The sequence below is a fragment of the Macrotis lagotis genome, chromosome X (assembly GCF_037893015.1).
Source record: "Macrotis lagotis isolate mMagLag1 chromosome X, bilby.v1.9.chrom.fasta, whole genome shotgun sequence".
In the NCBI taxonomy this organism is placed as follows: Eukaryota; Metazoa; Chordata; class Mammalia; order Peramelemorphia; family Peramelidae; genus Macrotis; species Macrotis lagotis.
The window spans coordinates 671,312,125-671,456,303 of record NC_133666.1 but is presented as its reverse complement, the minus strand read 5'-3'; the positions used below and the strand labels follow the sequence as shown (position 1 = coordinate 671,456,303).

Genomic DNA, 144,179 nt, shown 5'->3' with positions numbered 1-144,179 from the left:
GGAAAGAGAGGAAAGGCAGACTAAAAGGGGTTCGAGGGAGATTGGGAAGGAAAGGGAAGAGAAGGTGGGGCGTCGAGGAGCTGGGGAAAGAGAGCAGGAGGGAAAAGGAGAGAACCAACGATCTGAGTAAAGAGAAAGGAGAAAGAGGGGTGAGGGAAAGTGAAGACAAGGAAATGGGAGGAAGAGCCGGAGAGGGGCGCAGCGTGCTTCTCGGCTCTTGGCCCCCGAGCGCCCTCGGGCCGGCCCAGCCGGACCCCCTCGCCTTCCCCCCGGACAGAAGGGGGACATTCGCAGCAGCTCCTTTTCTTTCCTCAGCCCGAGATCGAGCCCCAGAAATGCGGGGACCCCTCCCCGTCCCGGCGGGGCAGGAGAGTCGGAGGGGGGCGGTCTGAGCCCCCTCCCCTTGTCCCGGCTGCTGGGCCGGCTCGGGCTCAGAGGCTGCGCCCGGGGAACGCGGCGCCTCCGGCCAGGGGGAAGGCCCGGCCTCCCGGCAGGACGGCAGCTCCCGCGCGGAGCCCGGGGCCCGGGGCCCACAGCCCGGAGCGCGGGGCCCACAGCCCGGAGCGCGCTGCCGCAGCCGGCCCCGCCATCCCTCCGAGTCCTTCTCGGACCCGCGCGGGTTTTCGAAATCCCTCCCGGCTGAGGTCCTATTTGCTCCCCGGCTCGCGGAAGGATCCTGCGCAGAGCGCGTGCCGCACGTGCCCCGCCGCGCGCCCAGGCCCCGCCCCCTCCTCCGCGCGCCCAGGCCCCGCCCCCCGCCGCCGCGCGTCCCCCGCCGCGCGCCCAGGCCCCGCCCCCTCCTCCGCGCGTCCCCCGCCCCGCCCCTCCCGCCGCGCGCCCAGGCCCCGCCCCCTTCCGAACCGCGGCGCCCGTAAAGAGGTCCCGGCCGGCGCCGCGCTGCTCCGCGTATCCGTGCGCCGCCCGAGGCTGGCTGAGGAGTCGGCGGCCATTTTGTCCCTCTCGTGGCTCCAGCGGGAGAGAAGGAGGAAGAGGGAGCCCGGGGGGGGGGGAGGGAGGGGACGGGCAGCGAGCCGGGCGCCGCCGCCGCCGTCTGTGTCCGCCGCCGCTGCCCCCGGCGCCGCCGCCGCCGCCTCTCTGTGCCCGGGAGCGCGGGAAAGGGGCGGCCGGGGCCGGGAGCCGGGGGGCGGGCGGCGCGCCGCCGCCGCTGCAGGGGCCGAGCCGGGCCGGGCCGAGCCGGGCCGGGCCGGGGGGAGGGCCGCCGCCGGGGCCGGGACGCTGGAGGGGGCGATGGCGGACATCGACAAGCTCAACATCGACAGCATCATCCAACGGCTGCTGGAAGGTGAGCCGCGCCGCGCCGGGCCGGGCCGGGGTGCCCGGGGCGAGGCCGGCCCGGGATCGGGGGTGCGCGGGCGCCCCTTCTGCTCCCCCCGCCGGCCTGGCCGCCCCGCGGGCGGCGTGCTCCGGCCCCCACCCCCGGGAGCCAGCGGGCGCGCCCCCCGCCCCGCGCCCCGGCCGGGGGGTCCTCCCGGCCCCGAGAAGGGGAGCCCGGGCCTGGGAAGCCGCCGGGGACGGGCGCAGCCGGCAGGCACCGACGGGCCGGCCTCTGCCAAGTTCTCGGTGAAGTTCTCCGCTGCCTCCGGGACTCTTTGTCCTGTGCGGGGCCGGCGAGCCCTCCGAGGAGCCCGAGCTGGTGGCCCGCGCGGCCCCCGAAACCGGGGGCTGGCTGTGGTTCCAGTAGCTGCCCTTGGGGAGCAGCCAGGAAGCCCCGAACTGAGCCGGTCGTGTGGCCCGGAGCGGTTTTCCGACGTGTTCTCGCGGTTAGACGGGAGCTCATTGTCTTGCTGTTTGCTACAGACTTTTTTACAAGATTAGGTTATTCCGGGGTGTTTTATGTTTAATGTGAAATTGCGATTTTTCCTTGAGCAGAAATGAATGAAAGCAAATTACGTCCCGTGATGAGCAAAGAATCTGTTGAGAATTAAAATAATCTTAAATTGAATAAATGAAAGGAATAGAAAAGACAGAAGAATTCATTCGTTTTTCTTCTGTTCATTTGTTAGGTGGATGAGCTGACATCAAAGAGAAACTCCACAGTATTTACTCTGTCACTCAAAAACTTAATGTTTCATAAGTTATAGGTACAAAAATTAGTCATAGTTAACCTGTAAATAACCTATAAAATAACCTATAAAATTATATTATAATTCTTTTCCCTTTACTTGATACAGTTTTGAAACCACGGTACTTGCCATATTGCCTTTTGGAAGCCACATTTTACATTTTCTTGCTTTGCCATTTGGAAGATCTGTCATTGCAAGCTTGTCCCATCTCGTTTAGCTGATCATTCAAGTAAATGTAATAAGCTAGTGTTTCCTTAATACTTAGGTACTAACTAAGGAAGGCAGGCACACTGAACATTTAAATAACCCATACTCGTTGACAAATAAAATATTGCTTAAGCACAAAAGGCAAAAATTCACTTAGGCAGTGGTTCGCTCATTCAAGTAGGAAGACTTAATGAAGTTTTAGTATGGATTTGGGGGGGGCAAGAAATCTACTTAAGTTTTCCATATATATATATGTCTGAAAATAGGAAGAAAACGCTTGCTCAGCAATTACTAGAGTTTTCCTTCCTTGTAGGAGTCCTTTTATATTCAAAATGGACAGGCCTTTAAATTGATTTAGATTGTTGCATGCTTATAAAGATGATGGTGTATGGCTCAGAAAAACCCATAGACACCAGAGAAACCAACTCAAAATGGATGACTTGCTTACGTTGGGTAGAGGGTCAGTTCTTTGCAGAAGAGTTCATTTTATATTTTAGGTGAATTTTGCCAGATTGAGTCTGGAGGGTATTAAGCTGTTTGATACAATTTTTTTCCCAATTCCAGAATGGTATTTTACATGTAAAAGAAGTTGATATGTATAGATAGTATTTTTGTAAACACTTAAGAGTGAAATAACTTATTATTACTTGCATTCCATTATTTAAGCTATTATAAGAGAGATAAAAATAAACTTGTTAATGATTTCAGTGAAAGCTTGGGCATGCTTGCAAATTTGAGAGGTACACAAAGCATATTATACTAAACAGTAATAGAGCTTTATAAAGCTTAAGAAGTACATATTAAGAAGCTCAGAACTTTTGCTCATGTTTCCTAATGGAAGTTGCCACATTTTCCTGGAAACTTAGAATGAACTGTTCATTTCTCCTCCGTTAATAAATGGAGGCAGAATTTTTTCCCCTTAGGGTAGCTCTGTCATCATAGATGCAATCTTTTTATAAAAAGGGTATGTATAATAACCTCCTGTTCAATCCTTTGAAATCTTTGTTCTGAATGAATACATTGGTTATATTAATATTAACTTACATTGAAGCAGTCAATTCTGAGGTGGAAATTCTAATATTAAATAAATTTCAGTTTTTAGAGCATCAGGTACCAATTAGCACTGAGATATTAATAAAGTAGAAATGCTTGTCCCTGGTGAACCTTTTATTGTTTGTCAAAGTAAGTTTAATTCAACTTATTAAGCATACCTATACCTATTTATACCTGCAATATAGGTGACACAGCAAATAGAGTGCTGGGCCTGTATTCAGGAGGATCTGAGTTCTGATACTGTCATCAAACACTACTTGGGTGACCCTGGACAAGTCCCTTAATCCTGTTTGCCTCAGTTTCCTCTTCTGTAAAATTAGCCAGAAAAGAAAATGACAGGCACCACTAATTGATTGGGGGGGGGGGTCTATAAGGAATTGTGACTAGGAAACTGAGATAAAATTTGTTTAGTTCTGCCCTCAGGAAACTTAGAGCAAGCTTGGTAGGGAGTATGTTGCTTATATAAATATTTGCCCTGGGCAGAAAATGTTAAATGCAAAGGAGTGTCCGGAATGCTATATCTACCTGTGAGTTGATGCAAGTCTTTGAAAGTGGGAGGAATGTCCCGGAGGACCACAGACCCAGCCCCCAGGTTCAGGGTCTAGGAGATATAACTAGAGATACAACCTGCAGAGGAGAGCATTTTGAATGTTTGTAGCAAAGCAAATGTCTGAAAAGAAAAGGACATTTTCTAGTTAGTGATTCTCAGTGACTAGGATAGGAAAAGTGGATTTAGGCTCTAAATAGACTTTGGATGTGGTCTGCATCTCCCTGGTGAATAAATACAAGGACCAGTTCATTTTTTCATTTCTTTGCTTAGATTCAAAATCTGGTTTCTGTTAAGTGCAGGAACAATTCGTGCAGGTGCTCCTTTCCATCTCTCAAAATAACTCCAAGCACGCTGGCTTTTTTTTCTGCAGCTTTGTGTAACTGACGTCCTCTGCTTGTGCCCTTGCTAAGACATTGGAAATTCTACACTAGAATCAGATAATCTGCTGTTTTGAGGCAGGGTTAGAGAAGAGTTTAATTGTTGGTCTGTGGTTAAAGAGGATTTCTCTTCCCCTAGAACTCTCACTGCCTATATCAAGCAAGGAGGTAATGCTGAAACTGAGATCATGAGTTTGATTTTGCTGCTCTTGAGAGGGAGCATTGTGCACAAGAGCAATAACAGACATTCCTTTTCTATAGAATTGTCTACACTAGATAGTGAGAGAGGATGTAAGGGTCTGTGAGTCTGATTGTGTATCTTACCTGTCATCAGTGAAAGTCTGGGGAAATGTTTATATTCTTTTAAATGTCATGTGCTTGCCATAGAAAAATTTCAGTTAACAGTATTACATGATTAGCTTGACTAGGGTAGAATCATTGCAATAATGTTTAAATTTTACTTGAAATCATGACTACTGACATCTCTTGAAGACAATTGAAGAATCCAGCATGGCTGACTTTGAAGTTTGGGGGGGGGCACACACAAAACTTGGAAGCTTTAAGAATAGGTTTCACAAAAGACTAAATTTCTCTTAATCGATCTGGCATTCTAGAAGGATGACCAAATCTATTGCTTCGTTATATTGTATGTAAATTTAAATTAATTTTAAGGTAGGCCTACAAAATAGTAGATGTTGGTAGTTCTACTGGTAAGTGCCCAAGTTGCTTGCTACCCTACTCCCCAAGGTTTATGTGACTTCATTCCTAGATATCTCAGAACTTCAGAGAATCGACTAAAAAGGAAAACTAAATTGAATACTTTAATATTTCATTGTTAAAGTATATTGCTTACCACAACACTGTAAGGTAGATTTTAGAAATGATCCCGATTTTGGAGATTAAGATGCTGGCTTTCAGAGCAGTTAAATGACTTGCCCAAGGCCTTGCAGCTATTAAGTTTCAAAGCTGGAATTGAGGAAGGGGTAAATCAGATACTGATTCATAGAATCACATCTAATCAAATCTATTGGTTTTATAAATAAAGAAATTGAGGTCCTTCCAAAGGGTCATTCCCTCCCCCCCCAACATAATTTGAATCCCAGGCCACTAATTGCAAATTCATTTTTCTTTCCACAGTTCTATGTCCCTGGTTTTAATTCCTGTTGGATTTTTTTTCAGTTTTAACATTTCAATCTTTTATTTCTGAGAATGTTAAATAAAATTTTATAGTTGTGACTTATGCCACTTTTTTTTACTGCCATTGAATTTACTATAATTGGATGTATTTAAAGACTATTGGTGTGTGATTATTTTAAATCAGTAAGATCTATACCCCTCATTTCCTTGTGACCATGGGCTCTAAAAATTTCCTTGTACTCTACCTTTATGTTGTTTTTGTATTTAATAGTTGAAGTTTTTCTGCAGCAGTTAAAAGTTTTCCTGGTTGTTGACTTTTGTACGTATTATCCCTCCATGTAGTTTTCATTCTTTTTGTTTGTAATATAGCCACCTATAAAATTCATCCTGTAGCTTATTTGTTTCATCATTGTGCCTTTGATAAAATTTCAGGTATTTAAATGTTGTCCTCTGGACAGTGAAACTATCCAACATTTGGAAGTTTAGGGAGAATTAAGAGAGGGTTTACAAGACAGGAAATTGTTGTATGTCTATCTCCCTCTTAAATTCCTGTAGCACTTATTTAGACTGCTCATTTTGTACTTATTTAATAATGTCTTGGATTTATTTAATGTCTTTTTTTTTTCAAAGGGGTATCTTGCCTTCTAGATTGAGGATTCTTGGAAAACTGGGCCAGAGGCTTTAAGACTGCTTTGTTGTGTTCATAACACTTTTAGAAAAAAAAGTACATTTTCTGTATCATAGACACTAAGTATTTTTTGCTTAATTGATTCTATGCTGAAGATTATTGTACAGGGCTTGGTGGTAAGGTAATAAAATATTTTTAATTACCCAAGTAGCCCCACATCAGCATATATAAATGAGGGCTGTCATTGAGGCAGGCCTAAAACTGCTATGGAGTCACTGTGTTTCTGAACTTTGTAGTCCTTCACAAAAATGTGGGTCTTTCTGAGCACCTACAGTGGTGCTTTCAGTTTCATTGCTCATTTGGTGGGGAAAAAATGGGTGCACAAGGCAAGGTCAGCTAACAAAATAAGGTGTACCTCATCAGCAACTTGATTGTTATCTTGTAAATTCATTCTGAAATCCATATCCTCTCTTCCCCTTACCCTCCACAATTTTCTAAAATGTTTTAAATAATTAGAATAGTAATAACTAATAATAATAAGCTTGTATTTATATAACCTCTATTATGTGTCAGGTTCTTTTAAGAACCTTGTGAGAAAGATACAGTTATTATTTACAATTTACAGATGAGGAAACTGAGGCAAACAGGTTAAATGACTTGCCCAGGATCACAACTGCTAAGTGTCTGAAACTGAATTTGAACTCCAGACCCAGAGCCCTATCTACCCACCAACCTATCGAGTGTAGCCTCCCAAGCTAATGCTCCTTTTGGATTTAGGAGAGTAATTTTTGGACAGTCCCTGCCATCTCTAGAGCCTCTTATTCTCTGATAATATGTAATATGCATGAAACTTTTTAAATTAACTTCTCCTTTATGTGTGGTAATACAGAGTATAGAAGTGGTTTCATCCGGTTGATCTGCCAACAAGCCCTGTTAGGAATTCTTTAATTAGGTTGTCCTTCAGGAAGTGGTAGAAGTTTTCAGGAGGCCTTGGCCTTAGTGATTTGCCAGGTGTATTCTATCAGTCAGAACATTCTCTTGAAAACCTTTTAGTACAGACCTCTAAAATCCTCCTTACAAATTAGTTAAAACTCCAGTATTTGAAAGTTGTTTTGTCTGCCAACACTTCTTGCCTAATCAAATGATATTTTGTGAGATTTTTCCCCCAGATTCAATTTTGTATTGCTCATCTTGATACTCTTTGAGTAGGACCTAAATTTTCTTTTGTCGATTTTTTTAGCTAATGGAAATAAATGGCCTCTGAATTCTCTCATTTGGTTTGTTCATACTCCCCCCCCACTGGTTTTAGTTTGTTTATTTAGCTTTCTGCATTAGATGAAGTTAGTATTCATTTATGCAAAGTCTTATGGAGTTCTACTAGAAATTTCCCCAAAGCAAAAGTTATAAAATTTTAGGATGACTTTAGTAGACTGATTGAGGAATGTTTGTTTTTGCTTATTTCTAGTCTATTAAATTAGAACTTAAGTTAATGTTTTATCTGCAGAAATAAATTTTAAAGTAAATATTTTAAGATATTAAACCTATGTTTTTACCATATAATTTGCTTTAGTTAAGAAATTAGATATGTAACACAGAAACTCTTAAATTGTTGCATTTTATGGCAGTAAAACAGTAAATTGTAACCTAAAATTAGCTGTATGTGGTTTTCCCTGTTGTAAAGATCTTGCTGAAATGGGGGGGGGTTCTTTTGTAAGGTTGACTTGCCAAGACCTGATTAGAAAATTCTCTGTCTTCTCAGACTATAGTTTGGAAAATACAGACAATATTTGCACTTAGAAGAAAATTTCTACTAATCTTCTCAATACTTTCTGCTTATTCCTATTTCTCCTAAATACAACTCCCACCATCTAAATAAATATGGGCATTGTTTCCACTTTGTATACCCATAGTGGAACTCAGTATAGTGACTTGAACAGAGGCAGATGCTGTCAGATAGAATAAATTAATGTGCATGTCGGGTACCTTCTTAGACTTCTGGAAGCTGAAACCCACAAAATAAGTAACAGTTTCTCTCTAGATTTCAAGATTTACAATGTAACCTCTATTGGAACATGTTAGTTTGGTGACAGTGATATAATCAAGTATAGTTGAGCTGCCTTTCCTCCATCATTGGCATCTTTGTCACCTTGAGGCAGACCCTTCTCACCTCATAACTGGACCATTGCAGTAGCTTTACTGATTAGTTTTCCTGCCCCAGTCTCACCACTCTAATCCGTTAATCTTCCTAAAATTCAGCCTCCTGATCAATAAGCTGTACGCTCTCCAGTACTTATGGAATTGAATATAAAATACTCTTTGGAACATTCAAAGCTCTTCACAACCCAGCCTTCTTTTTTCAGTCTTCTTTACACCCTTGTGGTGGGATTCCAGGGACACAGGCTCCTTACTGTCTCTCAACAATGGGCAACTAAGTGGTACAGTGGATAGAACACCACCCCTGGTGTCAGGAGGACTTGAGTTCAAATGAGGCCTCCCAGACTCAGATCCAGTTCATTTGCTTGTCATGGCATTACCTCCCTGATTGATTCCCAGAATTCTCTCCTTCCTCATTTCTACCTTTTTTCATCTCCATGACCCTGCTCAAAAATCCCACCTTCAGGAACTCTGCTGATCCTCCTTATTTCTAGACCCTTCCTTGTTTCTGTTACCTTCCCATTGACTCTTCACATACCTTTCTTGGCATCCCCAGCACTTACAGCACAGTACCCTGATACACAGTAGGTACCTCATAAATGCTTCTTGATTGATGACTGTCAAACATATGGAATACCAGCCACAGTTCCTAGCTTAGTACAAATCTGCAAATCTATTTAAAATATCTCATGGGGTTAAAATAGAGTCTTTAACAGGAATCCTAAAAATATTTAAAAAAATTATTTTTTTGAAGGGAGGCTGGTAATGAAGCCTGGAGGTCTTGTGGAAACTTAGCCTTTAGCAGAAGGAAAGAAAAGACTGTCGGTCACTTCTGCCTTCACTCCTCTCAGAGCTGATCAAGAGCTCTTCTTCCTTCCCCACTTGCAGCTTTGAAAGTTAGTATCAATTTGGAGTTGAGGAGGTTTATTCCCCTATTAAGTTAGAAAGAAGCTGCTTCAGTCCAGTTCACATGAATTTTTGGGACCCTAGGGGTTCACCACTTCCTCAGTCCTAGGCTCCTTGAGAACCTTTCCACACATCATCTCCAGAAGTTCATCCCAATGGCCTGAGGTAAAACATAGCTTGGAATGACTTGGGGAGGTGGCCTTATTACATGCCTTCCTTTGAACTCTTAGCTGGGACATTTTGCTAACAAGGAAGTTTTTGAAAGGTGCTTTAGTGGTCAAGAGTGAATGAATCTTGCAATTTTTTTTCTATTTCTCTGTTTGCTAAGATTTAAACCAAACCTTTTTTTTTTTCTTATTGGTCACTATGTATTTGCAGATAAAGTAGTTTTAGCATTAATTGTAAGCAACAGAAATCTTAAAGAATGACTTGAAGTATTGTGAATTGTTTCTCCCTGCATTTTTTACTTAAACATAAATTGTTCAAGGAAAAGTCTAAAACAGAATCAGAGCTACTAGCTAGCTAATTATCTTAGTCAAAGCCCTGAACATAATCAGAGACCAGATCTCCTGACTCTTCTATCCAGTGTTCATAATTGCCCTTTCTTTACTTGTGTGTGCTCTCTTCATCTTCTTCCCTCTTTCTACTCTTACCTTTATTCTTTGTCATGGGGGGAGGTGGGAGTGTGAGAATTACTTTGATTAGTGTCCCAGTTCTGATCAGAACATATTAAGCAGAAATAATAACCTTAAGGTGCTTTTAGAGCTGACCTGTCCTTGACCTCAGATGCCAGGGATTTCTTCCCCTGGAGAAGTAGGGAACAAGACCGACTTCCCTTACCAATATGAAGTAACACACTTATTTTTTCCTAATGATGGACCCTCCAATGAGCAGTTTTTGTGGATTTTTACCTGTACACTATTGGCCTATTATATATATCAAGTGAAAATGTTTGGGTTTGTCTTTGGTCTCTGCTGATATAGTTGGCACTTTTTGTCTTCCAATACACTTGTTGTCTTCATCCTTTCTAATTTATTTGATTCATTACAATTTGAACAGTTGCTAATTCAGTATTACTTGTAGACTTAAAGAGCATTTGTTTGTTTAGATTTTTGATAACTATCTTAAATAATTGTGACGTCTAAATTATAAAATCTTTGATGGTGTCTATTGAAAGCAAAATAAATAATTCTATTTACTGAGTATAGAAATACTTTTTGCAGCTTTTATGATCTAATCATTGAAGGACTGTGAAATTTTGGGAAAAAATAGGGAGAAATGTAGATATATATCTTCTGTGAGATGTGAGGTCATCTAGGCCAGGCCTGAATTCCTCAAATAGAACTGTAGGCCTCTGACAGAGTTTCTCTTCTAAAGGAAGGGGTATCTTAAATTATCTTAACAGTTCAGTTCAACTAGTATTAAATACCTACAATGAATGCAAAGCACTGTAGTGTTTGTATTATTTAACTGTCCAACATCTGTACTTTCTCAAATAACTATAATGAATTCCCTTTGGTAAGCAGACTATAAAAAAGCATAATTGTAGGTGGGCTTATGGTAAAGTAGTATTTTCAAATTTAATTATTGCTGTGTTTGCTGGAAATGAACAAAGAGGAGAGGAAAACTAGGGGAATCTTGGGAAATGAAAAGAAAAAATTTGGAAAGAGTACAAAAATATTCAGTAGAGATAGCAGAAGGAAGGGAGATTTCTAAAATATCAGATATTCATCTAAGAACTGTTGTTAGGAGTTGGGGCTGCAGAGGAGTGATTGAATGCAAAGATATTGGAACATGACCAATGCACATGATACTGTTTTCTTGACTATGCGTATTTGTTACAAGAGTTTTTGTTTTTAAATATTCAATAATAAAATTTAAGAAATTCTATAGTATGTGACCAAGTAGGCTATTTTAGTGTCTTCTTCCTTTAATAATATTAATTCTTTGAGCCTTTCATTGTGATCATGACCAGCCTTGAGATTTTATTTCATCTCCTCAACTTTTCATAGCTCCCCTGAGGAATGACTGGGGAGAGCTACATCTTGATATTGCTATTTTCCTGTGGTTACCTGTTTCTAAACTGGAATAGGTCCCAAGCAGGTCAACTCTATGATCAAAAAAATGGGAGGGACTGCTTTATGAGGACAAAAGAACTAGGATTTTTATACTAGTGATGGAAGAAGAGATTGAGATCTATAAAATCAGGAAGGATGAGCAGAGATTTGTTCATTCAGTTGAGAGTTCCTGTAAGAAACGCTTGCAGAATTTTGAAGAGGCTGGAGGACAAAAACATGGCAGGGTTTGTATTGTGGATGATAAAGATCTACCCCAAGAATTACCACTGGATATATTGGATATTATTATCTGTGGTAAACTGAAGTATAATGGTGATGCCCTGGTTTGACTGAAATCCACAAGACTAACATGATCTCTCTTTAGAAAGGGAAAAACTCACTGAGCATTTGTTAATAATAACTAAAAATCATAGCCACTGGGTAGAATGCTTTACGATTGTTATGTCACTTGATCTTCAGACCTCCCTGGGAGGAGGTACTGTTGTATCCCCAGATACCTAGGAGGAAACTGAGGCAGGCAGAGGAGACATAACCTGCTCAGGGTCACATAACCAGGAAGCATCTGTGGCTAGAATTGAACCCAGGTCTTGACTCAAGGCCCAGTGCTCTGTCCACTCACTGTTCCACCTTGATAACCCTGAAAGTGCCTACTATGTGCAAGGTGCTTTGCTGCGTGCTGGGCCTGCAAGTATAATGAATGAAGGATCCCTACCTGATAAGAACTGTATTTGGATTAGGTATGAAATTTGTGGAAGAGAGAGCTCTTATTATCTTTCTATGCTTCAAAAAAAGGAAAAGGCTGGTGGGGTATTGCTGCTAAGACCATTTCTGTTTAGCTTTAAAGGGCAACAGAACCAGCAGAAAGGAAGGACTTGATAGGAAGAAAAACTTGTTAACAATTTGAATTGTCCCAAAATGGAATGGGCTTCCTTTTTTGGGGGTCTTGGGAAGCTGAGGTTGCATGACGGCCTGTTGGTACTACAGGGATTCCTTTCAATTAGGTGTTGGGATAGGGAGCCATGGAAATCCCTTCTAGTTCTATAAACAAACACATGATTGTGTTATACTTTATGGGGTCCGAATACTGTAGTCCTAAATTTCCACAAAATAGTTTTAAGGATCTTTCAAACTCAATGTAGGTTTATGTGATATCTGTTTTTCCACATAAGTGTCAAATACTAAGTTAGAGATGAGCATTAAAATTGCAGGTTCTTTTAAATATTGTATTATAATGTTTCTAATAAAATAATAAAGCTATAGTGTTTTTCTTAAAATTTTTACTATGCAGCACAAAATATCTGAGATGTATGTAAATGTTTTATTTGATTTCGCATAAACATTAAAATATTGCTTGTCTACTCAGTGGATAGAGGAGGGGTGAGAGGGAGGGAAAGAATTTGAAGCTAACTCAATTTTTTAAATAAAGTGCTAAAAATAAAAAATAGATGTTTTTAAAAGATATTTCATATGATTGTATTTTATCCTTCCTCAGTGAGAGGGTCGAAGCCTGGTAAAAATGTCCAACTACAAGAGAATGAAATCAGAGGACTGTGCTTGAAATCACGGGAAATTTTTCTCAGTCAGCCTATCCTATTAGAACTTGAAGCACCACTTAAAATATGTGGTAAGTTCTGGTACATTAACCAGGTTTGTTTTGTTTTGTTTTAAATCATTGAATTGAATTGTGGATGTGTTAATGAAATAGTTATTTATTGTCTCATTCTTCCCACCGTCACCCATTTTTAAGGCAGGAGGAAACAGGTTCTAGTTTCTTTGAATTAGAGCCAAGGCTTGATTCTAGGTTTTCCCTGAGTCCAGGCCCAACTCCTTGTCACTGCTGCCTCTTGCCCATTCATGAGGCTTAAATATCTGAGACTTCAGTTCCTGAAGCCTTAACTCTTGTGAGGACTGACTTAGTTTATGTGTCCCTTCTATCTCTACATAATCTTCCTCTAAGTTTATATGCTTAAGAAGGCCCTTGTTGTGGTGGTACTTTTAAATACTGTACTGGAATGTTTCTAATAAAACAAGAAAGCTACCAGTCCTGCCTGGGATGGGGAGCAGATCACTTAAAGATCACTTAATCACTCCACACCCTCTGGGCCGACTTGTGTTGATTAGAGGGGATTTTCTCACTAGGACTTCCTTATGAAAATGAAATCTCCATATAGCTTTTCTCTTTCCCTTTCTTTTGCCACCCTGAGGTGTGGGAGGGTGAGAAGTGCTTTGGATATTTTCCTTTAGTGATTTTAAGGATTAAGGAAAAGTGTATTGACGGAGGGAAAAAGAGATGGGGAAAATGTATGGTTTTAAAGGGTTTGGAATTTTTTGATTTATCAGTTTCCTCATGTGCAAAACAGGGTTAAAATACTATTTATATTTATATAAACCATTTATATTACCCATGTCACAGGGTCAGAGAATTTAGACCTGGAAAAGAGGCCTTAGAGAAATCATTTCCTACACCTGATTCTCATATTTTTATAAATGAGGAAACTAAGTTATAAATCTGAGTTGGAGTTAATATTTTACAATAATTCCTTGATGCACATTGGACTAGAAGTAAAGAACTCCCTAAATAGCGCTTTAAAATCTTTGGCTGGGAGCGGCTAGGTGGCGCAGTGGATAAAGCACCAGCCCTGGAGTCAGGAATACCTGGGTTCAAATCCGGTCTCAGGTACTTAATAATTACCTAGCTGTGTGGCCTTGGGCAAGCCACTTAACCCCATTTGCCTTGGAAAAAACCTAAAAAAAATCTTTGGCTAAGCTATAATTTGACAAGAAAAATTCAGGAGTATCTTCTTAATGAGACATTTAGTCTGTTGGTCAGGTGTAATTTTCTTCCCTTGGTGAAAAGATTTAAATAATAAGTATTCTAAATTACATTGAATTGAGTGCAGTATAAAACTAAGCAGTATATAACGTGGGGTCAGAGAGTCTTAGTTTGTCCAAACAACTTACTGAATTTTAGGTCAGACATAAAATAAGAAAATATTTAATGCCATACTACAATTGAAAAATCTCCAGTGCGCATATATTTCCAAAGTGAAATAATGAATGTGGCACCAGAGTACTAAAGTGCTATGTAACACAATTTTTGTTTTTTAGGTGATATTCATGGACAATATTACGATTTGCTTCGACTTTTTGAGTATGGTGGTTTCCCACCAGAAAGCAACTACCTGTTTCTCGGAGACTATGTGGACAGAGGGAAGCAGTCCTTAGAAACTATCTGCCTTCTACTGGCCTACAAAATCAAATACCCAGAGAATTTTTTTCTTCTTAGAGGGAACCATGAATGTGCCAGCATCAATAGAATTTATGGGTTTTATGATGAATGTAAGTAGCTTGTCTATGTGAGACATTATTTAAATCTTTTCAAAGTTCCTCATACTAGGAGGCAGTGTCCGTCTATCACCAGTGAATAGCAGTGTCCTTGAGAGCTAAGGTGCTTCTTTCAGAAGACTGGAGTTTTGGGGATACTCTGTGTGTAACACCCTTCAAAATGAGTTCTTGATACTTAATATGTATAATGTTTTTCCCAGTTTACAATACAGTAAAAAGTTGAATTTGCTAAATTCAGAAATGTGCTGTGAAAGGCAAAAAATTCACATGCAGCAATTCCATGCATTATCCAGAGTGATTTGTTGTAATGCACACATTGAAATCCTCTTATGGAATGTTTCAAAAGATTTTTTAGACAGAGTCCAGCACTTCATAAATGCTTATTCCCTTACCTCCCTTTGCCCTAGAAAGGAACCTCAGCTTCATATGGGAGTGGAAAGAAGGACTTTGAGTGGATGTAGCAGAAAGAGCTTTTATAATTCTGCCTATAAAATCTGGTTTGGATTGTGCCTTTGCTGGCTAAGGTAGCATTAAGAGGTCCAGAGTAACCAAAGCATGACAACAAGCTAGATGTGCTGGTCTCCATTTCTTCACCTGTTGAGAACAGCAAAGCCTTAGTTGAACTGTTCACACAGTTTGCTATGAAAGAGTAGTGATTGGTTATTTCCAAACTAATTATGGTTCTTCCGCTCACCAGCACTTTAGGAGCTGGTAATCATTCAGGCTGTCAGGATCCATGACATCTAAAGTCCAAATGTTCTATTTTCATAAAAGTGATTTTAAAACTGTTGTTTACTATTTTGCCATGAATAGTTATTAATAGTCAACCAGAACCAGGATGTTTGTCTTTGAAATTATGATCTTCAGAATTTTTCTTTTGTATAAATGTCTTGTGCCTGGTTTGTCCTTTTACAGAAAGCATTTTTTCATGGCATCTACATGGACAGAGTTGTTCTTTTTTAGAGCCTCTCTCTGTGATTCTTAAACTTCCCAGAGTCAGAGTGTTGAGGAGGTTCAGGTCCGAGCAGGCAGGAACAGGATGCCCTTATGTCTGACGCTGAAAGTTGCCTTGTTCAGCCTTATTCCCCTCACTGCCCCTTCACTTCTCAGATTACCTCCAGTGCCTGATCTCCAGTCCTGTCCCAACTGCTCTTAGATGCTCATAACCCTCAGCTCCCTTCTGGTCTCAACTCAGGGACAGTGCCTTACAACAAGGTCTTGTATTGTAGTCCTCCTACCCACCCCCCAATTGCTCAGCACATAGCTTGTATCTACCTGGGCTGGTATTTTGCCTTGGTTGACTCAGAGTACCTTAAAAATCAGACCATTTCATTTTTTCTTTGTATCACCTCCTAGCACCACCCAAATAAGAGTATGGCTAGAACTATGCAATCATTATTGCTTTTTGTACAGAGTTTATGGACTATTTCTTTTTACCAGTGATACATTTAATTTCAGAAAATAAGTATCAACATTTTGCTATTATAAAGTGTGACCATGAGCCTCTTAGTTGAATCCCCTTTATCTGATTTACAAATGATACAGTTATAGATTTGGAAACATACTTACTATGAATGTTTTCTATAATGCATTTGTTTCTAGAAAGATAAATACTAGCATACATAAGTACAAGTATGAACTGTTTTGCACTTTATGATCTTAATATGAAAAAGAATCCTTAATATGAAAACTTACCCTTTTATGAAGCCATCATCAAATTACTAGTTCAGAGGAGCATGAGCCTGTCATCTCATAAAGACTATTTATATATAGACTCTGAAGTAATTGGTATAGCATATATTGCACCAGAATAAAACAGTTTTTAAAATAAAGTCAATAGCTATTTGGTGTTGGGTCATAACTTAAAACAGCAGACAGAGGGCAAAAGAAAAATCACTGTTTGGCTTACAATGTCAAAGTCTAAGAGCTAGCTTCATTCAAGAAGTAAGGAATGGGCCACAGTGTCAAATGTAGATTGCATATTTAGAAAAGAAAATGAGTTTCCAGGAAGAGAAAATGAAGACATATGCTAGATTTTCCAGGGGATATATTATTTGGAGGGATTGGGGATAATGATTGGCCTGTAAACTGTCTTACAGTTTGCCGTGAGGTCACATTCTAAATATTGCAAGTTGATTTAGCTTTTGAAACATTTTTCCTAGAAAGCTATTTTAAAGATAAGATAAATTCTTAATCCCTCTGAAGTTCAACAAAAATGTATTTAATTCATATACTTTGTACAAACTAATGCTTGAAAAAATACTTAATTTCTGCAGCCCTTCTCTTCACTAAGCACAATTTGAGTACAGTGATCCCAAAAGAAAAATCATTACCCAGTGACTAGCTTTTGGTGAAGAGTTCTCTGAACTTTTCTCAGTTGGTACTTGGTTTACATATAGGTCATCATTGAACCTTTCCAGCTTGTTATAATGCTTAACAAAAATTCCCTGACATTTGAAACTTTAGAGAATTCACATTAGGTTCATGCCAGGAGAAGACCTTGAATAAGCAGTCTGAAGTTTAGTTTCTGTCCTAATGTTGTTCAGAAGTCCTCCCTAGCATGACGCCCCTCTTTTCTCTCTCTCTCTCTGCAAGGCAGTGGGGTTAAGTGATTTGTCCAAGGTCATACAGCTAGGCAATTAGTCTGAGGCCAGATTTAAACTCAGGTCCTCCTGTCTCTGGGGCCAGTGCTCTATCCACTGTGCCACCTAGCTGCTCTCTGATCCCCCCCACCAACACTTCACCTCCTCTCTCTTCTTCACAGTAGCCATGTCATGGGTGGACATTTGGTTCACAAGTGGAGGGGGTTCTCAGAATAAAAGGTTTCAAGTTGAATTTGTGAATATATAATACTCATTGATTTTTTAACAAAAATGGGTTAATTATATTCTCATGTCCACACCTGATTTCATCAGGAAATTTAAAATGCATTGGTTCATATAATAAGAATTACATTTGATATTGATCAGTTAACTTCCAAATAAATGATCTAATTCTTTTAAATCTTTTCAAAACACCCTAGTGTTTGGTACTTGATTTTTTTAATCATTTTTATTATTATTATTACTATTATTAATAAGGTGTTTAGAATCTTAAATTGATGAAAATTAATATTGAGCAAGTGAATTTGAGGATTAACAAGTCATTTAAAAATCTTTATAGGTAAAAGAAGATACAACATTAAACTATGGAAAACCTTTACAGACTGCTTTAATTGCTTACCAATTGCAGCCATTGTGGATGAGAAAATATTTTGCTGTCATGGAGGTAAGTGATAGAGTTTGATTTCTAAGTAGTTGTGTGGAGGAGTCAGAACTGATTTGTTTGTGGGTCTCATAATATTGAGCCTGACTTCCAAAATCCAGTTCTCATTGTTGATTTTAAATCACCTGTCTTCCCTAAGCCATCCTTGATTTATCAAGTTGGAATTATTTGTCTAAGGAAAAATTCAGGGTAAAATGACTTGTAGGAGGATATTTTTGGTTGTGTGCAATTCTAATCTTTTGGTTCTAGTTTTTTTCTTTTTTAACCTCATTAAAAGATGTCTGGATTGTTCCCTTTGCCTTATGATCTCTAATTCTGTTCCTTATCCTCATTTTCTGTCATCAATTGAATTGGAACCAATTCAGGTTTTCAAAAAACATGATAGGAGAACTATGGCACCACTACCATCTTACTCCTCTCCTATTCCTTTACTTTTGAACTGAACCTGGAAGAAATCACAAAACTTTATTGAATGTGTCTACAACAGATTTGTTACCTAATCACAGTGGTCTTCACTGAGTCAGGGATGTCCTGCTGCCCCCAAATTGAGTTCTCTAACCCATTCTTCATAGGCACAGTTCTAAACCTCTCTCCTCAAGCCTTCCACATCATCCCTTACTCTAGTAGCTGAGACCCTCACTTCATAATTTACCCCCCCCCCAATTTTAAACCATTCGTTGAGATCCTCCATCTTCTCTCCTTCTCATTTCACCTCCCTCTAACAACATACCCCATTCATTCTTCCTTCATTTCACTTCCTTCACTCTGAAGATGTCACCTTTCTCCTTGACAAAGTCAACCTCTCTATGTACTCTTTAGGTTTTTGCAAGGCAAACAGGGTTAAGTTGCTTGTTCAGAGCCACACAGCTAGGTAATTATTAAGTGTCTGAGACTGGATTTGAACCCAGGTACTCCTGTCTCCAGGGCTGGTGCTTTATCCACTGCGCCACCTAGCCGCCTCCATGTACTCTTTACTATCCCCTTTCTTATCCAACACTTTCTAATATTTAATCACTCCCCTATTTGATGTGTTCTTCCTACAAACATGCATGTCTCCCTCATCCTTAAATCCTGACTTACTCCTACCATCCCCCAGCTACTATGTATCTTCCCCCTGTCCCCACCCCCAGCTAAACTCCTGAAAAAGCCATTATACTATTTTCTCCTCATTGTTCCAAACCTGTCTGATTTCCAACTTTATCACTGAATGGAAACCATTTTCTCCAAAGTGACCAGTGCTCTTTTAATGTCCAAATCTAAATGTTTTTTCTTAGTCCTTATCCTTTTTAGGAAGACATGTTGTAGTAGATGGACATTGGATCAAAGTCCACTCCCTGCCTCTCTCTTACCGAGGGCACAAGACACTTAACTTCTCAGGGTTTTAGGTGAGTCTCCAAAGAGGACAAGCTACATATTAAGCGCTAATCTGAATAGGTAGAGAAAATTTCCTTTCCTGGGAGCAGTGAAATCAAACACAATCCAGGTCCCATCCTTAGCCTTCCTTGTTGATCTCTCTTCAGCATTTGACTGACTCTTGATAGTCTCTGGGTTTCCAGAATGCTGCTCCTTCTGATTTTCCTCTTCCTCCTCCTCTAACAGCTTTTCATCAGTCTTGTTTGTTGGATTTTTATCCACATCTTGCCCACTAACTGTGGACATTCTCCTAGACTCTTTTTCTCTCAGTGTCAGGAATTCTTAGTCTGGAATCCATGAGCTTGAGGTTTTTGTTTGTCTTATAACTGCACTCCAGTTCATCTTGCTATGCATTTCATTTTGTGCATTAAGTCACCTTCTGAGAAGAAGTCTATAGATTTCACCAGACCATCAAAGTTCAGTCCATGACCCAAGAAAGGTCAAGCACTCCCTTTGTGTACTCTTTTACTAGGTGAACTGTACCACCACCTGCCCAGTGGACCTCTCAGGTTGGCTATCCAATAAGAGCTCAGCTTCAACATGTAACTAGTGAGGACACCATCATTCCCAGCTTCCCAGGACCACAATCTGGGAGCCAGTTCCACTGCCAGGTCTTGTCAGTTCGGTGGCCCAGTGAAGAGAGTTCAGACTCAGGGTCTGGAAGATCTCAGACATTTCCAAGGGGTGATTTGGGCAAGTCATTTGACACTGTTTCCCTCATTTGTAAAATGGGGATCATCACAACCTGGGAGGGTCAAGTGAGACATTTGTCAAGTGCTTAGCCCAGGGCCTAGCACATAGAAAGCCTTACTAAATGTTAACTATTGATGGTAGTATTCTTTCCACCTTATTTCCAGTTTTATATTTTACTCACCTTCCCACACAGTACAAATAGTAAAAACTGGTTTATAAGTGATCCTAATATTCAAAAAAGTTTGCAAACTGCTCATCTGCAACACATTTTGTCTCTAATAGAAATTAATGTTGTTTTAGGTCATTCTAGTTATAATTTCTAAAATGCCTCTGTAAATTTCTCCCCTTCTTTCCAACTTAATTGTTGCTCTACACTACTACCATTGTGGCTACCAAAATTTTATTCTACAAACTCAAAGCAGAAAAAAATAATATTGGTTTAGACAACAACAAATTTAATCAGAAATAAGCAAAATGTAAACATATTCTACCTGTTTAAAAGGAACACAAAAAGTTTTGAAAGGGGGGAATCCACATAGGGTGCCTGCTCTTTTCTCTACTTTTGTTATCATAAAAAGTACTGCTATAAATATCTTAGTGTATGGGGGGCGGTTATTCTTATCTGTGGCTTCCTTGGGATATAAACTTTGTAATGAAATCTCTTGGTCAAAGAGTATAGACATTTTAGTCACTTTATTTGCACAATTCCACATGGCTTTTATGGATTCACAGCTCCCCAGTAGGTGCACTGCCATGCCGGTCTTCCCAAAACTCCTCCAACACTGACTATTCTTATCTTTGCCAGTTTTCTGGTGAAGAGATGAAACCTCAGGATTGTTTTGATTTCCATCTCTCTTTAGTGATTTGGAGCCGACTTTTAATGTGATTGTTGATGGCTTATGGTGAACTACTTGTTCACATCCTTTGATCATCAATTAAGGAGCAAGTTTTTGGTTTCCATAGCTTTTTATTGACTGTCTTCTCATCTTTGCCTTCAAATAGTACCTTGTACAGAATGCTTTTCCTGGTCTTCACAAATGATAGCACCTTCCCATCTCATTTCCATTAATTCCATCTATATTTTACACATATTTATTTAAAAATTGTCTCGCTCTTTAGAAGGTAAGTTTTCTGAGGACAGGTACTGTTTTTGCCTTTCTTTGTAATCCCAGCATTTAGTGTCTGGCAAAGTAATCCTTTAATAAATTTAATAATTGTTGAATGACAGCCTGAGGAAACTTCACATGACATGTATATATGTTTCACCTGCTTTTATCCATTAAGTGATTTGACCAAGGTCAAGCTTGTCTTTTGTTCTAAATGGAGCTCTTGTAAGTGTGAAAGAGAACAAAACTGAATTGGGAGTATAGAAGGGAGGACAATGAGGCCAGCAACCTGACTACTTCTGGACAGCCTGGAGCTTTAAAAGGCATGTTTCTAGTTACTTTAAAAGGCATGTTTCTAGTTACTTATGATCATCTGTATCTGTAGTCATTGAAATGTCATTGATGGTAAAATCTTGAATTTTACATGGCCCTTTAGGGGGAAAAAAATCTCAACCAGGGAACTACTTGCCAAAAACATGGTGTTGTTTTTTGTAGTTTTTTTCTTAATTTGAGTGAATTAAATAATCTTTAAGTAAGTTCCTCCAAATTTTTAGGGCACTGATACCTTCCCAATGTTGTTAGTCTGGTTTCTACTTGAAAACATGTGTGTATGTGTGTAATCTTGATAAAAAATCAAAACCTATAATTTAAGGACCTCATTGTCAAGCTTTAACCTATTCCAGGCCCTTCTTTGAGGACACTTGGTTATTTAAATACAGTTCCTCAACCCTAATTTTGGATTTGGTTTTTGTCCCCCAAAATGTTTTCTTTTTGTTCTACAGGTTTATCACCAGATCTTCAGTCTATGGAGCAGATTCGACGAATTATGCGACCAACTGATGTACCAGACCAAGGTCTTCTTTGTGATCTCTTGTGGTCTGACCCTGATAAGGACGTCTTAGGCTGGGGTGAAAATGACAGAGGCGTGTCCTTCACATTTGGGGCCGAAGTGGTAGCCAAATTTCTCCATAAGCATGATTTGGATCTTATATGTAGAGCCCACCAGGTATTTGATTTTGAATTTTATATGAGAGCAAATGTGCTAGCCCTTTAACTGATTATGAAAGGTTTCCTTAAGCAACCCACAAGTTTAAAGGGAATTGAGGACAGGTTTTACCAGGTTTAGAAATTATGCCTAATAACAAAACTTTTTTTTTTCTCCAAGGTGGTTGAAGATGGATATGAATTTTTTGCAAAGAGGCAATTGGTAACACTCTTTTCTGCCCCAAATTATTGTGGTGAATTTGACAATGCAGGTGCCATGATGAGTGTGGATGAAACCCTAATGTGTTCTTTTCAGGTAGAGTATGTTAAAACTTGCTGTTTGGGGGCAAATTTACTATTGTCTAAATCAGTGTTATTTTTGGCTTTGTATTTGTGGTAGAAAGTTTTTTGGGGTTTTTTGCAAGGCAAATGGGGTTAAAGTGGCTTGCCCCAAGGCCACACAGCTAGGTAATTATTACGTGTCTGAGACCAGATTTGAACCCAGGTACTCCTGACTCCAAGGCCGGTGCTTTATCCACTACGCCACCTAGCTGCCCCAGTAGAAAATTTTAATAAACATAATGGTAATATTGTAGAACAGCAGTTCTATTAGAAAGAAAAGGGGAGATACCTAGAGGGAAGCTTTATAAATTAAAATTTAAAAAACCTCAGTTTCAGCTAGAGACAAAAAGATTTATGTAGATGAGCAGTTCTCAACCCTTTTTTGAATATTGGGAACACTTTTAAATAGTAGTTTTACTATTAGCATTCACTGATTGGGAAAGTACATAATGGAAAATTATTATGAATGCAATAAAGTATTTCCACATAATTTTTAATCACAGTATTTATGTGTATTTGAAAAATATTTTATAGATTACTTGATGATTTACCCCCCCCAAAAAAAATTGCTCAATTTATATATGAATCATCATCAATGTGCAAGTTACATGTGTCACTTTAATGCTTTAGTCTATATTACTGAAATGTGTTCCACGTGAGCCTGTCCCCCATGTCTTGGGATGGGGCCTGGGTATTCAAGCACCATTGCAGCCACCTCCTAAAACCCCTTCCTACTATGTGACCATTTCAGATTCTGAAACCTGCCGAGAAGAAGAAGCCCAATGCCAGCAGACCTGTCACACCACCACGGGGCATGATCACAAAGCAAGCAAAGAAATAGAGGTCAATTTGACACTGCCTAGTTGGGACTTGTGTGATAGGATAGAACCTTCCTTCCTATTTTCTTTCCTTCATTTTTAAACTGGAACGTGCACTGGTCAGCTTGCTCAAATAGATACGTGTTTGTGGTTTCTTTTCCCATTTTTGATTTAATGAATGGCATTTGCTGGTTACAGCAGCAAATGAAAGACTTTCTCCACTCCCAAGGAAAGTTTCTTTTTTTGAAAAACAGTTCTCTATTCCTTTAAAAAGCAACTTCCGTTGGTGTCCCTGCTGCACACTCCATAACAGTTGATCCTGTCTTTCAGGGTAGCTGTACAATTGACTTTTTATTTTTTTGATTCAGTACAATATATGTGTAGTGTAAATGCTTGTTTTTTCTTTAGAATCTAAGGAGGGCACTAGAGTTCTCTGAGACTAGACATATGTTACTGTCATAAAATGCATATTGTTTATACAAACCACTGTGAATGTGTTTTCTTTTTTTTACACTTTAAAAGATTTATTTCAAAGGGATTGCTTTTTCTTTCATTGTCTTGTCATGTACAAACTAGTTTTATTGCTATCAACATTAGGAATAACCTTCAACCTTGCCAGCATCACTGGTATGATGTATATTTAATTAAAGCACACACTTCCCCTACCGTATACTTTTGACAATTAAAGCCATTATTTTAAATGTTTGTGACTTTCCTAAAGCCAAAGTTTCTGTTGAAATATGTATTGACACAACCCATAAATACACGGTGGCATGGTTGTATGTAAATGCCTTCCTCTTGGGGACTTAAAAAGAAGTTTTGATTTTGAATAGCCAATAGTAATGCAGTGCTGTTTATGCTATTAATGATTAAAGTTAATAAAATTTTGTACAATTTCCATATTGCCTATTCATTAAGTAATCTTTTTACAGTTACATCAGGCCTGAACCTGTCCATTCAGAAAGCTTCAAATTATAGAAACAATACGAGTGATCGGTTTTGCTTTCTTTGGCCTACATGCTTTATTCTGCAGTGAAGCTGAGGCTTGTAAGTCAAAAAACAAAGGAATTAACTTAATGTCCACCAGTTTATACAAAACTCACAGTATCTGACTTTTTTAAACTAAGATCTGTTAAAGAAATCTGTTTGAACAGATGACAGTGTACTATACCATGTGGTGAAAACTAATTCAGACTTATTAAATGAAGAACTTGTTAAATCCTCTCAGTGTCAATTTATCAGCACAATACACACAGGAAAACTGTTGATGGCATTTTGAGTAGATTTTAATGAATAAATTGCTCTGGAAACCACCGTGTCTCCATTTGGATTTGTCTCTTCACATTCAAATGTACTGCTTTTAGAAAAGAAACTGTAAAATGGAAACCGAGACTGTAACTGTAACCTTGTTATGGTTCCACATCTGTGCCATAGGGCCTGCAGTACAAGGCCATTGTAGTTGGGGGTGGGGTGGTGCTGGGAGGTGGGATTAGCCTCCAAATTACAGACTCATCAATGTTTGGAGGAATGTCATGTTTTAGCTTTTTATGGTATTTATGTTATTTAGCAATAAACCATGATGTAACAGGATTCTGTTGTGCTACAAAAGCCTTTTCCAAAATTTAGAAGATTCAGATTCACATTGGGGCTTAATTTGAAGTCTCTAAGTGGAGGAAAATGTCGACTAAGAGTCTGCCACAGCAGTTTGAGTTTGGGAATGAGCTATCTCAAGAGTGTGTGAAAGGACAGCAGATCTGAAGGGGCTTCCTGGCCAGGTGCAGACATCCATGGCACCTCGCACAGAGTCAGTTCTGAATGAATGAATGGATACAGAGTGTATGGAACTGGAGTGAAGAACCGACCGGTTCGATTCAGCTCTTACATTTTTGAATGATCACCATTTCACCTGGGAAGATTAGAAGATGGACTTAAGACTGATGAGACTTAAGTCTCATGAACCAGCTGCTTTCAGCGCCAGTGACAGGTCTTCTTGTTCCATTTCACATGTGCACATGACCAGCTCTAGACCTAAAACTAGGCTAGATTGGGGAAGAAAGCAGCAAGCAAGTGCCCCCCCCCCCAAGTCCCATTATAGGCTCAAAGTTTGATGTGGGGTTAGTGAGCGCCAAATACTTGTTTAGTACCAAACTCTACATTGGGCTTTAATCCTCATCCTGATTTTCAGCATATCTGCTAAAGTTGCCTCAGGAGAACTTGGCTTAGTTGAAGACAAAACAGATTTATTTCCCTTATTCACATTAACTTCCCGAATTGTACTATAATAGGTCTCTTATGGTCAGTTTACGACTCAGAAGAAACAGACTCAAAATTGAATATAAATTTTTTTCAGGTAACTTTGCCTTTAATTCTGCTTGATACCCAAGCAGCCAGACAGCAAATTCCAGCCACATTTCTGTTAGGAAGGGCCAACCCACACACCAGTTGTTCAGGACACTTCTCTCAAGTGAATAACAAAATAGTCACATTCTTGGACAAACTGGCATTTTGGCCTTTCCTGGGAAGACATGTATACAGTCTGTGCCTGTGACAGAAGTGGATTGTACATGTTATTGGAATGTTCCACTCCCAAGGTTTAATGCTATACCTGCTTAGTTTTGGCATTCAAGAATGCAACATAATGAAAAATCATTACAGCATTCCAAGGTCTGTCACACCCTCAGAATTTCCCCAAATTTCTCACTGCTGACCCCAATTCCTGAATAGGTTTGGGGTTTTATTTGTCCTTCCCTGGGTAAGGAATTTTAAGTTCTATCACCAGGGGGTTGGGAGACCTCATTCAGTTAGGTTTTGGCTGCAATTATAAGAAGAAACACTAAAAGAAGCACCAAAAAACCTTTAACCTCCCAGCTTCATCCAGCAGATAGCAGTTCCCTTTCAAAACCTCATTGGATAAAACTTAGAAGCTAAATAAAATATTCAAGGAAAACAATCAAAGATTTGGCATTCGGGATGGATCTAGATCAACATTGCTAAAACATTCATGTAAACTTAACGCCTAGAGGTCCAAAGATAAAATGTCAACCAGTCTCAAGTTATGACTCTGAAAACATCCTTTTTAGCTCTTCATAGTTTTATCCTTCCTACTCCTCTCTTGGCAGAGAAGAGATTCATCTCCCTTTCCTGTGACACACAATTCCTATGTTTAACTCAAAGCTTGTAATTGCTAGTATTCTATTTTGAGATGAGCAGATTGTCGGAATTGACCGATATCCCCTGTTAGAGAAGGTGCAGGAAAACAGGAATTCATGTTCTCTAGAACTAAGATCTTCTAGGGAGGAAATTCCTTCTACTGATGCGGCCAAGTACCAGCTCTGCTCTGAACTTAACGGTCTTTGCTTAGGCCACTTAGGTTATGTGGCCTGCTCAGAGGGATGCAGCTAGTGTATATCAGGAGGACTTGAGCTCAGGTCTGCCCTCTCTGAGGTGGACCATCTATTATGTCGTACTGCCTCACAAGAAGGGAATAACTGGATATTCTACATGTTATTTCTAATAAACTTGCTTTAGAAAAGTTCTGTTTAAAAATAACTGGAGAATTCAGTTTCTGGATGAAGTAAGCTGCTTTGTTTTTGTCTATCCTCACTGGAACTGACACTAAACTGTTACTGAATAGAATATTCCTTAGGTGGAAAGACCAAATTTAGCATCCACCAGCAGGTTTTAACTTCATTTACTATACACAAGGAGCATTCTGTTAAGTCACTGTGGACAGTAAGCCATGGGTAAGTGTAAAATGTCTCCTGGGAAAAAGCACGACCTCACCTCAGGGTGAGGGGAGCCAATGTCATTTGAAGTTATAGGAATTTTACGATTAGGTTTGTTGGCCGTCTCTTGTTCTCTATTTTTTCTTGGCTCCTGCCTCGCACTCAGTTCTCTGAACATTTAGCCTGTTTTGGGCCACCATCTACCAATGTTGTGGGGTTTTTTAGGGTATAATTTGCTATTATTGCTTGAAATTGGAGCTATTAACCACTCATAAGTATACTTTCTATTTAGAATATATATTTCTATGAGACATGTATGCAAAGCTAACGCAAATTACCTCATTTGACCCTCACAGCAGTTGGGGAAGAGAGCATTGCTCTTGCCCCATCTTCCATGGGGAAGAAGGCAGGAGGTGACTCCCCCACAGTCACAGTGATTTTCTGAGGTCGTATCAGAATTCCACCTTTGTTGCTATCCTTTATTTTCTCTGCAAGGTGGGCGGAGGAGGCATTATCTCTTTCCCTGAGGAAGAAATGGGGCTTAATCAAATGAGACACCATCGAGACTTGCAGCCTTGAAATGTTTGGATATGTCTCATTCATGCAGATCTAACAAGTGGTGGCAGCATCCAAGACATGATTTTGGTCTTGCGCATGGTGGTCCCGTTAATCCATTGCCTCTTAACTCTGGAAGGATTCTTCTCTGGTGCAAAAATGCATCCTTTTACTTACTAGCAGATTATACTTTTGCAGCACACTTGTACTGTAATGCTTCTGAGAAGCGGTATACATAATGGATAGCAAGTGGGCTTCAGAGACAGAAAAATCTAGGTTCAAATCCCATTTCAGACAATTCTGTCTTATGTGTCTCTGGGCAAGTCATTCCACTCAGGATCCCAGAAACCTCTCCTGACTGTAGAGTGCTGACTGGGACTAGTAGATGTCTTCTACTGCCAATGAAATAATAAATAAAAGGATAGTGCTAATTTAAGTCTATAAAAAATAGTTTGTAATCTTTAATCTCCCAAAGGCTCCCAAGGACTTCCCATCTTCAGACTTGGCAGTGCTTCTAGTTTCCACTTGGAACCTCCAGGCCTTGCCATCTGCAGACACATAGGAGCCCCTTCAGAGATGCTGCTTGATTGGTTTTCTAGTTCTTTGGGAGCAATTTGAAGGAGATTAACCAAGATTTCAATACCTCATTAGGTGACTTGGGCCGTCGCTCTCCCTTCCCTCCCTTGTAGAACTCAGCTAAATGGTTTTTGGTCCCCAAGAGTTTCTCTAGCTAAGCAGTGATATTACCTGCTGTGTATCAATAAATCAATATCAAAGACCTCCAGTGTGGCAGCACAATCCTAAGCATCGCATGTATGTATAAATACAATGAATGAAACAACCTAATCAGAAAAAGCTTAAATTTTAACCAGGGAGATGAGATACAAATATAAAAATACCAAAGCACAAAAGTAAACTCTTGGGATCCTCTAAGTACATACAAAAGAAATAGAAAATTAGGTCGTCACAAAGTGGTATTGGAGATCTCAAAACAAAGCAGGCAGCTGACCAGTAGGGAGGCTTCAAGACAAAAGATTAAATCTAAAGGCAGAGGCCCTGGATTTGCAATTGCAGTTCTGCTAAGAGGTGCTGAGGATAGAGCACTGTGTGTAGGAGCAGGGAGGTCCAAGATTAAATCCATCTCTGATACGTTGAAACTGTGTGGCCTTGAGCAAATCACTCAATCACTACCTGCCTCAGTTTATTTGACTGTAAAATAGCTAGATGGAAGAGTGCCAGGTGTGGAGATAGGAAGACTTGTCTTCCTGTGTTCAAATTTGATCTGACACATGCTAATTGCATGATCCTGGGCAAATTATTTCACCCCATTTGCCTCAAGTTTCCTTATTTGTAAAATGAAATGGTCTGACTAGATATCCCCTCAAGTTTATTTCCAGCTTCAAATTGATGTCCATGGTCATTGCCTGTCCTGGGCAATTCTTGTAACCTATCATGTCTTCCGTGAATCCACAGGAAATTATCCAATGTGCTGAGAGCTTTCCACTAGCTCTTCTGAAGTGTAAATTGTTAACTTGACTAAATTTAGAGCTAAATGGAACTTAGAAATCATCTGATTTATGTTTCAATGGAGAAGGAAACCCAAGACCTAGAAAAGTAAGTCATATGTCCAACTTCATATAGTAAGTGATGATGCTGATGTTTTGTCTTTGAGTCTCAAAGAATCCCATGATCTCAGGGGAGATGATTCCATGACATGAAGTGAATTGGATTTGAGTTGAGGGATGGAGACTGTGCTAGGTCACAGCCTCACTTTATCTTCCAGAGTCATCTGGGTCCAATGGCTAGATATGGATCAGGATGACTGGATATGTCTCTGGATGCCAGGTAGTCAGGATTAAATGACTTGCCCAAGGTCACAGAGCTATTATGTGTCAGGTATCTGAGGTCAAATTTGAACCCTCTTGACTCCAGGATTGGTACTCTATTCACTGCACCACTTAGCTGCCTAATGTAGTAAAATTTGGGGTCATATCTAACCCTAAATCCACATATTTGGGGGAAATGTTTTTAAATTAAAATCTTTTCACTTAAAAACGCATTTCACCAGGGGTGGCTAGGTGGTGCAGTGGATAGAGCACCGGCCCTGGAGTCAGGAGTATCTGAGTTCAAATCCAGCCTCAGATAATTAATAATTACCTAGCTGTGTGGCCTTGGGCAAGTCACTTAACCCCACGGCCTCGCAACAAAAAAAAATTATTTCACTCACTTCTCTCCTACACCTGAAAAGATTAAAAAAAGAAAGAGAGTCTTTGCCATATGCATGGTCAAGCAAGGCCTATTCCCACACTGGGTACATCCAAAAGTGGGCATTTCATTCTGCTTCCTGAGTCCCTCATCCTCCAGCTTCAAGGTGAATCCTTTGGAACTCTGGTAATCACCGTATAGATCAGTGCTCAAGTCTTTCCAAGTCGTTTGTCTTTACAATGTCATTATTATATAAACTTCTACCAGCTCTGAGGCCTTGCCGCCTCATGGCACTGTCATTGTCTTCTGTCTGAGCAGCAGCCTCGTTAAGTTTGGAGAGGCTTTCCCACTACACGGACTTCAGGGCAATGGAGTTTTTGGCCTGAGCAACTCGGAAAGATTAAGAACATTGCGTGTGGAGAGGGGTGGGGTTCATCTCCGTGGGGGAATGCGTTTGTACTGACAAGATAAAGGATCCATGAACCTGCAGATCTTTATATGTGTTTCTTAAATTGTTCTCAAAGAATAAGCAGATTAAGACTAAACCTTTTGTGAAACTAGATTGGGGGGACCAGGTGGAGAAAAAGACGGACCATTTCTGAGATATTGAGAGAAAGGGAAGGAGGAAGGAAGGAAAGAAAATGGAAGAACGGAAGCAAAAGATTAATGTTTTCAATGCTTTAGAAATATCTTGAGAAATAGATGCTGTTATTATCCTCATTTTATAATTAAGGAAACTGATGTAAACACTGGAGTGACTATCCAAGGTCATACGGCTAGTGCCTGAGGTTGGATTTGAACTCTGGTCTGACTCCAGGCCCACCCTTCTATCCCCCTCACTGCCTCACAGATCCACAGGCCTGCAAATTAAAAAAAATCAACATAGAATTTATAACCATTTATAAGTTACTCCTTTTATTTTCTATCCATCACCTCTGAATTTATATGTGAATTTTCCCCTTCTCATATAATTAGATACAAGAGGATATCCTCTCTCTGGTATATCTCACTTTGTCTCTGCACATTTCTTTGTATTCCTCTTACTCGGTGACCCTGAGCATCTCCTTCCTCTGTAGGTACCAGTTTATTCAGCCATTCCCCAAATGTCAGGCAAGCAAGTGAGGCTGCTCCTTGGACGTGAGTTCATTCCCCCTTCCAAATCAGAAAGCCTTTTTCTCTCATTCTAGTCTCCAAAGAAAAATACTTAAAAGGTGAAATTTCCTTTCTGAGTCAAGGAGGAATGGAAAGAACAATGGGAAACTGTATGCCAACCACCCTCTTGTGATCAATTGGATCTGCCTGAGTCAATAAGTCTGACTATTCAGCAAAAGACAGTATTTCTTTGTTACAGCCAGAGTTCCCAGCATCCACCCCTTCAGTGGTATAGGAGACTTCATTCACTCACTCACTCACTCAGCAAGCCTTTACTTATGACTTATGACATGGCGGCCACAACATTGAGCATACAAAGTCAAAACCACAGTCTCACTCCAAGGAACTTCCATGGGGGTGGAGGGGAAGATAATAGATGAAAAACGATGGAGAAGTGGGAGAAGGAATGAATATTTAATAAGCACCTACTGTGTGACTATACTGTACTAAAAACTCTATATAGAGAGCTCATTTGAATCTCCCTTGGAACGTAAATGATATTTTTATCATTCTCAGTTTACAGCTGAAGGAACTGAGGCAAATAGGGGTTAAACGATTGGACCAGAGAACCAGGAGGACATTGTACACATTAACAACACTGTGAGGCGATCCATTATGATGGACGCAGCTCCTCTCGACAGGTCAGTGATCAAGGACAATCCTGAGACACCTGCTATGGGCAGGTTCACACTCAGAGAAAAAACCATGGAGTCTGGATGCAGATCAAAGCATACGATTTTCACTTTTTAAAAAAGAAATAAAATGAAATGATTTGGCTGAGTAGCAAATGTCTGAGGCTGGATTTGGATATTGATTTTCCTTACTCCTGTCCCAGCACTCTATCAGCTTAGCCACCTAGCAGAGACTAGAACCTGGGGTGTTTCCCCCCCACAGTTAGGGAGTGGGTCATGGCTGATGATCCTGAAAAGGACACTGAGAGAGAACAATAAGACATATGATAGGAAATAAGACAGTGTCATGAAAACATGGGGAAGTGTCATATGCTGCTGAGAGGTCAAGAGGACTGAGAAAAAGCCATGGATGAGGCCAAGAAGAAATAATTGGTAACTTGAGGGAGAAGTTTCAGATCATTGCCACCCTAAGGGAGGGGGTGCCCCTGAGAGACCGGGCTCGAGTAAGACCCGCTTGGACCCCTCTTAACATTCTGTTAATATGATTAGGGTTGTCATAATAACAGAGGAGTCTGAGAAGGGAGAGGGTCAGGTCATTTGCTCGTTCCCTTGTCCAGGTTTAGTAGTGGTGCAAAATGAAATAAGTTCTTTTATTTTAGTACACCTATTTCAATATACCATCATTAATCAAGAGGTAAATATGAAACAGTTTTGTCCTCAAGGAGCTTACATTGTTTTATTTTTATTCTGAGTTTCAAATTCCTCCACCCCTCTTCCATCCATTGAGAAAACAATGTGACACTCATTTATACATATGAAGTCATGCAAAATCTATTTCCATATTAACCATGTCCCCACACACATACCCCACCCCAGAAAGCAAGAAAAAGAAGGAGAAAAACAATTTGTACACATAGGACGTGGTACTCAAGCTGTGTTTTGAAGGCGGTTATAAATTCCAATGAGTGAGGAGACTTTTCAAACTGTACAAAGCTACAGAAGATGGAATACTGCAGTTAGGGGAGAAAGCAAGTAAATAAAGTGTCCGTAAGCAGTTCCTAATGTTGGGTTTAGGGTTAATATTGTATGTTTGCTTTTTGGACACTTTTCTGACAAAATCTTGTCTGTGAGTCTCCCATTAACAATCTGCTAATTAAAATAAATATTAGCAAGGACTATATATCACCAAAAATATGCATACTAGGACCAGGCTGGGTTTATGGTAAGAATTATAAACATAGTTGACCATATTAATAATAAAATAATAAAAATATTATATTAATTTGAAAAAATATTTTATGATGCAATACCCATTCTGATAAAAAACACTGTAAAGTGTAGGAATAAATGGATGCCTTCATATGATAAGTATCTATTTAAACCAAAAGCCAGCATTATCTACAGGGGAATAAAGTAGAGACTTTTCCAATAAGATCAGTGGTAAAGCAAGGATATCTGTTATCACCATTACTATTTCATCTTGAGCTAGATATATAAGCTAGACATGAATCAATAAATAATTGAGAGGATAAACATAGGAAATAAAACAATCAATTTTATAGATAATATGATGGTTTATAGAATCCTAGAGAATCAACAAAAAACTAACGAAACAATTAATTTCAGCAATGTTGTGGAATATAAAATAAACCCAAATAAATCACCAGCATTTCTGTAAATTACCAACAAAACCTAACAGGAAGAAATAGAAGGAGAAATTAATTTAACAAAACTACAGACAATATAAAATACTTGACCGATACTAGCCAAAGCACACACAGGAGTTGTATAATCACAATTATATACCAAGATAGACTTCTAAATCAAATGGAGAAATGCTCATTTCTCATGGCAGAATCCATATAATAAAAATTATAATAGCTCAATTTTCATATTCAAAATACCAAATAATTATAGAATTAGGAAAAAAATAAAATTCCTCTGGAGGAATAAAAGTTGAAAAATTTTAAGGAAGTTCATGAAAAAAAGAGGGAGAAGGAAAAAATTGTTTCAGATCTCATAGTATAATAGAAAGCTGAAATCATCAAAACAATTGGTTATGGTAAGAAATAGATTGATTATCTGAAAAAAATTGTTTATAATATACAGAAACAAAGAAGCTCAGCAGTCTAGTGTTTTGATACACCCAAAGATCCCAAAGCCCAAATAGCAAGAACTCACCACTCCAAAAAAAAAAAAAAACCTATTAGAAAAACTGGAAAGTAGTCTGGAAGAAACTCGATATAGACCAGCCTATCATACTATATACTGAGACAAACTCTGAATGTGCACGTGTCGTAGACATAAAGGGTGACCCCATAAACAAATTAGTTGAGCTTGAAAGGAGATGCCTATTATACCTAAGATAAGTTCATGACCAAAAAAGAGATAGAGAGGTCATAGTAAAATGGGCAATCTTGATTATATAAAATGGTAAGTTTGTGTACAAGCAAAATCAATTCATCTAAAATCAGGAGAAAAGCCAGAAAATGGGGGAAAAATCTTTGCCATTTTGTGATTGAGTTCTCATATTTATATGCATATATACATAAACACATACATATGTAATATGACACATGCAACAGATTCAAATTTATAAGAATGAAATCTATTCCCTAGTTCATAAATGGTCAACATACATGAACAAGAATTTTCAGAAGAAACTCAAACTATCAGTAGTCATATGAAAAAATGCTCTAGAAAACTGTGAATTAAAACTACTCTGAGATAATCACCTTATACCTATCAGATTGGTTAGCATGATAGAAAAGAAAATGTCAAATGCTGGAAGGAGATTGAGAAGATTGGTACACTGATGTTCTGTTGGTTGAGCTATGAACTTGTCCAGTCATTCTGGAAATCAATTTGGAACTATGCCCAAAGGGCTATAAAACTGTGAATACTTTTTAATCTACTGATATGCCTGGGGAGGAAGGAAATAAACTTTTATTAAGCATCTAACTATGTGCCAAGTACCTAAGTATCCTAAGTGTCTCATTTGATTCTGTTTGATCTATATTCCAAAGAGACTAAAGAAAAAAAAAAGACATATATATATGTATATATACATACATATATATATATATATATATATATATATATATATAACTATAACAGCTCTTCTCATGGTGAAGAAATTTTGGAAAAATGAGATAGTATTCATCAATTGGTGAATGGATGAAAAAGTTATAGCATATGAAGGTGATGGAAATGCTGAAGCAGATGGTTTCAGAGAAGACTTGTATGAAATGATGCAAAGTGAAGTAGCAAAAACCAGGAGAACACTTTTTAATATTAATAACAATATTGTAAAGACAACTTTTTATTATAGAAATATATTTGTTATCATTTTAGTTGTTATTCAATTGTTTCATCTGTGTCCAAATCTTTGTAAGCCCATTCAGTGTTCCTTGCAAAGATTCTGCTGTGATATGCCATTTTATTCTCCAGTTCATTTTACAGAGGAGGAAATTGAGACAAATAGGATTAATTGATTTGCCCAGGGTCACACAATCTAGCAAATGTCTGAGGCCAGATTTGAACTCAGGAAGATGTGTCTTCCTGACTTTAGGCCCAATGATCTATTTACTGTGCTACCTTGATGCTTCATTTTAACCAAATATTAGCATTTTCACTAAATATAAATATAACCTAAGTCTAGCATTTGCATTTCAACTTAGTTCAGTATTTGACACATAGTAAATGCTTGGAACCTTGTCTAACCAGACTTAAATGTCTTATTTTTTTTTAAAGGTAGAGCTTTTTTTTATGCCATTTTATTTTCAGTTCCAAATTCATTTCCTCTCGGTTCCAAATTCTTTTCCTCCCTTCCCCTTCCCTTTTCCTAGAAAAATTAAAAGTATTACACTTATGTATATAGACATACAAAATAAATTTTCTTATTGATCATATTCGAAGAAAAATGAAACTAAAAAAGAAATTTTAAAAATATATATTACTGGGGCGGCTAGGTGGCGTAGTGGATAAAGCACCAGCCTTGGAGTCAGGAGTACCTGGGTTCAAATCTGGTCTCAGACGCTTAATCATTACCTAGCTGTGTGGCCTTGGGCAAGCCACTTAACCCCTTTGCCTTGCAAAAACCTAATATATATATATATATATATATATATATATATATATATATATGTGTGTGTATATATATATATATATACACACATATATATATATGTACACACACACACACACACACACACACACACACACACACACACATACTTATACCTATACTTGGAATCCATCAACTCTTTATCTGGAGGTGGATATTTCCAGGTGGATACCTTATCATGGGTCCTTGGAATTGTGGTTGATCCTTGTGTTGATCAGAATTACTAAGTCTTTCAAAGTTGATTATCTTTATAATACTGCTGTTGTTGCATAAGTTGTCATCTTCTACTCACTTCACTTTGCATCAGTTCATACAAGTTTTCCCAGGTTTCTCTTCAGCATTTCTTATAGTACAATAGTATTCCATCACATTCTTAACTTGATCGGCCAATTCTCCAACTGATGGACAGTCTTCAGTTTCTAATACTTTGTTACCACAAAAAGAGCTGCCTTAATAATTGTTGTATATCCGAGCTTCACTCCTTCCCACCATTTGTACATTGTTTTTCCCCATTAGATTGTAAGCCCCTTGTGGATAGGGACAGTCTTTTTTTTTTAATGCCCAGAACTTGGCACAGTGCCTAGCACTTCTAGTTTACTGCCAGTCTTGAAGGTTAGCATGCTTTTACCCCTTATATTCACTCCAACACAGTGATTCTGCTCCCTTGGCTGCTGCTGACCAATGTCCGTCCTCTCCCCAGCTCCCTTACTCCTATGTACCTCATCCCTAACTTACTAATTGTCCCATTTCAGAGGGCAGAATGGTAGGAAGAGATTGATCTGGTAGGAAGAGACTGATCTGGTGGGTCACTGAGCTCCTAATCCATAGTTAGCAAACTTTGCTTCATCTTAATTTTAGAACTTTCCCTCTGTTAATTATTTCCTATTTATCCTTGTATTCAGCTTGCTTTATAAATATCTGTTTGCATGTTGTCTTTCCTCTTAGATTATAAGTTCTCTGAGGGTAGGGATGTCTTTTGCCTCTTTTTGTATCCTCAGCACTTAGTACAAATTAGTACAATGATTGGCACTTTATTAATACATGTTTATTTTATTTATTTATTTTTAGGTTTTTGCCAGGCAATGAGGTTAAGTGGCTTGCCCAAGGCCACACAGCTAGGGAATTATTAAGTGTCTGAGGCTGTATTTGACTCTATCCACTGTGCCACCTAACTCTGTAATACATGTTTATTGATTGATCTTAAACCTCTTCCTTTTGCACTCCCATCTTCTGCCGTTGGATTCAGTTTGACTCCTTTCTGCTCCCTTTCTTCCGTACTGACAATTCTTTGTCTCATATCCTCCAACTCACTGGTCATGATGGAAGAGCAGAATATTCCTTTCTCTTGCCTGCAGGGGTCAGAGAGACTCCATCCCTTCCTACTTCCTCTAATTCTGGGTTTGGTTTGCCTTCAGGAATAAAAGGGGAAACACAGTTATTAGCTTCCCCCATTTGGTTCCCTGACCTGAACAGCTTAAGAGGCAGTCCTCTGGGGGTAGCCACCTACACCTAGAGAACTCCCCCCAGACTGAGTCTATAGTGATATGAATAACCCAATCATTCATCAATGATCAACAAAACCTCTCTCCCTCAACCCTTCTCATTCCAGTGATGCTGAACCCCTAGCTGGCATTATTTTCCATCCTTCTCTGGAAGCTCTCTTATTCCCACTCTTTCCAACCCAACCGCCACCCTCCAACATCCAATTCTCAATATAGTCATCCTTTTCACTCTACTCGCTGAAATGTTCATGCTTTTCCTTTCCCATTCATTTTCGAGAGACCTAAATCCCTCCTGATGTCATAGCATCCCCACTAAACTGTCTTTCTAGCTCTGGCTACATTTTCTCTCATTCCCCAGATTCGCTGATTGAGACTGGAGAGTTGAAAGTCTCTTTGCTCTCTATCACCATTTTCAAGTGACATTATAGTTTTTCAGGAAAGGAGGCTTTAAGGTTCACTCATTCCACCTCTGGGCATTTAAGTGGTACTTGAAATCAGGAAGACCCATCTTCATGAATTCAGATTCAGCCTCAGACACTTATTGGCTATATGACCCTGGGCAAGTCACTTCACCCTATTTGCCTCAGTTTCCTCATGTGCAAAATGACCTGGAGAAGGAAATGGTAAGCCACTCCATATCTCTGCCAAGAAAACCCTAAATGAAGTCATGATTGAAATGACAGAATAACAACAATCTATATCTACTTCCCCCATACAAAATTCTTGTGGCTGTTGTCTGTAGACCCACAGAACACACATCTTCTTTCTTGAATGAGTTAAATGCCTAGGTTTACAATTTTTCCCCCTCCCCAATGCCTTTCTCATACCACTGAACTTCAACACATATGCTCAAAGTCTGTCAATGATAGTAGAACATTTTGATTCAATAAAGAAAAATGAAGCCTTGAAGGCTTGTCTCTGGCAAAATCTTTTTCTTGGAACAGGCTAATCTCTTTACAGATTCCTTCAGAGTTATGTGGAATGTACCTACTCCCTCCACGACTCTTGGTTCTGTCTGCTTTAAAATGTAAAATAATTTGCAGATAATTGTAGGGAATTTCAGCATACTGCCTCAAACATCCTAATCCCTCGTTTCGCCAACTTCCTCATTTCTCATGAACTCCTCCACACCATCTCAGCTCCAAACAGAAATGGTCATCCATTTAATTTGCCATCACACACAAATAGACCATTTTCATGTTTGTGAATTCTGAAATTCCCTTCTCTTATGACTAGTCTGTTGTCATTTCGTGTCTCTTTCTGCCTTACAGCATCAAATTTTGTTCATTCTTACCAAGACCTCCAATCCTTTGTCCTCTTAGTTCTTTCCCAAGCTATCACCCCACCCCTTCAAGCCAACACATGCATTGGGCAGATCAGGAGGCAAGACTGAGGGTCAGGAGAGAGATTCTGAGTAAATCTGAAATCATAGGTAGAGAGATGATAAGTGAAAACATGAGAGATTATGAGATCACAAGTGAAATGTTAAAGAAGAGAAGGTGGCCCTGCCAAGGATCCTATAGGAAATCCAAAATCATCAAGATGAAGTTGTAGAAAAGAAGACTGAGACTGAGTAGTGACTCAGATCGGAGAACCAGGAGAGAACATTATGTAGCACCCCTTCACTCAAATCCAGTTCATTGGCTTGTTATGGTCTTTGAGAATGAAAGGCAAACATCCCGTATAGTACATAGTAGGTGCTTAATAATGTTTGCTTGCTCTCCATTGCCACTTCCAAATCCTTTCCCCACTAATTTCACTAAACAATTTTTCTCAAATGAGGCTCACACCATTCAGGACTTAATCCAAATATTGGTGATTCTTATCTATTGACCATTCTCCTTCCTTCCTTCCTTCCTTCCTTCCCTCCTTCCTGGGTTTAGTGACTGAGTCATAGTGTGTCTTTCCTACCCACCTCCTACCCTCATACATATCGTTACTCCCTCCAATACCCTAATCTCACAATCTCTCACTCTACTCATTTCCCCATGACCAATATTCTTCAAAGCATTTAATAATCTCCATCAATGAGAAGAGTCTTATATACATGGGCCCAACCTCAGGATGCATTAATGACAAAATTAAAAATGAGTATGCTGAAAATTTGGAACATCAAACCTATTTAACTTAAATTATCCTAAGAGTATTTTAAAATGAAAGTGGAGAGAAGATTAAAAAAAAGGAAACGAAAATAGATCTGATTGCGGTTCTAAGCCAATGATGACTGTCTGGACTTTCCACAGTTGGACCATCTAAATCATTAGTCATGACTTCCGTCCCATAGGAAAATCATCATTGGCACACTTACTAGCCATGTGACCCTGGGTAAGTCACTTAACCTTGATTGCTTCACACCCAAGACCAACTCCAGGTGTCCTGATTCATATTTGACCACTGGACCCAGATGACTCTGGAAAAGTGACTTAGCACAGTCCTCCCTCACTCAACTCCAATTTGTGTGCATGTCATGGCATCTCTTCCCTGATGCCCTAGGCTTTAAGAACAAAGGACAAAACAAACAACATCACTGGGAAATCTCATTCTGCAAAATTGAATCTGCCTGGTCCCCCCATCTCCCCAGTCCCCTCTGCATCTCTGATTAGACAGCAGCGCCATGCTTCTTTTTAAAGAGGGGGCTTAGCACAAGGTGTTTACCCATTTCCTATCAGTTTCACTGACTTTTAGCTTCTTTGAAACTCTCATCCAAGCTTCTTTGCTAGGAACCAAAACTGCACTGCAACACTTTTAAGTTTCCTTCTGAGTGTTGTCTTCCCTCATTAGATTGTAAGCCCTTTGAGGGACTGTCTGTGTATTTTGGTTTTATATCATCAGCTCTTAGCCAGAACCTGGTACATGCAGGGTGTTTAATAAATGTCTATTGACTAAGTGAAGGAAGAAGTCTCACTGAGTAACCCTGAGGGGACCAAAATAAATAGACACGGACTTTATATTGGGGGCAAAATAATTTGAAGATTTTGAGCAATAAAATCTCTATAGGAGAAGATATCAGATTAACAGGGGGGAAAATCACAGACAATATTACTATACAAAAAAAAGACAAAGTGACATCATAGTGTGTCTCTTCTACCCACTTCCTACCCTCATACCAGGGGGCTTCAACATGTATATTGATATTCCTTGTAGTACCCTTACTCAATCTACTCAGTTCCCATAACCAATACTCTTCAAAGCATTTAGTAATCAATCTCCATCAAAGAGAGGAATCTTATTGCCTCATGGATGCTAATAATTTCTCTAGAAAAAATTTTCATGGACCTGTTATAGAAAATGCTGTCCAGATATAGAGAAAAAACTCTGGAATCTGAATGCAGAGCATCCTCTGTTCACTTTTTCAAACATCTACTATATTGTTTCTTTCTCTGTCATGGGTTTCCCCCTTAATTTAGTTCTTCTTTCACAACATGACTAATATGGAATTATGTCAAACCTAATTATACATGGATAACCTATATCAGATTGCTGCCATGGTGATGGGTGAGGGAAGGGAGGGTGGTAGAAAAATGTGGAGCTCAAAAGTTTGCAAAAGAATAAATGTAGCAAACTACTTTTACTTGTAATTGGGCAGAAACAAAGCTTTGTTAAAAAATAATAAAAATCTTCATGATTGGAACTCAATATCTTACAAAAATGAATGTTGAAAACCATCTTTACATGTAACTGGGAGAAAATATTATTAATAGAGAAAAAAGAAAACTTTTCAGGAGAATGGTCTACATAAGCATCAGAGGTATCCTTGATGAGACTATAGGAAGGGAATAGGTAGAATTTGCAAATAATTTTCTACACTCATGAAATTGAGTGGAAATTGTAGAGAATACAAGATCATAGTATAATGGTTGAAAAGGATCTTAGAGGCCATCTCATCAAACGCTTTATTTTACAGATGAGAAAATTGAAGCCCAGAGTTAAATGACTTGTCCATGGTCACATTCATAGTAAAGCTAAAATTCCAAGCCAGATCCTATGACTCTGGAATCGGCCCTTTTCCCATTGGACCACATCATCAAGCCTGTTGATGGTAGATGAGCATTTGATTCAATAAAGGAAGATGAAGAGATGAGGTCTTACTTCTTAGCAATCAACATCTCCCATGCAATAGGTTAAGATCTTAATTGTTCAATTGACACCCGGGCCCTCACATTCGTACTTCTCTTTACTCTGTCCATATTTTAACATGTAAAATTATTTACAGATGATAGCTCCTAAATGTAATTAAAATTTGCCTCATTCACCCTATCCAGAAATTAAGCTCTAGGACATTAATAGATATAGCTCCTGTTCCACTCCCAATTAAGAAGCTAATCTTCTTACGTGACCATAAGGGAAAATATAATGATCATACCTGGAATGACATTTGTGCTGGGAAATCAGAATTGTAAAAAAAGTAGCAGGAACAACTAGATGCTTCATTTCTCCAATAAAAAGCTAAGTCCTGGAATCACCAAAATCACCAAACTCTCTCTCTCTCTCTCTCTCTCTCTCTCTCTCTCTCTCTCTCTCTCTCTCTCTCGGATAGGGGTAGGGAGGTGGCAGCTTATTGGGATTAAGTGATTTTTCCAGGGTCATATAGAATTCAGGTCCTCTTGACTTCAGGGCAGATGAATGCAGTCTCTTAAACATCAAAATCATAGGTGACCAAGAAGGCAATGGAGAACCAAATAGTGCGTAGAAGACTGAGAAAGAGAAGGGACTTATGAGGTGGGTCTGAACTTGTGATTTTATGAGGGGTGTGAGAAGCTGCTAATGTAGAAACTGCCTTCCCCATTGCAGATTGATATTCATCTGTAACACATAATTTAAAGGCATTCACAATCTGGCTCTCATTTATGTTCCTAATCTTTTTTTTTTTCTCCTCATTGATCATTGCTCTTAGACCACATCTGGCATTCTGTCTCCCACCTCCAAGCTTTTGCACAGGCAGTCTCCGATGCTTGGAATAGACTCCTCTTTCCTCTCTGTCTTAGATATGCCCATTTCACTCTCTTCCTCAAACGCCTTCAATGGTTTCCTTTTGACTCTTGAAGAAAATATAAGGCATTTAAAAGCCCTCTACAATCAACTCCCACATACATTTCCAAGTTTATTTCTTTTTACTCCCCTGTTCCAGTCCAATTGACTCACCAGCTGCTTCTTGAACACTAAATTACATCTCCCAGCCTCATACCTAACCCCTGTCCCCAGAATATTCTCCTTCATTGTCTCTGCCTCTTGGAAACTTCAGATGTTATCTAAACAAGAAGTAGTTTCTGATTCCTCCATTTTTCTATGCTTCCCTCCAAAAATAATACAAATTACTTCATAATTTTAAACATATTCATATATTTATTTACTTATATTTATACATAAATATGTATTATATATTAGTATATGCACATATTTAAATGTACATGCATAATGCAGATTAAATATTTACATACATTTAAATATATTTACCTAAATAAATTTGATCTATAAATTCTTAAATAAATAAGTGTATTTAAATAAATGAATATGCATGTATTTGCCTAATAACATTAAAATATGCATGTGTTAAAATATATTTATATTTGAATATGTGTAGATAATTAGATATTAAATATGTGTATATATCACATATATTTTATTTACTCATCTGTGTGCATATTGCTTCCCCCCCCTCCATATGTTAAAATCCTTAAAAGTGCAAACTGGAGTCAGCTAGGTGGTGCAGTAGATAGAACGCCGGCCCTGGAGTCAGGGGTCCCTGAGTTCAAATCCAGCCTCAGACACTGAATAATGACCTAGCTGTGTGGCCTTGGGCAAGTCACTTAACCCCATTTACCTTGCAAAATCTTTTTAAAAAAGGATAAACTGTTTCAGTTTTGTCTTTTTTTTTTCACCTGGCCTTTTTTTTTTGGTCCAGAGCTGTGATTTCACTGACACAGGGTCAGAGGAATCTTCCTCTACTGACATAAATTGGTACTAACTCTGCAACTTTTGTTTTAGAAAATTACTTGGGAACTCTGAGAGGTTGTTGTGCTATCCAGGAACACACAGCCAGTATGTGTCAGAGACAAAACTAGAACCAACCCTTAGAACCTCAAGAACAGCATTCTGTCTTTTGGGACATGTTGGTCATCATCTAGAAAATGAATGATGAGAAAAGAAAGTGATGCAAGGAGAGAAGAGCCTCACTGTTGCCTTGGGACCTACAGATTCAAACAACTCACCAATAAGCATTTGTTAAATCCTTCCATGACCATCTGGGACTGGACATTGAGAATACAGAGATAAAAATGGGCCCTGGTCTGAGGGAGTTTAGATATAGAGAAAGACAAATGCATTGGTTGGATCCTTTTTAAGAATTTAGGACAAAAATCTCCTTAATTTCTCTTCAGAGATATGATGTGTGAAATCATGGGTGTGAAATATTACATTGCTAATGGATCTGTTTGATCTCTTGATTAGTTTTGATAAACAGATTTTTTTCTTTTTTAAAAATTCTGTGCTAACATGGGGGTGATGATCAACCTTGATGGACTTGCTCATTCCATCAGTGCAGCAATCAGGGACAATTCTGGGGCATCTGCAATGGAGAATACCATCTGTGTCCAGAGAAAGAATTATGGACTTTGAACAAAGACCAAAGACTATTACTGTCAAATTAGAAAAAAAAAGTTATCTTATTATGTAATTTTGCTATTTCATACTTAAGTATATGATTTCTCACTCATCACATTCAACTGAGATCAATGTATACCATGGAAACAATGTAAAGACTAACAGAATGCCTTCTGTGTGTGGGGGGGGGAGCAAGATTGGGGTGGGGGAAATTATAAAACTCAAAATAAATAAAATCTTTCTAAAAAAAATCTGTCTCTAAGAGATGGCCTTCCAGGTAAAGGAGTGGAAGGGATATATTCAGAAATGAAAATATAACAATAAGCAAATATTATTTGAAGGAGCTCCTGCAGAACGAGGACTAGAATTACACATCATGGGAAGACACAAAAGATTTTGATCTGCACCTAATGAAGGCATTACTCAATCTGATGAGATCAGAGATTCATCACTGGCACATTCAATCCTTTTAGCCTGGTAATTTAGGATCATAGATTTAGAGTCTAAAGGGATCTCAGAGGTCATCTAGTTCAGTTCAAGATGGGTATAATAGGTTCATTCTTAAAAAAAAAAAAAAACTTTTTTAATGGAACCTTATATGAGTTCAGCCTAGATTCTTGGTTTCTGGTGAAAGGTGCACTGAGGCACAGGATTCTGGTCCAGAGAAGAGAAACACCAGTGGCATGTGACTGAGTCAGTTCAGAGTGACTATTGTGTATACTAGTCTGGACAGGATATTTTCTTGGGGAGTAGCAAATGGTTGTGAACTTAGATCTGAAAGCAAGATACAAATATGTTGACAACTATATATACAAATACTTCTTTTTTTTTGTTTGTTTTTTTTGCAAGGCAAACGGGGTTAAGTGGCTTGCCCAAGGCCACACAGCTAGGTAATTATTAAGTGTCTGAGACCGGATTTGAACTCAGGTACTCCTGACTCCAGGGCCGGTGTTCTATCCACTGTGCCACCTAGCCGCCCCTTTATTTTTTTCTCTGTAACAAGAGTGTGCATGGGGTTTAAGCAATGTAGATTTCTTTCTGGGGTAATTTGAAAGCATCATGTTCACATGCACAACAGTGTGGGTGTTCCTGCAGCAATTTTATCAAACTGACCATTTTTGAATAAGTATAATGTATTCTTGCAGATTTTCAAGCTGTCATCAAATTTTTCTCAAACCACCACAAGAGTTCAACGTTTTAGCACAAACCAGCTTGAAACACATGTTCAGACACACACATACCCTCATTTGCATACCATAGACTTCGCCAGAGTAGTTTCTCCATCCTTACTATTACCCTATAATTCTGTGTAATCAAAGGACCAAACAAAAACATTTCCAGTCTTGCAACACAAATAGCAAGCTGTTTGAAAGCCATGATAGTTGGACACACATATTGTAAGCAGCGTCTTGAGACCGCCGTGGGCCACCTCTAACATTCTGCAGACCTTCTGCGGCCTCTCATTGCAGGGCTAAAGCTGTTTTCCAATTTCCACTTGGCTTTCACTTTTGTTATTATTTTTCTATCCATTGGATTTTCCTTTTTTTCCTAAAGTGATTAAATTGGCTTTTCTTAAGCCGTTTTAGTAAAAGGGCCACTTCTCTCAAAGAGAGAGGGACCCAAATCCTGGAAATGCTAGGTCTTATATGCACTTTGAAAAGCCAATTCCTCCCCCTTCGGGCCAGTCATTGGCTGCAGTGGCAAGCTAATTGATACATTCACTCCCATACGGTTTCCCTGCCCAGCTCATTAGGATAATCTCCTTGAGCATGGGCAAAGGATGGTACAGATCCTAGGTTAACTCAAAACGAGGTATGGCAGACCTGATTTAATTTCAGGTTTGGATCAGGTTGAGGCTAAGTCTTTTGTGTTAACTCACATACCTACCCATAGGCATCAATGCAGGCAGACCCCAATCCTTGTAATGTAAACTAACAATCTCCCTTCGCATTTTTTGCGGAACCCAAACACACCCACATATTCCTCACAATTTCCTATTTTCTTTTTTTTATAAGAATTTGGGTTCCACACCTTATTAGTGATATCTTTCTTAAATCTCAGTCCTTGTTATTGAGATGATTACTGACTTTTTCTATCAAGATTTTTACTTTCTCATTATCAAGGACATAGACCCATTCTATTTTCCAGGTTTGAAAGGGAGCACATGCTAACTTTCTGATGTCTCTGCTTATTTCTTTCACCACTTGCCTCTTGTAAAATATCTTTAGGCAGCAAGCAATTAGCAGATTGTCTAATACAACTCTATGTTGAATAAGTCTCTTGTTTGCATAGCTTAGCTAGCAAGTTCAGGGTCCTGTCTAATTGGTAATTATTTCCACTACAGCTTGGAATCTAATCAGGATATAAATTGCTTTTCCATAGCCCTAACTCTCATCCTGTGCCCAGACAGCAGACTCATAACTCTGGATAACAACTCCCTAACCCATCCTTGGCAGATGGGTATATGCAGTGGGAATCACAATTTTCTTACCATAATGCATCCTGCCTTATGGATCCAGGTTCCATCATTCCATCTCGCATGAGTCTCAGTGCACCTATCTCTGTAAGTTGTACAATCCAAAATATTTGTCTCCTGCTTTTGGATCTAAGTTCACAACCATTTGCTACTCCCCCCAAAAATATCCTGTCCAGACTAGTATAGATAATAGTCACTCTGAACTGACTCAGTCACATGCCACTGGTGTTTCTCTTCTCTGGACCAGAATCCTGTGCCTCAGTGCACCTTTCACCAGAAACTGAGAATCTAGGCTGAACTCAGGGGGACTGGCAGCCAAGGCCAGTTCTCAAACTGCTGTGGACCATTATAAGTCCAATAGTTACCTACACCAAAAGACTGGGCAATGACTTCTGTCATCTGGATTTTCCTCCCACCATTACTAATACCCTGTTCTCTAAATCAGAGACAGGACTCCCCCTGGATAGGCTATCCAGACTCACGTAGGGTATAATCATGCCACCCAATAATCTCGACATCCTTTTCTCTCAATGGAGAACGTCTTCACCCTGCCTCTCCTCCTCCTTTCCATCAAAACCTTCATCCCTTGGTTGGTACATTATCTATAAGAAGAGGGTAAGGGTGTCACACTTACAGAATCAAGGGGAAATTACAGGTATCAAAAGGGGCAGACCCTTTGACTAAACAATCTACACATAGCGATAGATCGTGGAGATGAACTGGTCCAGTGTCTCTCCCTCTCTCTTTTCTTCTCTATCTATTGGATTTTTCAAAGGAACTCATCAACACTGGTTAGTAGTTCAGTAGTGAGAGTGTAGCTGTACTAGTGAAAAAAGAAAATCATATCTGAAGAGATATTTTTTGTGGGGGGGAGGGTTTTTTTAAGAGATTCTTTACAAAGATTTAAAATAGATAGATATATATGTCATTGAACTTTAAGTATATTTATTATCTAATATAATGCTTGTCATTAGTCAATAGAAAAGCTACTATTTTGTCTTAACTAGTTATTCATTATATATAATGCATATATATATTTCTATATTAGTTTAATTAATTGATTAGGTAGCCGAAAATCCTTGCATACTGATGAATTCAGTGTTTATATTCTGGGGAAGAGCCTGATGCTTATCTATTGTTATGAAACATTTATATCTGACTTCAAATTTTGCAGAGTACTTTGTATGTTATTTCTTTTTTTTTTTTTTTTGGCAAGGCAATGGGGTTAAGTGGCTTGCCCAAGGCCACACAGCTAGGTAATTATCAAGTGTTTGAGGCCGGATATGAACTCAGGTCCTCCTGACTCCAGGGCTGGTGTTCTATCCAGTGTCCCACCTAGCCACCCCCTTATCTGTTGTTATGAAACAAAGTCTCTTGAAGAATGTGCCACTGCAGCAATTGTGTTGATACAAAAGTTGTTACATATTTAATAAGTATGGAAGATAAAAATCAAATTTTATGAAATATTTAAATTTTATTTTAAAAATTAGAGCAACTCCATTGTATCATTGGATAAAGACTAGAAGTGTATAAAAAGCCTGTTGAAAAGTATATGAGGAGGGGCGGCTAGGTGGCTCAGTAGATAAAGCACCGGCCCTGGAGTCAGGAGTACCTGGGTTCAAATCCGGTCTCAGACACTTAATAATTACCTAGCTGTGTGGCCTTGGGCAAGCCACTTAACCCCGTTTGCCTTGCAAAAACCTAAAAAAAAGTATATGAGTGAAGAATCTCCAAACATTCATTTACATTCAACATATTATGAGCAAGAAATCTGCAAAAATCATTCAATAGTTTATAATTCTTAAATGATATATAAAGATATTTGAAATATCTATATTATGATAGGCTGAAAAAGAGGAAACATAATGAAAAACATCATAAGTTCAAATTCTTACTTAGTGTAGATAATTAATATCCACTCAAAAACCTTTTCTTGATATTTATAATTAAAATGTGAAAGCTTTGTTGGTAAGTCTGCTTTTTTTAGGTGAAAAGAATAAAATTGGAAAATCTTATTATATTGATTCATTTATTTATATGGAGAAACAAAAAAGTAAAAAAAGGGAAACTTTTTATTTAGTACATTATTGAGTTACAAAAATTGGAGAAGCTCATTCTATTATAGAACAATTAATTTTGCTATATTGTTTGTTTGGTTTTTTTTCTTTTGCAAGGCAAACGGGGTTAAGTGGCTTGCCCAAGGCCACACAGCTAGGTAATTAAGTGTCTGAGACCGGATTTGAACCCAGGTACTCCTGACTCCTGGGCCGGTACTTTATCCACTGCGCCACCTAGCCGCCCCTAATTTTGCTATATTGTTGTTCAGATATGCCTGACTCTTTGAGAGACCTTTGGGATTTTCTCGGCTAAGATACCAGATTGGTTTGCTATTTCTTTCTCCAGCTCATTCCGCAGATGGCAAAACTGAGGTAAATAAAGATAAGTGACTTGTCCAGGGTCACACAGCTACTATGTGTCTAAGGTCAGATTTGAACTCAGGAAGATGAATCTTCCCTGACTCCAAACCTGGTGCTCTGTGCACTATAGCAGCCACCAGAGGCCATATGTTGAAGCAATTGTCATGTATGTGTTTGGAGATGATTATATATTAAGTTAAGAGATGACACCCATTTTTAATAACACAATGTCTCATCAGATGCATGATATGAAGGATGATGCTTTTTCATTTGTTGTAAAAAAAATTCAGAAGTCACATTTACTCCTTGCAATTAGATGAGACAAGTAATGTTTGTAGCCTGCAGTTTTCACTTTGTTTGTAGGATATCTGCAAGAGGCTAAAGTGAAAGAGGATTTGTTATTTTATCACTAAAGACATACAACTGGGGTGACATTTTTACTCTAATTTATCCACTTTCAAGGAAAATAAATCAATTGTTCTCTTCATAAAATTTACACAGATGGAACAAAGTTGACAAATGGGTGATTCTGGAACATTGTTTAAGACATTCAAAAATTAACATGGATATAAAGGACACACTCCAACATCCCTAAGCAAGTTCTGGCATCAAAGAAAATGCTGTGACAACGTAAAGTGTGTACGAGGATGCTTCAAAGCAATTTTCTAAAATTAAAACTCACTAACTTCTTTTAATTCTTACAGAATGTACACATAAAACATTTATCGCTATTTAATCATTAGATTTTTCTAACTTTATATTTATAACTTTCTTAATTGTAGATAGAATAAAATTCTATATTTTATGAGTTATAATTATAATAATGGTTGTCCTTCATTCTCTTTTTTTTTTTTTTAGGTTTTTGCAAGGCAAATGGGGTTAAGTGGCTTGCCCAAGGCCACACAGCTAGGTAATTATTAAGTGTCTGAGACTATGCCACCTAGCCACCCCCTGTCCTTCATTCTCAAAGAAGACCATGGCATCAGGGAGGTGATGCCATGACAAGCATATGAGCTGGATTTGATCGGGGGGGGAAGCTCTATTAAGTCACCAGTCCCACTTTCTCCTCTAGAGTCATCTGGGTCCAATGGCCAGATAGGAATCAGGATGGCTGGAGATGACACTGGATGGGAGGCAATCAGGATTAAGTGACTTGCCCAAGGTCACACAGTTAGTCAATGTCTGAGGTTGGATTTGAACTCATACCTAGTACTCTATCCATTATGGCACCACCTTGCTGTCCATATTAGGAGTATTATATTAAATTGCCCTAGGAGTTTACCACACATTTTTAAAATATTGTTTAATAGGGTCCATGGAATGAAAAAACATTGAGAAACACCAATCTAGTTCAATTCCCTCATTTTTCAGGGGAGGAAACCAAGGCTCAGAGAGGAAAAGTGATTTTCCTAGTGTCATACAATGTTGTAAGATCACAGATCACAGCTTTTATAAACCATGGCATCCTGGTGAATGTTGTTCTGAAAACAATGCACTTTTAAGCTTCATCTGCATAATTAATACTCCCTTTAAGTCTAAACAGTCAATAAAGTGATCAAGATACCAGCTTGCCCAATCCCACCTCTCCCTCACCTCCATTTTACAAAAGAAGAAACTGAGGCCTTGGCAGACACTTCAGAAGCTCGGCTTCTAACCCCAGAGCCTGGGCTTTTCTCACTACTGTACCACAGAAAGGATGAACAGGGATCCAACAGATGGAGAGGAGGAGGAGAGAGGCTATTTACTCCAAAAATAGAGAACAAATGGATAGCAAAGGTCCAGGAGTGCCTCTGAGGACCCTGCTTCATGGGCAAAGAAGGGTGGTCCATTTGGGCAACAGAAAGCCATTTGCCAACAGGCTCTGAGAATTCCGTTATTTAATTCAATTATGCACCATTTCAATTAGCATGACTCATTAAGCCAAGTCTGCTAGCTGGACATCTGGCACTTTCACCAGGGTAATGTCGGCTAGGTGGTCTGGCCCTCCCAGACTAACTCATGTGTTGTCACTTCCTTGCCAAGCCAACAGCTCTGGGATTTCATCACTGTGGGTGCTCCCTCCAGCAGTATGGACAGACCATAACTCCTCCAACCCTTCCCTAAATGGTTTCATAAGTGGTTGTAACCACAGGATAGGACTCCTGGTAGCCAATTATTCAGAGATAAACTCCTATTTAGCTAGGCAGGCCCTTGACCCTCAGATCCACATAAAAGTGCTCCAGTCTACCTTCCCAGGCTCATTTTATAAGAGTGATAAATTAATCCTTCTAAAGCCCAAAGCTGGTTGAATGTGCTATCATGGTATTCAGAAAGCTTCAGTAGCTCCCCATTGCCTCTACGTCCAAATACAAATTCCCCTGTTTCATTTTACTTCCCCACACTCCACCTTCCCCAATACACCCAGACTAAGTTTTAGTCAAACTATCCTTCCCTACTCTTTAAAGGACGTCTATCTCTCTGCTCTTTTCCTCAGGTTTTCTCCTGTGCCCCTCACCCACACCTTAGAGAATCATAGAGTCCTAGTTTTAAAGCTAGAAAGGATCCCAAAGGTCAATAAGTTCAATCCTTTCATTTTTCAGATGAGGAAACTGATGCACAGAGAAGCTGAGTGATTTGCCTAGGGTTGAACAGCTTCTAAGTGTGAAAGAGAGGATTTAAATCCATGTTTCTGAAACTGAATCCATTGCTCTACCCACTACACTACCCTGCCTTAGCTACTCACAAAGCAACCCTGTTTGTTAATGCCCTCACTCTTTTCGTTTCACAAGATTTGTGTGTGTGTGTGTGTGTGTGTGTGTGTTTACAGAATGTCAATTGTGTCTTCCTTTCTAGGAATGCCTATCTTCCATGTTTATCATATATACATACATACATACATATATATATATATATATATATATATATATGTAGTCTATTCCATTTTACTTTCTTCTCCCTTTTACTTTCATAACCCCAGTGTAATTGATGCTTAAGAAATGCTTAGTTGGCCTAGGAGATTGGCTCCGGACAATACTATCCCCATCCATAGGAAGAAAAACAAAACAAAATAAAACAAAACAAAGCAAAACCAAAAACCCCTAGAGAATCTGAATGAACACTACATTCACTTTTTAAAATTTTCTTTTAGGGATTTCTTTCCTATCCCATGGTTTTCTTTCTTTTCTCTTAATCCTAATTCCTCATACAGAAAATGACTAATCTGAGAACATGCTAAGCATGTGCAACTGTTTGCCACTGAGGGGAGGGGGGTGGGAAGAGAGGGTGGAAGGAAATTATATAACTGAAACTATGCATATGCATGTGAATGAATGTTGAAAAACTTTCATGACATGTAAGTGGAAAAATAAAATAAAAGTTCAATTGAAAACAAAAGAAATGCTTAGTTGGTTGATTTAAAAATTTCTTCTAAGTGCTTACTAAATATTAGTTGGCTTGTACTGAATGTATACAGTGAACCCAAAGGCAGTTTGGTTATGCTTTACGGAACTTACATCTATCTCCAGAGCTTTTAAGAGCTCATAGTCACCTCCCCAGGATGATGAGGCACGAGAGGAAGATTTTTGGAGGACTATGTTCTAGCATTTCATTTTTCTTTAATAAGTATCTAATCCTATTTATTGAAGTGATCCTACTCACCACAATTCCTATAATGAGATTTAAGATTTGCAAAGTGTTTTATATTTGTTATCTTTTTTGAATCTTACAGCAACCCTCAACTTTCTTTATCCCTATAATACAGATAAGGAAACTGAGGCAAAGATAGGTTGTGACTTTCTCAATGTCATATAGCTATGAATATTTAAAGCAGAATTTGTATACTTAGGTCTTTCTGACTTCTCAAAATGTGATTAGGGGATTCTCAAATCCTTTCAAAGGGTCTCTGAGGTCAAAACTATTTTTCTAATAATACATATAATTCATGATAATGTTTTAAATTCTAATGTAGTAGATGTGACTAGATAGAATTTTGATTATATATCAAAAGCTATTTATGGGGCAGCTAGGTGGCACAGTGGATAGAGCATCGGCCCTGGAGTCAAGAGGACCTGAGTACAAATCCAGCCTCAGACATTTAATAATTACCTAGCTGTGTGGCCTTGGGCAAGTTACTTAACCCCATTGCCTTGCAAAAACCTAAAAAACAAAAAAGCTATTTAGGAGGATGCTCAGTAAAACTGTAAAGGGGTGGTGAGACCCAAAAGTTTGAGAATTACTGCCCTATGTCATTGCTCAAGGTACCATGTTTTCCTCTGTGTAGGTGTTTGACTCATGAGGAACCTGCCCGTGCATGACATTTCTTGCTTAGTGACTCTTATTCATATGATCCTTGTTTGTTGTTGCCCAATCATTCCTGTTGTGCCCAATTCTTCATGACCCTATTTGGGGCTCTCTTGGCAAAGATATTGGAGTGGTTTGGCCATTTCCTTCTCCAGTTCACTTTCTAGATGAGGAAACTGAGGTGAAGTGAGGTGAAGTAACTTGCAAGAGCCCCACAACTGGTAAAACGCATGAAGATGAGTCTTCCTGATTCCAAGCCTAGTGCTCTATCCACGATGGTCCCACTTGGCTTCCCCAACCATCTAATGGGGGAAGACAAGATACAAAAGTAAGCTGACAGGGAAGTGGGGAAGAGGGAGAGGAAAGGGAAGGTGTCTATGTTCATTCAACATTTATTCAACATCTATTATTAAGTACCTACTCTGTGCCAGACCCTGTTCTAGGCAATGGAGATAAAAAGAAAGATCAGTCGTCTTGACTTTCAAGGACTTGGGTGGAAACAACATATATACATTAAAGTCAATGTAAAATGTAGGCAAAATAGGTACCAAGTAATTTCCAGGGAGGAGGAGGGGGAAAGTTGGATTCAGGTGATCTTGATGAGAACCTGGGATTCCAAGAGGAGATATGGAGGGAGGGCATGAAGGAAGGTGGGGGGGGGACCTAGGCAAAGGTTCAGAGGTGGGAAATTTGGGTATGGAAGGCGGGGTAATGAAAAACCTGCTTAGAATGTAAATTATGTATAGAAGAGTGAAAGGCAAAAAGGTTTTTCATTCCATTAGGCAGAATGCAAAGGGCTTAAAATGGTGGAGAATTTTCTATCTGATCCCAAGGCAGGAGGGTCCCTCCTGAGCCCAGGAGTGTCATGATCAGATCTACAATGGGCTTTGGCATGAGAAATGGATTGGAGAGCAAAGAGAGCAGGTGCTTATCTCAGGTGTCAGCTTGCTCCCTCCTTACTGGTTGAAGGTTTTTCTTTTCTTATTTCAGTCACTCCAAGGGAAGCTCTTTTTGGCCAGCGGGTCCCAGGTTTTCTCTCTTCCCTGCTATCCAGGATTATGAGATCAGAGATTTAGACCTAGAATGCTGATTATTCCCCAGAAACACTCTCCGTGGGACTTGGAGGAGTGGTCTGGCTAGTCCAGTTCCATCCCATCATTTTACAGATGAGGAAAGCTGAGGCACTAAGAAACTCGAGTGACTTGCTATTGGGTTTGAGCCAGTTTGGCTCATCTGCAACCCAGATCATCCCTCTTCATACACATCTGCTATACCCAGAAAGAGAACAGGCTAGCTAGTCCAGTTGAGGAAACTGAGGCTGGAGAGAACACTTTCTCCAGTCACTAACACTCAAAGAATTCTCCCTGAAGCCATGGGAATGGGAAGGAAGGGCTTGGGTTTTAGCAGAGGATCAGGCGTCAGTGCAGAGGAGCTGGTTAAGAATTAACCTATATTGGTGATTGGAGGCAAGAAAAGGGGGCTATTTAAAAATCAAACCAAATGCTGAACTGTAGAGATTTCTAGAAGGAAGTCCCTGGCCACTTTAAGGAAGATTCGACCAGAAAAATGTCCTGGCAGGTTCCCCCAATAGGAGGCTGTCCTGTTCTTGGAGGGTCCCAGGCTCCCCTGAAGGAAGTTTGAGGATCATAACATTTCCAAGAGAGGCGGCCCTGCATGTGATTCACCTTCCAAAAGAGACCTTTGTCCACTTCCCCAGCTCAGGAGGTTTCCATAATCTGAGCTCTGGACTGTGTCCATTGAGGAAAGAAGAAAGGAGAGAGAGGCTGGAAGAATCCGGGAGAGGAGGAAAGGATGGGGGGCGGGGGAGACAGAATCTCTGGGGAAGGAGGGAGAGAAAAGGTCAAAGCCAGCAGAACAGAGGGAAGACACGAAGAAGGGGGGGGGAGGGAGAGAGGGAAATAGAAGGAAAGAGGAAGGAAGAAAAAGGGGAGATCGAGAGAAAAGAGAGAAGAAAAAGACAGAAGGATGAGGGGGAGAAAGGGGGAAAGGGGGAGGCAGGAAGAATCCAGGAGAGGAGGGGGAAAGGGAGGGAAGGAGTGGGGCGGGGAGAGTAAGAAACCGGGGAAGGAAGAAGAAAGAGCGGGACAGGGAAGAAAGGAAGAAGGGGAGGAAAGGAGAGAGGGAAATAGAAGGAAAGAGGAAGGCAGGAAGAGGGGAGATCGAGAGGAAAGAGGGAAGAGAGGAAAGACAAAGGGGAAGAGGCAGGGAGAATCCAGCAGAGGAGGGCAAAGGGAAGAAGTCAGAGGGGAAGGGAAGGAGAAAAAAGATCTAAGAGAGGGACGAGGGAAGAAAGGAAGAAGGGGAGGAAAAGAGAGAGGGACAGGGGGAGGAGAGGGGAGAGGGAAATAGAAGGAGAGGAAGGAAGGCAGGAAAAGGGGAGAACTAGAGGAAAGAGGGAAGAAACGGGGAAAGAAAGAGATAACGGGAGCGAAGGGAAGAAGGAAATTTAGAGAGAAGAGGAAAGAGCAGGCGAGTAGGAAGAGGAAACGGGGACCCGCCGGTGGGGAGGGGCCCCGGCCGTCCGGAGTGGCTCCGGCCATCCCGGGCCCCTGAGTCGGAGTGGGGAGGAGGGAAGGAGGGAAGGAGGAGGGAAGGAGGAGGGAAGGAGGAGGGAAGGAGGAGGGAAGGAGGAGGGAAGGAGGAGGGAAGGAGGAGGGAAGGAGGAGAAAAAGCCAGGGGAGGAGAAGGGAGGCAGAGGAGGCGGGGCGGGGCCGCGGGTCCTCTTCTGCTGGCTGAGGCGGCTCGGACGGCGCCCGCCCTGCGCTGGCTGCCCGGACTCCGGACCGGGTAAGTCCTCCCCGGTGCGGGCCGCTTAGCCCTGGCACTGCCCCTGCCCCCCAGCCCTGCATGGGGGGGGGCGGGGTGGAGGGAAGAAGAGGAGATGCTCAGGGTGGCTCGGTGTCCCCCTGGCCCTCCCTAGCTGCAGGGGAGGGCTGCAAAATGGGACCCCACCTAGGACCTCCCCGAGCCCCCCCCCCGCCCCGGTGACTAGGGTACTGGCCAAGCTACTCTGAGGCAGGGGGAGGCTGGGGGGAGGGGGGAGTGCTGGCCTCAGTGACCTGATCTGGAAAGTGGAGCTGGGGAGCCCTCCCTTCCCTCCCTGCCCCCCAATCCCCCCCTTCTCCCTAACCCCCCTCCTCTCTCTTGAGCTCCCGGACAAGCAGCTCTCCCTCTTCTAGCTCTGCGGTACCCTAGGAGATCAAGTTAATCTGCTTTCCCCTCCTCCCCCTCCAGGAACTCCTGGGGCCTCCAGGGTTCCAGACTGTGTTCCCTCCTTTCCTGAGCCTGTCACCTGCTCAAAGACCCCCCTCCCCATGGCCCATTGCCCATCAGGTGGGTTTCCAGGGGGAGGAGCTGCCTCCACCACCTGCTGACTCTGGGTCAGTCCAGTCCAGCCAGCCCGGCCCAGTCCTGTGGCCAGCAATCTCCCAGACCTTCCAGACTTCCAGAATGGTTGATCTGGGGGGAATGGAATGAAAATCTCTGTTCATTAAGTATTTGTTCATTTGGCTGCGGGACGTGACAGAGGATCCCTACAGCCTGGAGGCTGGAGCAAGGAAGCTTATGTTCTAATGACACGGATTAGAGAAGTGCAGGACTGGAAGCGGTCTTCTGTGGTCCAGGGGACCTTAGGACATGAAACATCAGAAGTGCCAGGGCCTGGAGAACAGGCACTGTCAGATGGGGCGGGGAGAACAGAATGTCAGAGCTGGGAAACACCTTAGAACATATAATGTTAGAGCTGGGAGGGGCCTCAGAGGAACAGGGGATGTCAGCGTTGAGAGGAACCTTAGAACAGAGAATATCAGAGCTGAGAAGGCCCTTAAGACGTAAGGTCAGAGTTGGAAGGAGCATCCGGAAAGGATTTGGGACACAGATTTATAGAAGTAGGAAAAGCTTAGACTAGAGAAAGTTGGAATTGGAATTCACCTTACAGAGAATATCCTTCAACTTCCTCATTTTATAGAGGAAGCATCTAGGCCTGAAGAAGTTTGCTGCCCAGGATCAGCCAACACAGCTGGGGCTCAGATCCTCTGGGGATCCTGCTTCTCTCTGTCTTTATCTCCCGAACCTTCTCCATCCTCATCCCTTCCAAGGTCAAGCTTTCCCTGAAAGTATCACAGGAATATCCACAAACCCTACGGAACAGTAGCTCCGAGCAGGAAGAACCCTGGCCTGGAGGGCCGACCAGTCTACATTACTGCTCTCTGGGAAGAGGCAAAGCATTGATGGCCCCTCTCTGGGCCTTCGTCTGTAGACAGAAAGCATCACTGATGTTGGCTGATCAATCGATTATCTCATTAGATTCTTGCATCATCCCTCCGAGGGCGAGTACTGTTAGAAGGGAATAATAACAGCCCGTTCCTCGCCAGGGCTGTTTTGGGGATTAAGGGAGACTCAGTTTGTACAGTACAGTGTCCGACCCATAGAAGGTGCTGTAGAAACGCTGTTGGGGCTGTTATTCTTATTGCAACCATTATCATTATTACCTACATCCAAAGTTTATTATGAGGGTCGAATGTGATCGTTTCTAGGGTCCAGTATCTGCGACAGAGTTGGCACAATGGAAATGCTAGCTAGTATTGCTTTTACCACTGCTATTATTACTGTTAACAACATCTGCTATTGCTACCTGCAACCACTACTACCAACTACCACCACCACTACTACCACCACCACTACTACCTCTACTACTACTACCACTACTACTACGACCCTACCACCATTACTACTACTACTACCACTACTGCTATTACTACAACTATTACTATTACTACTACCACCACCACCGCCACCACTATTACTACTACTTCGGCTACTAACAACTACTATTACTACTAATTACCCACAGCAACACCATTACTACTCCTACTAATTACTACTACTACTACTACTACTACTACTACTACTACTACTACTACTACTACTACCACCACTACCACTACCACTACTACTTCTACTTCTACTACTACTACTACTGCTTCAGGAATTATCACTGGAAAGTGAAGTTCAAAAGTCATATCCATTGGAGTTATCAGAGGCAAACTTTGAATTCAGGTCTTCTTGCTTTCTACTCTATTACTGAGGAGGCTTTGAGGGCCTTGGTTGAAGTTTCCACTAGAAATGCGTGAGGGCGTGTACATCCTTCTCTCCTCTCCATAAAGCTGCCTCAACCCTTAAGGTCATAGGATGGGAAGATTTAGAGCTAAAAGGGAACCATGGAGGCCATCAACTTCAGCCCCCTCATTTTACAGATACTTGGATTGAACCCAGAAAGGAGAAATAGGACCACAGGACCCATGATTTAGAGTTCTCCAGTCTTATGACTGGAGAAAGTTGTCTTCTAATCAAACTGACTCTCTAGCTGTACCTGATTTATGACCCTTGGTTTCCCACATCCACACCTTTGCACTTGCTGTCCCCCCCCCCCCATTCCTGGAATGTATTGCCTTAACTCTACCCCTTAGGTTTGTTTCTTCAAGAATTACCCGAAAGTACCATCTGCTACATGAAGCCTTTTTAAATCCTCCCAATCACTTTGAATTTATTGGTATGTATTTTGCATATCTCTGCAATCCATGCTGTATAAACCCATACCTATACATACATGTGTTTTAGGTTCATGTATGTTCAATTATGTGTGCATATGTAAGCTCCCCCAAGGTAGGGACCATCTCTTTTCTGGCTTTGCAGTCCCCATACTCCTGGCACAATGCCTAGTTGGTTGATTGAACTAGAAGGGACCTAGCTGAATCCCTCCCTTTTCACACGAGGAAATTAAGGGCTAAATGTGATCATTTGCTAAGTATTCCCATTGTTGAGGATATTACAGTCAGGAACTCATAGGCTAAATATTTAGGTCTTATGGGGAAAAGTTGAGGCAACACACTGAACAGAGTGCTGCTTGGAAGACTCACCTTCCTGTTTCAGACACTGACAAGCTGGGGGAGTCACTTAATCCAATTTACCTCAATTTCCTCATCTGTCATATGAGCTGAAGAAGGGAATGATAAACTGCTCTAGGATTTTTATCAAGAAAACCCCATGAAAAGTTGGACACGATTGAAGAACAAAAAGGGCAAAACTTCCTGGTCTTTGGTTGCCCATTTGAAGATACTCTCAGGTCTTGAGCTAACAGAAATGGAAGGCTAAATGCCCTGGAGGAACAGGGATATAGGAATTCCTGATCCCCAAGGATGCCGGGCCATTCCTTCTGTTCTAATATTGTGTTGGAGGTTTTAAGATCCTTGGCTGCATTTTCCATGGGAAAGACACTAGAGTGTGCATGTCCCTCTGACCCTAGGGAGTTGTAGCTCTCAACCTGGTTAGCTACTATCAGCAGAGCTTCCGGAAGGCCCCCCAGCCAGCTTCTGCTTGGCCAGCAGGCCAGGTCTTGTGTAAAGTTGGGGTTTCACTTGATTTCCCTTGGGGAGAAAGCTGGGGGGAATGGAGACAGGACTCAGCCTGCAAAAGAGAGCAAGCTAGTGACTGGATGTTACCAAGGCATGGGGTAATATGAAGTTTTGAAAATTTTCTTTGAAAGGAGATTTGCACAACTCCATAGTCATCTGGCAACAGACAGGAAGCTCGTGGCATGAGGATGCACTGAGTAAATTTCTTTCAGAAAATCCCCACACCATCACAAGCTCACTGATCTGGAATTGAAAGGAACCACCTTGAAATCCAATAAATAATTACTATTAAGCACTTACTGTATGGCCTGTCAGCTAGCAAGTCCAGAACTGTATTAGGAGCTGGAAATACAAAGAAAAATCACAAACAACCCCTGCCCTGGAGGAGCTGCTATTCTAATGGTTGGCGCCACATCTCTAAAGATAAGGCAGATGAAAAGTGCCCTTGTGGATGGAGGGGATGAGGAGGAGGAGGAGGAGGGGTGCTTTGAATAGAATCTTAAAGGAAATCAGAGATTCTAAAAGGCCACAGAGATAAAGAAGGAACTCATTTCAGGCATTATACCTGAAAAAGAATTTCTTCTATAATATCGAATACATACTTTATATTGCATTTGAATAGCGAGATATATCTATTTATCCAGATGAAGATGATGATGTTTGACCTTCCTTCTCCAAGAAGATCATGACATCAGGGAGGTGATGCCATGACGTATAATTGGATTGGATTTGAGTAGGAGAGGTGCTGTTCAAAGTCTGGTGATCTACAGAGAGAGATATCTCTCTATAACTATAGCTATTGTTTTAGATATCTATATTGTTAGAAATCTCTAGAGTTATAGATATCTAAATGTAAATATAACACCTACAGTGAAGAGTAAAACCACCTCCTGACACAGTCATTCCACTTTGGAACAACTCTACTGGCTAGGAAAATTTTCCTTAACCCAAACCTAAATGTAGATTGATTAGAAAAGCAAAAAAGGGAATGGGCAACTGGATGGGGGCAGTGGATAGAGCATCAGTCCCTTTTAAAGAATTTTTATTTATTTAAGGCAATGGGGTTAAGTGACTTGCCCAGGGTCACACAGCTAGGCAATTATTAAGTGTTTGAGACCAGATGTGAACTCAGATCCTTCTGACTCTATCGACCTAACTGCTGCCCCCTAGAGCACCAGTCCTGAGTTCAAATTCAGTCTCAGACACTTACTAGCAATGTGACCCAGGACAAGTCACTTAACCGTTTGCCCAAGTTCCTCAACTGTAAAATGAATTGGAGAAGAAAATGGCAGACCACTTCAGCACCTTTGCCAGGAAAACCCCAGATGGGATCATGGAGGGTCGGACCTGACTGACCAACAACAGAAAGGAAAGACTAGACTTTGGGAGACCAGTTAATCAATGAATATTGCTAAGTACTTACTGAGTGCCCTTTTAGTTTAGTGCCACAAAGACCAATTATAGGCTATTTTAACACAGAATGGATTGAAATGAATTGTTGGCTATGTGAGCAGAAAGGAGATGAATTCAAGAGAGGTTGTGGATATAATTTGTAACCTCCTTGAGGTCAAAGACTATTTAATTTTTGTCTTTGTAATTTTATACCTAGCAGAGTCCCTGACACATAATAGGCACTTAAATGTTTGGTTGAATTTAATTTAAGATTAAATTTAATTAAAGAACTTAATTCAAAGAGATATTGTAGAGGTTTTTGAAACTGACTGGTCATAAGGGCAAGATGATGACCACATGTTATGAACCCGGGTGTCTGAAAGAATGATCATTAATAGCCTTCACAAAAATAGAAAAGTCCAGAGGAAAGACAGATGTTCCATTTTGAATGTTGGAGACGCCAATGGGACATCCAGGGAGGAGTGGATAAATGAACAAATGAATGAATGTGAGTTAAAAAGCATCAATTAAGTGCTTACAATGACCCAAACGCTATTCTAGATACTCAGGATACAAACAAATTCAAAAGCAAGTAGTCGATTATGGCCTGACTAGAACTCAGGAAAAATATTAGGATTGGACATGGAGTTGGTCATTGAACCTATGAGAGCTGATGAGATCAGCAAGAGAGAAGGTGAAAGAGAAAAGAGAGAAGAGAGCCCAGGACAGCACTCATCCTAAGCAAAATGGGAAGAAAATAAAGAACAACACAGAAGATGGAAAAGGAAGAGACCAACAGATAGGAGAATTAGAAGATTGTCATCCAAGTCAAGGGAGGAAAGGATGGTCAACAGTGACAAAAGGCCAAGGAAGGATTGTACTATTCAATCATGTTAGACTCTTGGTGACCCCATTTGGGTTTTTTGGAAAAGATACCAAAGTGGTTTGTTATTTCTTTCTCAAGTTCATTTCACAAATGAGGTAAATAGTGTTAAGTGACTTGTCATACAGCTAGGAATTGTCAAGACTCAGGTCTGCCTGACTTCAGTCTTGGGCATTCCATTCATTGTGCCACCTAGATGCCCATCAAGGACTGAGGAAAAGATCATTGAATTAAGTAATTAAGAGGTTATTGGTTGTTGACAGTGATTAAATAGGGTAGCTACATGGCACATTGGATGGAGCACTAGGCCTGGAATCAGAAGAACCTGAGTTCAAATCTGTTTTCAGATACTGGACACTAATTGTGTGATTTGGGCAAGTCACTTAACCTTGATAGCCTCACATCCAGAACTCTTTCCAGTCATCCTGATTCATATCTGACCACTGGAGGACAAAGTGAGGTTGGTGACATAGCAAACCACCCCATCACTCAAATCCAATTCTCCTGCATATCATGGCATCACTTTCCTGAGGGTATAGTCTTCATTGAGGTCAATGGACAAACATCATTAAGTAGTGATAGATTTGGAAACCATAAAGCAACAAAAAAAAATAAAGATTATATGACAAAAAAGTTAATAAAATATGTTAATTTATCTAATCCTCACAATCCTATGTGCTAGATGCTAGTATTACAGTACATTTTACAATTGAAGAAACTGAGTCAGAAAGAGGTTAAAGTGACCTGCCCACAGTCATACAGCTTGTAAATGTCTGAGACTGGATTTGAACTCATGTTTTCCTGACACTAAGTTCACCAAGCATCCATTAACACCACTGGTCATGATATGGAAGTAAGAGCTTTAGCAGATTGTTCTAGAGATATTTCTAAAAAACTTTCTAAACTAGAAATAGTTTAACAATAAAAGAAAACTAAGATATATTAGGGCTTCCAGCAGTGAACTCAGTGCTTCTGTAATGACAATATACCTTTCTTTCATTTATTCTAAGTCATCCAAAATCCTTCTCACTGATACATTCAAGAAGCTGAGGCTAATGGGGCTGAGGGGGGGATGTTAAGTGAAATGATCTATGCCCAGACAAGATGTATGCAAGATAAACTGGAACTAATCAACAGAGGGAAGGCATCAGTATTAAGAGGGGCAGGTGACATGATTATACCCACACCTTAGGAACATCAGTTAGCTGGTTGAGTTTAACTAATCTGTCATCTCAAAAGTCATGGCAATAATCCAGATGTGAGGTGAGGAGGATCGGAATGGGGGGGGCTTTAGAGTGAACCTCAAAGGCGGAGAAGTTGCTTAAGGTGGCAGTAGAGGGAGGGTCAGGAGGTGATCCTCCTGTTCCCCTCTCCCATCAGTCCTTGGTCTGCTGCCATCATTTTTCCATGTCTGAAGCTGAATCTGACTCTCCCTTCTTGTACTTCCCATTCAGTCAAATTAGCCAGGTTTCTGTACCCCATTCTTCTTGCCTCTGTGACTTTATATAGGTATTTTCCACCATGTTGGGAATGTTTGCCTTCTTCATCTCCCTTTCATAGAATCTCTTGCCTTCTTTAAAGCTTAATTCAGTCATCACCTCACACAGAAGACTTTTTCATGGCCCCCTCCCCCCATTATTAGTACTCCTATTTTGAAATTATTTTGTATTTATCTGGTACTCACTGATTTGTATAAATATTGCAAACTGTCTACTTCCCTGTTCTCGCCCCAGGAGAACTGAATCTTCTTGAGGGCAGGCACTTATTTGGGGGGTCTGGCTTTGTACCCTCAACATCTAGTACAGTCTCTGGCACATAGTATTATTGAATCAAAGTTCATTGTTGAAGATGGGAGAGACAGCAATGGCCTTTTCTCTTTCCTGAAGTTTTTTGGAATTAATCTACAACTATTTCTCAAGGGATTACTATCAACCAAGTTCCATGTGCAATGTAGGCAATACAAGAACAAATCAAAAACGGTTCTTGCCCTCAAAGAGCTTACATTCTATCAGCAACTGTTTTTCATAAGGGATTTTCACGAGGACTGGACCTGTGATTTCATTGATGTAGTTCACTTGTTTTCAATCACGCCCAACTATTTGTGATCTCATTGGAGGGTTTCTTTGCAAAGAGACTGGAGTGGTTTTGTCATTTTCTTCTCCAGTTCATTCTACAGATGAGGAAAGTGAAGCAAGCAGTTTTTCTTGGCTCACACAGCTAGTCAGTATACAAGAGCAGATTTGAACTCAGATCTTCCTGATTCCAAGTCTAGCCGTCTATCAGCTGTAGCACTAATGACTGGAAAAAGATCAAGGAAAGCTTCAAGGAATAGGAGACATGATGAGGATTCTGAGACTGAGATGATTAGGAAAATGTGTGTAGGGGTGGCTAGGTGGTGCAGTGGATAGAGCAGCAGATAGAACAAATCTGACCTCAGACACTTAATAATGACCTAGCTGTGTGGTCTTAGGCAAGTCACTTAACCCCATTGCCTTAAATTTTAAAAAATGTTATTTACATCAAGAAGGAAGAGAAAGAGAAGGAGGAAGGAGGAGGAGGAGGAAGAGGAGGAGGAGGAGGAAACTAGGCATGGGAATGCCCGGGGCAGATGCCTTGAGGCAGGAGATTGAGTATTGAGTTTAGGAAAAAGCTAGTAGTCCAGTTTGTTTGAAATGCAAAATGTATAAAGAGAAGGAAAGTGAATTGAGTCTGGAAAGATAATTCAGAACCAGACTTCAGAGCCTTGAATACCAGGGTTAGAAGTAGCACAGCTGATAAAATACTAGCCTTGAGTTGGAAAACGTGAGTTTAAATCCTGCCTCAGACACTTAGTAGTTGTGTGATTCTAGACAAGTCACTAGCCTCAGTTTCCTCACCTGGAAATAATCATATCACCTACCTTGAAGGATTGTCAAATGAGATAATGTCTGTAGATTGTTTTATAATGATTGATATATTTTATAAATGCTGGCTGTTATTCCTTTTGCCCAGAGGCAATAGGGAGCCACTGCAGGTATTTTTTTGAGCAAAGAGGAGTGACCCATGCCCTAAGAAGATTATTTTGATAATTGGGTGCCGGACGGATTGGTGAGTGAAGAGACTAGAAGCAGGAAGGGCTATTAGGAAGGTATGACATTAGTCCAAGCAAGAGGTTATTCCAGTTTTAACTGGGTGAAGGAAGGGTGAGCAGAGGGAAGAGAAAAGAACATGCCTGGAGGGATAAGAAGTGTTCATTGACAAGATCTGGCAAGTGCCTGGATGAGAGGGAGAAAGTGAGCGAGGAGCTGATAGGGAGAATACTAGGATCCTCAAGAGAAGCAAGGATGTTTGGAGGAGGGGTGTCCACAGGGCAAAAGATGAGGGGTTCATTTGAGGGGCTATTTGAGGGGCTCTGGGGAAGTCAGGGAGGTGCTCAGACTTTAGGAAGTCACTGCTATATTGAAGTCTTAGTAACTACGATGGGCAATTAGGTGGTGTCAGAGTGAATAGGGTCCCAGATCTGGACTCAGGAGGACCTGGGTTCAAATCCAGTCTCAAACTCTTATTAGTGTGTATATTCAAATGGGGTCCCAGAGAGTCAAAAATGACTGAAAAATGATTTAATAACAATAAACTATACTTAACAACAATAAACTATACATTAGAAGCCTGATACAGTGGAAAGAAACCTCATTCTCCAATCAAAGGATTCAGGTTCAAATCCTGCCTGTTGTAAGTATAACATTTAATTTCCCTAGGACTCAGTTTTCTCATCTGTGAAATGAGGGAATTGGATTAGTGGTCTCCGAGGTCCGTCCAGTTAGGAACTCGAATCCTAGAGCAGAAATGCTAGAGACAACACTTAAAAACAAAGACAAATGCATTACACAAATGAACTCACTGTATCTCTTTTTCCAGATTCCGTGACAGCTGAGAAATGGATGCAGAAGACAAAGAAGTAAGTGGATTTTTATCACTAGAACTCTGATGGGAAGAGACCACAGAGGCAGGATGAGGGGGGGAAGGGGGTTCAACTAGGGAGACCTAGGTTTAAGTCCTACTGTTGAAATACCTTGGACAAGTCATTCACCTCTCAGGGTCCCCAGTCCCTCTCTAAGACCATAAGTTATAGATAAGCAGTCCAGCCAACATGGGAAAAAGGAGTTTCTGCACCTTGTGTTCCCCACATGGATTCAGGCAATAATGAGAAGGAGGAGGGAGTATAAGGAGGAGGAGAAGGAGGATATACATTCTTCCTAACAGTTTAAGGTTTTTCCAAAATGAGCATCTCTGAACATTCACAGCAGCTGGTGGTACAGTCGTTAGAGCACTGGACCTGGAACAGGAAGACCTGAGTTAAAATTCAATCTCAGATATTTACTGACTGTGTGACCCTGGGAATGTTACTTTAAATACACACATACACACATACACACTCTCTCTCTCTCTCTCTCTCTCTCTCTCTCTCTCTCTCTCTCACACACACACACACACACACACACACACACACACACACACCTCTGCCTCAGTTTCCCCCAACTGTAAAATAGAGATAATAATAATAATCTCTCAAGTTTGTGTAAGTATAAACTGAGACAATAATTGTAAAGTCCTGTCAAAGTGCCTACTACATATTAGGTATATATAATGCTTATTCCTTTCTCTCCCCCATTGAAGATAGGGGATTCGAAGCAGTATCAGCGCCATTCCACAGTTGAGGAAATAGATTGAGAGAAGGTCAAGAGACTTACCCAGTTAATAAGCATCACAACCAAACTCTCTGTTTTATTACCCCCCACACACACTTTTTTGTTAAGTCTATAAGAGGAGCAAGAAGGAAAGGGGAATCAGGGGAACTGGGTTCAAGTCTCTGCTCAGAAACACCGTAGCAGTAAAACTCCGGGCAAGTCCCTTCCAGTGAAAAGGGTGGGGAAAGAGGATGAAGTAGGACAAATGCCAGGGAAGAACATGCCAGGTGGCAAAGAGTCAGGAGGAGGGACAGATATGTTAAGACCCACAACCAGAAAAGAAGCATCTTAACAGATAGTCTCAAAGTGAATTATAAAGTGAAATTGTTTTTATTTTTGTTTTCCTGCCCCCTATTTCTATGATTCTATCAGCTTGATCAGCCCTAGTCTATATATGTTTGGTGGAGAGAGGAATCTGTTCCAGGCAAGTTCCTGCCTTTCTCCAGACCTCAGTTTCCCCATCTGTAAAATAAGGATGGTATGACTCATTGGTAAGCAGTGTGGTATAATGGAGTCAGGCTTCAAATGAGTTCAAATATAGACTGTCATTTAGTACCTATGTGAACCAGAGCAAGTGACCTGTCTCCCTGGGCCTCAGTTTCCTCATATGTAAATTGGGGGAGTTGGATTAAACCTACAGAAGGGAAGATTCCTGCCAGTCCTCTCATCCCCCAAATTTATTAGTGACACAACTAAAATCTTAGTATCCTAACTATAGAGCTGAAGTCTACAGACCCCCAAAGAGACTGATGGATGGATTTCATGAGATCTATGAACTGGGGTAGGAAAAAAAAATCTTCATTTTCACCAGCCTCCGCCTGAAATTTAGCATTTCCTCCAATTGTGAATATAAGCAATGCCATATGATTTGGAGCAGTAAATATGTTTCAGCAGATTGTCAAATGAGGCTTGTGACTTGTTCATTTGTATCATACTCTTTATGATCTCATCTGGGGTTTTGCTGGCCAAGAAAAGCCTTTCCCCTTCTCCAGCTCATTTTATAGATGAGGAAACTAAGAGTAACAGGCTTGGGTGATTTGTCCAGGATCCCACTAGGAAGTATCTCAGACCTTGAACTCAGATCCTTCTGACTCCAAGGCTGGTGTTCTATCCACTGCATTCATGAGCCATTGTAGTTGGTTAAAAAAAATGTTTGTTAGATTTAATCCATGTTTAAGATTGTATTGAAGCAGTGTCTTAGATTTTATAGCTGGGGAAAATGAGGTGCCAAAAAACTAAAGTACCTCAAGATAGGCCTTGAATGCCAGGCTTCAGATCTGGACTCCAGACACAAGGGGTTCCCCCTCCCAGACTCTTCTTACAAGGCCCCCAGGTCATGTGGGTTGGCCTGTTGAATTTGTGGTTGCCCTCTTGGACCTCACACTTCCTCCCCACCCTCTAAAAGGAAAATTTTCTATGCTTATTTAAAGATGTCCCTGATTTAGAAAAAGAAACAAGCATTCCACGTAATCTGAGCCCCAAGAGTCTGATAAGGGTCCCAGGCAGCTGTGCTCCTATTCACCAGGGAACTTGGTTCTTCCTGCCCCTCACCCCTGGTCCCCAAAGATGGCCTTCTCTCCCAACCGTGACTCTAGAAGGAAGCTTGAAAGACAGAAGCCCAGGAGAAAAAAAAAATCCCATCTGGATTGTCCTCTGAAGGGAGGAAGGGACGGGAACCTTGATGGCCAACTTTGGTAACCATCTGGGCTAAGGAGACAGGTTACATCCAGATCCTGACATCCAGCCTGGTGGTTTCCAATGAGCTCATTCCTTCCTCACCCTTCAGGTTAGATTAGAAGTTTCTGAAAAATAGCAAAACCATACCTGCTAGGTCTAAATGTGAAGACACATCAAGAGAATCCTTTTAGTCATGGGCTCCATTCCCCTTGCTCCTGAGCCTCTCAGAAAGGCTTTATTCCCATTGAGGCTTCCACTAGAAGGAAAAGATTTATAGTTTAAGACTTTAAATTCTCTTCCTTCACTCATGTGACCTTAGGCATATCACTTCCTATCTCTCAGTCTCAATTTCCCCATATGTAAAACAAGGGGATCGGTCTAGAAACACACTACAACGTTCCACTTTGAATTCATGTTCCTATGCTATCTTTTCTGTCTAGTGTAGGGAATGGCCCCAAGGTCAGGGAGGGGGAGAGAAGGAGAATCCATGAGCATGTTCAAGCCATCATTTAGATGGTCAGCTCCTGGATCACAGAGTATTGCCTTTCTTTGAGACTAAGCCTCCCCATCTCACTGGAACTGGTGGTCCCTCTCCTAACAGTGGTTGGTGCATGAGTTTTAACTTGTTCCATTCTTCCAGCCCGAGCTGGTTCAGCTCTCTTTCAGTAACCTTATAGCCCTCTGTATTGGGGGGGTTCACTTTATTGGTGCCAGACTTTTTGCATACCCCCAGTTGGCTCTAACCCATTGCAGCTCAACACTCCTGAACCTTAGCCTTAGCAGTATCAGGAATTAGAGGTGTGTGCTACCACGCCTGGCCAATCTGCCTGCATTTCTAAAAACAACCTTATTTGAACAATTCTTCGAATCAAATAATGCCTTTTTGGTGGCTGTTCTGTGCATCTTTCTGCCTCACTGCATGGGTTTTTCAATGAGAGCATTCCTTAGACATCATTGTTTAAAAAAAAAAACACAAAACCTTTTAAAACACCTCTCAATATTGATTTTATGATTAAAAAAACTGCTCTTAGTCAAAACAAGTATTTTATGGGCCCTGATCCTAATGTATCACTGTTTGAAGAAAAATATATTTTTTAAATTGAGATTTAAAAGATAGGAAGCCTACAGGAAGCTATTCTAAGTTGACAAAACTTGCAGCCTAGTGAAGGGGCAATGACTTGCCCAAAACCATTAGGAGTATAGGATGCAGAGCTGAGATGGGAGACAACTTAGAGATTTTGAATGAAAGAGTTCTTTCTACAATGTTCGTCACAAGTGGGCATCCAACTCTACTCAAAGGCCTTCAGTGAAAGAATCCACTCTCCTCCTGAGGTGGCCCACAACACTTTTTGCTGATGTTGGTAAGCCAATTTTTTTTATCATATTCAACTTTTTGTGACCCCATTTGGGAATTTTCTTAGATGATATCCTGGAGTGGTTTTACCATTTCCTTCTCCAGTTCATTTTACAGATGAAGAAAATGAGGCAAACAGGTAAAGTGTCATACAGGGTCACACAGACTCTCTGGGGCAGTTCCAACATCCAGAGGATTTTTTCCTTCAACTCAGCTTTGATCTGTCTCTCTGAAAATTCTATCGGTTGTCAAAAACCATCTTCCATATGACAACCCTTCAAATGTCAGAAGACAGTTTCCTCACCCTGACCTCTATTTCTAAAGTTACCGTCATCTCCAGGTCTTTTGGCCCAAGGGATAGAGCACCAGCCCTGGAGTCAGGAAGATCTAAACCTCAAACACTTCCTAGCTAGATGACCCTGGTCAAGTCACTTAACCCTGATTACATCATTTTCCCCCACCTGTAAATGACCTGGAGAAGGAAAAGACAAACCACACCAGTATTCCTGCCAAGAAAACCCCAAATGGGGTGACAAAGAGTCAGATATGACTCAAACAAATCAATAGCAGTTTCTCTTCTCACTAATTAACTTTCCCTCAAAGTCTCCCTCAAATCTGAGCTTCTAGAATAAAATGAACTCCCTTCCTCATCCCAGGGGAATGTAAGCTTCTTGAGGGCAAGGACTATTTTTTTTTTCCTTTTGCCTGTGAAGTCCCAGGACCTAGCACAGGGATAAGCATATAATGAATGTTTGTTGGAAGAGTCTGAACAAGAAGATGCCGTCCCATTCCAGAACAAAGACTCCGAGGAGGCAAAAGGGGGCAGGTCTATTCTAGCTCAAGAGCCCAGTTGGGAAACATCTGGATTCACACAAAGTTTAAACAAGGAGAATGGGAAAGAGGAAACATCTCCAAAGGAATTCTTTGCTTTATTATAGGGTTGTTTGGGTTTAAAAAAAAAACAGCACCCTTGGCTCTTTTACAAGAGAGTCATATTGGTCAAATTTCTGCTTCTTCTCCACCTTTCAGGAACATGACTCTGGTCTAAAAGGAAGTCGACACGTGCCTGTTTCCTTAGAATTCTGTGTGATTTTTTTGTCATCTCCACCCCCCCCCCCATTCTCCCTTCCTCCTTTAATCCATTTCCACTTCTACCCCCAAGGAACCCACTCATTTCTTCAGAATGTGGTCACCTGTGAACCGTGACCCACAGCTTTTCCTGTAGACAGCTAGCTCATGGGGTTTGGGGATCAGTGAGCAGCATCCTTGCCCCCTCACCCCGGGCATTTTATGATTGGACTTCAGAGTCTAGTCCTTTGCTTATAACCAGCCAAACCACAAGGGCAGGTTGGGGCTTCCTGTCGCCTGGTCTCTATAAAACCCCTTGGTCTTAATAAGAAACCAAGAGAAACTCCTTCAATCCTTGAGCTCTGGGGTGCACTCAGTCTCTTTCCTACCTCCTCTCTCTTGACTTTTGACCTGCCCATCTAGGGCATAGCCCAGCTCCAATACACACGTGTCTCTGTCTCTGTCTCTCTGCCTCCATCTCTTTCTCTCTGTCTCTCTGTCTCTCCCTCTTTCTCTCTCAAAATTGGGGTGGGTAACCCAGATTGATACTCGTCTTTCCTCTCCCCACACTTTCCCAGGACGGCTCCACCAGAGCCATGTCCAGATTCCTGAGGCACTTCACAGTGGTGGGCGATGACCACTACAAATGGAATACCAGATATAAGAGATGGGACAATGAGGATGACGAGGAGGAGCAACCACAGGTGCCAACAGCACCTGTGCCAGCCCCTGTGCCAGCACCTGTCACTCCTGGGACTGAGAGCAGCACCACCGATGTTCCAGAGGAGGTTGTCACCCCTCCAAAGGCTCCCCCGGACTTTAGGACTACAATGAGAAAGCTTTTCAGTTCCCATAGATTTCAGGTAGGTGCCACTGAGAGCTGAACCAGGGGGAAGGAGGGGGAAAGGTCTTGCCCTGTCTGCTTCTCAAGCGTCAACAAAGCAGAGACAATAAAACCTTCCCCCCTTATCTTGCAAGGTTATTGAAACTGGTGGATTAGAAGATAGCTGAATTTAAAAAAAAACTTCAGAGAATTCAAAGGTCATCTTAGTCAAATATCTTTATTAATAGCATCATAATTATAATAATTGTTATTTTTTTAAAAAGAGAAAATAAATACTGCCTCTTCTGTCCAATGGTCATGTTTTGTCTTTAGAATTGGAATTCCAGAACTGGAAAGAACCTTAAAATAGAGCATGTCAGAACTAGGAGGGGCCTTAGAATAGGGGATGTCAGAGCTGGGAGGGGCCTTAGAATTGGGGATGTCAGAGCTGGGAGGGACCTTAGAACACAGAATATCAGAAAGGGGAGGGTCTTAGGGAATATCAGAGCTCAGAGAGGCTTTAGAATAGTCTGAATAAATGTCAAGACTAAATATCTGAGCTGGGAGACCCCTAGAACGATCCCCCTCATTTGGTAAATGACAAAAGGAGAGACATGGAAGAGGCAGTGGTGAATAAGGGCCTTAGATAGGGACTAGGAAGTGGAACCAATTCATTTGCTCCACCAGCAGCCTGTTGTGGGACCTTGAGCAGTTCTTTGCCCTCTCTGAATCTTCCTTTTCCTTCTTATGTTTGATCCTTGTCTGTGGCTAGAAGTCAATCAGGGAGCATGTCCCGGGAGCTTCTCAGCATCCCTGTTGGATGCAGTCTTTTCTGTGAGGCTAAGGAACCATGAAGTAACTGTCAGGATCAATTTGTGAACAGTTATTTTTGTGGTCTGTCTCATAGGCCCCTAGGCTAGAAATAGGAATGAACCCAATTCCCCAGATTGGGCAGATGTCATTCACTGTACCTGGGAGTGGAAAGCAGCCTTCTGTCATGATCATTGGAGCTCTTCACATGTTTCCTCCATCCTGAAGCTTAGAGAGAGAGAGAGAGAGAGAGATAAAGCCGACCAAGAATCCAGTTCCAATCCTGGTCCCCCATCCCTCCTGTGGCTGGAACAGAGAACCACAATATTAACTTGGAAGGGGGATCCCATCCCAGCCATCTCCATCAGTGTGAGTCATGGGTTCAACCAACCAATGGCCCTGCATTTGGCTAAGAGGGCTCCCCCTTCCCCAGGGGCCTTGGATCATGGGGCTTCATTCCCCAAACCTGGCCAGACCCTGGACTCAGCTACCCCATCCAAGATGACCCTGAGTAGGCCTTGGAGAGAGGGCCAAGGGAAGTGAAGTCACCAAACAAGTGCAAAATAAGATGGGAGTTTTGCCAGCTTTTTGCATCCATTCTCTCATTCAGTCACAGTATCCAGGTAGTCCTCTACTAGGCACCCTGGGGAACCAGGAGAGAAGGAGAAGGGAGAATAGGAGTGGGAAAAATCCTTGATCTTTAGGCAGGAAAAACTGGATTCAGATCCCATCCCTGAGGGTTTTTTAATTAAGTGAGTCTGGACAGATTCCAAACCTTCCTGGCATCAGTTTTTTGATGTGTAAAAGGAAGCTAGACTGAGGCAGGGGATGGGAGGGAGAGAAAAGAGAGGGAGTGTGAGAGAGATGTAACAGTCAGAGACACACAAAAACAGGAGGATGGGGAGAGAAAGAGGGGGAGGGAAAGAAAGAAGGGGAGAGACAGACAGAGACAGACAGAGAGAAAAGAAGAAGAAGAAGAAGAAGAAGAAGAAGAAGAAGAAGAAGAAGAAGAAGAAGAAGAAAGGGAGTAAGAGAAGGAAGGAGAAAAGGAGGGAGGGAAAAAGAAGTGGGGGAAAGAGTCAGAGACATACACAGAGGGAAGACAAAGAGAGAGGAATGGGAGGAAAAGAAAGTGAGAACGAGAGAGTGAGAGAGAGAAGGAGGGAGGGAGGGAGAGAGAGAAGTAGGGGAGAGAGACCAAGGCACATAGAGAGACAGAGAGGGAGACAGAGAGAGAGAAAGATAATGAGGGAGGGGGAGAGAAGTAGGGGAGAGAGAAACAGAGGCACAGAGACAGAAAAGGAAGATGGAGAGAGATAGAGGGAGAGGGAGGGAGAGCAGGAGAGAGGAAGGGAAAGAGAGAGGGAAACTGAAGGAGACAGAGAGGGATGGATGGAAGGAGAGAGCAAGCTTGTAATTATTAAGTGTTTACAATGGGTCAGACATTGTGCTAGGTGGTGGGGTTAAAAACCTTAACATACAAGGCAGTGACTACTCTCAAAAAGTTTTTCTTCTAATGGAGTCAGACAGTACATGATGAGCTGGGAAGGGGCTCGGGAAGATTCTGAGAGGTAGAGAAGTCTCCAAAATGCAGAGAAGACCTGGAGCTCTCAATCCACAATCTATGATTCTAGGACCTGGTTCTATATGACTCTAAGGTTTTCAAAGCTCTATCCTCACAACTATCCTGTAAAGTAGGTAGTGATCCTTACGCCCATTTTACAGATTAGAAAACTGAGGCACAGAGCAGCATAAGTCACAAAACTAGCACTTGTGAAGGGCAGGATTTGAACACAAGCCTTTTATGATTCCAAGTCCAACACACTTTCTTCTCCTCCATGCCACCTCAGTTTCCTCACCAGTTCCATCTCAAAATTTTAAGAGACCTCAGCTGCCATCTCATCCCATCTATGTCTCACTCTAACCCACCCAGCAAATGGTTACCCAGGCTTGACTGGAAAACCTCTCATGAGGGGGAATCTCCCATCTCCACCTCCCACTTTCTTCAGTCCAGCTTCAAATGGCATCACCTCAAAGCATTTCCCCATTCTAGTTGCCAAGTCCTGTCCTCACTGTCTCCTCTGCCTACAGATACTGAACATGGATGGCATTCCTGTATGGTGTTCAGTAGGTGGAAGATGGGGAGCTAGAGGCCGCAAGGAGCTTTGGTGGCAAAGGGATGGCGAGAGATGGGCTGGAAGCTAACTGACAGATTGCAGAGAATGTTGGACTTTGGGAGAGGGAGACTTGAGTTCAAATCCAGCCCCAGACACTTCCTAGATGAGTGTGACCCTGAGCAAGTCACTTCACCTCTGTCTGCCTCAGTTTCCTCATCTGTGAGGTGGGAATAACAGCAGCATCTCCCTAGCAGAGTTGTTGTGAGGAACAATGAGATAATCTTTGTAAGGTGCTTAGCCTCGTGGCTGACACCTAGAGGGATTCTATAAATCCTTATTCCTTTCCCCTCCCTCCACATGGGGATCTGCAGGCAGAAGTGAGGTAAGGCTTGCTGAGGACCGGGCAGATGTGAGCAGACAATAGAGCAAAGAGCCAGTGGAGACAGAGGGATGGAAGATGTTAGAGAAGGGCTCATGGAGCGGGGTGGTTGGAGAGGGTGAGAGGGCTGAGTCTGGGAGAGATCAGAGCAGGAGGGGCTCAGCATGAAGCAGAGGAACCACAGAAACCTCCCTGGCCAAAGGAGGCCTTTGCTTGAAGTCCTAGTGGCTGTTAGTGGCCCAGCTGTTGATGGCAGCTCCCAGCACCGCAGTGGGGTGGCTCCTTTCTCCACAGGCCCCTAGAGTGAGACCTCACAGAGAGTCTGCCACCTCCAAAGCTCTCCTGCCCCAGACTCTTTTTTTTCTTTCTTAGGCTTTTTTTTAATTAAAAAAGAGTAATTCGGTGCTCATCAACAAAACAAAGCCCAAATGACTCAAACTATAAATTGAGATTGTTTGAAAATCACCTATAAAAGGAGGCTTATTCACATGATCAAAATATTGTCAACAAATTTTGCTTCACTCCGTTTCCCTTCTGATTTCTTTTCTTTCTGTGAAAATGTTTTTTCCCTTTGGACTGAATTGTTATTATTCTTTTGTCATCTTTTTATTTCCAGAAGACACTTCTGTGTTTGATGTGTTCTGTGTTCTGATTCTGCTTTCTTCATCCTGCATTATTTCTTGTTTTTCCAAAATTTTCTGGGGAGGGAACTCCCAGGTGATAAAGTTCTCTCCATTATTGCAGTGCTGTAACTGCCACTTAGCCTGTTAGAGTTACCTGGGGCAGTGAGAGAGCCAAGTCACTTGTCCAGGGTCCCACACAGGCCAATACATAGATGAGGCATTATTTGAGCCCAAGTCTTCTTGATTCTGAGGCAGATTCTCTATCTAGGATGCCATGATAGCTCTTAAGTTTTTCTATTTTCCTTTGATTCTTCTTATTTGCCTGTAGTATAATAATATTTCATTATTTGGATACATATGATATGTATATATTTCATTTCTACTAATGTATTTCTTAGGGAATATAGATAGATGATATATTATATAAAATATGTTACATTCAAATATTTAATAAATATGAATAAAAATAAAATATAATACATAATAATTATATATACATACATCTAAATGGAGGGTTTGCATGTGTTATCTGTTTTCAGCCACACAACAACCCCATGACTAGATTCTACAGATTTAATAAAGCCCCTTTTACAGAGCCCAAAGTGGTTGTCAAAGGTGGGCTTAGATTTCAGGTTGAACCCATAAATTATTTCAAGCTCTTTAAGATTATAGATAAAGCAATGAAAAGGATCAGAATGGGATATAGTCCAAGTAGTGGGATCACAGGACCATGAAGCACGAACAGTTTGATCATTCTTTTGTTGCTTTTGGACTTCTGAACTTCTGAACTTTGGACTTCTAAAAGTTGTACCAGTTCACCTTTCCCATCAGTGTAACAGTGTGCCTGTTTTCCCACAGTTCTGCCAACATTGAGCTTTATCCTTTATTTAACTGGTTTGTCTAGTGATAGGTAGAAGTGTACCTCTGTTTTAATTCCCATCCTCTCATTATGAAGGAATGTGAACTTCTTTGTTCAATAGCTTACTGGAACAATTTGTGGGGTTATTCCCCCCATTTTTAGGATAGTCTGTTCAAATCTATTTTATGCACAGCTAGGAGGTACAGTGGCTAGAGAGCATCAGCCCCAAAGTCAGGAAGGCCTGAGTTCAAATCGGACCTCAGACACTTTCTATCTGTGTGACACTTCACAAGTCACTTCACCCTGATTACCTCAATTTCCTCAACTGTAAAATGGTCTGGGGAAAGGCAAGCCACTCCATATCTTTGACCAAAAAATTGCAAATGGCAATGCACAGAGTCATATATGACTGAACCACAACAAACAAATCTTTTAGCCCTAAGATCTCATATATGGAAGAAACTATTATGACATTTTCACCATAAAGATTAAAACAATTTCCTCTTCTTCTTTCCACAGGTTATCATCATTTGCCTGGTCATTATGGATGCTTTGTTGGTCCTCGCTGAGCTGATGTTGGACTTGAAAATCATCCAGTCTGACCAGGGGAAATATGCTGGCAAGGTAGATCACTTGGCTTATTTGTTTTTTCATTGCTTTTGTGAGCTCTCTATTATCTCACTTCATGGCCCAGGTTATCCCACAGTGTCTTACCCCAAATACTAGCATTCTGAGGATCTCTACCACATTTTAGTACTTGTGAATGGGGATTCATCTCTATGAAGAGGCTTTCTTATAAAGGGACAGCTTTGGAGATCTGAATTCAAAACCCTACCCAAGGGCAGTTAGGTGGTACAGTGAATAGAGCACTGGTCCTGGAGTCAGGAGGACCTGAGTTCAAATCTAGCCTCAAACACTTAATAACTGCCTAGCTGTTGACCTTGGGCAAGTCACTTAACCCCATTGCCATGCAAAAAAAAAAAAACTTCCCTAGGATGCTTCTTAGCTGTGTGACTGTGGACAAGTCACTGAGGTCTCTGAGAGTCAGTTTCCTCATCTATAAAATTAGGGCATTGGACTAGATAATGTGTGAGATCCTTTGAATTCTGAATCTATGATCCTAACCTCTCAGTGCTCCCCAGGCTACTATCTAGGCCTGTCTGACCCAAGATTTGAAACCACTGTTCCCCACCCTCACCCCATATGCGCCAAAAAAAGGGATGTGTTCAGAACTCTGTGAAGACACAGCACCCTGGATCAATTATGAGATCTGTTGCATGTGGAGATCCAATTCAAAGAGCTCTATCCATTTGATAGCACAGGCCCTCCCCCACCTAGCCTCCATCAAGATAGATGGATAGAACCAGTCCTCCCCACTTCTCCATATGCCTTCTCTTCCCTTCAAGGCTTCCTTGGGTGAGGATACTAATCTGAATTTACTGGCATTACTAAAAATGGTCAGTCAACAAAAACTTATCAAGCTCTTACCAATGTTAGATCCTCTTCTGAGTAAAAGCAAACAACCAAACAGCCAAAGGAAAACTCGGAGTCCCTTCCCTCCAAAAGTAACCTTTTTTAAAAATTTTATTTATTTTGAATTTTACAATTTTTCCCCTAATCTCGCTTCCCTCCCCCCACCCCCTACAGAAAGCAATTTGCCAGTCTTTACATTGTTTCCATAGTATGCATTGATGTAAGTTGACTGTGATGAGAGAGAAATCATGTCCTTAAGGAAGAAATAAAGTATAAGAGATAGCAAAATTACAAAATAAGATAATTTTTTTTTAAAAAATTAAAGGTAATAGTCTTTGGTCTTTGTTCAAACTCCACAGTTCTTTCTCAGGATATAGATTGGTATTCTCCATTGCAGACAGCCCAAAATTGTCCCTGATTGTTGCACTGGTGGAATGAGCAAGTCCATAAAGGTTGATCATCACCCCCATGTTGCTGTTAGGGTGTACGGTGTTTTTCTGGTTCTACTCATCTCGCTCAGCATCAGTCCATGCAAATCCTTCCAGGCTTCCCTGAATTCCCATCCCTCCTGGTTTCTAATAGAACTATAGTGTCCCATCACATACATATACTACAGTTTATTAAGCCATTCCCCAACAACAGTGTTATTTCTATAAAACATACCATACATCTTAATTAAAAATGCAAACATTCCTTGTATCAAATTGTTTGAATTTTCTATAAAGCAAGAGCAACTTTTTTAAAGGGAAAGACAAATAAATAGGTGCATTTGAAGTGTATGCAGAGTAGGAGGGAAGGGAGTTTCAGAAGTGAAGTCACCAGTACTATGGGAGGGTTGGAAAAAGCCCAGCTAGAGAAGGTAGGAAGTTAAGTCTGAGAAGCCAGAAGACAGAAGGGAAGGGACCAAGCAGTCCAAATATGAGGCATGGCCAATGCAAAGACTTGGAGACAGGAGAAAGGTTGTGTGTGAGGACCAGCCAAGGGGCACTGGAGCACTGGACTGGAGAGTTTTTGGATGGGAGGAAGGTGTAAAAAGACTGGAAAGGTCAGAAAGGGATAGGCTGTGGAGGCTTCACAAGCCAGATAGAGGATTTTAGATCTGATCCTGGAAGTAAAAAGGAGCTCCTAGATCAGGGGAGTGCCATAGTCAAACCTGCACTTTAGAAAAATGATCTTAGCAGCTGAGGAGGTTGGACTGGGGTGGGAGAGACCTAAAGCAGGTACCCCCGCCCCAGAGTGCAATAGTCCAGGAGTGAGATGTTGATGGTCTGCCCCAGGAAGAGGAGAGAGAGGGACATCTTTGAGAGGTGTTGCAGAGGTAGCAATGACAAGAACTTGACAATGGATTAGATCTGCCAGTGTCTGAGAGTTAGAAGTCTCAAATTAGATTAAGCTTTCCCTTGATAGGGAAGAGGGAAGGCTTTGAGAAGGCACGATTGTGAGTTTTATTTTAGATATGGTACCTGTAAGACGTCTATGAGGCATCCAGTTTGAAATGTTCAAGAAGGAGCTGGGAATTCACATATTCTGTAACTCAGTAGAGAGGCTAGGGCTGGATCTACAAATCTGGAAATCTTGTACATAGACTTGAAAGTTGATGAGATCACCAAGATGAAATAGAGTGAAAGGAGAAGGGAGCTTAAGATACACCTAGGGGGGTAGCATGGATGAGGAACCCATCAAGGAGATTGAGAAGGAGCTATCAGACAGATAAGAGGAACCAGGAAAGGTCAAGGTCAGGAAAGCTTAGAGAAGAGAGCATTCAGAAAGAGGTGATCCACAATATCAATTCCTACCAAGTAGGCAGCAAAGATCAGGATGGAGAAAAGGTCATTTCGATTTGGCAATGAAGAGATCAGTGATGATTTGGGAGCTTCCGTTAGGTCAGAAGCCAGAAGATGGAAAGGAGGCACAGGATGGAGGTGACTTTCTCAAGAACTTTAGCTGAGAAAAGGTGAGATGTAGGAAAATAGTGAGCATGGATGGTAGGACCAAGTGAAGGGTTTTTTTTTTTTTGAGGAAGGGGGAGAGATGATTATATTTGTAGTTGGTAGGGAAGCAACCAGTAGGCAGAGAGAGTTTGAAACTAAGAGAGAGAATCAAGACAGTAATGTTGTCAGTTTGCTAAAGGAGTTGGGAGGGGATGGGATTGAGACCAGTTGTAGGGGGATTGACTCTGTCAAGGAGAAGAGCCACCTCTTCATCTGAGATGGGGGAAAGGAAAAGATAAATGAGGAAGATATCTGAGAAATTCAAAGTAAAGAGGAGGGCAGAAAACACAACTCTCGATTAACCATTCCCTCCTCCCTTATTAGTGCAACAAGAGGCAGCATCTTCAGCTGAGAGAGTCGGGGTGTAGAGGGGCAATTGAAGAGAGGTAAAAATGAAACAGCTACAGTGGAGGGGAGGACAGTGGATCAACTGGAGAGCAATAGGAAGTTTGCCTTGCTGCAATGAAGGTCCAGTTGGGATGAGATAATAAGAGTTTGTAGGATGTTCAATCAGTAAAGTTTTATGATTTCTTACTGGTTGCTTCAATGGCACATGAGTAGGATTTAAGGAGGTGAGTGCTGGGAATCTTCCAAGGTTCACCCTTGGTAAGGTCTGATGACTGACTGGACAGAGGGGCAAAGAGAATCGTAGTGGACAATAGTCGATTCACCAAAGGATTGAACTATGGTAGCCAGTCAGTGCAGGGAGATGACCTGAGAAATAGCTAGGAATGGAGACAAAGAAGGTCACAATGAGGTTAAAAACAGGGTTGAGAGGCAGAGGGAAAGATGAATGAGAGATTATGATCAGATTAAGGAATTTCAGAGTTCATGAACATGGAAGTGGGATATTTGGGGATGATAGCAAGATCGAGGGGGTGAGCATCTCTGTGAGGAATTGGAGTGGAGGAGAAGGTCATGGAAGCTGAGTAAAGTCAAGAATGAGGAAGTATGTTGAAGTCTCAACTTCAGGAGTTGAGAAAGGATAGGAGATGAGAAAGAGAAAATTTGGGGGGGACTTAAATTATTGAGGAAAGAAAGAGAATACTTTGTCCTGGGGGTGGGGAGGGGGAGTTGGGAGGGTGTCTATGCTAACATCCACCAGGATTTTTTATTGAGTGACAAATTTGGCTAGTCTGAATCTCAAAGCAGGAAATTGCCTAGTGAAGATGATCAAGGGAGGATTTGAAAGTGATAATGGGGCAACAAGGAATATTCAAGTTTCCCACCACAAACAGGGAACTGGGAGAGGAGAAGATATAGACAAAATATATCCAATACTAGAAATGAGCTGCCTCTAGGGGCTGCTAGGTGGCGCAGTGGATAAAGCACCGGCCCTGGAGTCAGGAGTACCTGGGTTCAAATCTGGTCTCAGACACTTAATAATGACCTAGCTGCGTGGCCTTGGGAAAGCCATTTAACCCCATTTGCCTTGCAAAAACCATATATATATATATATATATATATATATATATATATATATATATATATATATATACATATATGAGCTGCCTCAGTTTTCTCATCTGCAAAATGAGGAAAACAACAGCATTTACCTCCTAGAATAAAATCATGGGATCATATGTGTAAAGTTGCTTTGCAAACCTTAAAGCAGTATAGAAATATAGAAATTTAAGTGGCCAGTGTGCAACACAATTTTTGTCTCTAAAGTTCCATGAATCTCCTGATTCCCATTAGAGTGGTGAGGGCTGCCATCATCATGCCCTGGCAATGTCACCTGCTCTTTCTTTGATCCAATTCAATAAGTATTTAATTTTAGTTTGTTTTTTTTTAACAAGGCAAATGGGGTTAAGTGGCTTGCCCAAGGCCACACAGCTAGGTCATTATTAAGTGTCTGAGTCGGATTTGAACTCAGGTCCTTCTAATTCCAGGGCCAGGGCTCTATCCACTGCGCCACCTAGCCGCCCTCAATAAGCATTTTTAAGCCCCTATTGTATGTAACCCAGGAAGACTAAGTTCAAATCCTGCTTCTGATTTGTCCTGGTTGTGTGATCATAGCCAAGTCCTCAACCTCTCACTGATATGGGATATTCCCTGTGTTTCTAAGTTGCAGAAAAAATGCCAGCCTGTGTTTGCAGAAGTCCCGTATAGCAGAGAAATCCCAGGTTCAGCTTCTCCCTGATTCTTCTTTGTGCAGGGTGCTGGGGACAGAAAGACGGCAATGAATCAGTCCCTGACCTCAGTCCACTCTTGCTCTGCTCATTCCTCATGTTCTGCTCTTGTATGAGAGTGCCTGTCCTTATTGTGTCATAGAAACGGAGTCAGAGACATCATCAAATAAATCTAGCATTTCTCTGAAGTGCTTCCCCTGGACTGGCAGGGTATAAACACTGGGGATGCAAAGAGAAGCAAACATGCTCCCTGCCCTCAAGAAGTTCCCAGTCTAATGGGGGAACAACGCATGCAGAAGTCTGTCCAACCATCTGCCCTCACCCACCCATTGTACAGTTTAAGAGATGTAGGTCCACGGAGGGATAAGCGATTTGCTCAAGGTCACCAGAGCCTAGATTTAAATCCAGGATCTCTGACAGCAACCTCCACGACCACCTCTACCACTCCCATCACTGTTACTTCTGCTCCCATTGAAGCTACTGCTACTATTGCTGCTATTGTTACCACTGCTGCTGCTCCTCCTACAATTACAACTATTTTTTACTACTACTATTATTACTGTTAGAAGTACTACTCCTCCCATTACTGCTACTGTTACCACTACCACCAACATCACTACTAATGTTACTACTACAACTACAGCTGTTGCTGCTACTACTACTACTACTACCACTGCTACCACTACTACTACTACTACCACTACCACTTCTACTACTACTACTAGTACTGCTACTACTACTACTGCTGCTGCCACTGCTGCTGCTGCTACTACTACTACTACTACTAATAATAATAATAATAATTATTATTATTATTATAATTCAGTTCCATGTTGTCTTGAACAGATAGGAAAAATTCATTTATAAGGGTCAACCCAACTGACATAGCTGACATAGGCAGAAAGAATACTCATACAGGGTAAAGCTGAGAGTTCCTAACTTGGTCATCTAAGTAGCCAGGAAGATGCAGATTGAAAAAGGAGTCAATATAGATGGGGATGGAGGAGGGGATTTCCTAGAGGAAGTCGCTATTGCAACAAATCTTAAGGGAAATGATAAAAATTGAAAGTAGGTGGGACTTGGGCTTAGAGAAAGCCTTAAAATAACATTGGGCATTCCTTTAATCTTTTACCTTAAACTGAGAGTCTCTCTGGAGATGCCCAGAGCATGAGAATTCATTTTACCAATAGCAGGAAACAGACACAGAGGTTTCCCAGTGGTCATGCAGGTGATTTGAGTAAAGTTTTTGTGATCAAGGGACATTAACAGAAAATCCAGTACTAGTTAAGGTCTGGATCATGCTTCAGATCAAGAAGAGAACCTCCCCTAATGTCCCTCCTCTTATGATTCAAGTGCTGGGAAGCTGACTGTATGAAATTACTGTACGTCTGTCTTCTGAAACCAGCCTAGTTAATTTCTTTTTAAAAAAATTTTTATTGCTATCTTTTTTTACATCACCTTTAGTTTCTTTTTTGTTTTTTGTTTTTGTTTTTGCAAGGCAAATGGGGTTAAGTGGCTTGCCCAAGGCCACACAGCTAGGTAATTATTAAGTGTCTGAGACTGGATTTGAACTCAGGTACATCTGACTCCAAGGCTGGTGCTTTATCCACTACACCACATCCACTACGCCACCTAGCCGCCCCCATCACCTTTATTTTCAAATATATCGCTCCTCACTTTCCTACTCAGTCAACATCACTTTAAGAAAAAAAATTAAAAGAAGAGGAAACATGTAGTTCAATAAAACCGACACACATACACATCAGTCATATATAATAGTATATGCACCCTATCAAATATAGCTGTATATGTACCACACTCATAATCTTAACTTTCTTCACTCTTCTCCAGGGACTAAGCTTGATCATGATAATTAAAGAGAGTTCAATTTGAGGAGTTTAAAAAAAATAATTCCATTTATATTCCTATCACCTTTTTTTTACATTTCACATAGTTAGTTCAGTGTCTCACACATAGCCAGCATTTACTAAAGGTTTGTTAATTGACTTCATTGCTGTAGTATGTGTATGTTTACCTGAATCTGCTTTTCTGAATTCTTTTTCTTCACCATTTCTTTAGGCACAATAATATCCCATAATTTTTATGAACAAAAACGTGGTTGACCATTCCCCCAACAATGAATGTCTAGATCTAGGTAATTTCAGAGATGCCTATCACCAGACTGACCACAGGATGATGAATTTTTCACCCATACAACTCAGAAACAATTTGTTACATTGTTTTGAATAATAATAATAACTAATAAAATTAACCCTTATTTGGCACTTTAAGATTGGCAAAGGATTTCACATATATGTCATCTCCTTTGATTTTCAAAAATTTGTAAGGTAGTTATTCAGTTAATACAGATTGTTTTATATCAGGACTGTGCTAAACTCAAGGGATTAAACAAAACAAAAAAAAAGACAAAAGATAGTGCCTGCCCTCAGGGAGCCTACAATTTAATGGGTGAAATGATGAGCAAACAAATATGCAAAAACAAGTTCTATACTCTGATTAAAAGAAGGGAGTCACCAGAACTAAGAGGAGTTAGGAAAAGTTTTCTGTAGAAGATGGGATTCTAGTTGGGACTTGAAAGATGCAATGGGGGGGGGGGCGGCTAGGTGGCATGGTGGATAAAGCACCGGCCTCGGAGTCAGGAATACCTAGGTTCAAATCCAGTCTGAGACACTTAATAAAGACCTAGCTGTGTGGCCTTGGGCAAGCCACTTAACCCCATTTGCCTTGCAAAAACCTAAAAAAAAAAAAGATGCAATGGGAGGGGATGAGGAGGGAGAACAGTGATGACGATGATGTGATGCTCAGAGTAGGTGCAATTTAACAATTGCCTCCTTGCCTGTTCTAGGTGTTTCACTGGATGAGCATTGCTATCCTGACCTTCTTCATGATAGAAATTACATTAAAATTATACGTTTTCCGCAAAGAATTCTTCTACCACAAATTTGAGATCCTGGATGCTGTTATTGTGATTATCTCTTTTGTCTTGGACATTGTCCTTCTCCTCCAGGAGCATGCCTTTGAAGCTCTTGGTTTATTGATCCTTCTTCGACTTTGGCGGGTGGCCAGGATTATCAATGGTAAGTCCCAATATTGGCAGATCTTATATGAATTGTGAGTGGAGCAGGCATCTCTGAAAACTGAACAAAGATGTTAATGACATCCCAATGCTGCTAAGCACTAAACATCCTTGGATTCCTAAAAAATATTTACAAAATACCTACTTTAGACTATGCCTTGCTTGGTGGTAGGGAAAACAAAGACTAAACAATAAAGAGGGTCTGCCCTCAAGAAACTTATCTTTCTTTTTAAAATAGTTAATTTATTGATGCCTTTTTATTCTTGTACCACAATAATTTCAGGTAAGTGGCACAGTATGGAGTTAGATGGAGTTAGAAAAACCTGAGTTCAAATCCTACCTTGGACAGTTTGTGTATAATCTTCTGTAAGTGACTTAACCTTTGCCTGTCTTAGTTTCTTCATCTGTAAACTACCTACTTCCTCTGGTTGTTGTGAGGATAAAAAGAGATAACATTTGTAAGGAGTTTTGCAAATTTTAAGATATATTTTAAGGATATAAATGCTAGCATTATTATTTTTATCATCATCATCATCATCATTATTAGTATTATTATTATGATTATCATCTCTGTCTAAAAATGTATGCAGTTTTCTTCCCCTAGATTTCTCCTTCTCATTGGTTATTACAGTTAATCAAAGGTCTACTTCCTCTTACATTCTTTACATCATACTCTTTTAGTCTTTGTTGTCTGTTCAGTTTATTTCATCCTGAATCAGTTTATTTAAATCTCCTGATACTTCCCTGAATTCCTCAGATTAGTCTTAATGAGAATTACATTGTATTGGGTGAAGTGATGGTGAGGATAAGGTATACCTTCACCTCCTCACCCCACCCATTCTTTTTCCATTATGGTCTCTTCTGTTCCCAAGGAATTCAGCTCTCAAATAAAATGGAAAGATCAAGTTCCTACCATGGCTTCTGTGGCTCCAAGTTGGTATTATAATATTCATTTTGATAGGAAATATGAATTCTACTTCTGGTTAGAATATAGGAAATTCAAATGATTCATTCTAAAGTTGATGCCTGAGAGCCATCGTAGCTTTCAGAAAGGATCAAGGAATAGTCAACATGGTGTTTGCTGCCCAACAACTCCAAGAAAATGCTAGTAGAACTGATGTCAATATACAACAATTATAGATCTGACCAAGATCTTTGTAAATCATGAGAGCCTATGGAAAATAATGTCAAATTTTGGTTACCCAGGGAAGTTCATCAGTATTGTACATCAATTTCATGATGGCATGCTTGCCCTAGTTCTGGACAGTGGACGATGCTATCATGATTTCTTGATCACCAATGGAGTGAAACAAGGCTGTGTGTATCCTTGCTCCCATGCTTTTTAGCATGATGTTTTCAGCCATGTTATCAAATGTCTTTACTGCGTATGAATACGGCATCAAGGTCAGCTAGACCTCTCCAACTAAAAAAGGTAATAAGCCAAGACTAAAGTGGAGGGAATGTTGGTTCATGATCTTCTGTTTGCAGAAGACTGTACACTCAGTGCAGCCTCTGAAGCTACGATACAATAAGTATGGATCAATTCTCTACTGCTTCACTGAAAACATTAGACCTTTGGTCTAATAACTAACACCAAGAAAACACAAGTGCTCCATCAACCAGCACCACACCATCCATATGTGGAATTAAAGGACACAGAAAATTTTTTAATGCTATGAATAAATTCACTTACCTTGGCAGTATACTTGGCAGGTACACATTGCTAATGAGATTGACACATGCACTGCCAGAGTAGAATCGGTATTTGGAAGATTCCAAAAGAAAATGTGGAAGAGAAGAGGTATTAGATGGACTACCAAACTGAAGGTCTATAGAACCATTGTGCTGATCTCACTGTCATAGGTCTGTGAATTCTGGACAATGGCCTGTGAGACCAGTGCCGTGCCAGAAAACTGAATTGCTTCCATTTAAATTGTCTTAGAAGAATCTGAAGATCACCTGGCAGAATAAGATACCAGACACCAAGGTCCTTTCTCAAGATAAACTGCAAGCATTCAAATGTTTCTACAGAGAGTATAACTGCGATGGGCTGACCATGTCATTTAAATGCCAAACATATACTTTCCAAAAAGATTCTTTTATGGAGAACTCATACAGAGCAAGCACTCATTAGGGAGACAGAAGAATCAATACAAGGGCACTCTCAAGGTCTTTCTTAATAACTTTGGAAATGATTTGCAGCATGGGAGACACTGGCACAGGACTGCCCACAATGGTGTGCCCTTATCAGAGAGGGTGGTGTGCTCTATGAGCAAGGCAAAATTGAAACAGCTCAAAGGAAGCATGAGATATGTGAGTTACCCACCCCAGGTGTTGACATGGACTACTTGTGCCTGACCTGGAGTAGAGCATTCCAAGCTTTTATTCAAGCCGCAGTTGGACACATTGCGAGACTCTAATAATTATGTCATCTTGGTCCTCTTGGAGAGGACAAGATCCAGCCAACCAACTAACCAATTCTGGTGTTTATATGTTCTCACTCTCCTGGTACAGATTGTAATCCTCCCATGCCTTTTTATCCTAATGATCCTTGTTGATATCTTTCCACCAAACTGGTCTCCTTTCTATTTCCTGACCTATAGATTTCATGCAACATTTCTATTTCTTTACAAAAACTGTCCTATATTCTTAGAATCCATTCCCTCCTCACCTCTACCTCTTAGAATTCAAAGATTCCTTCAAGGTTCAAATCACATGCTACCACCACCCCCAGGAGAACCTTCCCTATTGGCCCAACAAGTTGTTAATCTTTCTCCCTCAGGCAATCAACCAACATTTATTAAGCACCATCTATATGAAGAGAGCTATGCTAAGAGCTGAAGATGCCCTTGGCTGCCTTCAAAGAATATACATTCTATTGGGACACATAACATGAATGCATGTAAATATGTATAAAATAGATACAACAAAGATATAGAGAAATAGATTATATATGAAGATATATGTATATATACATATATATCCTCAAACTATAATTTAAACATGTTTAAATATTATATTTTCTATACATTTTAACCTCCACCCAATGGATAATTGCTCCCTGAGAGCAGGGACTGTTTTTTGTTTTTGTTGTTTCTAGAACACAGCACAGAGCATGCATTTAAAGCTAGTTGACTTGATTTCACTTGAACATGTTGAAGAGCTTTTTCTGGTTCTTTCAATGTAACAGCCACAATAATCACATATATGTGTGATTTGCAAGTCTTTTCATATATTATCTCATTTGATTCTCACAATAACTGGATGAGGTCAGTGCTGTTATTATTCCCATTTCACAGATGAGGGAAATGAGGCAGAGAGAAATTCAGTGACATGCTCTGGGTGATACAGCTAGCAACTGTCTGAAGTCACATTTGTCTCAAATATTCCTGATTCTAGGCCCACAATATAGTACTTGGGCTAGCTGCTTCTGGTTATATGACTGGTTATCTGTCCCTCTTACTGTCCATTTGGGTACTTGATTCTTGCACTTTCTGTGTGAGAATCTTCCTTGGTAACATATTTCTCCATCCTCTCGAGGCCATCATTCATGATTTCCATACTTCAGAGAACATGGTCTTCCATGATTTCTAGCCATAGAACATCACTGAAAGAATATTTATGTAAACAAGAATAATAGATTAGTAGCATGTTCCTTTCTACCTGACGTAATAGCCTTCTTGCCTCCTTGATCTAGGTGAGGATTCACCTGTTATATATAGTTACACTGCTTTTTCCAGAATTCCTTTTCTCAGGGGGCAGCTAGGTGGCGCAGTGAATAGAGCATTGGCCTTGGAGTCAGGAGTACCTGAGTTCAAATGTGACCTCAGACACTTAATAATGACCTGGCTGTATGACCTTAGGCAAGTCATTTAACCCCACTGCCTTGCAAAAAAAAAAAAAAAAAAAGTCCTGCTCTCAGAATTCCTTTTCTCCATTGTTTGATTAATTTAGCAGTGTACAACCTAGGAAACTGAGGTTGATGACAGAAAATACTGGGGATAGGGTTTAGACCTTTTTGAAGGGAAAAAAAGCTGAGAATCAATTTGATGTTTGTAAAGGAGCCTCTTACTACTCCATTTAGGCCTCTTCATGTTCTCTCAGAATATCAATGTGATGATGTCTCAGAAGCCACTTAGTTCAACCCATACTTGAATCTCTTCTGTAAGAAAAAAAGTTCAAACTAGGTCATGGAAATAAATGGGAAGATTTAGTTACTATTGGCTTAAAGTCAATAACGATAGGCTCTGATCTTAGGGTAGTGGTGGGGGGGATAGAGAAGAGGGATTCTTTTTTATAATTGACCAGACCTGTGGTTCCATGGTCAGCAAAGAAACTCCCTCTACTCAAGCAGATCACAGCCTATTTTGCAATTGAAGGTTCTTAGAGTTTCTTGGGATACTTGGAGATTAAGTGACCTAGCAATAATCACAGGCTAGGATGCATCAGAAGTGGGACCTGAACCCAGCTCTTTCTGGTCCCAATGCCAGCTTTGTCATGCTGCCTTTCATTTGGGAATTAACTATCAGTAAATAGCAAAAGAAGCTTACAGACACATGTACAATCATAGAATCACAGAAATGCCAAAGTGGCCTACCAGTTGAGCTCATATTTGAAGAAAAAACACTCAATAACCCAGGCAATAAATTGTGTTTTGAAGATTTCTAGAGGAGAATGACAGAACTACCAAATCATCCTATTCCACTTTGGGACAGCTTAAACTGTTTGAAAGTTTTTCTTATAGCAAGCCTAAATTTTCATGGCATAGCTAAGGCATTTTTTTTTATCATTTCTGTCCACAAGAACTGGACCTTGGATATAAACCAGGTATCATAGCCACAGATGACCAACTTTTTTGTTTCTGCTTTCTATTGCCAATTCATTTGGAATGTTAGCTTTCATGACACTACTTATAGGATCGATGCAACATTGCTATATCCCTCCTGTTCCCTTTGCCCTTTTTCCATCTTCTATATATCTTTGAAAAATCCAAGTTATTTGAACTCGCTGTGATTTCCCATCAATCTGCCTATTTTATGACTTACAATCAAACTAAGAAAACAAATAATAAAATGTGGGTGGTTCAGAGCTAAAATATGAATGGGAGAGTGGCAATGCCATTCTGCGAGAGGGAAGTACAGAGTTAAAAGACTGAACAAGGCTATGGGTTATTGGAATATTCTCAGAACATATACTATTATGTTAAGCAGGTGCTTTCTGTTGTTCCAACTAAAAAAAAGCATTTTCCCCTACATTTTTGTTGCTTCTTCATACTTACAATAGCTAGTGCATCCATGGAGTTTTGCAGTGATGTTTGCTTTAGAGAAGAACAACAAATAAGACAAGCCTGGAGTCTTAATTTCACTCTCCTTTGCAGCTCCTTTCACCTCTTAGTTCTACCTGTTGGGTACAAGCAGAATAAGTCCTTTCAAATTTTTGTGGAAGCTGTCTTTCCAAGTCATCACATCTCTAGATTTATTTTAATTTTTTGCAAGGCAAATGGGGTTAAGTGGCTTGCCCAAGGCCACACAGCTAGGTAATTATTAAGTGTCTGAGACCAGATTTGAACTCAGGTACTCCTGACTCCAGGACCAGTGCTCCATCCACTGCACCACCTAGCCGCCCACCCCACATCTCTAGATTAAACACCATAGATCCCTCATCTGAATCTTTATATGGTTCTCCTGCCTCTCTCATCCAGAGTGTTAGCCATCCCTTTAGCCATCCCTCACAGTTTGGAATTATTGGAAGCAATCGCTGTTTCCAAGTCATTGCTAAAAACATGAAGGAGCACAGAGTCAGGCATAGATCACTGGGACATTCTACTTGAAACCAATTTCCAAGTGGATGTCAAACTTTTAATAACTTCTAAGTACCAAAAATCCATGCCAATTAGGTTTGACTGGCATGACCTGTTCTTGATGAATTTGACCTTTTGTAATCACTAGATTTTCTAGATTTTCAATGATCATCCCTTCAATAATGAATATTGGAATTTTTTCAGGAAAATCGAGTTGATTGAACTATAGTTTTTGGAATTCCATTCGCTTCCCTTTTTTGAAAATGGGGACACTTGCCCTTCTCTGATCCTAAATTACTAACTTATCTTCTTTGATTCTTCAAAATCACTGGCGAGTAGTTCAGTTATTGCATCTGCATTTTCTTTGACTCGTCTAATGATGTCGTTCAACGACATCAGATCCACTAACTTGAAGACATCAACCTGTGTTTAGTGATCCTAAACCATACTCCTACTTGCTGATAGGTGACACAGTGGATAGGCCACAGTTGGCCTGAGGGCCAGACAGATTCATCTTCCTGAGTTCAAATTTAGCCTCAGATACATACTAACTGTGGGAGTCTGGCCTGGGCAAGTCACTTAGCCCTATTGATTTTGGTTTCTTTATCTGTAAAATGAATGGGAGAAGGAAATAGAAAACTACTCTAATCTGTGCCAAGAAAGCCTTTAAATGGGTTCAACAAAGAGTCAGACATAATTAAAATGACTGAACAAGAACAAAAAATAACCTTTACTATCAATGCCTATTGATCATTTCCCCCTTTTTCCTTACCTGTGCAAAGGTCATTCTTGTTGGCAGAGAAAAACAGAAGAAAAGTATTATCACCTTTCTCACCATTCCATCCATCCCCAAGCAACAATCCTATCCCATTTTATACTTTTTTTGTTTCTGCTTTCTATTATCAATTCATTTTGAATGTTAGCTTTCCTGGCACTACTTATAGGATCGATGCACCATCCTTATATCCCTCCTATTCCCTTGCCTTTCTTCCATCTAAGTTACTTGAAATCCCTGTGATTTCCCATCAATCTGTTCAAACAATTCCATTTTCTCCTCCTCATTCAGATTCTTTCTTTTGAGTTTTCAGAATGTCATTTTCATATCTTCCTATTCCTCACGTGCTGTCTTCCCCTAAAGAATGGGATCCTACTAATTCTCTAAACCCTTTGGAATCTGCTCTCACCATTTAGGGATCATGTGAGACTATTCTTGGCTTTTCTGTCCTCTGCAACAAACTCTATTATGGAGTGGGCATTTCCGACAAAAGTCCTCGTTTTTGCCCTAGCAGCCAATTCCTTGTCTTCTCCACTTGCACTCATTTTGGACTCCTTTGACTTCATCATGCTCTTATGCCAGGCAACCCCCCTCCCGCCCAGACTCAGTTTTCTTTTGTGAGTTGTTTTCTCCCATTGGGTTGTAAGCTTCTTGAAGGAAGCAAGCGTCTTTCTTTTTAGTGTTTGTATCCCCAGCAATTAGCATAGTGCCTGGTCTAAGTAGGCAATTGATAAATGTTTATCGACTATAAATTACTTGTTTTGTTGATACAATTCCAGAACAGAAATTCTCTTCACTGATTCTCTCGTTTTTTAAAGAATGAATTGATGGTTAATACAAGGAAAGAAAATTAACTGTTATTCTTTGGACAGAAGGAAGATTCCAACAGATATGTGAATAATAAGGTCTCTCATTAGTACTATGCCATACTTCCTTGCTAGGCTTGTGATGTTTCCCAAACTACTTCCCTATTTCCTTTTTCTGTCCAGGTGGTCTATAGAATAGAGGGGCAGCTAGGTGGCATAGTAGATAGAGCACTGGCCTTGGAGTCAGCATCAGACACTTGACTCTTACTAGCTGTGTGACTTTAGGTAAGTCACTTCACCCTGATTGCCTCACATCCAGGGCCATCTCCAGTCATCCTGATTCATATCTGGACACTGGACCCAGATGACTCTGGAGAAGAAAGTGAGACTGATGACTTAGAACAGCACTCCCCACCCCATTCAAATCCAAGTCACGTGCTTATCATGGCATCACCTCCCTGATGTTGTGATCTTCTTCAAAAATGAAGAACCAAGAAAATTACTACAGAATAGTCTGAAGCCAAGATTCCCTGTTCCTTCATATATTGACCTTCACCCATGCTTCTCCCCTCAGTTTTCTGGTTTTCCTCATGAATGTATCCTTTTTTGTTTTTATTTTTGCAAGGCAATGGAGTTAAGTGACTTGTGCAAGATCACACTGCTACTAGTAAGTATTAAGAGTCTGAGGTCAACTTTGTACTCAGGTCCTCCTGACTCCAGGGCCAGTGCTCTATCTATTGCATCACTTAACTGTCCCCATGAATGTACATGTTCTTTTTTAAAATTGTATTTATGAGGGCATTTAGGTGGCACAGTGGATAGAGCATCAGCCCTGGAATCAGAAGGACCTGAGTTCAAATTGCCTCAGACACTTAATAACTGCTAAGGCAATGGGGTTAAGTGACTTGCCCAAGGTCACACAACTAGGCAATATTAAGTGTCTGAAGCCAAATTTGAACTCAGGTCCTTCTGACTCCAGGGCCGGTACTCTATCCATTGTACCACCTCATTGCCCCCGAATATATACATTCTTAACTGTGGATGCTAATCCAAGCCCTGTTTCCTTTACCTTTTGAATAAGACAATGTCCTTTGAATGAGGCAAATCTTGTTTCTTTTAAATAAAGAACTGTATTCTCATCTTTGGGTTCATTCCATCAAGTGCCAGTGATAGTCCAGGGCGTAGAGTGCAAATGTGCCTCTTTCTGTTAGCTCTGGATCCTTGGCTGTTTTCCAGACTGTGCCTCTGTGTTCAGATGGATCTTTCTCAAATTTTTATTTCCTTTTCATTTCTAGTCATTTCCACTGCTCATCTTCCTGCATTGCAGTTGCTTTGTGTGGTATCTACCTAGGTGAATATGGAAGTTTTCTCCCTCCCCCTCCCTTATCAGCTGAAAGTTCTTTGGATTCCATTTTCATCATTCTTTTCATTTTCAATTTGAAATAAGCTCAGTTCTCTACTACAGTTCCTCATAGGTAAATAACTGTGAATGGATTTGCTTTTAGCTGAGAATCTTCTATCAAGCCTTAAGCACATTTGTATTTTAAGTATGAACAATTTCATACCAAGTTGTCCATCTATCCTTTGGACTCAAAACTGGTCACTGCATTTAATGAGTTTACTCAATGCCTTTTTCAAGTTCTTTCCATGTGTGTCACAATAGGAACTATGTGTCTGTTCTGCTTTATTCACTTTTTTTCCAAACATCTTCCTAAGTTTCTCTGAATTTCTTATGGTCATCCTTTTTCCTTTTTCTTTTGTTTTTTGTTCTTTTTGCAAGGCAATGGGGTTAAGTGACTTGCCCAAGGTCACACAGCTAGGTCATTATGAAGTGTCTGAGGCCAGATTTGAATTCAAGCACTCCTGACTCCAGGGCCGGTGCTCTATCACTGCACCACCTGGATGTCCCTACCTTTTCGTAATAAATATTCTTTTACATTCAGAAATCACAATTTGCCTAACCATTTGTCTCCCAATTACTGGCATGCCCACTTGCTTTTCAGGTTGTTCGAGTACAAAATGTTTTGGTTTATCTAGTTGATCAACAAACATTTGCTGTGTCTGTGTGGCAGAGCCTCCTGACCGGGCCTTATTTTCTACTGGGAGGACGCCCTGTTCACGGATAAGTGAATTCAGGAGATAGAAAAAGTCAAAATGAAGTTTTGGGGGGGAATCAGGAAAGATCTCCTGAAGGAAGTGGCAAGTCCCTTGAGACTGGAAGGGAGGTGTGGGTTTCAAGAGGCAATGGTGAGGAGTGAGCTCATCCTAAACCTGAGTGAAGGAAATAGGAGACAACGTTATGAATGAAGAGCACAAAGCCTTTTTTAACTGGACTCTCAAGTCTGTGGGAGAGCAAGAACCAAAGTGCAAAAACTTTAAACATCATATGAGTTTGTGGTTTGTTTTGGTTTGGTTTTTGCAAGGCAAATGGGATTAAGTGACCTGCCCAAGGCCACACAGCTAGGTGATTATTAAGTGTCTGAGACCAGATTTAAACCCAGGTACTCCTGACTCCAGGGCAGGTGCTTTATCCACTGCACCACCTAGCTGCCCTTGAGTTTGTGTTTAATCTTAGAGCAAAGGAGACTTCCTGAACAGAGGAGTGGCATGGTCAGTCCTGTGCTCGATGGGTAATGGATACAGAGAGGTTATTTAGGAGGCCATTGCTGTAGTCCAGACAAGAAAGGACAAAATGGAGCATGGAGATATTGTGGAGTGAGGGGTGCAGATGGAAGAGACGCCAAAGAAAGAGCAGCAACATGGAAACGAATTGAATATGAGAGAAGATGACTTGTGGCTTTGATTCAAAAAGAGATTAAGGAGGAGATGTGGGCTAAAGAGGGGAAAAATTGATTTTAATTTTGAGATGCCCGAGTGAAGATCATTGTATCAGATTCAGAGCTGGAAGTGACTGGAGAGTTCCCTGAATCCAGTCCCCCATTTTATACAGGTTGCCAGAACCTCAGTGTACCAAGTCATGTCAATAAACAATTATTAAGCCAGGTTTCAGTAAGTACTGGGGTTATGTAACTAGGAAGTGTGAGGGGCAAGATTTGAACTCAAGTCTTCTTGACTCCAGGCTTACTACTCTACTGAAAGATGGGCATCCATTAGGAGAGTTGGAAATGGAGCTTGGAGGAGAGCAGAATATGTAGATTTGGGAGTTATCTGCATAGAGATAATAGTCGGATCCATTGGAAGTTGATGAAATCACCAAGAGAGATACAATGGAAAAGAGCAAAGTGGGTTGGACATAGTTGATGATCCTGCAAAGAAAAAAAGAGAATTGGTCAGAAAACGAGGATGAAAAATAACAGCTTTATTATAAAAACCAAGGAGAAAAGTTTTCCAAGATGGAGTGACCAAGAAGGTCAAAAATTTTTTGGCCCTCAGCAAAATAATAAATGTTCAAAGCATATAAAAAGACATTTTCTAAGGAACAAATCCAAGCTATCAACTGACATGTGAAAACAAAAATGGTCCAAATCACTAAAAGTTAGAGCTGAAAAATTAAAGCTGAGCTTCCACTTCACCTACCAAATCATCAAATGTGACCAAAAAAAGAATGACAAAAGTTGAAAAGGATATGGGAAAAGGTATTAATACATCATTACTGAAATTGTGAATTGATTCAGTCATTCTAGAAAACAAATTGAGACAGCAAGCCATCAATTATTTAACTGTGCATACCATTGACACAGAACATACCTCCAAAAAGATCTATCTATATGTACATAAGTTATATGTATATGATTATTTATTACAATCTCTTTTTTTTTTGCAAGGCAAACAGGGTTAAGTGACTTGCCCAAGGCCACGCAGCTAGGTAATTATCAAGTGTCTGAGGACGGATTTGAACCCAGGACCTCCTGACTCCAGGGCCATTGCTCTATCTACTGCGCCACCTAGCTGCCCCTACAGTCTTTTTTCCTATGGAGGCAAATAACTAGAAACTTAAGTGGGGTTTGATGGGAAGGGAAGTTGTCCATAAGCTCATGTCTTTACAGGTTTTTCTGAAATCTGCCAGCTCATCATTTCTTATAGAACAATAGTATTCTGGGGCGGCTAGGTGGCATAGTGGATAAAGCACCGGCCCTGGAGTCAGGAGTACCTGGGTTCAAATCCGGTCTCAGACTCTTAATAATTAGCTAGCTGCGTGGCCTTGGGCAAGCCACTTAACCACGTTTGCCTTGCAAAAAAAACCTTAAAAAAAAAAAAGAACAATAGTATTCCACAACTTGTTCAGTCATTTCTCAACTGATGGGAATCGCCTCAATTTCCAATTCTTTTACACCACAAAAAGAGCTGCCATGAATACTTTTCTGTTTTTATGGTGTCTTTTAGGATACAGAACTGATATTTGTGTTGCTGATCAAAGAATATGCACAGTTGTATAGCCCAGCCTTTCAGCCATAGTTCAAAATTGTTCTCCAGAATGGTTGAATCAGTTCACAACTCCACCAACAATGCATTAGTGTTCCAGTTTCCCACATCCCCTCCAGCACTTATCATTTTCTGTTTCTGTCATATTAGGCAACCTTATAGGTGTAAGGTGGTACCTCAGAGTTGTTTTAATTTGCATTTTATTTCATTATGATTTAGAGAAATTTTTCATGATTATAGATCATTTAAATTTCTTCACCTGAAAACTGCCTGTTAATATCCCTTGAGTATTTTTCAACTGAGGAATGACTTTTATTATTATAAATTTGACTCCATTTTCAATATATTTGAGAAATGAGGCCTTTATCAGAAACTGGTTATAAAATTTTTCCCTTCATGCCTCACAGAATTATTAGCTCCCATTTGTCAAATTCTAATTTTTAAAGAAATTTTCTTGTTAGCATTTGTATCTCCTTTTCCATTTGGCCAACTTTACTTTTAAAGGAGTTATTTTCTTCAGTGCATTTTTTCCCCATTTGGTCAATCCTATTTCTTAAGGAGTTGTTTTTTTCAATCAATTTCAATCAATGATTCTTTTTCCAAGCTATTTTTTTTCACAATTCTCCTACATAATTCTCATGTCTTTACCCAAATTTTCTTCTCTCTTGATTTTTAAAATCCTTTTTAACTATTTTAAGAAGACTTATTGGACTTGAGAACAATTCTTATTCCCTTTGAACTTCACATTTTTCCAGTCTCCTGTTTGTTCATGTTTTGATCTTCCCTATTGCCATAGTAGCTTTCTATGGTTAGGGGTTTTTTAAAATTCATTTTTAAAAATTCAGTTATACTTCTATGGCACAGGGGGCACTGTCCAAAGCTTCCTGTGCTAGAGACCAGGAGTCTGGTCAATGGTTTTCTGCACTGAGACTTCAGGGGCTGCCAGCTTGCTCACTGTACTGGGTTGTACTATCCTTTTACCTGCATGAGACAGACTTTTCCTAAAGACCTTCTAAGATACCTTGAGCTGGAAATTTTACCCCATATTTTTGTGGGTTCTATCACACCATAATCTGGTAAGAAACTTGATTTAACATTATTTCCAAGGGAAAGTAGGAAAAGCTCAGGCAACTTCCTGGTTTTTCTCCATCATTTTAGCTCCTCCTGCTGATTTGTGCCTATTTATTATAAGCCTTCTGGTTTTTTTTTTTCCTTTCATTGGGGGGAAAGTGGAAAAGACAGAAAACTGATTATTTTGTCTTTAAAAAATGATATTTAATTTTACAAAATTTAAATTCATTGACTCGACTTTGTGAAGTAAAGGATAAAAACTAAGAAAAGGTCATTAGATTTAACACATAACTGATAATTGATGACCTTGGAGAGAACAGTTTCAGGCAAATGGTGAGGTCAGAAGCCAAACTACAAAGTAGTTTGTGAATGATAAGTGGAGGTGAAAAATGAGAATTTTTTTAGGTTTTTGTGAATCATATGAAATTATCTATTTGTGTTGATTCTCTGTATATAGTCTATATAGGCTATAGTCTTCACCAGAGATATTCAAAGCAAAGATCTTCACCACTGACTAGAAAAAAATCTGCAAACTGCATTGATATCATTTGTGCAACAGTTTCTATAATTGCACACATTAAAATTATTTGCTTTGTCCCTGGTGACCTGTCCTACCACCCCCATTGTTGTGAGAGCTGCCTACTCTGTTCTCTACTTTTGTTATCATTTTTTTCTGTTTAAATCATTCATTCATTTGTGGATTTCTGTGATATACAATATAAGCCATTTATTTAAATTTATTTTCTGCTAAGCAGCTCTCCAGATTTCCTAGCAGTTGTTGGAGAATAGGGAGTCCTTTCCCCTAGAAGTTTAGATTTATGGATTGAGTAAACATTGGGCTACTATGTTTCTGCACTTTTTAGTCCTTGCTTGCCAGATCCATCAATGATATAATTTTACAACTTCTCAAACCTTATTAGAAATAGGGGATGAATTCAAACTGGACACTAAATATATTCTTGCAAAAGTTTCTAGTAAGCTCAAAAACTGTAAGATTACTAAGAAAATCAAACTTCCAAGCAAATATGTGTTAGCCTACAATACACAGCTGTGAGTCTGAGGGGATAGCAGAATTGTGGTGAGGTTGTAGGAGCTTCAGACTACCTGAGTTTATGTCTCAGCTCCAAGAAAAGTGTCCTGAATCACAAAGAGTCTGTGCCTTGAACTCTCAGAACTGGTGGTTTATTGTTTAAATATGTCTTATTGCCCCTGTCCTGTCTATCTCCCAAGAGTGATGATGATGTAAGGAAAGCACTATGTAAATAAGAAATTTACTATAATGGATTCTTTCTATAACTACCAAAAGTCACCACTTGACCCTCTGAATTATTTGTAGGAATAATTATTTCAGTCAAGACACGTTCTGAACGACAGCTCTCAAGGATGAAACTGATTAATCATCAACTAGCCACGAAAATTCAGCATCTTGAATTTATCTGCACCGAGAAGGTAAGATAAATGAGAGTATCAAACAACCTCAACAGTAATTACTCTTATGAACATCAGGGATGTTTAGAATATAAAGACAATCTTTGTTTTTGAAACAGGAACAAGAAATCGAAAGACTTAACAAACTATTGAAAGATCATGGACTTCTCGAATAACTGAACCACATAATTTTTGCTTAAACCACATGGAGAGGAAACATCTTGCTTGATGAACTGGCCTCGTGTACATGTTTGTGAAACACCCTGGGTGTCTCCAGGACAATATCTGGAAATGACCTGAAGCCTCTGTTTTACTTATTCTCAGGTTTGATTATGTCCGGATGTTACAAAGTTCCTTCCAAGAGCTGTCTTTTTGCCTTGATGTGATAAGAGAGCTCCCTTGGTAACATGTTTTATAAGCTACTGTTTCTCATTTTTCCAAGTCTAACCTTGCTTGAAAATGAATGCTATAGCAGGATGAGTTTGTTATAAAATTTAATTTTGCCAAATATATACTTTCAAAATTACACATATTTCAGGACTGGATTGCTTAGTTGTGGACACTCTGAAAGACAAAAAAAAAAATAATAAAAAGGTTAATCTTGGGCTCCAGGTCATTTTAGGAAGGTCATTTTATTCATGAGTAAATCAGAAAGACCAAGTTGTCTTACTGCTTGCAACTGAACCCTTGCAGTTTGGGCCCTTCCATGGATGTTGTCCAGGAAACCTCTGTAACAACAGCTGCAAAATACAATCTGAATCTAATTGTATTTATTTATGCCTCTGACATTTTCTGAAACTACCACACAATTAATGTACATGAGAAGATCCTCGGTTTGCCTGAGCCCTCCCACTAGAATCTCTTGCTACAATAGTGATGAACTCCAATAATGCATCTCCATTCTGTAGCATGCCAGGAGTATTCCTGGGCTGGCCTTGAGATAGCACATAGCAATTAGATCACAGACTAGACTGCAATTAAGGGGATATCTGGGGAAGGTGCTTTTCTTTTGCCTTTGTGTTATCCAGCTAACATTTTTGTAAGATGTTTTACTATTTTTGCACTCATTTGCATATGGAAGGAAAGGAAGGACAGCCTGAATTGAACAGCTATGGCTCTTAAAAGAATTTTTATATTAAAGCAGTAGAATGAATTAAGGGGTTGGATTTCCTAGGGAATAAAGGGAAGAAACATTTATGTAGTACTGTGCTTAGCAATTTTAAAATAGTATCTCCTGTGAGGCAGGTGCTATTATTATCTTTATTTTGCTGCTGAGGAAATTGAGGCAAACAGAGATTAAATGACTTGCTCAGAGTTACAGAGTTAATGTCTGAGGCCAGGCTTGAACTTGAGTCCTCACGAGCCCAGACCCAGCATGCTGTCCACCGCACCACCTCTATTTAAGACAAACCTCTAAAAAGATTTGTTCTGAACATATTCCTTCCCACAATCCTGAGGCAATTTACTTCCCCTTTTGCTTTATTTGAAGATGAAGACCAAATGTTGCAGGTTGGGTACAGGACCCTGGCCTGGCTACAGCTTCATTGTAAAGTGAAAGCAGGGAGACAGAAGTTCCAAGATTATCTGGCCCAACACTTAACTATGAAGCATCTTTGACATTTGGACATCCAGGCTTTGCTTAAAGTCCTTCACTGAGGAGGGAGCTAACTACTTTCTGAGACATCCTGAGACATTCCATTTGTGGGTACCTGACTGTAAATGTTAGATAAGTAATTTTATGCTGAGCTAAAATCTGCCTCTACACTCTTCACCCATCTCTCCTAGTTTTGCCCTTTGAAGCCAGAATAAATTGTGTCCTTCTTCTACAAAGCAATCCCTCAGGTATTTAATGACAGCAATCACATCTTTACCTTTCCCTCCAACCTCTCTTCTCCAGTCTTAATGTCCCTACTTCCTTCAATTAATTATAGTAAGGCAGACCTGGTGACCAGAATGCTGGTCTTAAGAGTTGGGAAGATTCATGTTCATGAGTTCAAATTTGGCCTCAGACACTTTAGGTGTGACCCTAGTCAAGTCCTTTAACCTCTTTGCCTCAGTTTCTTCATCTGTAAAATGACCTGGAGAAAGATGGTAAACCACTCCAGTATCTCTGCCAAGGAGATCATAAATGGGGGTCACAAGGTGTCAGACATGAGTGAAATGACCGAACAACAATAATTTAAAATGGTTTCCAGACCCCATTCCAATCTGCTTACAATGTCCTGACCAAGTTTCAATGAGACATTCGTGCACTGTGGCGTGCTAATGTCCCTTCTAAAAGTGGGTACCCAAATTGAGGACAAGCCTTCAAATGTACTTGGGCAAGGCAGAGCCAAGGTTCCCTCCCTGGACTGCATTGGTGTTCAAAGAATACTTGGAGGGTTTTACCCTAATCTGTGATTTCATCCATGAAGGGAACTCAAATAAGGAAACTGCCTCAACTTATACCATTCAGTCCTCACTTTGTCACTTGCTATCTTGGGAAAGAGGTAAAGTGACTGGGCCATGGTCACCAAGCCAAAACCGGGCAGACACTAGAACTCAAACCCTGGTCTTCCTGAATCAGAGGTCAGCTTTGTGTCCTATACCAAACTGCCTAAAGGAAATCTCTGAGCACATTGGAAAGACACAGATAGGAACTGCATAGCATGAGCAGGCACAGGTCAGATCCACTGAAGGAAATGCTGTGAGCTGCTTGGATCTCCTTGCTGGCCAAAATCAAGAAAAGCCCATGGGGAGGTGACAAGGGAAAGCTCAGGTGAAAAGTGTTCTAGGAGAGATCAAAGGGAGAAAGATGTCGAGGAATGTATGGCTCTCAGAGTTATGGGGAATCATCAGCCCAACAGTCACTCAATTCTCAGGGCTAAAAATATTTGACAGCAGCACCAGGATCTCCTTAATTTAGTAACTACTTACGTCATACAAATGGAAAAAAGAAATTGGAGGGCAGCTTGGCATCAATGGTTGGCTTAGCTTTGTAACTTGCTTTTGCAGGTGCAGACACATCAACAAAACTAACCACAGTAGATATCTGTATTGTCCTTTTAAGTTCTAATTCATTCTGTAATAAAAACACTGAGAGTTATACAAGTACCGGATATCCTGCGTGTTAGTTACCAGGGTAACAAAGAAGGGGAAACTTTTCATTCTATTCCTGGATCTCCCCTACCATCCTCCACCCCCAAACCTCACTTGATTGACTCCCAACATGAGTGTGGATGGAAATATAATTTTTAGTTCCTTAAGTAATATTATTAAAATAACATCACTGATAGATAATATGTGTGATTAATAAATCAATAAATAATTTTGAGGACATAAGATGAAAGGTAAAAAAAAAGTTTTTTCAAAGTGTCAATTGCTAAAACATTAGGCGTATTTGCATTCCTTGATGAATTTTCAAAAAATTAAAAACATAATCAATTTTTTAAAGTCTGGAATTATGCAGATTATTAATGTGAATAAAACCTGTTACTATGAATACTTCTTTTCCCCCAAGAAAAATGAATTAAAAAATGCAATTAAACTGTTTTGGAATGCTCAAAAAGGAATAAATACACAGAAACTATTTTCACATCTTGGCAAATAGCCTCTGTAATATTTGCATTCTGGAAATGTGTCATACAACCACCTTTATACAAAGATCAGTCATACATACCTCAGAAAAAGAATAAGAAATCATGTTTGCTTCAACACTGACTATTTTGGCTTGTGGATTCAATAAGGAACCATACTTAGTCCACTTCACTGTTATCTCCAGGGCCACTGGAATCTCACATGACTCCTGGAAAAGGAAAATGCCAATCTTCTATTATTCCATGGAACCATTTTTCCACATCTACTATAATCCAAACTTTAGCTTTTCTTTTTTACTACAATTTCATTTTTAAAATAATGTTCAAAGCAACAGAATAATCATTTCCTAAAAGTTTGAATAAAATGGTTTAATAGGTGCTATTTCTACTTTCAATAATCATTGTATTAAAAATATCTTAACAGATAGGACATTCATTTATAGATACCCTTTACACTTTAAATACTAAACTTTTTTTCTTTTGTCTTTTGATTCACACATTAATTAGATTTGAGAAAGACAACGTTGTACAAAGTGGTCAGTCTCACTCTTTCTTCCAGAATCATCACAGTCCAGTGGCAGTTAGACTCAAGATGACTGGTGATAGCTCAGGATGTAGTGTATGACTTTGGCATCTCAATCAATAAATAATTAGCCTCCTTGCAGTTTAAGGCAATTCACTTAGTTTTCCTGAAGTTTAGCTGCTCTGGTATGGTGCTAAAGACAATAATTGAAGGAGGATCTCGTGAGGGCTGTGCTAGGAGTATTGACAGAAATACAGGGGCCTGTAGAGAATGATATGTGGCATGTGTATCTCCGCTGATATATTTCCAAAGTTATTTTGGATCAGAATTTCCCAAGTAAAGATAGTAAGAGCCTTTCCATGGGAATTCAAGAAGAAGATCACACTACCATCATCAGGATCTTCCTTCTCTCATAGAGAATAAAGGACAGAGAAAAGGGCCGGGAAAAGGACAGCTGAGATCTAGAGACAACTGGGGTCAGGGGCATTCCTAGATGCTGAACTTGGGCAGAAGCAGCTTAGCATACTGGCAGGCTAGCAAGAAGGCCTATTGCAGCTGTGGGAGGAAAAGTCCATACATCCTTGATTCAACTTCTCTGCTTCATGCTTCTAGAAGAAAAATAGCAAAACCCTGAACCTGTGCAATCACGAGAAACTAGCAAAAAGGCAGCCAGATATGGGGTCAAGAATTATGGGCAAGTCCCTCCTTGTTTTTTTTATTTATCCAATTGACCAAAGAAGCCAAGCTGATTCAGGACTAAGCCTCTTGTTTCTTGGAAGAGTGACCTGAACCAACACCATCTCCAAGTGGAAGGCTCAGAGCTCCTGTCTGAGCCAACAACTGCTGTTTTAGCAGCATTCTCCCTCTGCTATAAATAGCCCGAATTGTATAAAACAACTGCACAAGTGTCACTAGCAATATCAGCCTCTTAGGCAGAGATGGAGAACTTGGCTCCAGTAATAGATGCCCACCCACATTGCATACAATTCAGAAAAAGAAGAAAGGTGGGCAGGAAAAGACTCACAGAGAGTCAGAGGGGATAAAAGAGGTAACAGTCCCATGAAGTTAAATGGGATTTTGGATAAAAAGGGTTCAATGTAGGCTGCATCAATAGCCTAAAGATGTTCATATAACTGGTTGCTGACAGGGTATAATGGATACTACAGTGCACTTTAGAATCAGAGGCATCTAAGGTTTAGTAAATCAATAGACATATAGTAAAGGCTTACTCTGGCCAGACTGGGCAAAGAGTGAAAGAAAAACAAGAAAAGTCACTTGCTTTATATATGACTTTATGCATGAGGAAATCATGCTTACTGACCTTATCAACCTCAGTTTTCTCATCTGGAAAAAGATCCCTAAGCTCCAGTTCAATTTTAAATCCTATGACACTGGGAAGGTTGTGGTGCTAATCATAAAGGTCCCTTTGAAACAATTTACAGGTTATAAAAATCAGACTGTCAGAACTGGAAGGAGCCTCAGAAGTTTAGTCCAACTTCTTCAGTTGTCAGAAAAGGAAAATGAAGCCTAGGGAGGAGAAGGATTTGCCTAGGGTCATCAAGGCAGTCATAGACTAGAAACCAGAACAGGTTTCCTAATTCCCTGGTCACTGCATCTTCTAGAATCCCATGCTAATCTCCACTAATATCCTGACCATCCTGCCATGAATTTCGAGGAAGGGAGAATAATAGTAGGACAGTTGTTCAAATAGATCAGTTTTCTTCAGGGTTCATCGGAAGTCTTTTCTATATAGAAGAAAGAGGCAGGAGGTCAGCACTTGCCTTGAAAAACATCTTAATGAAAATCAAAATCAAAATCACCCTCCTAGAATCAGAAACTATCTTTACCTGTCTATTTCGTGCAAGAAAGTGTTCATGGACAGGCACCCAGGCCTGCATATTCTGGGTTGGAGAATTTCCAAAAGAAGATACAAATTCTGGGAAGTGTTGTCCCATCAGCAATCTTTTCAATTCTTTTGCAACTTGTTGGCAATTGCTACTTTCAGTCAATCTTTGAGAAAGAAAAAAAAAAACAAAATATTAATCTGCTGCCAATATTAATAATACATGCTGACAACTTCCTGCTCTCCTGCCTATCTTTCCCTCTGAAAAGGAAACTCATTGGGTAGAGAAGTAGCTAAGCTTTCCTCTGAGAGATATCTGAAATAGCCAGAGCTTGCTTTGTTCTTTCTGAGATGTTGCATAGTTTGGTATAAAAAAAAAAAAAAAGGAAAAAATTGGGAGCTGTGACTTCACTTTGGTTTCCTCAAATGCAGAATTTGCACACTTTTTTCCTCTCACTGAAGCAAATTAGAAAGAGTTGCAGCATTTTTCTCTAATATTTTATCAACTGTTCCGAGATAACTCACTCCAATAAATGAATGAAAAATAATTTATTATATATCTTCCAAATGTGCCAAAAGTGACCTTGTCCTCAAGATTACATTCTAACAGGAGACAATACACAGAGGAAGTGGTGTCTGGGGAAGTGAGTTTTGGTCTGAGAAATCATAGGGGTTTTGGAGTTCTCAGCTAGTAAAAAAAAAATTAAAGAAATACTGATGATACATACTGGGATACAAATAAAATCAACAATGCAGTCTCTATCCTCAAGCAGAACCCATACCAATGGAGAAGACAACATGCCAACAACTCTGTACAGATATGAAATAAACAGGCCCAAGTCCAAAGGAGGGTGAGCTTCATTTTCAAGGGAACTAGTAGAGTTAAAAGGCAGAAATGAGGTTGAGTGTGGCAGGTATGGTGCCCAGGCAGGACCAGGGCCGGAGCCAGGGCTGAGCCTGCTCCAACTCCTAACACTGGACTTCACTGGTTCATGGCCATGAATCTCTTGACCTGGTTCTATTTCTGCTTAGAACAAACCTGCATCAGAACTACTTCCTCAGTGACAAAAGAGTTAGAGGAAATCACAGAACTGTTTGAAGTAAGGCCCTCCCTTGACTCGTTCCTAAAAGCAGCTCTATAATACCACTTACATCCCCCCCACACTTCTGCTTAGACCTCTGCTGAGGGCCTTGAAGCCATTCACCTTGAGCTCTCTCTCCATCTCAGCATCCCCCTCCCCCTACTATTTTTCTTTTCTTTGAATACTGATGAAGAGGTAGTTCATTCCCTCCTCAAATGAACCCCTAGACATGTACTTTGACCCCATTCCCCTCTTGCTCTGGCAAACTGTCCTCACCATCATCCCCACTCTCTCCTCTGCCATTTCTCCCTAACCAACAGTTCCTTCTCTGTCACCTACTAACCTTACCAAGACTCTCTTTTAAAACCTACACATTTGATTTTCCTCTCCAAAATAAGATTCTAACTCTCTTCCTTCTCACAAGCACACTATTTAGTCATCCTGACTTCATTTCTTCCCCTCCCAATCACTCCTTGATCCTTTGAAGCCTCGCTTCCAGTCTCACAGCTTAACCAATACTATTGTCTCCCAAATTATGGAGGCCCTTTCCATGCCCCTATCTAAAAGTAACTTCTCAATCTTCAAACTTCCAGACCTCTTTGTAACATGAAGCACCACTAATCATCTCTGGGCCCTCTCTTCTTTTCTCTGATTTTCAAAAGGCTATTCTCGATTTTCCTAACCACCTAAACTTCTGAGTCTCTTCTGCTGAATCAATATTTGTGCTGTGCTTTTTAATGGTGTGTGTGTCCCCGAAGACTAGGTCTCCTTTCCTTCTCTTTCTACATTCTGTCAGTGAACTTCCCTCAGCTGTCTTTGCTCATCTTTGCAAAATACATCTAGAGTCATCCCTGGGAAAATCCCAGGTCCACTTCCATATCACCAACTGCCTACTGGACAATGGGAACTGGCTGTCCTAAAGGCATCTAAAACCCAACATGTCCACAACAGAATTCATTCTTTCTCCCCAAACCATCCCTCTTCTTAATGTTGTAAGTTTCCTAGTTCTATTAATGAGATCACTATTCTTCCAATCCCCTAGATTCACAACCTTAGCATAATCTTCTTTTTCTTTCATTCTATAATTTAATATTCCAGGTCAGGCCCTTTCTGTCTCCACAATATTTCTTGTAGCCATCCCTATGTCCCTCTATTCATGGAACTCCATCTTAATTCTCACCTTCATCTCTTCTCACCTTGACTATTACAATTACTCATTAATTTGTAGCCCAGCCTTAAATCTCTTCCCATTTCAATCCATCTTCCCCAGGTGTCAAGCTGGTTTTCATAAAGCATAGATCTCCTAGTCATAAATAGGAGTGCCCACCTACTACCTCCAAGAGCAAACCCCAACTCCTCCACTAGGCATTGAAAGCCTTTCACAACTGGAATCCCAATCTACCTTTTGAAATTTCATCTTTATTATTCACAGTCACAAGACTACATTCATCTTGCCACCCGCCCCCCTAGAATGTACACCTTCTTTCCCCTCCACCTTTTCCTCCTTCCTTTAAAGCTTTGCCAAAGCACTTTCTTCTGTTGGAGGTCTTTGCTCCCCCCACCCCAGCTGTAGCCATGCATCCTCCCCAAATGACATTGGGAACATTTTGTGTCTATTTTGAATACACTTAGACATGCCTCCTCCAACAAAATGTAAGCTGCTTTAGGCTCTCATCTTTGTGTTGGTAAATCCCTAGTGGCAAACATAATGCCTCGCAGACAGTAGGGACTGAAGCAATGAGATTCCCCGTAACTGTGGTGGTACTGATTCATTTACTGTTCGTTAGAGAAAGCTCAGAGATGGGAAGGGGCTGGGGGTCTACGTGCTAGAAAACCAGATGACACCTAAAACAATTCTGAAAGAGGTGATTTTTTTTCGCTTGAGTATGTCATTTTCTGGAATTTTGGAGCATTTGCTTTGGCTACAACAATCAAATCAATCCCACCATTGCTGAAAAGGATATGTCACTCAATCCCTATGACATCCCTGACCAAAGCCCTGGCCACCATTCTACTAAATCTGGTATACAACCGTTATCACTAAAGGATAGTCACATCTACCTTCTTATCCCATTATACTTTTCCCTAAAGACATCTTTTAATCCTATTCTTCAGAATTCTTCATTGTTTAAATGTAACCACTTGTATACCACCCACCCTGGTCACCATTCTACTATATGTGATGCCTTCTATTAAAACATAAGAACCTCAAAAAAAAAAAACCCCAGATGACAAGATGCATGGCTAGGGGGTCAGAAACAGAAAACAGATTAGGTGAATTCTCACTCCTAGGGGGATGGGACCCTGCCCTGGATAGGCTCAAGTTTTCTGGTAGATAGCATGTGGAAGGTCCACTAGATAGAGTAAATAATGATGAAAGTAGAATCGACCTTATAGTTTTCATACCAACAGCTTATTGTTGTATGTAAAGGGGTTTTGTTTGTTTTGAGATTCTTTTTTAAGAAGGTACACAGAAAAAGGTAGAAATACTTTATTATCTAATCAACAGATACATAATTGCTAAATGGTAAAAGATGAATCCCTTACTTTAGTTGGCAGCCAGTCATCATATTATAACCAAAAAGGATTGGTGTTCGAAGCTGTTCAGCTAATAAGCAGTTCTGCTCAGCTGTGCTGTAAAAAATGGTAAACTGTCCGTGTCTGTTAGTATTTTGAACAATACGAGATGTTTATGGAGTTAAGAGAAAATATCACCAATGCTAAAATATAATTTAAATAGTTCACATGTGTAGAGTGTTAGTTTCTAAAGCTCTTTGGTCATAAAACCCCATTTGTTAAACAGTTCAAGAATTATTATCCATATTTAATAGAAGAAGAAACTGAGGTTTATAGACATTAAGAGATCTGTCCTTCAAACACACTAATGCACTATTGGTCAAGATGTGAACTGGTACAGTCACTCTGGAAAATAATTTGGAAGCTTTCTAAAGCTAAGAAAGGGGTAAGAAAGGAGAAGTTTGTTTTGAGAAATAAATAAATATGATACAAAACCACAATATAGTGATAAAAATAAAGCTAATAAGTAGCAGAGCTGAAACTTGAATCCAGATCTAATGTCCCCAAATTCAATATGATTCCTAGACCACCTGGCTGTCATTCTAGCACGGGTTGGGAATAAGGGGAATGTTCTCCCCAGTCCTCACTGTCTTCAAAAGTGCCTTTCAGGCAGCTTCTGGCAAGACAAATATCCTTTTCTGTGCCTCAAGTTCCCTAGATGCATATGAATTTTTCAATACTTTTTTTTTTTTAGGTTTTTTTTTTGGCAAGGCAAATGGGATTAAGTGGCTTGCCCAAGGCCACACAGCTAGGTAATTATTAAGTATCTGAGACCGGATTTGAACCCAGGTACTCCTGACTCCAAGGCTGGTGCTTTATCCACTATGCCACCTAGCCGCCCCTCAATACTTTCTTGATTATGACTATGGTTGTTGATTAAGAAAGTGGCTTCACTCAGTGTTAACTGCAGATTTCCATCATCGCTAATCTAGTTCATAAATCTCTCATGCACATTAGTGTCTCCAAATTTGGGAAAACTAAACAGTGCAGTGAATAAAACACTGGTCCTGGAGACAGGAAGATCTGAGTTCAAATCCATCCTCAGACATGCTGTGGGATCCTGGGCAAGTCACTCAATCTCTGTTTATCTTAATCCAGGGGAGAAGGAAGTGGCAAACCACTTTAGGATCTTTGCCAAGAAAAAATCCTGTATGTACACAAAAACTTGAACGTGATTGAACAGCAACAAAAACCCAAGATTTAATTAAACAGCACCAATGGAAATTTCTGGAAGCCAGCAGGAATTAAGGGAAGAGAATAAGCTGGTGCTCAATGACTGGGCATACTCTTCAGGGTTGGAGTGTGCCCAATGTGTCAAGATACAGCTTCATGTGGTCACCTGATCCCTACTCCTTCTGGTTACTATAGGTTCTACTATAGGTGTACAAAGTCAATTCAGGCTCTCATGTCTGTAGACAATTCTACCTTAAGCCAAATTTAGTATTTACTAAAATATTGTCCACTTACATATTACTTGACCCCCAATTTCCAAAAAATTGCCCCCCTTAATAAGCAACTAGATCAGTAAGTAGGGTCCAATTGGTCTAATAAATGCCCCATTCCCTAAATAGTCTAGAGAACTTAAAAATACACAGACAAGAGACAGGATCACCAAATATTGGCAAACTAATTCCTAACAGATGACCCAAAAGGATATTTCTGCATAAATCCAGCTAATATTGGTAGTCCTGCAACATAACCTGGATTTCCACTGAGAGGAAATGATTTAGCATTTTCCTGAAAGACAAAATATAACAAAGAAAAATTCTTTTATTTTTTCAGAAAAAAGGCAGGAAACAGAGAACTTTAATAAAGTCTAGAATATCAAATAAGATGTCCTCCCCTACATACAACTACAAATATAACTACTGAATGCAAGCACACATATTACTGTAAAATTACAAGTTTATAGAGGATGTTGTTCCTCAGAGAAAAAGAAATGAACACAATCCTGCCTCAAAGTTCAACTACAAATGACAGCCATGTTATGGTTGGCACTTACTTAAAGATAAAATGATATTAATAGCTTGGCAGGCATCTGTGTTAAAATGAAAAAAAGTTACCTGAGAAAAATAAATCTGAAATTGCTGTTGGAGTGGCAGCATTGAGCTGGTGACTGCCCCAAGAAGGAGGGAGATCTCAGCCTTGGTGATTTTACCTGCCTCCGTGTATGTGATTCCATATTTTACCTGAAAATAAAACCACATACAATTTATGGCCCCTTTTATTACTTTTCATTTAGAATCAAAGAATACACTCCCAGGTTTGGAGCTGGATAGACTTTGGAGATAAAGTAATCTAATCCTCTTATTTTATAGATGGGGAAAGTGAGGCTCAAAAGAGGGAAAATAGATCTGTCCAAGGACACATGGCTAGCTAATGTGACCCTGAGGAAATACCCAAGCCTCTCTCATTTTAACAGCTACAATTAGCATATTGAAAAATATAAAAGAAAAAAGAACAAATCTTTCTCTGTTCCCATAAATTTTGGAGATTTATTTCTCCACTACAATCTCAACTGAATCATGAAATGCACTGCAGTCTCAGACGTGCCCCTCATTCCACAAAAGAGGATGAGCACTAGAGCTAAAGGGAAGTCAAATGGATACTTTACACACCCACAGGCATTGGCAGAATATAACTAATCTCATCTTTCACATTCTGAATGTCTGCCATTCAAATCTTAACATTTTACAAGCTGGAAATAAAATGTGATTAATGTTTGACAAGTAAATGTAATGCAATCATAAATATGAAAAATTCAGAAACACAATGGAAAATTTGGACAGAATGAGCAAATGTCAAGAAAGCAGAACCCAAAGGACAACATGCAAAAAAGATAAGTGCAACATAAATAAAAGTCAACACAGACAGGCAATAAAGCCCAGGTCAAAACCAATGTCCTTTCCATGCTGTTACAAAAGAATATGCCCCTGTTTTCTTTTAACGACAGACAAATGCAGTCTGTTTAGGAACTGCCACTGTTGCCCTTCATTTCTTTATAGTTTCAGGATGTGGAATAATGAACAAATCTAAGTTCATAAGTTCAACTCCTAAATGCTAATGAGAGCAAACAAAAATAGGACACAATGTGGTCTTCTGCAAAAACAACCTCTGGGGAGGAGCTTTTGATGACTGTCCCAAAGCATGAGGTTTGATTCTGCCTTAAATAAGCTTCGCATTAAAAAAAAAATGACATTGGGCACCTACCTTCAGAACAACATTATTACAGACTTCCAGATCACTGATGTTGCAAAAAGTGGGCTGCAATAGCACATTCCTCTGGGCATGTCGCGTCACTGTTTTATTTAGATTTTTAAGAAATATGTTCCGGACAGTGATAGGAATCTGCAACATATTATAAATGGATCGTTCAACACACTTCACAAAAATATGTTTCCAAGACTAAGAAATCCCACAGCTATAAACCTTTGTAATATCTGTTAAGTGTGACTTTAGCATATATCCTATCTCCTATAACATCTACAGTTCAGTGTTAAAGACTCTTTGGCTCTATAGCATAACAACCAAAGGGCAAAACTAATTCAAGTTTTCTATTTGCATAATATAAGTAACTCTCAGTCTAAGGACACCCAGAAGCATGTAGCAAAGGAATGAATGCCTGTCAGTGTCCAGATGTGGAGAACAGATAGAATCTCTTGTATCCTCATAGACGAAGTGCCTGTCTGAATCATCATAAAATCAAGCCAGATTCTTCTCACTTGTGTTAAAATTTTTGTTCAGGACCTCTGACCACCCTTTCCTCTTTTAGTTAGTAAATTAGCAAGTTTTATGGGTAGTCAGTATAAAGCAGCAATAGTAGAAAATGAGATCACAAAGAGGAACTTGGAAATCATCTACAAGCTATCCCAAAGATCAAAGCAGCATAATTTCAAATTGTAACATACATTAGTGAAAATTCCTTGAAGACTTAAAAAGGTGTCTCCCCCTTTCCAGACTGATCATTTCATTTTTCATTAATTCTAATTTTGGGGAAGTTTGTTTTTGTTTCGCCCCCCCATAACCCTCAATTTTCCTTTTTCTCCAAATTTCACACATTATTCCTAATTTGACAGTCTTGTATCAAACAAAATATATCTAATCACCTGGCCCTCTGAGATTTCTTCCATTTATTTTCATTCCTTCTATTCAATTTAATTTAATAAACAGAAAGACACTATGATGGAAAAAAGCAAATACAAAAGAGTCCCTTCCCTAAGGAGCTTGAAATTCTAATATCTATATAGATATATATATAAAATATACATGTATGCATGTCTGTATTGTATATATATATATATTTACATATATGTATATATCTATACCCTATATATATACCCTATATCTATACCCTATATAAAATGGAATATATAATATGCATGATGTACCATATAATTGTATATAATATTGTTTAGAATAACATGATATATAGATACAATATATCTTATATGCACTGCAAATTAATTTTATAAGAGAAAGAGTATTCATATCTGAGACAATAAGGGAAGGCTTCAGAAAGGAGTTTATATTTAAGCTAAACCTTTAAGAAAGATTTTGAATAAAAAAAGATGACGAGGCAATACATTCCAGGTAAAGCAAATAATCTATGTTAGCTTACAGATATAGGTGATGAAGTGATTTGGAGGCCCTTCATCATTCTGGTTTCCATCATCTGGACACTTTCTAACTTTACTTTCTTAAAAGGAAGTTTGATCATTAGCTAAAATTCAAATCCTGATAAAGGTGTGCTTTCAGGGGAAACCAGTGAAATGCTGCTTGTCGAGGTTCTGATTCTATGAGCTATAAATTCCAGACAAAACCTAGACATCCACAGCTCCAGATCAGCACAACCGCAAAAAGATGCTAACTTCAGGATCATGGCTTTGAAGTTTTACCGTAACTTAAAGCTGATTTGGATATGTCAATGAACTAATTACAAGGTGGCTCAGAAGAAATTTCTATAAAAATAAGACTTCAAACTCCTGCCTCTCCAGCCCTCTTCAATCTCCATTGGTCCATGCTCATTCCACTGTCTGCCTCTATATCACTTTATGCCACTTGTTACTGTCTTTATGGGTTTTTCATCCCTTTGATCTTCTGTGTCTGCCATTCTACTTCCCACCACAAAGCAACGTCTTTCTCAATAAGTACCCAAAGAACTGGATGTGCCTCTATTTCATAATTTCATAAATTAATTACCAATTCATCATTGAATATAAAAATCTTCCTGTTTGGGTCAATGATCCTAAATGTACTGAGTGACAGTGAATGAAAGGTTTAACCTCAAACTGGAATCTCTTTTCAGGAGTCCTTTGAGGAAGGGGGTACAGGGGGCTGACAGAAATGCTAGAAATAGAGCACCTTAAATTCAAATATCTTTGAGAGAAAACACGGTGCCCACTATGAAGATGAACTTGATTAAATCATTTCCTTATCCACAGGAGGAATGTGAGATTATGTCACAGCAGAGCAGCTAGAAAATTGTCAGTTAAGAATTCTTTTTTTTTTTAGGGTTTTTTTTTTTACAAGGCAATGGGGTTAAGTGGCTTGCCCAAGGCCAGACAGCTAGGTCATTATTAAGTGTCTGAGGCCAGATCCGAACTCAAGTACTCCTGACTCCAGGGCTGGTGCTCTATCCACTGCGCCACCTAGCCACCCTGCAGTTAAGGATTCTTGAGTAATGAGTCTAAGGGTCTAGTTCCATACACTGGAACCAGGCCCAAAAGACCAATATTCATCAAGTTAGAACTCATCAAAATAGATTTGATACCAAGAATTTAACAAGTAAGACATGGATGTTTTTAATAATGATTCAAATGTACAGACCCTCCAGGCTATCCTGAACCCATGACTGTTAATGATTCCTAGACAAAGCAATAGATAAGGATAGGATGAGACCCTGAACAAGGTGTCCTGTCTCTCACATTCTATTAGTTGCTTTATGAGCAAAGCCTCATTGTTCTTATTCATGTATCATATAAGTAGAGTTCTAAATATTTCACCTAAAAACTCTGCTTAGCTAAGCTTTCAGGCTATTTCTATTTCTAATCAAGAGATTTTCTTATTTCCATATCTATATCTTTTTTGTACATTTATATCTAAGATTTAATAAATATAACTAGCATCTGCACACACTTTGTTACTCATGAAAACCAACAGTTATTTGGCAAACAGAATCAGATAGTACCCCAAGTACCCTTCTCTGGGAACTAGGGAGGGTGGAAAGGGAAGGGACAAGGCTATTGTACAGTGACTTGTTCTTCATTCTTCATTCCTTCATTCCTGTCATTTCTGACATGGTCTATAACAGTGAGGGGCACATTGGGGACGGCAGAATCCTGGCAGACCCTTTACTAGACTATCATTCACCCACAATTCAATAAATGTTGTACAATTGTTAACCTCCTAGTAGTTCATTGAATTTAATTTATAATTCCTCAAAGAGGAAATTGCATTCTGGTTTTTAATCATCAATTTGATAAGAGACTATTTAAGTTTCTTAAGGAAATCAGAAAATATAAGATCTAATCCCATTCATTAATGAAAGTTAATGTGCAACTTCAGTACAGAGAAAACTGTGAAACTTCAAAATCAAATCAGTTTAAATAGTTTAAATATTATGAAAAGATAGAGAGGGTGTGTTAGGAATTCTTTATTTGTACCTACCTTGTTAGCTGAATCCTTTCTATTAATAACAAAGCACCATTTCTAATCATAAATAAATTTATTTAAAAGATATTAAAAGCAAGTTTATTGTTGTTGCTGTTGTTTTTTTTTATATACCATAAATAGACTTCTCTCTATTAAGACATGGACTCTTACCATTTCATCTGAGTTAGGCTCCTAGACGAAAAGAAAACAGAAAAGAGTAAATCATAGAAAATCATTATTTTTCTTGCTTTTTAAACATCTGCTCTTATACCTGAGGGTCTTTATAAGACTTTGAAAAAAGAAAAATAACTAAATTTAATACAATTCGAATATGTTGTTAGCATTCTTATCACATTCATAATAAACTACTTTGCCATTTTGTTTGCAAATGTTCTCCTAATCAAAAGCATGGCATCAGGCAACCCTCTGGACAACTGCTAACTTTGAGGAAAACTCCAGTTTTTTCTCAATCAATTAATTCTTAGGTGTTTCAAGTGTTTCATGTCCTATGTATATTATACCAGGGACTGGGGGAAGGAGAAGGAGAACATGGCTTACAAATAAGATGGAGAGGGGCGGGCGGCTAGGTGGCACAGTTGGGGCGGCTAGGTGGCACAGTGGAGCACCGGCCTTGGAGTCAGGAGTACCTGGGTTCAAATCCAACCTCAGATACTTAATAATTACCTAGCTGTGTGGCCTTGGGCAAGCCACTTAACCCATTGGCCTTGCAAAAAAAAAAAAAAAAACCAAGAGGAATAGCCATGGAACCCAAAGAGCTCAGAAAACCATTCAAAATTTGCACATTGATGATAGAAGAACAAAGGAAGGAGATACCAGGAATCTCCACCTAAAGGGAGAGGAGTTCCAGTAAAGGTGGGAAAAGGACAAAACCCCTCCCAAAAGGGAGAAGCAAGGCAACAATGTTACATTCTTTTCCCTTGAGAACTGCTAGACTACAAAGAAAGGATGGTCTACTTATCTATAGGGTTGCAACTGCACAGACTGTCTGGCGTTGATCTTGATTGCCTCACATCCAGGACCATCTCCAACAGCCCTGATTCATATCTGGCCTCTGGAGCCATCTGAGTCCAGAGGAGAAAGTGAGGCTGGGGACTTAGCACAGCTCCCCCTCACTCAAATCCAATTCATGTGCTTATCACAGCATCACCTCATCTGATCATGATTCTCTTTGAGAATGAAGAACAAATATCATCATGACTCCTGAGGACACAAATGGAGTCCACTCTGGGATAAAAACAACAAATTATATCAGCGGGAGAGGAGGGTCTTGTCCTTGACACATTGAGACCAGTATTTCTAGAAAATATAGCAACTCAAAAAAGGCCAGTCCTTAACAGATATAAACACATGAAAAATTTAACCACCAGAAAAAGACAAAATATGGTAAAAGTATGGTTTCAGTTAATAAGCAAACTGAGTAGGGACTGTACTAGATGATCTCAAAGGTCCCTTCCTACTCTAAATTTCTTAATCCCATGACCTCAAGATGACTAGATGGCTTTTAAATCTAAGCTTCTATGATGCTATGAGTTAAAAAAAAAAATCAGTGTTCTGGGGTCTTTGGAGAAACAATGTAGGCTATGAGTGAACTAGGCCTTGAAGGAAGAGTAGGATTTAGAAAAACAGAGGAAAATTGAAAGGACTTCATTGGAAGAGATGGAATGGAGGGGGGAATATGCAAAATATGCTACAGACAGCCTGGCCTGAATAAGAGACTGGTATTATAGAACAATGAGGAAAAGGCTAGGACAGTAGCTTAGGACCTGATTATGAAGGTGCAGAGATACTGGGCTATGTGGAGTTTGAAAGAAGCATTATTTTTGACCATGAAAAATGACAGAAATGTTACTCTCATGGAGTTATCAAAGGTATTCAGAGGATGAAAGTACAAAATCAAGTTGAAAGGCAAGAGCTAAGGTATAATAAGGTGATACAGATCTTAATTTCACCCCTTTCTCTGAAAACTGATTAGTGTAATATAATCGGCATATATAAATAAATTGTTTCATTCTTCCTCACCACGTATAGGAACTTTTAGACTACCACTTTGCCATTGCTCTTTTCTTTTTTTTTTTAGATTTTTTTTTTGCAAGGCAAATAGGGTTAAGTGGCTTGCCCAAGGCCACACAGCTAGGTAATTATTAAGTGTCTGAGGCCGGATTTGAACTCAGGTCCTCCTGACTCCAGGTCCAGTGCTCTATCCATTGTGCCACCTAGCCGCCCTGTCCTTTGATCTTGAAGAAGACTGTATCATCAAGGAGACAACGCCATGAAAAGCACATGAATTGCATTTGAGTGAGCGGGTGCTGTGCAAAGTCTCCTGCCTCACTTTCTCCTTCAAGTCATCTGGATCCCATAGCCAGATATGAATCAGGACAACTAGAGATGCCCATGGATGCTAAGTGATCAAGGTTAAGGTTACACAGCTAATGTCAAGGGTTTGAGGCCAAATTCAAACTCCTGTCTTCTTGACTCCAAGGTCAGTATTTTATCCACTGCACCACCTAGATAATTAGCAGATAGCATTTCTACAGCACTTTAAGATTTGCAAAGCGCTTGAATACATCTTGCTCATTTTTTCCTGACTAAAATCTTTGAAGGCTGAGAGAGAAAAGTGACTGGCTTTGATATTTGCATCCCAATTTCTTCGGACAGTGCTACACACCCAGTAGGAGCTTAATGCTTTGCACTTGTTTCACTTACTGAGCTAGCCTGGTAAAAAGGTGGGAAGCAGAGTGGAAAAGGTATACTTTTAGAATGACCAATATGACTTTCAATGTTTAAAAAGAACATGAGTCAGCAGGGGCTTTTCCAAACTGAATGAACTTACCACAAAAATCTTGGGTTGGATGTAATGATCTATGCTGAGGGTTTTATCTTTATTACACTGCTCCAAGATTACTTTTCTGTTACATTGAAAGGACTCATTAATCAGAAAGCCTGCAAATAACAACAAAATAACTGAGAAAAGAAATTTCTAAAAGCAACACTCAAGAAAATGCCAAGTTGCAACAATGAAAGAGAAAATAGAGGGCAAAGCAAGTGGTAAAACAAGTTAGAAATGGTCTCCATCAGAGGTTGTGACTGAGAGGCTTTTACCCAAGAACTGAATCTGATGGGCAGACTGGCCAGCTGCCTTTGTGAGGACAGTCACCCCAGAGGAACCTAGTGGCCCATGGCCCTGTGAACTGGGCAAGGGGGCCCCAAGGACAAGGAGAATCATGTTACAGCCAGTTGAAGATGTAAGTGGGAAATGTTATCATCTTAGAATATCAGAGCAGCTGAGCAGAATGAAGACAAGAAGGCAGAAGTTGCAGGGAAGCAAACCAGGCCACCAGGTGAAAAGATTTCAGGGCAACCAAGAGTCCAAAACAGAATGAACTGCTTCATCAGACAAACAATGAGTTCCCTGGAAGTCTTCAAGCAAAGGCTGGAGGACCACAACCTGTCAGAGGTGTGTAGAAAACTTTGGACTAGCTCACCTCTAAAATACTTTCAGATTTAGAAGACCTTTTCCTAATTAAGATGCCTGATTAAGGGGAGTATAAATTTAAACAGTGAATTCATTAGACTAATGACAAATCTTAAAGGGGATTGACACTAGGACTGAACTTTAAATAAGGATGAGGGCATATGAGCACTTACCTACAGGATTGTTATCTATGCACTGAGAAGTGAGCAAAGGACATGGAAGCTTCAGAAATGAATCAGAAGTCTGCACAGGAGATTTGTACTATAAAAACACATATGACAGAAGGTTTATCTTTATTTGTAAAAATCAGGTATTTCTAAAGAAACAGGAAAAATGCAATTAAAATAATGAAAATCCAACTAGGTTCCTCATCAAAATTCAAAACAATATCATTTTATTTTTATTTTAGCTCTAATTCCAAATTCTCCCCTTCTCAGCTCCTTCTTCATTCACTGAGAATGCAAAACATATGGTACTCATTATACTTATAAAATAATGTAAAACATATTTCCATATTAACCATATATCTTCCCCCCCTCCTTCCCCAAAAGCTAGAAAAATAAAAAGAAAAAAATGACTTCAATCTTTATTCTGAGTCCATCTGTTCTCTACCTAGAGGTAAGATCATATTTTTTCATCATGAGTACTTTATTTGGTGGTGAATCATTGTATTGATCAGAGTTACTAAGCCTTTCACAACTGACTATCATTACAATGTTGCTAAAGATGTGTATATTACTGTACTGGTTTTGCTCACTTCACTTTGCATCAGTTCATGTAATTCTTTACAAGTTTTTCCTAAGAGCATTCTGCTCATCATTTCTTATAAGCACAAAAGAATTCCACCACAATCATAGACCATAACTTATTCAGTTACTACCCAATCAATAAGCATCCCTTCAGTTTACAATTTTTTGCCACCACAAAAAGAGCTACTAAATAAATAATACTTTTCTAACAAAATGGATCCTTTTCCTTTTTCTTTAATCTCCTTAGGGTTAGGACCTAGTAGCAATATGGGTCACAGCCTAATGTACAATTATGTAGCCCTTTGGGTTCCAAATTTTTCTCCAGAATGATAAGACCAGTTCCAGCTCCACATGTGAATTAATGACCCTATTTTTCTATATTCCCTCCAGCATTAAATTTCCTTTTCTGTCATCTGAGTCAGTCTGGTAGATGTGAAGTAGTACGCCAGAGTTCTTTTAATATACATTTATTTCTTTATCAGTGGTTAGAACATTTTTCACATGACTATTGATAATCTTGATTATTTTCTTTGAAAACCACCTGATCATATCCTCTAATCATTTATCAATTGAGAAATGACTGTTATCTTTATGTTTGGCTCAGTTCCTTATATATGTATATTTCAGAAATGAGACCTTATCAGAAAAACTTACCAGTTTTCTCCTTTTCATCTAAAATTGGCTGCATTGGCTTTGTTAGTTAAAACCTTTTAAATTTTGCCTAAACAAAATTATTCATTTTGCCTTCTGTGAAACTCTTTACCTCTTGTTTGGTCATGAACCCTTTAAAGGTGGGGCAGATAATTTTTTCCATGCTTTCCAAATTTGCTTATGATATCAACCTTTATATCTAAATCTTAAAACACAATTTGAACTAAATCTTAGTCAATGCTGAGTTTCTACCAGACACAGCATAATGTTGATATTTAAAAGGAATAAAAAGAAATATGTTCATCTAACCTCTTCTCAGTCCTGGAAGGTCCACCCCACATCCTTTCCCCTCACAGATTCCTCCCACCTTTACTTTAAGCCTCATGAAGCCTTTTCCACTCCCTTCAACAATCAGGGTTTTCCACGCTTTCATCATATATTTAATTTTGTATTTCCTCTTTTATAGCTGTAGCTGTATATATTATCTCCTCTGATGGAGAGTAAGCTCCTTCTGACCAGTTTCATTCTTAGTATTTCTAGGGCTTCATACAGTACAACATAGGAAGTGCTGACTAAATTTTTGGTGGACTGTTTTCCTCAGTTAAGATAGCATACAGTGTATCCAATGATGTTGTACAACTGAACAATGCCTAAGCTAAGACTGGTCCTCTAGGAAGGCAGAGTTAATTTGGCAGAGGGAGAGAACGGAGGCAATTTGCCAAATTGACCTTATACACTAGCTCCACAACAATGAAAAAAATACCAGACTGAATTCTCATTGGATAAGCTAAGAAAAAGTCACTGTGACCCATCTTTTTCAACCCAAGGAAACAAGACAGACAGACAGATGGCAGTAGACTTAAGGGGGTGCTAGAACTAACCCTGACCTGGACACTGGTACCACCTGGTACTGTTACTCACTGCTCAATTCTGAATGATGGATCTAGGATGAAGTCTTCTCTATGGCCTAGGCAATGAATAAGTTCTGTGGTTCCAGCCCTGAGAACAACATCCAAACCTAAAGAGAAACTGGGGCAGAAGTGGAATTTAGCCACTCCAATGGGTTAAGTCCAGCAATATAAGGAAACTCAATTCACATACAAGCCAACAGACCCAAACTTGGGTAAGGAACCTACAGCACTTACCCCAGAAGGGCAGGAAAATGACCTTTCCCTAGATCACAACAAATTGGGAATATTGAAAACATGCAGGTTCTTGGACTGATATGTTACATTAGCAGAAAGAAGGACCAGAAACAGCTCTCCCCCACCGTGCACAGACCAGCAGTAACATAAAACAAAGCAACATGAAGCTGGCATAGTTTTTTGCAATCAAACTAATCTAGTCAAGCCTGTATGTCTACCAAAGGTAGTGAATTACAGACTCATGATAATGTGATTGACACTTGCAAGAAAGTGCCACACACCTTCATCAATGCATAAACTTCCACCATGATGAACTCTGATAAGGTCGAAGAAAAATTTTACAAAGACCTGAAAATTCTCATCATCAATATGCCAAAAGAGGATAAACTTATAATTCTGAATGACTGTAATGCCAAAGTGGACAGACTATCAGACACTTACTACTGAAGACTTTTATGTCTAATGATCTTCTCATCACCAATACTGTCATACATTTACCTAAACACAATAAAATTTTATGGATGTACCTTCACAGCAAATCTTGGCATTTAATAGACCATGTCACTGTAAGGAAAAAAAGACAGATAGGATGTATAGGATGAAGGCAACATAGAGCACAGAATGCTGGACTGATCATAGATTCATCATCTTTAAGCATATATCAAAAGCAACAGGTCCAACTAGAAGTCTTAGAAGAACTCTAAACAGAAAGCCTGGGGATAATGATGCTAATTTGGATGCTCTCAAAAGAAAACTTGGAAATGGAAGAATGGAAAACAGGAATATACTGGGAAAGAGGCAAATAAAGAAGGGGAAAATTGGAGAAAATTTGTTTAAGGAAGAATTTAAACAGTGAAGGGGAAAGTAATGGAGAGAACCTTCAGGGGTCAAAGAAGGAATTATACACTTACACATCAATGAATACAGAATTCATCTTACCCAATAGGGAAGGAGAAGAGAAAGGGGTTAAGGGAAAAAAGACAGAGGGTCATAAGAGAAAGGCTAGATTAAATGAGAGAACAGTCAAAAGCAGACACACTTTTTAAAAATAAATTTATGTATTTATTGTCTTTTTTAGGCTGATATTTCTTTTTTAAAAGTTTAATACTTTATTTGTCCCAATTACGTGTAAAAACTAAATATAATTGGTCACTGCAAAATTTACATAATTCCAGAGGGCCCAGGATGAATCATACTATTCATTATTTTACAGAGAGATGATGGACTCAGGATAAGGATTGAGACATATGTTTGGGAGTATGGCCAATGTAGAAAATTTTTTAAGCTATGACTATTTTTTAAATATAATAGTATTTTTTCCCAATTACATGCAGATACTTTTTATCATTCTATTTTGTAAAATTTTCTCTGTCCCTCTCTTCCTATCTCCTCCCCAAGACAGCAAGCAATCTGATATGTTATAGATGCACAATCATGTTAAAGTATTTCCATATTATTCACATTGAGAAAGAAGAATCAGAGCAAAAGAGAAAAACCAAGAGAGAAAAAACAATAAAAAAGTGAAAATAGAATGCTTGATCTACACTGAGTTCATAGTTCTTTCTGTAGATGTGAATGGCATTTTCCTTCACACGTCTTAAAATTGTCTTTGATCAGTATTGCTAAGAACTACGTCTACTATATTAGAAATACACAATGTTGCTGCCACTGTCTGTAATGTTCTCCTGATTCTGCTCATATCACTCAGCATCAGTGAACTCTTCCTAGGTTTTTCTGAAATCTGCCTACTCAACATTTTTCATACAAAAATATTACATTCATATACCACAACTTGTTCAGTCATTCCCCAATTGATGGACATCCCCTCAATTTCCAGTCCTTTGCCACCACAAAAAGCTGCTACAAATATTTTTGTACATGTGTGTCCCTTTCCCCTTTATCTGATCTCTTTGTGATACAGACCTTTAGTAGTGGTATTTGGATACAGGAATTTTGACTTTGTTGTCTTCTTCTGAATATGTGTTTTGATCTTTCTTATCACTACAGTAACTTTCTAGGGTTGGATTTTTCTTTCTGTTATTTACTCTTTTTTCAGTATATTTCTTGACTATGCAAAAATGAGGCTTTGCTTTCCAAGTAGAAGAGATACTGTCCCAAGCTTCAGTTGTTTTTTTTTTTGAAGCTGTTATCCAAAGTAATTCTGGGAATGTGTAAGTTTTGGGCTCTTTCAAGGTAGTATGATCTAAGGAGAGGAGTATTTAGTACTCTCCTTACTGTACCCTGGTTTGTGAGTGACCACAAGTACTCTTTTCAACCCTGGAACTTTTCAACTCCATTCTCCTATGGCCACAAGCTCTGCTGTGCCAATGTTCCTCCTCGCACTGGAACCTTGGACTACAACTGAGAGACCTTTCCTTGGAACCAAGGGTCCTTCTGACCCATTGCCCAATACTCTTACTATCTGTTGATTGAGAAGTCTGGAAATTTACACTGCTGCCACCAATCCAATCATCCCAAGGCCTGCTCCCAGTTTTCAAGGTCCTAATCTGCACTGGTGCAGCCTGTGCTAGACTGTACTCCTTCCTCTCTCACCCTGGTGCAACAGATTTTCCTGACAATCTTCTAAATTGCCATGTGATGGAAAATTGTTTCACTTTATCTTTTTGTGACTTCTGCCACTCTAAAATTTGTTTAGGGTCATGATTTAAAGGTATTTGGAAAGATTTAGGGAGAGCTCAGGTGAGTCCCTGTCTAAATTTACTCTGCCATCCTGACTCTGCCTTCCAAAATAGACTCTTGTTTTGTTTTTGCAAGGCAATGGGGTTGAGTTATGTGCCAAAGCTCACATAGATATGTAATTATTAAGTGTCTGAGGCCAGATTTGAACTCGGGTCCTCCTGACTCCAGAGCCAATGCTCTATCCTCTGCACCACTTAGCTGTGCCCCCCAAAATAGACTCTTAATAAGGGAATAAGGAAAAAAGAGAAGGGAAAAGATAAGAGAATAGGATAAAGAGAAATTATAAAATTAGCACTCAACTATAAACATAAATGGGATCAACTCACTCATAAAATGGAAGAAGATATTAGACTAGATTAGAAACCAGAATCCAAGAATATGTTGCTTATAAGAAACACACTTTAAATAGACAAAGAGTCAAAATTAAGGACTGGAGCAGCATTATGTTTCAGCATAAGTAAAAAAAAGGCAGGGGTAGTAGTCATGATCTCAGATAAAACAAAAGTAAAAATAGATCTAATTAAAACAGATAAAGAGAAATGATATTTTGCTATGGGGTTCATAGGGGGAATTTAGGTGGTGCAGAGAATCGAGCTCCAGCTCTGAAATCAAGAGGACTTGAGTTCAAATCTGACCTCAGACACTTAATACTTACTTAGCTGTGTGACCTTGGACAAGTCACTTAACTCCACTGCCTTGGGAAAAAACAAAAACCAAAAAAGATTACCATAGACAATGATTAATATCAGTATAGAACACATGCTCCAAATGCATCTAAATTTGTAAAGGAAAAGTTAAATGAGTTTCGGGAAGAAATCAACACTAAAACTATAATAGTGAGGGAATTCAATTTACCCAATAAAGCAAATAAGAAATTAGACAGATGACCAGATTTTTGAAAAGTTAGATATGACAAATCTCTAAAGAATAAGGAAAGAAAACAGAAAGGAATATACCTATTTCTCAACTAAACTTGGCCTGTTTTACAAAACTGATTTGTGTTAGGGCAGGAAAAAACTCATAAATGTCAAAAAGCAAAATTATCGAATGCATATTTTTCTGAAAAAAAAGAAAAAATTATATTCAATATAGTTTTATTATGTTAAATATTTAATATATTTTATTTATAATTTTATGTTTTACATATTTATGTTTTAATATATTATATATAAATATATAAATTCTATATATTTAATATAGTATTCAATATATTGAATAAAATTCATTAATAAATTTTGAATAAAATATTTTAGATTGATTGAAAACTAGAGAATTTAAGCCTAAAAATGGATTCCTAAAGCAATAAATTATAGAAATAATTAATAACTTTATTAAAGATAATATCAACAATGAGACAACATGTCAAAATTTGCAAGATACAGTCAAAACAATACTTAAGGTCATAAAGGGATATGAAGATGAAAAACCTAAAAAAACAAACCAATTAATCTCCCTCCATTAAATACCAAAATTGAAATCCTAAAAAATCAAAGGAAGGACTGAAATAGTAAATGTAAAAAAAAAAAACAAATAACTGAATAAATAACAGTAACTTTAAAAAACAGAAAGGCCATTAATTAGCTAATTGGAGTTTTAAAAAAGGAAGAAGAATTAATTATCAAAAATGAAAAAAAGTGAATTCACAACTAGTGAATAAAAAATAAAAGCAATTATTAGGAGCTATTGTATCCAACTACATAGCAATAATACTGACTATAAATGAAATAGATGAATATTTACAAAAATATAATGCTGAGATTAACAGAACAGGAAATAGAATACTTAAATACCCTATCTCTGAAAAGAGAAATTGAATAGGCCATGAATCAGATGAATTTACAAATAAAATAATTTCAATATTATATACACCATTTTTAAAAATAAAGGAGTCTACCTAATTCATTTTATAATATAAATATGGTCTTGAGATTTAAAAAATCAGGGAGAGTCAGAACTGAAAAAGATTACAATAGATCAAATTCTCTAATAAATACTGATGTACTGTCATTTTTTTCAGTATTCATGATTTCCAAATTTTTCTCCCTCTCTCCCTCCCAACTCAACATCTCCAAGAGAGCAAGTAATCTGATCTAGGTTATACACACATTAAACATATTTTTCACATTAGGCATGTTGTAAAAGAAGAAAGAGAACAAAAGAAAAAAACAGAAAAAACAACCAAAAAAAGTGGAATAGTATGCTTCAATCTGCATTTACACTCCATAGGTCTTTCTCTGGATTTTATTCACAAATTTTCAATATAATATTAGCAAAGCTACTACAGCAAAATGTCACCAAAATCATACACTATGACTGGGTGAAATTTATAGCAGGAATACAGGGCTGGGTCAATATTAGAGAACTATAAATATAACTGATCATATTAATAACAAAGTCAACAAAATCTGTATCATTATTTTAATAGATGCTGAAAGAGTTTGTGACAAAATAAAACCCATTCCTGTTAAAAACACTAGAAAAAAACAAAAATGAATGGAGCTTTCCTTAAAATCATAAGTGTGATATGCCTAAAACCAAGGACAAGAATTATCTGTAATGATAATAAATGATAATAAATTAGAAATTAGAAATTCTTCCAGTAAGATCAGGAATGAGTCAAGGATGTCCATTATCATAATGGTTATTCAGTTAAGTTATTCAGAAATGCTATCTATATTACTAAGACAAAAAACTGAAGAAAAATATGTTGGGGGACAGCTACATGGTGCAGTAAATAGAGCACTAGCCCTGGAATCAGGAATCTGAGTTCAAATGTGACCTTAGACACTTGATAATAACTAGCTGTGTAACCTTGGGCAAGTCACTTAAGCCCTTTGCTCCACAAAAGCAAAAAAAAAAAAAGTGTAATTGGAAAATATATTGGCAATGATGGAACAAAAATCATCACTCTTTGCACATGTCATAATTTATCTAGAGAACTCTAAAGTGTCAACTGAAAAACTAATCAAAACAATTAACTTCATACAGTTGCAAGATATAAAAGAAATTCATACAAATATTCCACATTTCTGAATATTAACCAACAAAACAAAGTAGGAAGAGATAGAAAGTTCCATCTAAAATAGCTACTAAAGGAATTCTATGAGCACAATTACAAAACATTCTTTACACAAATAAAGACAGATCTAAATACAAAGAATATTAATTATTCAAGGGTAGGCCAAGTCAATAGAATAAAAATTACAACATTACCTAAATAAATTACTCAGTGCCATACCAATCAAACTACCAAAGAATTACTATATAGAGCTAGAAAAAATAATAATGAAATTCATTCCGAGGAACAAAAGGGTCAAAAATATAAAGGGATCAATGGGGAAAAAATGGGAAGGAACAGGGAATACTAGATCTCAAACAATGGTACAAAGCTACAATCAACAAAACAATTCAGTAACTGGGAAATAAACAGAAAAGTTTATCAGCAGAATTGATTAGGTATACAATATACAAAAGCAAATAAACACAATAACCTAGTCTCTGACTCAAATTCTTGCTCAAAAGGCAAGAAATTCCTAAAAATTCATAAATAAACAAATAAATCAATCAATAAAATCTGTTTGGAAAACTAAAGCAATCTGATGGAAACTAAGTACAAATCAACATGCCATCTCAAAATGGGTAGGTGATTTAGAAATAAGGAGTGATAGCATAAGAAAATTTGTGAAGCACAAAAGAAATTTATCTGTCAAATCTATACATAGGGGAAGAGTTCATGACCAGACAAGTGGTTCACAGGACAGAAGATGTATAATCTTAATTATGTAAAATTAAAAAAGGATTTACACAAACAAAATCAACACCATGAAAATTAAAAGGAAAGCAGCAAATTTGGAACAGGGTGGAATCTTAGCAGCAAATTTTTCTTTTTTTATTTGTAGCAAATTTTTCTGATAAAGATCTCATTTCTAAGATATAAAGGAATCTGAATCAATTTTACAATAAGACATTTCCCCATTAATAAATGGTCAAAACATATAAACAGGTAGTTTTCTGAGAAATGCAAGTTACCGCATTTATCATTTTAAAAAACTCTAAATCACTATTGATAAGAGAAATGGATATTAAAACAACCCTGAGTTACTACCTCATAAATATCAGATTGGTTAACATGACAGAAAAGAAAAATGACAAAGACTGAAGGGGCTATGGGAAAACTAGTACACTAATGTAATACTGGTGAAGCTGTGAATTAGTCCAACCATTCTGGAAAGCAAAAAGATATTACACTGGGTAAACTCTTTGACCCAGCAATGCTACCATTAGTTCTTTACCTCCAAAATGATCAAAGAAAAAGGAAAAGGACCAAAATGTACAAAAATATTTATAGCAGCTATTTTTGCAGTAGCAAAAAATTGGAAATTGACAGGATACTCAACACCTAGAGAATAGATGAACAAGTTATGGTATAAATGTGATCTACAAGAAATGCTGAAGGATGGTTACTGGTGCAAAGTGAAATGAGTAAAACCAGGAGAGCACTTTTAACACTAACAACTGTAAAAAAAAAATGTAAAACTCAGCCGTGAAGGACATGGTAACTTATCAACATAATGACTAATGACAAAAGACTCGTGATGAAACATCTTACTCACCTCCAGATAGAGCTGAGAAAGTCAGAGTAAAGACTGAAGCATATCAGATTATCTTTCTTTCTTTTTTGGGGGGAGGGGTCATGGTTAGTGAGGGAATTTATTTTTTATGACTATAAATATTTATGATGGGATTTGCTTTTTCTGCTTTTTCAATGGGAGAGCGTGGAAGAGAGAGGGAGATAAGTCATAACTGAAAATAAAACTGAATTGAATTTTTTTAAAAAACTACCCCTTGGGGGGGGCTAGGGGGGGCAGTGGATAGAGTACCAGCCCTGGAGTCATGAGGACCTGAGATCAAATCTTCCCTCAGTCACTTAATTGCCTAACTGTGTGGCCTTAGACAAGTCATTGAACTCTACTACCTTAAATAAATACAATTTAAAAGAAAAGGGAGGAGAGGCAGATAGAAGGGAGTTTTGCATGTAGACACTGTAATTCTGTTGTTGGGACAGAGGAAATCCCTACATCACCAAACTCACAGAGGTTTTAAAATTATGAAGAAGTATACTATGACCAAGTGGATGCCTACAAATTAGAAAATAGTTAAAACATTTGTGGTACATGAATGCAATGGAATATCCTGTGCCACAGAAGTAACAAATAAGAGGAATTCAGGGAAACATGGGAAGTTCTGTATTTCTAATGTAGAGTGAATTAAACAAACCCAGAATAACAATATACACAACTACAAAATATAAATAAAAAGAATATTAAAATGAAACCAAATGTCAAATCATAAGAATAACCAATCTTTGCCTCAGAGATGAGGCCATGGATTCTTCTTTCTTCTTTGAAGAGATGGAGGACTAAGGATGTAATACTCCATACACCATCAGATTGGTCTCTACATAGATTAATTTTAATTAAATATTTGTCTTTGTTTTAAAGGAAAGTTTACAGAATGGAGGGGTAAGGGGAAAATTATATCCAAAAATGATCATGATATAAAAATAAAAAGCATCAATTAAACTTGTTAAAGTCTATCAGTGGTGCAGAGAGAGAGAACTGGTGGACTCAAATGCAGACTGAAGCATATTTTTTCACTTTTTCTCTTTTGTAACATGTTTTATGTATAATTATGTTTTGCATGACTTCATAGGGATAATATGTATCATAATGCTTGTCTTCTCAATGGGTGGGAGAGGGAGAGAGGGAGAGAATTTGGAACTGAAAATTTAAAAATAAAATTTAAAAACTATAAAGGACTAAAAATGAGGAAATAATAAAATGCATGGGGTGGGAATCAACCGAATCAATCAATTAACCTGTCTAAACTAATATAACTAACAAAGACCCTTCATAAGGTGAGAATATCTCTGATGAACAAATGCAGATATGAAAAAATCTTTGGTCAATTTGGAAGGTGTGAAGGCCACTGGATAAAGTGAGGTGATAGTATACTAAAATTGTACTGAGATCTGCTAAGGAGAATCAATCATACCCTGTGGGGTTTATACATAGTGACAAACTAGTTTAGATCCTAGCACTTGAGTAGCTGACCAGGCAAGAGGTAGGAGCCAATCCAACTCTCAAAGACTATAAGATGGAATCATATTCGAGAAGAAAACTTGAGACATGGAAAGTTAACCCCACTTTTATCATATCATAATTCAAGTATTTTCTGTATTTTGCTGAGGCTAAGAACAATGGAGAATAACTATAAAAAGAAGAAATCTATACTTAATGAAGACTTTAAAGAGCTATTTTTGGCCATCCTACTAAAGTATTTGTTTCTTGTCCTTGGTTAATATATTCATATTAGTTACAAAACTTAAGTTTACAATGTAAATTCCATATTATCACAAAACTAGCTTTCCTCACAACCATCATGAAAGATTCAATTCAATTCAAAAACAACCCTATGTAAAATATAGTGCTAAACAGTAGAGATGAGAAAATGAAATTAGACAAGATCGCTGTCTTAAAGAAGCATACATCTTGTAGTAAAAAAAAAAAAAGATAGAAGAAGGCAAATTTCCCAATGTAGAGTACTATATCTCTTCAAAAGGGGACTTAATTAAAATCAACTTCTCTACTTACCTTGTATTTATTAGGAGCCGGGGCATTCAATGTGGGTGGGTGAAAAATATCTGAATCTTTAGTGTTGACAGAATTACCAAACTTTTTCAAGAAATCATCAAAATTATTCTCATTGGGTAATTCAGGAGGGATAAAGGATAATGCTTCTCTGTCTGTTGTGAAAGAAACATAGAAGCTTTTAAAGAATGTATCTTCAAACAGAATTAAGAATAATAGAAGAATTATGGTCATTTGAAATATACTATCAGTTAAATTCAACTATCTCCATGTAGTTCTTTTCCATACTCCTGTCACTTCATCTCCATGAAACTCAGTTTCCTCCTCTGTAAAATGAGGAGGCTACACTCTTATGATTTTCAAAGCCCCTTGCAACTCTAATATATACTATTGTTCCACCAACTTGAATCCAGGCAAGTCAATGTGTCAGCAGACTAGGAACACTTCACATCACAATATGAAGAGAAATTTAATATGATTCCTCATTCTAGTCCAACAGCACAATGAAGTCATGTACAAAAATCACTTAAGGTTAGCTCTGTTCTCCAACCTATATGCTGGATCTATAAACTGTCTCAGAGAAAGGGAAATCCTCTCTAAATTTATAGGGTATAAAGAATTTATTTTTTACCTCTCATGCAGGAAACAGGGAGAGATTACCCCCCTCACCCCATAACCAATTTTTAAAAAGGGCAACTAAGGGTAGTTCTTCTGTATCCTACAAGCCAGAAGAAGGATAAAGGGCTGTATGTATCCCTGAATATGTCAGCAGGCAAAAAAATGATTCACAGTCCATTATTTCCTTGATAAGTTACAAATCAGTAACTTAAGTTTTTGCTCTCTAGTAATTATTAGGGAAAAGTTGAATCAAAATCTTAACATCATTTGATAAAAACAATGAACTATAAAGTTGAAAAAATATTTTTAAAAGATGGACAGGCAAAGCCATAAATGAATATTCCTGGTCTTTTTAATCTCTCCAGTCTTAGTGGTATTTTTCAGTACCTATTCTCTGAAAATGAACCTTGATAGCCTTGATCAAAGCTAAACGAACTGGTAAAAACAAATACTTTTTATGCAAATCTCAATAAAAATAAACATAAAAAAAAGGAAATAGAAAGTACAGCTACTATTCAAAGCTGTACCTTTACAACAAAGAGGAAGTCAAATTTTAAAATATACTCAGAAAAAATACAGATAGCTTGGAATACTACAAGAAATCATAAACACAATTACTTCAAAACAAAAGTCCATTATGTTGAGTTTCTTGAGAAGCTTGAAAGGAGGGAATAACTCCCTTCTACTCTTAGCTGTATCACAAAGAGGGTTAGATTACTTGATCCTGAATTCAGGCTTTATTTTTATCACAAAAGAAGTTTAAAGGAAACTTTCCCCCTGTGTCTTAACTAAATACATTTTTTTATCAGATACTTACAGTTGAGAGTGTAGAGGCAGAAAATAGATGGATTGACTTTTTCATCTAAACGAAAAACTCTTTCAGGTGGATATGTTGTAAAATTCATTTCATATACAGCAATCTTCTGAAAGCAGAAATGACTGTCATCTCTGGGAGGGAAAGAAAAGGTTCTTAAGTCTACAACATAAACAATTTTAGCAAGACTAGTTTAAAACTGTCAGGTGAATATATTTACCAGGTTAGTAGCTCTACTGAGACTATTATGGAAACAAGAAATAAATCCATTGCCATTGAGTTTATTAATTGTTAAAAGGTCTAGCATTTTTAATTTTGTCTTTGTTATAATGAAGGGGAAAAAATCTAGACAAGCATAAATAACCACCAATATCAAACATAGTCTACTAGAGCCTTGTGATACAAGTGAGCATTAAAAACTAAGGTAAAATTAATGGGATAATAGTCCATTAAGGCTTGGATTATAAAACATTATTGCTGTAAACTATGACACTAGGAATTATTCAAGAATTTCTAGTTTCCTGAATTATAGTATAAGTTAAGGACTTTCAAAATGCATCATGTGTAATAAGAAAAATGACTGTTCAAAATTATCTGATCATTTTTTTTGTGCTTGGAAATCATAACATCACCAAGCATGTAATCCATGGAGGAGGTGATCGATGGCAATCAACTTGACAGATGGATGGACCAGATAATGAAGTCAGAAAGTTGCAGAAATAGAAAGTCGGGGTAGTTAACTGAAAAAAAAGTGAGGAGATAATGCTAGCAGGAGTTATGAAAAGACATCGAGTCAATTAATTAATGATACTGACAAATGAAGACTAAGCAAAGAATGACAAGTGACAGCAGAAGGATAATAGAGACATCACAGACCTGCTAAAAGTAAGTAAACTCTGTTACGTCTTCATGTTTATTTGGTTGTTACTGTATGCAAACCCTATGCTAAGCACTATTGTGGATGGAACAGAACATAGAGCAGTAAATCCCTCAAGGAGCTTACAATCTAGATAGAGATAAAGCATACACATAAGAAAGACACAAACAATACAAGGAAGCAAATGATAGTTGCCAAGTGAGTGGTGCACAGAACAAGAACTAGAATTCAGAGGCAGAAGACATCACTTCCAAATAGGCTGATCAGAGGGAAGAGGGAGTCTGAGAAGGTGGAGGAGAGTAGGAAAGGCATCAGAGGGAGATGGAGAGGACAGAGAGCAAAGATGCAGAAGGGATGCAGAAGCACAATAGAAAACCTACAGAAAAAATGGGGTCAGATTGTGGGGAGTTAAGGAGGCCAAGGAGGAATCTGACCTTTATTCTGAAAACAATCAAAAGACATTAAGGGTTTATAGTCAGGGAATGATCCAGATGCAGAGTTTAGGAATGTTAACTTAGTGATAATTCATGTGGCAGGCTGGAATGGAGAAAGAACAGGAGCAGAAAACCCAGTGAGAGGGCTGTTAAAGTAATACAACAATGTAATCAGAAACGTCTGACCTTTGGGACAGTTAGGTGGTGTGGTCCTAGAGTCAAGAATTACCTGTGTGACCTTGAGCAAGTCACTTAACCCCACTGCCTTGCAAAAAACAAAAACAACAAAAAAGAAATGTCTGATCTAAGAGGGTCATTATGAAAACAAGAATAGAAAGGATGGATGTTTTGAGGAAAGAGATTTTATTTCAAACTAGATACACAAGGAAAGAGAGGAGGGAGAAGAAAAAGTAAGAAATGATTGATTCCAATCAAGGTTCCTAGCACCCACCACTCACTTGGGAGTGAATGACAACCAAGGAATTATAAGACATTTGTTCCTTGAAAGGAAAATTATGGCAAATCCAGACAGCATACTAAAAAGCAGAGACATTTCCTTGCAGAGAAAGTTATGGTTTTTCCAGTAGCAATCTCTAGCTGTGAAATTTGGATTTAATAAGGAAAGTCGAGCATGGCAAAGACAAAGGGGATTACAGTTCCTACCCTCAAGAAGCTTGCATTATAACATGGGAGACAACAAATAAAAGAATACAAAACAAACACAATGGTAAACTTGGAGGGAAGGCATCAACTCCTGTAAGGACCAGGAAGGATTCATGAAGGAGGTGCTACTTTAGTTGAGTCTTGAAAGAAATCAAGGATTTCGAGAAGTAGAGGTGAAGGGGGGGCGCGGACCAGACTAAAAAAAAAAACTCAGTAACACTTCTCAATAAATCAAAATATTTTGATACTTGATAATTTCAACGTTTATGTATAAGAGAAGATGGAAAAAATATGGAAAATTTTATTTAAGAGATGGAAGACATCAAAAGAGAAAAATGGGGAAACTATACTATGTTAGTAATATTAATCAATATTGTTTTAGACTATTTAAAATAACTAAAGAGTATAAGTTAGAAATATTACTGTGGTAGAGAAAATGAGGAGCTGGTGGAGTTGGCAAAATATATAAAGATTTGAACTTCATGAAGATGCTGTACACCTTTCAGAGGAAGAGAGGGTAAGTGGAAATAAGTATAATATAGACAAATGTGTATATGTGTAAAATTATGGATATATATACATATATAAATGTGTGCATATATATATATATATATATATATATATATATATATATATATAAAACTATTTCTATATAGTATATGTATAGGTGATTTGACAACCTCTAATCCCCAGTTACAGTCACTGTGCTTTGTGAGAAGTCTTAGCATAACTCACATTGGTTGTGGAGCATAACTTATTGGCACAAACATCCTGGATTTGGGAGGAGCCATCCCTCCTGAACATACCTCCTAAGAGGTATGTCTGATATCCAGCCCTATCCTAAATTGAGGGCCACTCCTTTGATGGACAAGTAACTTTTCAGATTCTGTCTTCTAATAGTGAAATTGTATAAAAAAAATTTTTAAACCTTTTCAAAGCTATATTTTGGGGGCAGGGGTCTAGTTCTCTAGTCATCCCCCCATACATGCCTACATAATCAGAAAACAGAGAGAAATATTAATAAACATGTATGTTAAACTAATTTGTTCCATTATTTCTTGAGGTCCAACCCTGGAGATTAACATTTGTCCCTTATTAGGACAAAGACTGAAGAAGGTTAACACATATTTATTATTTTTTTTAAAGCCAAACTCATGGAGATCTTCAGTATATATATATATATATATATATATATATATATATATATATATATATATATATATGTGTGTGTATGTATGTATGTATATGTATATATACATGTATGTATATAAGTGTGTATGAATATGTGTGTGTGTGTATATATATATATATATATATATATATATATATATATCCACATTTAATTCTAGTCTTCTGAGGGGAGGGGAAAAAATAAAGAGTACAAAGCAGAAAAGAAAAGAAAACCCACAAGGAAGCAAAGTTGTTCAATTCTGAATGCTATCTGCAGTATTTATTTCATAGACTTTCTTTTTTTTTTTTTTTTGCAAGGCAATGGGGTTAAGTTGTTTGGCTAAGGTCACACAGCTAGGTAATTATTAAGTGTCTGAGGTCGGATTTGGACTCAGGTACTCCTGATCCAGGGCCAGTGCTCTATCCACTGCACCACCTAGCTGCCCCTATGGACTTTCTTGAAATGGAAATTTATTTCTTGCTATCTCTTAGACTTTATGTTTCTTCCTTAAGGATATGATTTCTCTCTCATCACACTCAATTTGGATCAATGTACAACATGGAAACAAAGTAAAGACTGACAGATTGCTTTCTGTGGGGGGGAGGGAAGTAAGATTGGGGGAAAAATTGTAAAACTCAAATAAAATCTTTAAAAAAATTAAAAAATTAAAAAAAGAAATGGAAATTTATTGTTTTTATCTTTTGAATTCTCTCATGTTCTGCTTTGCAAATGGAAATTTTTTCTTTTTCTAGTTGTATTTAAGTTTAAAATTATAAAAAACTAAATTAAAAAACAAAAAATAGGTAAAAAATAATGAAAAACATTTTTAAAGGAATAAGAACATAGGTCAAAGGTTTCTAGACTACACAAAAACCTCCATATTTATCATTAACTCCTTTAAGAAAATAAGTAGAAGAGGTAACTGATGGACAACCATCATGATCCATGACATCCATATATTGCCCAGAAAACCTGGAGATGGCCCCCAATACATTGAGGGCCTTGCCTACCACAGTAGCAGTGTTTGGATGAGATTAAGCATGGAAGGATTTCATTCTACATCATTGGAGAGAGTAGTGACATGCAGAAAGCCACAAAGCCACTGGAATATTGCCTACTTTTCCTTTGGTCAGTAAGAGTTTTGATGAAAACAGACAAACTTTGAAAAGCATTCAATCTTTCAAATATCAGTTGCTAAGCTCTGTAAGGCTAAAGTTAAATTATCTCCTACTATCTGCATCAATTATCATCCTGAGTACTTCTTTTATTGAAGTTTTGAAATTTGACATGCTTGTGCACAGATAATTCATAATACATTCTTCAAATTCTAATAATCAAAGAACACTGTTTTCTATTGTTCTCATGTATAATGTGAACTGCCAGAATTTTTGGAAATATACCTATCACAAAAGTCTAAATAAAGCTTACTCTCTATGGAATTCTTTGTCATATCAATAAAATAACATTAAATCATACTGTACTTTTTTCCCTTAAGATACTAATGAGAATAGCTTAGAAATGACATAAAATGGCTGATTTGAAATGATCTGGAATAATTCCCAATTCAGAAAAACATACTTTTTTTGATTTTCCTTCCAGGAATGAAGTTTTCAGAAATGGATAAACAGTTGAAATGATACATTACCATTATGCAAATGGTAAAAGCACATAAGGAGGCCTTCAGAGAAAAGGTAAATATTTTATGAAGAGTTATCAGGCAGTACAGGACGAGGAGGCATAAGTGTCAAATATCAATCAGAAACTACTAGATTCATCAAAGCTGCAAACTTACGAGACAATGGGAACTGAGCATGTTAAGAAAAGACTGAAATCTGTAGAAGTGCAGTCAGGATCACAGCAGCAGTTAACATCACATTCTTCTGCTAGCAGGTCACACACACACAGTGAAGAAACTAGAGAAAACAGAGCAGGTCAACAAAAGAGTCACATGTATTGGTAGCGAGCACTACAGGCATTTTAATATGACATGTTCTTTAGGAAAGGGAGAAGACCTGTCACTGGTATAGGGAACTTCTAAATGAGAAAACTCCCTCCCCAAAACAGGTCATCACCTTCTCAGGGACTCTTAAGTCTTCAAGAGTAGCTTAGAGACCTGAGAGGTTCAGTGACTTGCCCTGGGTCATGCCCTATATGATTCAGAGGCAAAACTTGAATCCCAATCTTTCTGGTGTTGAAGCCAGCTGTCCATTATGACAGGCTGATTCTCTACCATATTACTTAACTAAGATAAAATCAGATGACTACATATAAATTCTTATTATGCTGTCTTTAGAGAATTGATTGCTGCAAGTTACACAGTTGGAGGAGGAATATACCAGATTGTTATTTTAAAAATCTATTGATATATTTTGTTTTAATCAAAGATACTTTCCCAAAACCAAAATAATGCCTCAAAGTACATTACCTGTTTAACATTAATACACACATAGAACCTATACCAGATTGCTTACCATCTCTGGGAAGAAGGGGAAAAAGGGAATGAAAGAATTTGGAATTCAAAAGTTAAAAAAAAAAGTACATGTCAAAAAAATCCCCAACAACAAAATCCCCATAGTATTTTATTAACAGAAAGGAGGGGGGCATTATTTAACTTTTGATAATACAGGAGTGCCACTAATCATTGTATTTCACCAAAGTTCTGTTGTTTCTTAATGTCTGACTTCATTTACAGTGTTGTAATCACTTCATATTCTAGACTTATTGGTCATTTACAGTGCTGTAATCACTTCATATTCTAAACTTATTGGGGGAGTGAAATTCATGCTTTAACATAAAAATAATGAATGAGGAAACTGAGGTCCAACATTTTGGGACAAAGAGGGAAGACATCCACATAAAAAAACCCAAATCAACAATAAAAAGAAAAAGTTTAAACAATTCAGAGTTCCATGTCACACTTATCAGACTGGCAATGATGACTAAAGAGGAAAATAACTCTCATTGAAAGGGTGAGGTTGAAGGATGAGCAAACTAATGCACTGTTGGTGGAGCTATAAATCAGTACAGCTATTCTGGAAAATAATGTAGGATTATAAGCAAAAAGTAACTAAACTGTACACAACCTTTGACCCAGTGGAATTCCAATTAAACATGTATTCTTAAGGAGGTCAAGGACAAAAAGAATCTATATGCTCAAAAACATCACATTTTATGCTATAGCAATGCCCTGGATAGAAAATACGTCCTCATCAACTTAGATGAATGGTAAATGAACATAATGGACTTTATTGTGCAATATGAAATAATTATGAGATTCTGAGAAATACAGACTGAAATAAATTGAGCCTGAAGGACAATTTAGGGGATGGCCAAAATTATAATATGGAGAGGAAACAACACACACACACACACACACACACACACACACACAACACACAAAGAGTCTCACTATAACAAGTTTTAAAATTCAGAGAGGCAAAAGGTATAGACAAGGATACAATTAGAGCAATTTGGTTACCTTGTTGGAATATATGTGTATGTATGCACATCTACACATGAGCTTCTTTTTAAAACGTTCATGGAAGACACAGGACATCTGCCTGGAGTCCCTGCTACTAAATATGCCAAGGTTGATGGATCCAGAATGATGCATCTTAGATCAACTCAGATGGATCACAGTTGGGGAGCTCTGGGGTACAACAAAGCTAAACTCTTGGGTGTCTGATTCTGCAACAAATATGAACCCTCTGTCATTACAAGCAGCCTCAGAAGAGGTAAAGTGACACAGGATGGAAACAGACCGGTCAAAGCTACGGTGCCAATATAAAGTGAGGTTGTCACTGAGCTGTCAGGGTAAGAGAGGAAGACTCAGTCTCCAAAAACAAAAAAGTACTTAACAAAAGTCCAGTTTCTCAATGTAAAGACTATCAGACTGCCTTGGGGGGGGGGGGGGAATGAGATTAAGGGAAAATTGTAAAATTCAAAAATAAATTTAAAATTTTTCAGAAGTCCAGTTTCTTATGCAACCCTCTGTATCTTGAAATAGCTATACTTAATATATGTCAATAAAAAAAGATGTACTTTTTTAAAAAGCAAAGTCCTTGAAGTCAGAAGACTTGGGTTAGAAGCTACCCTTTTTACTTATCTATGTAACTGTGGAGATGTCATTAACTTCTCTGAGTCCTTAATCTCTAAAATTGGGGGAGGGGGGAAGGAATGTGGGACTTTCACTCTCTTGATTATCCTTGATTCTCAAAGAGGGTCATAATATCCGAAAGGTAATGCCATGACTTGCAAGTGAACTGGATTTCAGTGAGGGAGGACTATAAAAAGTCACCAGTCTAACTCTCTCCTCTAGAGCCAAATGGGTCAAGTGGCTAGAGATTAGTGAAGCAGCTTGCTTCTTCCTTTCTTCTTTCCTTCCTTTCTCTCTCCCTCACAGGCCTGTTGTCATAAATGGCTAAATAACCAAAATGAACTTAGATGGACCCTTCTTTGGGGTTCATCTTTTCCATAACCTATTCTTTCAGTCTCTAATATTCTGAATTTAATCAGTGGACATTTTCCCTGAAAGTTCCTGGGCCCTGAAAGGTTCAGATGGTACTCTTAGGTTTTAGAATTGAAAGAGACTTAAGAAATCATGCAATTCAATTCCCTTATTTGCAGATGGAGAAACAGAAAGGCTCAGGAAGGAAAATGACTTAACCAGGGTCACACAATATGGAGCAGAAATAGGTTTTAAACTCAAGACTTCAGAATGAATGCTTTCTCCTCCCTACAATTTCTCACTGGGTTTTCTGGGGATACATTCTCCTGAAGGTTGACAGATTTAGAGGGCACTCCAGGGTCTGAGTTTTACTCAAGAGGATAAAGGGGCTCATCAGGACTTACCATAATCTTCTCTAGGCATTCTTTTTCCCCCCCTTTGGTTTTTGCAAGGCAGTGGGGTTAAGAGATTTGCCCAAGATTATACAAGCTAGGTAATTATTAAGTGTCTGAAGTTGGATTTGAACTCAGATCCTCCTGGCTTCAGTCGGTACTCTATCCACTGTTCTCTAGGCATTCTAAGTCCACACACTTCTCTAGGCTTGGTTGCTCAAAGAAAACAAATTTCTGCCTCATTCTTCAGGCACTCAGGCTTCACTCTTTCCTCATCTAAGTACAACACAGCTGCCTCTCTCCTTCCCCATGCCACCCAGCATCCCCAATCAGGTCAAAAGTTAGGGAACTGATTTTGTCACATTAATAGTCTCTTTTTATTTTAATGGGGTGTTATCTCATTCAATCTGCTGTTTTTCATTGCCAGGATGGTATGAGCAACTTTGATTTAAAATCACATGAGAACAGTAAGGACTGTTTCATTTTTTGTAGACACTTAATATATACTTGTGGACTGACTGAAATAATTCATTAATGATTATTATGATCAGAAGTAACAAGGCAATTCAATAAAACAGAGTACTAATTAACTTTAAATTCATACACATGCACATCACCCTACTATATCCTGATGTCCACAACTAGGGTAAGGAATGACTTATCCAAACCTTCAGTCTCTTCCAGTAGGCTAGCACAAGATCAACATCTAAGGGGCAACTAGATGGCTCATGGATAGAGCACCAGTCCTGCAGTCAGGAGGACCTGAGTCCCAAACCTGACCTCAGACACTTAACAATTACCTGTGTGACCTTGACCAAGTCATTTAATCCCATTGCCTTGCAAAACAAATAAATAAATGAATGAATGAATAAATAATAAATAAATAAATAAAATGAATAAAGCTTGATCTATAGTATATTGTGTTATCATGCTTTCCTTTTTTCTGATTCCTATTAGACTGCATACTCTGAGAGCACAAACAGTAGTTTAAAATCTACTTTCTATCTCTTCAAGTGCCTGAAGTAGATTTCTGCATAAAGCAGTATTCAATAGGTAGGCTCACTGATTTAGCAATGGATGAGGTCTTAGGGATCATTAGGCCAAACCCACTTTGTTTTTCAAATAAAATGAGTCCCAGAGGGGTTTAGTGACTTGTGCAGTAGACACAGACAGTGTCATAAGATTCAAGCTCAGGTCTTGTTGCCTCTAAATACAGCATGCACTCTGTCCACTATATTAAGTCCCTTATATGTAGCCAGAGGGGTGAAATAGCTAACCTGGAGTCAGGAAGACCTGGGTTCAAATATGACCTAAGACACTAGCTATGTGAACCCTGGAGACGTCATGTAAAGCTGTTTACCTTACTTTCCAGATTCTAATGGCACCTACCTTACAGGGTTGTGGTTAGCATCAAATGGGATAACATATCTAAAGTGCTTTGCAAACTTTAACATGTATTATATAGCCATATGATTATGCATGGAAAGTTCAGGGGGAACTAGAACCTCTGGAGAAGGGGGCCTGCCACACTCTAGTAAACAATCTCAACAGAAAGGCTAATCCAGACTGAGGGGGAATGACAGGCCACGAGGGGAAGTCTACCTCAAACATGTGAAGGATTTCCCCAGTAAAATGGATAGATAAGAACAAATCAGAGCTTGGCTGACCACAGTACTCAGGGCCATTAACAGCAGTCCTGACTTCTGTCCTCAACTGTCCTAAGATGACACAGAAGAGTGAGGCTCATGATTTTGCCCAGCTCTGCCTCACATAAATCCAGTTCATCTGTCAAGAGATCTCCTCATGATGTCATTGGTCCTCTTTGAAAATGAACAATATAGCTACACGATATAATTTTTATATGCAGCCATATAAATGCCCGTTATTACGTTGTTATTGTATCTTTTCTGTTGCTACGTCCTGACTACTTCTAGCTTCACGAAGTTAGACCCTATATCTTACCTAAATTTCATGTCCTCTAATTTGGGGTGTTACAGTGTATAATACACTGGACCCTGAGTCAGAAAAACCTGATTTCAAATCCTTCCTCAGACCCGAAATCACTTAATCCATGTTTGCCTCAGTTTCCTCATCTGTAAAATAGGTACAATAGCAGCACTCCTTTCCCTGGGTTGTCTTAAGGACTAAAGGAGTGAACCCTTGTCTCAAACGAGGAGGTCGAGGCCATTCTAACCATTAAGGTTCGTTCCTGTTTTGATGCCAGCAGCACCAAGCAAAGGGCCTGGCACGCAGGCCCCATGCATCCTGGCACTTAGCTGATGCGCGGGTGTCTATGAGCCAGTCTCCCGGCTCGTGTTCCGCAGACGCAGCAGGGGCTCCACGGCTGCGCCGGCACCTGTGTCTGCGCCCTGAGCCGTGCCCGGGGAGCACTCGGGGCACACATCGGCCGGGGCACACATCGGCGGGGCACACATCGGCGGGGCACACATCGGCCGGGGCACACATCGGCGGGGCACACATCGGCCGGGCCTCAGCTCCTCCTCGGGCCCGTCCTCCCCCCACCCCGAGGGCGCGCTGGGTGCACACAGCTGGCGCGTCATGGGTGCTCGGCACCCGCGCCTCCCGGGCCTCCCCGCCGCGCGGGCACTGCCAGGCGCGGCTGCCGGCCCGGGGTCGGGGCTCCTCCGTACCCACCATCCAGGGCCGGGCTGGGCCTCGGGGGCGGCGGCGCCTCCTCCTCCGGGGGCCTCGCGGCCAGAGGCGGGCGCGCCTGCGCAGTAGCGGCCTCGGGGGGCTCGCGCACCTCGGGTCCCGGCCCGTCGTCCCCGGAGCCCGGAGTGGGCCCGGGGCCCGGGGCGGACCCGGCATCGGGGCCCCGTGCTGCCCCCGGGCCCGAGAAGAAGAGCAGCAGCCAGAGGAAGCCCCCCGGGCCCATCCCGGGCCGCGGCCACGCCGGAAGCTCGTCGTCTTGGAAACTGCCGCGGCTGAGCGCGAGGCATCATGGGAGGGGGCGGGCCCGCAGGCGGGGGCGGGGCTTCACAGCCGCGCGGCGGGGTGACGTCAGCGGCAGGGAGCCGCCTCGGAGGCTGGAGGAGCATGACGTCAGGGGAGGAGCAAGGCGGCCGGGGGCGGCGCTAAGAAAGGCGTGACGTCAGGCGCTCAGAGCCCTCTCCTCACCCCCGCCCCCATCGCCCCCATCGCACCGGGGGGAGGGGCGCAGAGCATGACTCTAGACCTGAGATGGGAAGAGGTGACGTCAGGGGCACCCCCCCATCTGGGCTCAGATTTCCCCTTGTGCACAGGCGCAGAGAGCGCACGGAGGGATTGGAGGGGTGACGTCAGGGGGCAGAGCACAGCCAAGGGAACGGCAAGGGATGACGTCAGATAGAGAATGACGTCAGCAGTTCAGAACCAGCTGGGGAACTAGCCGGGCTCCGAAGTGCTGATGACGTCAGGGGCAGAGCAAAGTTAGAGCAGGCAGAGAGTGACGTCAGAGAACAACGTGGGGAAAGGAAGGAGGGGGAGTGATGTCGGGGCAATTGGAAAGGGAAGGAAGAGGATGACATCATGGGCACGTGGGCCGGTGGGTCTGAGGGGAAGAGGAGGGGCTGGAGGAGGAGGACTTCAGGGTCAGGGAGCCCAGAGAAGGGAGGAGACTGAGGCCGAACTTGGGGGGAGCTGAGCAAGCTCGGGGAAATGGAGGGGCCTCGGAGGCCGGCCTGGGGAGCTAGAGGAAGAGGAGTCGGGCGGCGAGGAAGGCTTGGGATCCGCAGAGCCCGACTCCAGAGGGGCAGAGCCGGCCTAGGAGTGGGACAGGGGCCTGGGACGCAGAGCAGGCTTGGGAAAGGAGGGATGAGGGTTGATGCCGGGAAGGAGGATGAAGGCAGGGGCGGGGAGAGGCGAGGCTGCTGATCCAGGGGCCGGGGCCCTGCTGCCCGCGGCCCAGACCCGCAGCGTCCTGCAGCAGCCGGGCGCCCGGCCTGGGAGCGCAGGGGGACGCCGGGCAGGGGCTGCTGTCCGGGGAGGGCACTGAGGCTCGGGGCTGGCAGTCCTGCCAGGCAGGCCCGAGGGGCGTGGCCTCCGCGCCCCGCCTCCCTGCTGGGCCCGAGGGGGCGGAGGCGCCCGCGCCCTGACGTCATCTTCCGTGACGCCCGGGCTGGCTCGCGGTGGCTACAAGCGGAACACGTGACGCTCTCTCCTCCCGCTCCCCTGACCCCGCGGGGCGCTGCTGACGTCAGCCCCGGGGGCCCGCTC

At 39.7% G+C, this 144,179-nt stretch overlaps 3 protein-coding genes across 7 annotated transcripts; 2 read left to right on the top strand and 1 right to left on the bottom strand.

Annotated features, from left to right (window-relative positions):
* The first annotated feature begins 863 nt into the window (after window positions 1–863).
* On the top strand, window positions 864–24,452 carry PPP1CC (protein phosphatase 1 catalytic subunit gamma). The gene is made up of 7 exons (XM_074205665.1): window positions 864–1,303; window positions 12,667–12,798; window positions 14,283–14,513; window positions 17,682–17,786; window positions 21,778–22,001; window positions 22,161–22,295; window positions 23,073–24,452. The coding sequence occupies exons 1-7, from the start codon at window positions 1,249–1,251 to the stop codon at window positions 23,160–23,162; spliced, it is 972 nt and encodes a 323-aa protein (XP_074061766.1). The 5' UTR covers window positions 864–1,248; the 3' UTR covers window positions 23,163–24,452.
* A 31,080-nt stretch (window positions 24,453–55,532) lies between these two features.
* Window positions 55,533–102,811, top strand: HVCN1 (hydrogen voltage gated channel 1). Its single transcript, XM_074205664.1, has 7 exons — window positions 55,533–55,615; window positions 65,414–65,453; window positions 70,921–71,205; window positions 76,473–76,577; window positions 84,416–84,647; window positions 98,818–98,930; window positions 99,029–102,811. Exons 2-7 carry the CDS (start codon window positions 65,433–65,435, stop codon window positions 99,083–99,085), a joined length of 813 nt encoding a protein of 270 aa, XP_074061765.1. The 5' UTR covers window positions 55,533–55,615; window positions 65,414–65,432; the 3' UTR covers window positions 99,086–102,811.
* TCTN1 (tectonic family member 1) lies at window positions 94,862–142,902 on the bottom strand. Of its 5 annotated transcripts, none has more exons than XM_074205659.1 (15): window positions 142,620–142,902; window positions 136,918–137,038; window positions 131,984–132,114; window positions 130,552–130,703; window positions 118,827–118,914; window positions 118,012–118,121; window positions 115,332–115,352; window positions 111,720–111,857; window positions 110,573–110,698; window positions 110,167–110,246; window positions 108,480–108,620; window positions 104,855–105,017; window positions 102,568–102,693; window positions 101,826–101,970; window positions 94,862–95,293 (listed from the first exon to the last, which is right to left on the bottom strand). In XM_074205659.1, exons 1-14 carry the CDS (start codon window positions 142,858–142,860, stop codon window positions 101,827–101,829), a joined length of 1,782 nt encoding a protein of 593 aa, XP_074061760.1. In that variant the 5' UTR covers window positions 142,861–142,902; the 3' UTR covers window positions 94,862–95,293; window position 101,826. The 5 variants fall into 5 exon arrangements, with proteins under 5 accessions (XP_074061760.1, XP_074061762.1, XP_074061763.1 ...); XM_074205661.1 differs by having other exon boundaries at window positions 108,480–108,599; XM_074205662.1 differs by having other exon boundaries at window positions 142,616–142,881.
* Window positions 142,903–144,179: the final 1,277 nt, after the last annotated feature.

Excerpts from the sequence above, each read along its gene's own strand:
- PPP1CC (XM_074205665.1), top strand. The coding sequence starts at position 1,249 with ATGGCGGACATCGACAAGCTCAACATCGACAGCATCATCCAACGGCTG. Across the intron at positions 1,304-12,666 it reads CATCCAACGGCTGCTGGAAG|TGAGAGGGTCGAAGCCTGGT; the intron begins GTGAGCCGCGCC and ends ATCCTTCCTCAG. Across the intron at positions 12,799-14,282 it reads AGCACCACTTAAAATATGTG|GTGATATTCATGGACAATAT; the intron begins GTAAGTTCTGGT and ends TTTGTTTTTTAG.
- HVCN1 (XM_074205664.1), top strand. The coding sequence starts at position 65,433 with ATGGATGCAGAAGACAAAGAA. Across the intron at positions 76,578-84,415 it reads AGGGGAAATATGCTGGCAAG|GTGTTTCACTGGATGAGCAT; the intron begins GTAGATCACTTG and ends TGCCTGTTCTAG. Across the intron at positions 84,648-98,817 it reads GGTGGCCAGGATTATCAATG|GAATAATTATTTCAGTCAAG; the intron begins GTAAGTCCCAAT and ends AATTATTTGTAG.
- TCTN1 (XM_074205659.1), bottom strand. The coding sequence starts at position 142,860 with ATGGGCCCGGGGGGCTTCCTCTGGCTGCTGCTCTTCTTCTCGGGCCCG. Across the intron at positions 137,039-142,619 it reads GCCCAGCCCGGCCCTGGATG|TTTCTTCACTGTGTGTGTGT; the intron begins GTGGGTACGGAG and ends TGTTTTCTCTAG. Across the intron at positions 110,247-110,572 it reads TTCAGATTTATTTTTCTCAG|GAAAATGCTAAATCATTTCC; the intron begins GTAACTTTTTTT and ends TTTGTCTTTCAG.